The sequence below is a fragment of the Buteo buteo genome, chromosome 9 (assembly GCF_964188355.1).
Source record: "Buteo buteo chromosome 9, bButBut1.hap1.1, whole genome shotgun sequence".
Lineage (NCBI taxonomy): Eukaryota > Metazoa > Chordata > Aves > Accipitriformes > Accipitridae > Buteo > Buteo buteo.
Genome location: NC_134179.1, coordinates 40,646,001 through 40,782,440, shown reverse-complemented (window position 1 = coordinate 40,782,440; position 136,440 = coordinate 40,646,001). Strand labels below are relative to the sequence as shown.

At 43.4% G+C, this 136,440-nt stretch overlaps 4 protein-coding genes across 5 annotated transcripts; 2 read left to right on the top strand and 2 right to left on the bottom strand.

Moving 5' to 3' along the window:
• Window positions 1-3,752: 3,752 nt before the first annotated feature.
• On the bottom strand, window positions 3,753-16,946 carry DBF4B (DBF4B-CDC7 kinase regulatory subunit). The gene is given in 12 exon segments (XM_075036149.1): window positions 3,753-4,459; window positions 4,461-5,765; window positions 6,352-6,461; window positions 7,175-7,301; window positions 7,544-7,660; window positions 8,538-8,580; window positions 10,577-10,613; window positions 11,201-11,271; window positions 12,225-12,294; window positions 12,818-12,868; window positions 14,011-14,202; window positions 16,813-16,946. Coding segments are annotated over 12 exon segments (2,328 nt in total). The 5' UTR covers window positions 16,924-16,946; the 3' UTR covers window positions 3,753-4,365.
• Window positions 16,947-17,278: 332 nt separating this feature from the next.
• Window positions 17,279-27,872, top strand: CCDC43 (coiled-coil domain containing 43). Its single transcript, XM_075036148.1, has 5 exons — window positions 17,279-17,468; window positions 22,815-22,902; window positions 25,101-25,236; window positions 25,907-25,965; window positions 26,374-27,872. Exons 1-5 carry the CDS (start codon window positions 17,292-17,294, stop codon window positions 26,559-26,561), a joined length of 648 nt encoding a protein of 215 aa, XP_074892249.1. The 5' UTR covers window positions 17,279-17,291; the 3' UTR covers window positions 26,562-27,872.
• Window positions 27,873-30,589: 2,717 nt separating this feature from the next.
• MEIOC (meiosis specific with coiled-coil domain) lies at window positions 30,590-51,525 on the bottom strand (the record flags this gene model as incomplete). Its single annotated transcript, XM_075036727.1, has 8 exons — window positions 30,590-31,255; window positions 34,683-34,863; window positions 38,809-38,943; window positions 40,655-42,509; window positions 44,030-44,134; window positions 44,254-44,411; window positions 45,679-45,804; window positions 51,451-51,525. Coding segments are annotated over 8 exons (2,859 nt in total), but the record flags the coding sequence as incomplete, so codon positions are not given.
• A 110-nt stretch (window positions 51,526-51,635) lies between these two features.
• Window positions 51,636-133,612, top strand: NSF (N-ethylmaleimide sensitive factor, vesicle fusing ATPase). Of its 2 annotated transcripts, none has more exons than XM_075036146.1 (21): window positions 51,636-51,727; window positions 65,123-65,208; window positions 71,752-71,851; window positions 74,574-74,613; window positions 78,437-78,603; window positions 79,798-79,905; window positions 80,550-80,625; window positions 85,775-85,930; window positions 97,861-98,060; window positions 99,935-100,100; window positions 100,656-100,730; window positions 104,157-104,344; window positions 109,906-110,001; window positions 110,594-110,750; window positions 111,900-112,033; window positions 113,260-113,326; window positions 113,522-113,601; window positions 122,208-122,342; window positions 123,173-123,286; window positions 131,447-131,502; window positions 132,084-133,612. In XM_075036146.1, exons 1-21 carry the CDS (start codon window positions 51,716-51,718, stop codon window positions 132,100-132,102), a joined length of 2,232 nt encoding a protein of 743 aa, XP_074892247.1. In that variant the 5' UTR covers window positions 51,636-51,715; the 3' UTR covers window positions 132,103-133,612. The 2 variants fall into 2 exon arrangements, with proteins under 2 accessions (XP_074892247.1, XP_074892248.1); XM_075036147.1 differs by having other exon boundaries at window positions 131,885-133,612.
• Window positions 133,613-136,440: the final 2,828 nt, after the last annotated feature.

Here is a 136,440-nt window from a genome sequence, read left to right as displayed (position 1 = left end):
TACCAGTCCTGGACTCCCAGCTGGAATTGGAGCCTCCAGCTGGGACTGAGCCCCCCCAGACCCCCAGCTGGTCCCAAGTCCCTAACTGGTCCCAGTCCCTAACTGGCCCCCAGCTAGCACTGGGGCCCCCAGCCAGTACCAGAGCCCTTCCCGACAGTACTGGAGCTTCCAACTGGTGCCAGGCCCCCAGACATTATCAGAGACCCCCAGCTGGGACTGGAGCCCCCCAACCAGTACTGAGCCCCCCCCCCCCAGCTGGTACCTCATCCTTAACTGGTCCTGGATCCCCAGCCAGTGCCAGTGTTGCTGCAGGACCCCAGCTCTGGATGGAGCCCGGGGTCCTGTGGGAGGATGCTGAAACAGGGGTGCCAGCACCCATGGCACTTGGGGAAATGGGTCGATCCTGGTCCATCACTGGTGGGTGGGTGCTGTGGGGTCCCCACCCACAGCCAGGCACAACCCTCAGGAAGTACCAGAAACAAGGACCCCCTCTTGGGTTGCCCCAATTTTGGGGGATGCCGCAAGGCCACATTCTCGACCTGGGGATAACAGTACAATTTTTTTGGGGAAAAAACCCCAATAAACATCCATTGATCTTGCAGCAGGACACAGCTGCAGGATGGGGGGGTACAGCACCATGGGAGGGTGATGTCCAGCCTCGTGGGTGGGTGCAGCACAGCTGGAGGGTGGCACTGGGTCTCTGAGCCCTGAGATGATGGATAATCTGACCAGCACGGGGGGGGGATGCTCATCCCTCTGTCACAGAGGGGGGACTGGAGGTGGGACAGAGACCTCCTGGAGATCATCAGCTCCAACCTCCTGCTCCCTGGGGGTGCTCAGGGCCATACCCCGGTGGGTGCTGGGTGTCCCCAGGGGTGGCGATGGGCAGCCCCTGCCTGCGTTTGACCGGGGGACGAGGGGCACGGCTCAGCCACCATGGTACTCCAGAGTGGTGGGGGAATTCAGGCACGTCGGTGTCCCCCAGCCCATCCCAGAGGCTGGCTGCCCTGGGAAGGCCCCAGAGCCCCCCCAAAAGACCAAGCTGGGGGTCCTGAACCCCCAGTGTTGGATCCCTCACCCTCCTCCAGGACGACTCATCCCACATTTAAATCTGTGACCCATTTTCCATTACCACTCCAGCCAAACCCCTCCTGTGCCACCTCAGATCAGGCTCCAGCTCCCTCTCTGTGGCAGCCAGTACCCTGGGGGGCTCCCCGCATCTCCCAGGGGCATCGTTGCACACACCCCCCCCCCCCCCCTCCCAGCACCTCCCACAGCCGTGATGAGCCCAGGGAAATGATTCCCTGCACATGCCAGCACCCAATCCCTCCCCACGGGGCATCAGGGAGCCACACCAGTGTGTGTGTCCCTCTCCCTGTGGACCCCCACTCTTTTCCAAGCACCTTTCTCCAGACCCCCTGTACCTGCTCACTTCTCCCCCCAGGACTCACATGCCCACTGGTGACAAAAGCCTTTGGGTAGCCCCTGGCAGCTCTGCAGCTCAAAGCCACCCGTGAAAGCACCCAGGCTTGCCTTGCCAGGAAGTTTGTTGAGCATTTTAAGCATGGTGGTGCAACGGGCCCCCTCTCCACCCATGCCAAAAAACCACCTTGACACCCTTGTTAACAGCAGCCACTTTGGTTTTCATCGCTTTTGTGCAAAAGTGGGGGGTGCAGAAGCATTTAGAGGTGGAAGGGAAGGCAGGACAGGGCAGGGACATGCCTGAGGTTGGGGAGCAGGGAGGGGGATAAGCCCCAGCCCTCCTCCTTTCCCCTCTCCAAGCTCTGCCGCTCACCTTATCATCGCTTTGCAGAGACTTAACGAACTGAAACCTGCAGCAGCTCGGGGATGGAAGGGGGGCAGGTTTGTCTCAGCCTGGTTTTGGCAGAGAGGAGCTGCTGTGGGGTCACGCCTAGCTTGGGGGGCTCACATCCACCCCCACCGCATCCCCCCCACCCCACGTGCACGGGGGCTGGCACACACGTGTGCGGGGAAGCGTCTCCCACGCTGGTGTCGTCAGACAGCTGCACGAGGGAACAGGCTCCGGGAAACACCGATTGTCTCCTTGGCCACGCTGCAGCAGTTCCCAGCACTTCCAGGGCAGACCTTGCCTGGATCAGCCCCACACCTCCCTCTGTGAAGCTCGGCATGGGGCAGGCAGGGCTTCGAAGCTGTGACCTGCTGCCCTCAGGCCTTCATCTTTCTCCACGCAATAATTAGCCACAAACGCAGCAACAAGGTGAGGAACCTGCGGCATTGAGCACAGCCCAGCTGATCCAGCATCTGCTCTGCACCTCAGGGAGGTCTGCAAGGTTGCCAGCTCAAGGGCGACAACCTCTCCCAGCACTCTCCTGGTGGTCCTCAGGACCACAGTGACAAAGGGGACCAGTGCTTCACAGGAGGGGGTCTACACCAGATGACAGCAAACATATCTTCAGCAAGAACATCTGACCCAAGGCCTGAAGGGTCCCTGAAGTCCACAAAGCCGTTCCTACAGTCCCCAAGACCAGGGATCCCCATGATGTAGGTCACTGGTCAACATTAGGAGGGGGCAGGCAGCAACCAGGGCTCCCTCTCCCTTCCACAGAAGGGCCAAGCTTGGTGAACCAGTGTCACCCCCCATCGAGCTGATCTCCTAATGCCATCTCTCCTAACATCCCAGGGAAGCTCACTGTCTCCTCCATTGAGCAACGCTACCATGAAGTAACCCAGTCTCAGCAGGGGACAACGGACCACCTCGAGTTTTGGTCACATCCAGTGATCTGGAGGGACCCATTCCTAGCTCACCCTGCAGGCCAGGTCACCCCTTTGCTGTCTGAGGGGCACAGAAGAGCTGGTGTCTCCCTCCAAGGAGCACATCCAGATGTTGGCCAGTTTGTGCACCAAGCCCGTTTCTACCTCTCTTCCAGGGATTATCCTCCAGCTGGGACAGCAAGCAGCTACAGGGACAGGTCCACAGCAGAGTCCCATGCCTGGTGTGGTTCAGCTCTTGCAGCAGCTTTGCTCAGCCCTTCATAACCTGTATAGAGTCTTCGTTAGGTAAAGAAGAGTAAGAGTTTGGCTGTTGCACTGCAGAATTATTTAGCTCAGGAGGAACTCTAAAGTCTCTAGGGTCGGGCCTCCTGCTCACAGCAAGGCTACCTTATCCAGCTGCTCAGGGCTTCACTTCAAGCCTTGAGCAAAGGAGGATGGTTGCCCTTCACTCAGAACTTGAGAAATCTCCAAGGATAGACAGACCCCACTGCTCTGGGTGCCTGGCCCAGGGCTGTCCCACCCTCCTGGGCAGGGAGCCTTTCCCAACCTGCACCTTGGAAGCCCCAGTTTGGGACACATGGCACCACTGAAAGGTTGGCTCCATCCTACTTGGAACTGTCCTTCAAGAAGTGACAACCTCAGCCACCTCTTGGCAAGGCCAGCCCAGCCCAGCCTCCATGATCTCTCCTTGGCCCCATGCCCAGGCAAGTTCTGTAGTCTCCAATGAGTGCTCTCCAGTTTCTCCACATCCCTCTTTACCTGGGGCCGGCCACCCCACACATGGCCACCACTGCGCTGGTTACAACAGCTTCCCACAGCCTGCTGACCACATTCCTAGGACAAACCACACATGGGGTGATGTTATGTGACCACAGCCACTGCTGCCCTGTATTCAGCCTGGTGCCCACCATCATCTGCACATCCTTTCCAGCAAGGTTTCTGCCCAGTCATCACCTAGCCTCTACTGATGGACTTTTCACAGGATTTTGAGTTAGTTATGCTTAGGTCACCAGACAAGTTTTACCTGGTGCACAGCCAAGCAGGATCTCATCTTCCATTTTATTTCAAAGTTTAAAAGTTTGCTAAAAAAACCCAAACTTAGTAGCAGTTACAAACATCCGTAAATACTCAGACATCCAACAAAACCCCAAATCACATGAACACAGATCTCACCCCCAGGGCCCCCCTCCCCACTGTCTTTGCACCTCCAAGGACTGGGTGAGAGGAGGAACAGGCCATGCTCTCAATCTGGAAGGGCAAAGAGCATATTCCTGCAGAAGAGATACTTCCAGAGAAAGACTATCTTGTCAGCAGCCCACTGAGGAGTTAAAGGAGGAAGCTATTGGCTCTAAACATTACTGGCAGTGGGGAGGGAAGATTCCAGTCCCTCGCACAGCCAAGGACAGTGAAACCACCTCATCACCCATCGGTTCCCAAGAGGAGAGCTGCCCAGGTTGTCTGCGGTGTCTGGAGACCACTGTGCAGCCAACAGTCCTCGCTCTGGTTCTCGGCTGTACCTCCTGGTCCTGAGAGGGAGGGTGGCTTGTTAAATTCCTTGCCAGCCACTTCACAGCTCCCACTAAGGGCCCAGAGAACAGCCAGGAGGTGGTTTTAGCTAGTCCAGCTGCCAAAAAAGGTCTCGAACATGGGGAAAGAGGTTCCTTTTGTCTCTGTGCAGCAGTTCCGGCAGTTCTTGTCCTCTGTCTGCCCAGGCAAGCTCTGACTTCTGCTTCAGGACCGAGCAGAGCTGAGACTCATACCCACTGTCCTTTACATTGACATGTGTCCTTTGGAGCAAGTCCCTGTCCACAGACTGAATCCTGCCATCCTGGACACTCGTTAGTGTGGAGAGCAGCTGGACATCCCAGTCTGACTCAGAAGAACTTCTGCTGAAGTCATGATCAGCCTGTGCATTACGTGGAAGAGGCTGAAAGAGCCTGGGGCATGGAGCCTGCTCTTTGCTGTGGCCTGGGAGGTCAGGTAGTTCGGGTGCTATTTTTTGTGCTGCTCTGACACAGAGCAAGCAGCAACATCTGGCTTCAGCCACAGGCAATTTTGGAGAGGGCAACCGGCCAGTAGGACAGCTGGTCTTGCTCATTGTGCTCTCCAGTTCAGGACTATTCACATTTCTGTGTGTGTTTTCATTCTCCCCTCCGAGCTGCTTCCCTTGGGAACTCACGTTCACTCTGCTCCAGCCACGCTCGCTGACAGTGCTGGCTGCTGCAGCCTCTGTGGGATCAAAACCCACAGACACAGCTTCAAGGGAACCCGGCCGTGACGCAGGGTCCCCAGGGTTCCCACAGGGGCACAGGTCCAAACCAAGGGAGCTACGAGGTCTGTTGGAGAGCTTTGTGCTTAGGGGCAAGCTGCCAGCCTCCACCACACCAGGCAAGCCTGGCTCAGACATCTGTCCCGCACTCTGTCCACCCATCCCACCATCCACTGGGTTTGTCTGTTTAGACGGAGAGAGGTCACTACCCAGCTCCAGCCTGGGCTTCTTTCCTACCTGGGTGCTCTGTCTGGAGGAAAGCCGGCGTTTCCTGGAGGCAGGCAATGCTTGTAGAAGATGGCCGATAGACCCAAGCACTTGCTGTTTATGAGGTTCAGATGAAGAAGCAATTGCCTCTCCAGCATGAGTGGCTGCTACATGAGTCCTCCAGCCCAGGTCAGGAGCCAAGCCCGAATCTGTATCCCCCACTGCAGACTCCTCCATGGTGCCAGGCACAGCACAGACCCCTCCGGTGAGTTCTGCTCCAAGAGGCAGCCCCAGAGAGCAGTTCTTAGACAACCCCCCTCCTTCTCTAGGATTACTGACCCTGTCCCTGGGCAGGCAAGGGGAACATCCCTTGGTCTTCAGGCCATGATCACGCTCAACATCAATTAACAGTTCCGCAGCACCCTGCTCAGGCTGCTCTCTTTGCTTTCCCAGCTCCGCTGTCAGCATCTCAATTCCTCCTGTAACTTGTGCTTGAGGCGCTAAGCGTTTGTCTGTCAGGCAAGACCGAGGTACCCTGAGAAGAACCATCAGTTAATGCTCACTCTCTAGGCCTAGTAACACCCTCCCCCCAGTGAGATGAAGTGTTTTTTGCAGTGCAGGGTGTTTGAAGCCCTTGCTCAGGAGACAGTAAGAAATTTTAGACCGGTGAAGCTCAGCAAACAGCGATACTGCTGCTGGCAGAGGAGATGGGCAGCATGAGTGCTCTCTCAGCCTTCTCAACAGCCCAGGGCCCAAGCACAGGAGTGCTACAGAACAGCAGGGTTTGTGTCAGATGCAGGGAGAGAAGAGATGGGCTCAGCTGCCCTTTCTAGTTTAAGAGGCACTAGAAGTCCACGGGGAGTTCCCCAAAGCAGAGAAGACACAGAAATGCAAGAACAACATCTCCCACAGCTCATCTAAACCTTGCCTGGCAGGCGCCAGGTTGATCCTGCAGTCAGCTACAGCCCTCTGCTCCCTGCTGGCTGATTGCCTGGCACAGGGCATGAGCTAGGGACCAGTACCACAGCAGCACCGAGACTCAGGCCCCGTTTCCATGAGTGTGCTGTGTGGCACCATACTGCTTTTCGGCTCCACGAGTTACCAGACTTGCAAAGACTTACTTGGCTGACTGCTCCACAAAGTTGTTGGTGAGCTGCGAGATGACATGATCCACAGGGGCGTACTGTGAGTCGTCCAGTGCAAACCGCTTGTGCTGGGAGCTCTGGAGATGCTGGAAGGTGTCAGAGGCCCTTTTAGCAACACTTATCCTCTCATGGGAGGGAAATTTGCAGTAACAGCCACCTCCCACTGCCTAACAGACTAGAGGACGAACAGCCTTTTCACAGAGCCATTGTTTGGAAGCAGATTTGGGAAACATGGGCAATGCTGTTAACCCCAGTTGCTTACAGTGAGTATTCTGTTCCCATAGACACCTGCTGATGAGAAGGCTGTGTCTATATCTAACAGCAGCCTACAGCTTTCCCCAGCAGCTAGTAAAAATGCAAACTCCAAATACAGACTATCACTAAAGGGTGGGCTCTGAAAAGCCACATTGTTTGGCATCTTCCAGGAGATAAAAACCCTCTTCCCACCTTTTTCTTTTTTCCCCATCAGCTTGTACCCCCTGACTGCTCTGGAATAGGCTTCTCACCTTACAGATCAGGTAGTGGGATGATCCCTGAGGCTCTCCTAGCCCCAGAGATGAGCATGTCATGCTCCAATCTTCAAAACCATTGTTTGCACAGACCAGAAGTTCAGAGCACAGCTATACTATGGTTTTCATCTATGAGGCTGATCCTACGAGATACCATGAAGGCTGTATGTATAGCAATCTGCCTTCCTTCCAAAATGATTCGTACTGATAATGGGCACATCATGATTAACTAAGCTGCTGAGTGGCCCCTGTAACTTTTGCAAGGAACCAGGTCCCAGGGGAGCCTTTACCTTCTGTAGCTCTTCAAAGGTCTCTTGGCAGCACTCACAAAATCCCCTCTTTTTCTTTGGCACAGTGACTGGTGTGGACTGGGGGGTCTTCTCCCCCTCGCTGCGCATCGGACAGCCCTCCACACCCCTGCAAGGTAATAGCAAAGATCTTCCCTGCCCTCACTTGATAGCATCAGCAGGTACCCAGCTGCCTGCGTAAGGGCCAGGGAGGCAGTGCTGCCTTTTATAACTACAGCTGTTTAACCCAGAACAGGGCTCCTTTCACCTGCACCCAGAAGGCAAGCGATTCTCTAAATCCCAGGAACCAGCAGGGCAGCAGTTAGCAGAGAAGTTGGGTTAAAAACTTGCACAGAAGGAGCTACAACCTACCTGGCTCTGCAAGAATTTGAGAGGCTTTTCAGAGGCTCAAATGGGCTGGAGCTTTTGGGTGCCAGGAAATTCAGGTCGGGAAAGCTTTTGAACTGGTGATGGAAGGGTCGGAATTGCCTGAAAGCAGCAGATCAGGACATCAGACTTGTAGCAGTGATAGCATGGTTAGAGAGCTGTCCCCCCCACAGAGGAGCTCAAGGTGCTGTCTCATTTATGATGGGATACTGGCCATCGCTGTCCTTTCATTTGGCTGCTGCAGAGATTTCCCATTTCCCACTGGAAGTCCTAAACCTGATTCCCAGCAACAGCACTGATGGGGGGGATGTTTTGGACAGAAGGCAGGCTTGCCTGCTCAGGTAGAAACCCACCTTTTGCCCCCAAGGCACATCAGCAGCAGCCAGTGCAGTATTTTCAGCTACACAGCAGCATGGGAAAGTTTTGGTTCCCAGACGACATCTTCCTCTTCACACTTTATTGCATGCAGCAAGTAAAACCTAATATTTGACTCTGCAGCTGCCTTAAATGTTGTCTTCAGAATAACTAATTAATGCTCTGGACACTGTTAGAGTTACAGAGTTGTTAGAAACACCACAGAGATCAGATCCCCTTGTGCTGGATGCTGTAATCAAGTTACAGGCCCTGACCTCATGTGTTTCAATCTCTTTCCTCATTTCAGAGGGCTCAAGCAGATTAAGTGACCTGCCAAGGATCACAAACAGAATCCGAGCAAGGAAGTAAACTCTGTTGTCAAGTCTCGTTTAACACCTTTCCCCCCCCCCGCCCCTGACATATGAGCCACCTAGATTGTTTCTCTATACTCCATTTGCCTCCCTCTAGGAGAGTGTCAACTTCCCTGTAACAGGGTCTTCAAAGAAGCCACGCTTTGCCTTGCAGACAGAATATTCACTGCAAATAAAACCAGTAAAGGACTCCTTCCGTGGAAGCCCCTGAAGTTTTAAGGTGAAGGTATGATGTTTAGAAAGACCTCATTTACCTGCTCTGGTCTTCAATCTTCAGAAAAGGAGGCTTCAATTTTCCTGCTTGAAAAAAACCTGGTTACAAGTTGCCCTGGCCATATTCCCTACTTATTCATTCATCCCCCAACAAAACTGGGCTACAGAGCCAAGCTCATCAGTACTTCTGACACCCACAAATGCCAAGTGATGGCTAAGAGCAGCCAAAACAGCTCTTTGGGTAATCTACGACAACTCCCACCTCTGGAGTATTCAGTAGGGTGACCAAACCCTAGAGGCAGCCCAAACATGGACTGTTTCCGCCTTTAAAGAACATCCAACTAAGCCCTTTGCATCTTTAATGTCTACTCAGTCTTATCAGCCAGTGGCCTAAGCCCAAGGCTCCAATTCTGATCTGAATCCTAAAAACTGTCACACATCCTCAACACAACATGCCGCCAAGCACGAGAGATGAGTTTATAAGAAAGAAATTGCAGCAGCAGTCGCACAAGCACAGAGCTCTGCATCAACCCTTCCAGCACCTTTTTCTCCATTTACCTTTACACACCAGCCTGGAGTTCAGAATGGCTCAGGCCAGGATAGTTAAGTCAAAGCAGTAAGAGCTGCTGGAGACAAACCAACATGCTACATAGGCAAGCCTAGCACGAGAACTCTACTCAAGAGCAATATCTGGCCTTTGCTTAGTCCCTGAGGAGGGCAAACAGCAGCTATGCTTCCTGCAGAGGCATAATGTATATTAAGGGAGCAGAAGAAAGCCTCAGCAGTGCATTCAGGAAAAGGTTTTCAGAGCCCAGCTGGGAGAAAAGGCTACCAGCTCCCTCCCGTCTCACAGGTATGTTCAACTCACAAGTGATAACATTATGCTCAGCCTGAAAATCTGAATACAGATCTGGTTAAGAAACAAATAAACACCAAGGTATTCCCACAGGGCATCTGCTTGACCCTGAAACCAAACCTCCTATGCCTCCCTTGTTGCCTCTGAAGGGCAGTGTTTTGTTTTCTTGTGTTCGCGGCACTCGGTGCTATTTTTTCTCCAAAGAAATTTTAACCTCATCCTCCAGAAAGGCTGAGTCCACCTGTCCTCACCAGTTAGATCCTTGAGCCTCATCCTGAACCTGCATCAAATGTGCTGTTACGTCACTAAAGTAGCTATTTAAGTACAGGATCAATTTTTCTGTGTAAATGCTGCCACATGCTTAGCACTTCTGAAAGCAAGGCCATGTTTAGGGCCCTAGATAAAACTCAGACTGGTGCGCAGGTCCTGAGCTCTCATGGCAGAGTGCTGAACAGTGACAAACGGTTCAGCTGTCACAAGTCCCCAGGCATGGTTCAGAGTGTGCCACAAAGAAGAGCTCTGAGCCTGCAGCAGACGATCTGCCTTATCCATCAGCTTTTTGAGCCTTTTTTCACCACCTTCCCCCCGCAAACTGGAAAATAATCTTCCAAGTGTCACACACAGAATCCAGGTTGGGGTCTGCTCTGAGATATTACTGAGTGTTCACCCTCCAAGGAGCGAAGTCAAACAAGTCACAGATTAACTTACGTCACTGGTGCCAATCTCAGTACCACAATTGGCTCTTGTCTAATTGCAGATGAGAATCTGGTTTTCCCCCCCCTCCCTCCTCCTTTGGAAGTGTTATCCCTAGATTGGTGTCTCAGCAGTACATTTCAGCCTAACAGAAGTGAGTGGGTTGTGAGGAACATGCTCTCCTCTGTAGGATGCATTATTCTTCAAAACTTCGTTCGAGCCAGTGGATTCAATATGCAGTGCCAGCAGCACAGTTCTCAGGTGCCTCGGGATTGAGGGAGCTGCTCTGCAAACAATTTATGGGATTTTTAAAAACACTGCCTGAAATCAAAGGCATAACATCCTCAGCTGTATTAGCAGGCTGCAGCTAGACTCAGACAAGGAGTTACAAAACCCATTCAAGAGAAACTGCCTTAACACTTGGCATATTTTGGATTGCTGAAGTTTCAGATGGATTTTCAAATTCTAAACAAGGCTTCTTCAAGCAGCTCCACATCTGAGTGTAAATAGGAGCACAACTTCCAGGCCTACCTTTGCGACATTTTGATCCTGATGTGAGGCATTTTGCCTAAAGGAAAGAGTGACATATTTAGTATGGGAACCAGCACAGGCAGAACTGTAATTACCGATCCCAGAGCAGCAAAGCGAGATTACAGCAGTCTCACCCACCACTTCAGAGCTCCTGCATCAGAGACTATATCACCTCCCCCTGATATTTTGTCTCCCAAGTTACCTAGAGTTAGTTTAAATGCAATATACAGACTGCCACTCTCTGATCTTATACCGTACCTTCTCACTGACCTCCACAATGCATTAAAAAATACTTTAGAAAGCCAGCGTACTAGTCACATATGATCTTTGTTTTACCCTTAGTCCCTTAAAGTCAAAATCAGTATTACCTGAACTACAGATGATGTTGATAACTAACAGATGCCTCATTCTCATCTGGTTTTACCTCCAGTTTATAAAAGGAAAAAGTCTTTGAATTTTGTCATCTCCATCAATAAACAGAAGCACCAGCTTGCCCAGTGTTGGATGAAAACCTAGGAGATCACCCTGCTTACTAGCCCATTAGCACTAGAGGAGCTAGAAGGACTGCTTAGAGCTACCGAGGGATCCTGAGCACCTCAGATTGGCTGGAGTTCAGTCAGTTACCTCTGTCTTCTGGCACCGTTTCCTTGCTCCTGAGGTGGCACGCAGCAGCTGTTGAGTGTATGACAACATTTCTGCACAGGTGGGATGTCAAAGAGCCATAGCTCAACAAGAGAAGGTGAGCTGTTCCCCTCCACCGACTGCAGCACAAGTATAACTCCCCATCCTCACTGGGGAAAGGCACGTAGCACCTGAGCCTGCCATCCCCTGGCAGAGCATCACCAATACACAGTTAATTTGCCCAAGAAGAAGGCAAGAAAGAGTGCTTTCTTTGAGGGATGGAACCCCATTTTGCTCTTTTGCAGAGCTGAAGGCTAGCTTCAAGTCTCTGCAGAAACAAGACACCGTTAGGAATTTTGCAGCATGCAGACCAGACCCCGGCATTAGACAGCCCTGACAGGCTTGCAACACTGCTGCGGTTCAGCAGAGCTGGCTGCTCAGGAGCATGTAATAGCAGTGGCTGCCTCCATCATGCGCCCAGACAAGCTCAGCCATGGCTGTATGTCACTGTCATTGCACACTCAGGAACCTTTTACTCCAGACCTATTATTAGAATCAGAGTTTCACCATCTGTCTTTCTCATCACCCCCTCCCCATTCATCACTGAGACGGGAAGCGCCTTCCAGCACAGATCCTCAAACATCAGCACTTCCTAATTAAAAATGACCAAATCCTGCCGTTTCCATGATCTGTACTTCTAGGTCTATTAGTAAAAATGGTCTTTTTGGAACAAATTAATGCACTGACCAAGCTATGAACATTTTCTAATATTACAGCCTCGGTATACTACAACATACTTTGTTTGCTATTGTAAATGTGACAGTAGTATGTTCTATACATACAAGTTAACCTGGTTTTTGAAGGGCAGACCTAGTTAGCCATGGCCAGGATGGCATCAGTCAAGTACCGGGTATTTCTTGCAATTTCTTCCTTCTCCTGTACCACACTTGCTACATTACTTCTGCTCCACCTGTCTCAAAAATCACTAATTACCAACAGCTAAATTTCAGTCTACAGAGAAGGATACCATCCACGTGCAAGACCTGGACTCCCCACAGGCGAGCGTTGGCGAGGATACTGCTGCCACTGCAGGTGTCCTGTACAAACAGAGAGGTTTGGCAAGGTACAGCTCAAAGCAGAGATGGCTGTGTGAGCACATGCAGCTCCAAATCTAGTTTAGAGAGATTTTCCTGTTGCCCAAGTGACAGACCATTGCGTAGCTGTTATTAAAATCAGGGCAGAAAAGCAGAAAAGGTTCAAACTCATGCTTTATCTACTCCAAATTAGCAGTAGCATCTAGGTCAAATTTTTAATCTCTGCTATAGCATGAGCTTCTAAGTGGGCACTGAGATTCTTTTGGCCACTTGTGATATTAGTGAAAGGACTCCAGGGGAGCCTTTTGCCCCAGCTATGCAGCTTTAGTTCTTTCTAGGTTAAAAATTCATCTAACAATGGGTCTTGTGTTAATAATTGTCTTGTGTTGAGCACCCATACCAGCCCTAGAATCTGCTCCCTTCAGCAAGCAGAGGCTCTGGAGAAGTGGCTGGCACTGGTTCCGCACTGCTCAGCAGTACTTTGAACATACCCAGCTAGAGAAAAGCCCATCCACATACTGCTTACCTGATTCTTCATGGCCTTCTGTAGCAGTTCCTTTCCCCTGCTGATCAGAGCCTGCAGAGAAAGAAGCCAAGTACTATGTTATAGCAAAGAGCTACCAGGCAGCAGCAAGCTGAGGACAGCATGGCTGTCCAGTAAGAATGATTTCTAAGTGATACCCGCTCTCCGCTGGGAAGGGAAGCCTGGCCAAGACTTCATCTCAAAGACAGCAGGACTGAGCATTTCCAGGGAATGCAAACCACAGAGGCACCCATTAGGTCTACACTAAGCAGCTGTTCAGCCAAGGCTTAGCTTTTACTGAACAGCAGTGAATAATCCAGAGCAAGCCAAGAGGAAGCAGCAACTTAGCTTGGAGACTCTGCCTGCCACATCTCAGTGGGCTGGCAGGGGTTAGGAACATCCTTGCTAGCCCTTCCTGGGAACAGAGTCTCATTTGCAAGCCAATGATTTCAGCAAATAGGTTAAGCTTTTTGTATGACAAGTGGATAGCGCTATGAGCAAGGACAGGTGAACAAACACTGTGAGTGAGCAAAACCCCTCACATTAGCTCAGGCTTCCCACCTGCAGGTGGTCCAGGTCCAGCTGGCAGAGATACCCATGGCCTAGACTGGGTTAGTAGGCTCTCCCCAAAGTCACAGCTTCCAGTGGACACCAGCGTTCAATGCAGGACGTTGGAGCTTTGGCCACAAGCACTACTGACCAGAAATCCCAGCCCCGGCAGGGTGAACAGGACTTAGAGAAATCCCTTCTGGCAAGCTGCCCTTGTAGATCTCCTCCCAAGGCAATGGCCTTGCCCTACCTGTGTCTGTGAGCCCACATCCAGAGCCTGCAATGGCTTTATCTTTTCTACATTTCTCTGGCTTTTCTAGATACACCTCTGCATCAGAACAATCGCCTATTCTGTTGGGAAGCCAGCTAAACCCTCTATTTCCTCTGCCATTTGAGCAGATATCCTTGTTTACTAGCTCAAAGCTGTGACATGCATATTTGAGCAGACAATGATGTGCAGATACAAGGAGCATTGGTATGAATATGAACAGCCAGACCAGAGGGGAAAAAAACCCACCACCAAACAACAACACCCAACATGTTTGCTCAGAGCAGGAACGAGTTTACCTTCCAACACTGGTCTCAGGTTCTACTCTATGATCCCTTGGGCCAAACTTTGAGGTGGCCTAAACCTTAATAGCTCTTACAGTGTCTGATGGCTTCTGGTGAGGTCTGGTATTGTTCCCTTTGGAGGTAGAAGGCATTGGGCTCATGGCTTTTGCATCTTCTGAAGTCATGCTGCTCTGCTTCTCAGTCCGAGTCCTGGCTTTGTCTCGTTTAGCTTCTTTGTTGCTGGAAACCACGTAGCTGATTTCTTTGCTTAGGAAGCTTTCGGTCACCTGCAGCAAGAGACGGAACAGAGCAGCTCTGAAACTGTCCAACTCTGAGCTGAGAGAGTCCTGCTAAACAAGAACTACTGTCTTTAGCTTAACACCCACCCCCGCACCCCCAATTAAGGGGCTGCTGAAAGTACTCATTTCTACAAGTAGTTCCTTCTTCCATTCCTTACTGCTATCTCCCAGAAGGAGAGGAGATCCTATGATGCACAGAGAGTGCATGCCCTAGGGATACACTGCAAATAATCACCAGAACCTTCAGATTGAGACTTCCATGATGCTGTCTACCATTACCTACTCCTCAAGCAATGGTTTCAGAAAAAAGCAATAGCTGAGAAAAAGGCCCTGGACATCATGCATGAGTGTGGAAGAGCTCTGTTCTCAGGAGAACAGAACACATTTTAGCAAAATAAAGTAGAAAGTGAACAGCTGGACAAGAAGCTCCACACATAACAGGGCAGTAGGGAACTAGAAAGCTGAAACATACACGCACCTTTGCACAGATGCTAGAAGTCCAAGGAAGAGGTGGAAACCCAAAATCTGGGATACTAACAGTAGGCTTATCAGAAACTCAACAGAAGGCAGACAGTCATGGGGCACTAACACATGGGTATGAAGCCCACAGAAAGACAAAGATCTGAGCTGTCTGAAATCACAGCCGCTGAACAAGCCGGTTCTGCTGCATTACAGAATCCCTGTGGATTGAGATCCCAGATCCACCTGTGTGAAGCACCACAGGTGACACTGCAGGCTGCCCTGCAATAGTGACTTCTGTTAGGGGAGATCAAGGGGGCTGCAGGCACAGAGGAGAGTAAATCAAAATCTCCCCATTGAAATAACACTCCAGGGTGTTACCACCCCTAAGTCAAAGCTAACTTCAAGACACCACATGCAAGTCCAAGGTCATAAGATGCCCTTAACTTGGTCCTGAACAACACACAGGACCTGGGTTCGGATATCACTACCGAAGAGCACAGATGGTGTCCGTGGTACAATTGAATTCAGCATCTCCACATAAGCAAGAGGAATGAGAACTCCACTCCTGGTGGGCTGCATTTCAGAGAGGGAAGTGACCTGAGACAATGTTTGATAAGAAACTAGAGGGACAGTCAACAAGCTAAAATTATTTCCAAGTAATGTGGCAGCTATATGTAGAGAAATAACTGACTGCTGGGAGCAAGCAGTTCTCATACTTGAATATGTACAGCTAAATAAGAGATGCTATGAGGAGTGTCCCCAAGAGTTGACAGCACATCCAGGGGAGGACAGAAAGAAATCAGCAAGTTCAGCATGAAGGTGCAATTAAAAAAGGGAAAAAAGTGCAAGTCAGCTTCCCCACATCTTTACAGCCAAAACATGATCCTGGTGGCAGAGATAAAGCAGCAACAAGAACTAAACGAAGATTTTACACCTGTGTGTAGCATTGAAGGATTTAAGGAAGTTTTGGGGGGCACACAAGAAATCCACCTCAGAGATTAAAACAGTCTGAAAACAAATAGCAACAACTATAAGGACGAAACTGTACCTAGGAGTCATCAGGAAACTGAAATATGAAGCTGATGAACAACCAGCTGCTGGGTACAACCCCTGTCCTCAGTTCCAGCCCAGGTGACTAAAGCAATGCTACTTTTTGAAAGGGCTTGGGAGACGATATACAGAATTAGTGAGCAATATCAGCACCAAGGAAATCTAGAGAGGCCATGAAGAATGCCATATGGATGCACCCAAACAACAGCTTCACAGAAGGAAGGGTCCAGATGGCTTTTCTGGGAAGGCTATAAGAAAAAGCACACAGCTCCATTACAAAAGAGACTTGGCTGGCACTACCCTACTTTATGTTGAATTCCCGGAAACATTTGGAAGTCCCACAGCTTCCCTAAAAAATTAGGCTGCCACAGGCTACTGTGAGGGATGAGGGGGAACCTGGCAACCAGTTACCACTGCCCAGAAGGTGCTCCCCATGACCAGGCAACCAGTTATCACTGACTGGAAGATGCTCTCATCACCAGATGACCAGTTAGTACCTACTGGAAGGAACTCCCATCACCATAAAACCAGTTACCACCTGCCCAGGACATGCCCCCACGTCCAGGCAACCAGTTGCCATCCACTGGAAAGTGCTCCCAGGACCAGGCACCCAGTTACCCCTAACTGGAAGTCACTCCCACAGTCAGGCAACTAGTTACCACCGTCTGGAAAGTGCTCCCATGGCCAGACAACCAGTTGCCACCACCTGGAAGGCAGGGGCAAGCAGTTTTCATAGCAGCTAGTCACAAGCGGGACCGTGCTGCCCAACGACACCGTGAGGGGTCCAGAAAGACCCAGCAGCGAGGCGGCGGGGAGCAGCGAGGGGAGGAAGGCGATGGAGGGCTCCCCGGTTGTGAGGCGAGGCCGGGCACCCACCGGGGACCGGGAAGGGGAGCCGGGCCGTTGCTTCACGACGCCAAATTCAACACCGGGAGCAACGAAGGAAAACGGCAAGCCGTTAAAATAGGAGAGCAGGCAGACAAACGGAGCGAGATGGGAGGCGGGGGCCGCCTCGGTCCCCCAGGCACCCGGCGGAGGCGGCCCCGGGAGCGAGGGGAGGGCCCGGGAGCCGCCGCGGCCGCTCACCCCGCCGAGGCGCCGGATGACCTCCGCCAGCTCCCGCGCACTCCGCCCGCTCGGCAGGTCGAGGTAGAAGGACTTCCCGCGGAGCGGCCGGGGGGCGGCCGGGCCCGCCATGGCGCCCTGGCGGGGAGGCGCCGCCGCCGTTTAAATTCCCGCCCCGCCCCTAACGGCGGCGCCGCTACGGCGGCCGCGCAGGGACACGCCGCTCCTCGCGAAGGTGGCGCAGCGCGCTCGCCGCTCCTAGGGGGAAGAAACGGGGCGCTCGGGGCGGCTGGGGCGCGGCCACGGGCACCGGCGAGCCGCCCCGCCGGGTGCCGCCGCTCTCTGTCTGGGGGCACGGAGGAGCCGATCCTTTAAGCTCCTCCGCTCTCCCGCCGTACGCCGCCATCAGTTTGTCCTCCGCGGCCACCGTCGCGCCTCCCACCCCGTTCTCCGCGGGAGGCCGCGTGCGCATGCGCGGCGGGAGGCGGCGCGGCTCCAAGATGGCGGCGCCCGGTGGGGAGGCGGCGGGTGGTTTCGCGGCCTGGCTGGCGGCGCGGCTGGAGGCGCTGGGCCTCGACCGCGCCGTCTACGGTGCCTACATCCAGGGGCTGCTCCGCGAGGAGGAGAGCGACGAGGAGCGGCTGGAGGCGCTGCGCGGCGTCCTGGCCGCCTGCCTGGTGAGGGACGGGGCGGGGGGTTCCCCTGGGTGGTGGCCGCGCCGCGCCGCCCGGGGTGAGGGGCTGGTTCCGGCGGGTGTTGCCGCCCGGTCCGCACCGCTGAGCTTTCCGTCTCCCCGCCGGGACTGCTCCACGCCGCCGGGAGGCGACGGGCGGCCGCGGCCTCGCTGGGCCCGGAGAACCGTGGGGAACGCGCGGGAGTCGCTCCCCTGAAGCCCTGGGGTGGCTAACCGCCTTCCCCGGGGGGGTCCCCAGCACCTCCGGGGGTCCTTCTGGGCTCTTCAGGTGTTCGGAGTTTGGGGGGTTTTGTTTGTTGGGGAGAGGGGTTTGTGCCAGTTTTGAGACTGATGGGACACTTTGGCAGCTGCTGTGGAGCGTGGCTGTTCGTGTGGGGGAAAATAAGGGTCGTTTTTTGTTTGTGCGGAGGACGCAGGGTTCAGCCTGCCAGCTGGGTGGCTTTCTGGTAGTGCCTAACTGTGTTGTAAGAACCGGTTTTTAACGACAAATTCTTTAGAGTGGCTCACCGGTAGCTGTGTTAGCTGGTGGTTGCTTGTCCAGCAGATCTCGTTCCTCGCAGCACGGTGTTGTTTTCCAGGAGTGAGGCCATTGCGTCAGGCTGGAGCTGGAGTCTGTCTCCCAGCTGGGACAGAGATTAACCATGCTGTCAGCCGTGTGTGGGCAGAGGCTGGAGCTCTTGGGGGTGGGCAGTGTTTGCTTCTCCCCCCACTCCCGAAACTTCTGGGAGAGAGTTAGAAGAGTGCAGAAAAGAATTTCTCTTCACTAGTTATCTTCTTTGTGGAGCTGTAGGATTTTTACGGTGTCTGTATCTCAGACTGTTGCGTAAATGGATGTTTTGTAGTGTAAAACGTTAATAGTAAGTGCATGCTGCTGTTGATTAACAGTCTGCTCAATGGCTATTGCTGACTTCTTCCCAAAACATCTGTATAGGAGCACAAAGCCCAAAGGGACTTGGTTGTTATAATCATCTTTTTGTTATCATAGGTAACTATATCACGTAATTTCTTCTGTTCACTGACTGCGTGCCGTTTTAAATTGGTTTTCCTAAAAGACAGAGCACCTCTTTGCTGCCTTCCACCATCCCTTCCCCACCCTGGGGCACCAGCAGTAAGTAAAAGAAGCGTAACTGCAGTAGTGTAGTTTTGTGCCTAAAATAATAGGAGAAGCAAACAGTGCATCCTGCTGGTGTCAGGGGCAGAGCAAAATGTCTTTGGAAAATGCTGTTCTAAAATAGCTGAGGTTAATTAACTTGCCTTCATTTTATCACCAAAGGCAGAGCCTGTGTCTGATCCTTGACCATGCTGGTTGCAGACTCACAAGCCTGAGGTGGGCCTTGCCTTTCACTGTGCATGCTCCTTCCGAGCTCTGAGGTACGTAGTGCGGTGGTTGTCCCTTGCCCCGCAGTAGGCTGCATTATGTTCTGATATTTCCTCTTTTCTCTTTAGTGCTCAGTTACCCTTCTTGTGTGCTGCCACATGGTTTGAGAACCAGTGCAGGGTTTTTGTGTTCATCGAGTTCTGGGCTGTCTTTATCCTGTTGTACCACAGCCCCCTTTCTTCTCTTCATTTTCTTCTTTGTGACACAGTCACAGCTGACTCTTGCTTCGTTTGCAGTTTTGAGCTGTTTGATTTTTCTGCAATTCTTGTAAAACGTTTTTGTCTCTTGAACCCTCAAACTTTTTAAATTTTTTTTTTAGTTGGTCCATTCTTTTTCTTTCATTTGTAGAGACTTTGCTTATTTCCGTATTGACTTTTGAAACAATCTTTTATTTGATTAATTTGGGGCCTTTCTTGCCAAGTCTTTTATCTTTGTTCTATACACAAATTCCAGGTAATTTTTTCTTTGTTTTTGACAACCCTCATGAAAATAAATTTCAGGTGACCTCTGCACTCATATCTGTGGTTCCTCAGTCCTGACAATGTCATGCATTAGTTCCCTGAGTTTATTCAGATGTAACCATTTCAAATCAAGAAACTTAGAACTGACATCTATTTCTGTTCAGGTCTTCTCTTTAAACCAGACAGAATCTGTCTCCCCTGTATTTTCCATAGTTAATTTTTGCTTGTATTTACTAACCTCTAAACCAATATCATTTCTTGTTTGTTTGGGGAATACTTGATGAAAGTATTTGGTAGTTGCATCCTCAGCTCTCTGAACTCCACCACTATTAGTAGTGTTTGCTCTTATACATGGGGAATGAATCTCCCAGAGGCACAGAAGTCAATGCTCTGCTAGAGGTCTCCATCCAGACTGCAGTCAGATGGAAGGGTGCTACAACAAATACCCCGCACTTTGTAGTAGAACTTCTCTTTGCTTCCTTCCATAATGGTTTAGTTTTGCCCAGGCTGCCCCGTCATGTTTCTTTTCTGTTGCTTCATTCGTGTCCATTCACACACTGTCATCTTTGTCTTTCATTTCTTCCTTTCTCTAGCTCCAAGGCTGTTTTTTCATTGTTTCTGGAATTGCTAGAACATCTCTCACTTTTGTGTTCTTCTCCCCTCATAGGCCTGCCTCCCCCGATACAGAAATACCTGATTTGTTTCTTATTGCTCAAACCCTCGTTAGAAGGTTGTGCAGGTCTTCTGCCATTCATTTTCCTTCCTGCTTGCTGCCATTTCTTTATCATCACTTGCCTGATTTTCTTCCTTCTGCATACTGAAACCAGGTGCCCAAGGAGTATGTCTCTCCCAGCCTTCTCTCCTGGCTTAATATAAAGTTACTTATTGTTTTGCCAGCCTTGATTCCAGCAGGCCAGTATTCCCTGCATTCAGGGGAGCCCATCCATTGAGGACGATCCTTTTACTATGAGTGTTTCTGGCACTTAAAAACTTTCATGTCTTCCGTGTCCTTGAACCATGCTGATTTTCCTTACCTTTTCATGACTTACTGTGTGTCTGAGGGCTCAAGGTTCCCTCTGACTGGCACTTGGAATGATGTTTCGGTGCACCTCATCCTCGTTGCTGGTCCGCTTATCCAGCATGTGTTCCTGTGAGGATCCCAGTGTCATCTCCCGGTGGGAGTGGGGTCGGTGGGTTCTTCCAGACCTAAACCACCTGTTTTCATACCTGATCTTAGCAGATTAGGCATCATCCTGTCCTCTGGATCTACTCGTGTTAAAGGCATGTTGACTTCTTAAAATGGAGTCTGATATCAGTGGGAATTGCAAATCCTTCGTCCTTCTGCTGTTTCTCTGATTGCAGATCACCTCCTCTCTGATTGCAGATCACCTCCTCTCACAGCCTTGAATATCCTGCGTGTTTGTTCTTGTAGCATGTCCTCCCCAACCCAGGGACCTTGTTCTGTTGTGTGTACAGCCATGAACTATGCTCATGATCTGGGTGCTTGGCTGCGTTGTGTGATGGCTGTGTGTCAGTTCTCCTGCTGTCTGCCTGTTACATGCAGAATTTTGTGCTTAGCTGTTGTAGGCTCAGGGTAGGAGGACTTCACTCTGAGTTGCTCTTTATTTGTATTGGAGCAAAAGGTGGGAATATTTTTGTGTATGTTTTTATCTCCTCGTCTGTCCCACAGTTGTGGAGAACTCAACTTTTCTTGCTGTCCCCCACGCAGGTGAGCTTTGTTCTGCTGGACGGGTAATGTTTTCAGTGACAATCTGTCCTGGAACTTGAAGGTGCTTTTTTTAGCTACCTAGTGCCCAAATTTTCAAGATGAGGATCCTGAACTTGGTGTCTTTTTGGTGGAAAGTCTGTGTGCAGGGGATTGGTGTGCTCATCTTTGAAATGCCAATTCCTGCACACCTGGCTGTGAAAGGTGGGGAAAGGGGCAGACGGCGGAGGTCTGGTTTCTACATACCTGTATAAGAAATTCTTTTCTAGGCAGAGCTTATCAGGTTTTCTGCCTCCCAGAGCTAGCTTTTGGCATAGGCAGGGTAGGCGATGGTCAAGGCTGGCAGAACAGCTCTAGTAAGAAGTTACCATTGCTTTGCTGTTTGATTTGTCCCTGCTTGAGTGCAGTGCTGCTGCCCCAGGAGAGCAGGATGACTGTAAGGATTTGCAGGCAGTGCCCGGACCTAGCCTGAGCATTAATAGCTGCAATGCACTGGCCAGACCTGCTGAGGTGCAGGGGAAGAGAATTTCTCAGTCCCAGCTGTCTCATTCCTCAGGTGTCCCTGGCCACATAGTTTACATTTGGTATCAGCTCTCCTCAAGTGCCTCTGCCTCTCTGCCGCTGGTTTTTCCTAAGCAAACCCCATTTAGTGTTAATGAGCAGAATAAATAAAAAAATATTGACACTTTCTGCCTGTTGTACACATATGTCTTCCCACTGAAGCACTCCTGGTTGTAACTCTTCGAAACACTTTTTTTTATCAGGATTGTGTTTCGTGCCTGGATTCAGCTTCTGTAACCTGAACTCATGTATCAGGCAATTCTTACAGGAATGCCGTGACCGCAAGTGCTGAGATGTGGTAGAGTAGTGTGTCACCTGTCCTCTGCTGGAACTTGAATTAAGGTGTTGATCAGTCCCCTGAGAAGCTGTACATAGGCACTGAGCAGAGAGCTAGTTATGGTGGAGCACCACAAGCAAAGGATCTGGTGATGGGAATACCGTCCTGGTGCTGGTTGGGTGCATTTCCTTTCTCCCTGCAGTTTAGTCTTCCTCAGTAATGAACTACAGTGTGAATACATTCCGCTGCCACCTCTAGATTGTGTTTAATGCTCCAGGCAGGTCAAGGGGGACAAGAATATCCCTGCTGGTGGGAGGAGATGGTCTATCAGTACCATCAAAGTGGTTTCAGCTCCATACTGGCCCTGACTCAAGTTTTATCCAGTCTAGTTTATTTACTTTATTGAGATTGGCTTGGAGGTGGCCTTTGAGTAGCTTCTCTGCAGCCTTGCTCAAGAAGAGAGATGATGCTGGGCAGTAGATTTCTAGAGCAAAGATACCCTGATTGCCTTTCTTCAGTGTTTGTAGGACTGTTGCACCTACAGAGCTAGCCACTATGAAACCAGTGTGTGTTGTTAGAGCTGTATCATGAAAAGTAAAGCGCTGTGGTGATACAGCATCACCTGGCGTGGTGCAGAGCTGTTGGATGGCAGCCTTGACACCTTGTGTTTGCCTAGCAGGTCAAGGCATTCTCTAGTCCTGAGCTGTGTCAACAAGTAAGTGCATTGCATGACTTGCGTCGTCCCAGGTTAACCAAAGTCCCATGTATGCATTGAATGAGTAGATGTCGTGTGAAAAGCTGTATCACTTGAGCTTATTGCTGGGTGTTCAGATTCTTTGCAGCTGGTACTTTTCATATCTGATTCATGCTTGTTTAAAGCAGACCAACTTTGTTCCAAGACTGAGAAGTCTCTTTTCCCTTACTAGGAAGAAGATCTCTTAAACGATGTTTGCAGGGAAGTAGTCGAGAAGTGGTCTGAATCTCAGATTGTTGACGCCAAAGAGAAAAAAGAAGGTAGTGTCGCTGCTCGGTGTGTCTTTCCTCGTGGTATGAGTAATTTGCAGGGCCTTCCCAAGATGAGAACTGTGTATTCATCCTGTTAGGAGTTAACACCAATGCTGCTAATATGTTTGCAGATCTGACTTGCTTATCATTGCCATTGCTGCTTATTTACTGTTTTGTCTTGAAATATGAAATGAGGATGAGTAGTTTCACGTTTAGCTGTCCCTAGCATTCTGCTGCTCTTTGGGTTCATAATCCTGCAGAGGAAAAGCTCTCTCTTTTTTTTTTTTTCCTTTAGGATTTTTTCAATTTCCTTTCGCAAAACACCTAGGGCTTTCTATCCATTCAATGCTAGCAGTGTAGCGATGGCAGCTAGCACTCTGATGGTAGATGCAGTTGTTATGATGTAAAATGCCTAGGCTAGTTCAGTTTATGCTAGTTTGGAAAGCAGGTGTTAATACAACTACAACTGCACCTATGGAGAGCTGTGCTGTCCCTTCTGCTGCTGCTCACCCCAGTACACATCAGGAAAGCATCCTTATTTTCCTCTTTCAAAATCTTCTCTTAAAACTGTCCTTTTTTTTCCATAAATGCTTGTAGGGGGGGAAGCTCTGTGAGGCTGCTGCTGCTATACTAATGCTGCTCCTTTCCCAGTCATGTATATAGCCCCACTGTTTCTTTGTTCCCTCTCTGAATTCATCCCTCATCTTCAGCTGTTGGCTCAGGAGTGAAGACCTCCGTCTTGTTCTTGTTCATCGGGGGAGGCTTGTTCTGGTCATTGAGCAGACCTCTGGAGTACAATGAAGTCATATGCTGGAAATATTTTGCTGGTTTAAGCATACTGCATGGATCAATTAGTCATCTTCCAACTGCACGGACCTAACCGTAGCCTGTGACAATGTAACATCCCTTTTGGCTAAATCCTGGTTTTTGTTTGCTTTGCATTTTTTTGTTGGTTCTGGTTGCAAACAGAATATTGTCACCGACTGATGTCATTCTAGAAGTAGTTCTCCCAGTGAGCCCTTATCGTGAGGCCTGTGTTTATATAGCACTTTTCTTGTCTAAACCTCAGCATTTCACAAATATCACTCACCTTCTCTTTATAGATGAGGTGGCTGAACCATGCAGTGGTTCAGTGGCTTTCCCTGAAAATTCACTGAAGTCTGTCCTTGGCCTAACCTTGCCTTTGGCTGGGGACAGGGAAAAGTTAGGCTATTCTGTGCATTAAATAAAATAAATCTCTCTTTTTGGGGACATGTGATTGGAATTGCTGGAGCTGCTGCTGGACTCTTGCTCATACCATTGGTTACCCGCAGGGGTTTTTCTTACTTGTCACAGAAAGAAGGTAGCAGTATGTGTCTAGGTGGTTAGAAGTGCAAGGATTTAATTATTTCACTGTGGTTCCACAAAAGGATAAATCCCCAATGACGTCAGAATAACAGAATCCTGAGGATAAGTTATTAACAAACTAAAAAGAATTTGGTGTCAAAACCCAAATGTCATTTTAAGAAACGTGCAGCAGAACTTCCATGTTGAAAGGTTAATCAGCTGTTTGTTTCCCTAGGTAGGTAGAAAAAGAGTATTAAACTCATCAGCCACTTTGGGTTTTCAGAATTTCTATTTGATGTGGTTTTAAGTACGTAGTTAAACAAACATATTTAGCTGCTTTTAACCAGAAGACAATGCAATTGGGAGTAAAATGGATTTTCATTAGCAAGAGTCTTATTATTTCAAAGTTTCATCGTGAAACTTCCCTTGCTCCAGGAAAAATAGCACCTGATCATGGCTGTGTGCAGCATGGGGGAATTCCTCCTTGTGAGGAGAAGCTGGTGTCACATCACCGCATCAGACACCATGCTGGCCTGAACCATCCCCTCAGTGGCTCTTCAACAGCTCAGGCTCTCTCAAGTCTGAGACTGAATTCCCCAAAACAGCCGGCTCGCTGTGCTCTGTGCATTGACAGCACCACTAGTGACCTTGTGAGAAGGCTCGTGGGAGGAGGGGAGGGGGTGAGGCTTCTCCCTTTAGCTCTGTGCATTTGTCCCCAGCGACAGCTGCCTCCCTGCAGACGGGACACAGCCTGTGACAGTGGGACGGTGCTTTTTGGGGACTGCAGATGTAGGAAGCAGCGGTGTGTGGCATCTCTTAGCTGGGACTTCACTGCTGTGTCTGCAGGGACTGACTGATGCTCTGAGTCTTCTCCTTGCCAGATGAGATCCAAGCCATCACCAGCATGATGGAGAAGCAGGCCAAGATTGTGGTGAAGCCAAAGGAGGTGTCCCAGGAAGAGAAGCAGAGGAAAGCCGCCCTCCTGGCCCAGTATGCCAATGTGACGGATGAGGAAGAATATCCTTTTCCTGACCTAGTTGAGACTTGGTGCTTTAAAGGACAATGTTTATTAAAAATCTCCTAAACCAATGCCCTCCCAGCTTTGCAGTGCCTGGTGGGGAGAACTGGGGAAACTTTTCAGTCTTCCTTCTCCATGATAGAATAACTTCCATGGAAAAAAGCATGGAAGCTCCTAGTTTGTGGAGTGCCATGAGCAGATGCTCCTTTAAGTATGTTTCTCTGCCATTTCCAACATATGTTTGGCTGAGTAAGGTTTGCCCAGTCCAGGTGTGTTGCAGAAGAGGAGTGAATCACCTCCCAGTAGCTATGCACAGTAGTTTATGTATTGAAATTATGTCTTGCTTTCTGGTGAGAAAACCGTGGAAAAGATCCTCCTTAGAGAGAGTATGTGTAGAGTGGGAGAATTTAAAGTTAACTCTTCATAGTGCTGAAGAACAAGTTCTGCATTGAAGAGCAAAGTTGAATAGGAGGGAATCGTACCTGGCACTTGAGCAGCAGGAGGGAGCTGAATATGGGGGTTTGTGCTTGCCTGGTCCTTGATTGTCTGTGTTAATTTTTAGCTTCTTCCTCGTGGCTTGATAAAACTATTTGACGTGTTTTGAGTTAAGTGTGACTGTCTAGAGGCACAAGTTAATTACTGATGTCCATATTTCCTTAATTCTCTCACTGGTGAGGATGAACAGGATGGATCGATTGCAACAGCAGTAAATATTGGATCCGAAAAATGTATCCTTTGAATTCTCAATGAGTTGGGCTTTTTGGAAGGAAGGCAGCTTCCACGGTGAGCTTCCCATCCATCCTTATCCGTGTTGATACTCCCTGTTTCTTGAGGGCCACCTTTTAAGTTTGGTGATTCATTTTTCTTTTCATGTAGCCTGACCTTGCTCATAATGAAAGTCTTAAGAACCTGTAGGCAACTTGATTTTTCTAGGAAAAAATCCTTTCCTAGAGAGTGTGTATTTATTCTACATGACTTTTCTATTTAGAAAAACAAGCAGAGATTCCTTTTTCTTTCTCCATTCCTCGTTCCCAAATTCCTTACTTGCTTGGCGAGGAAGGTGAAGAGGGGGGTAGAATAAACCAGCCCATGTGCAGCTTCAGCCAGAGCGTTGTCTGCCCTTAACACACCACCAGCGCTGTTCCGAAACACAAATGTGGAGGATGTCTTGAATGCCAGGAAGCTGGAACGGGAGCTACTGCGAGATGAGTTCCAGAAGAAAAAAGAGCAAGATAAACTCCAGCGAGAGAAGGATAAGCTAGCCAAGCAGGAGCGGAAGGAAAAGGAGAAGAAAAGGACACAAAAAGGCGAGCGGAAGCGATAGCTGGGGTTTTCCAATTGGACTCTGATGGGATAAAATTAATGACAAATATGGGGTGTGTTTAAAAAGCAGCAGAAATTCTGGGCACGTGGCTGGCGAGTGGTTCTTTGGAAGCGCTTCCTTTTTTCTTTTTTTTAAATTTAAAAAAAATTTTTTTTTTTACATAGCAGAAAAGAAATTTCAAGCACCTCCTAAACTCGAAGCGTGCCATGTGCTTGTGGTGTCAGATGTCCCAGTCAGTTATTGTGGCCAATGTCTGTACCAAAGAACGGTGAAGTGATTATGTCCGTGTCTTTAAATTGATTTTTACTTCTAGCCACTTCAAGCAAAGCAAAACAAGATGTAGGAGAGGGCTTTCAAGCTGGCTGTGTCCTCCTGCTGGCCTTGGTTTGCAGCAACAGTGTGTTAGGATTTGAGAACAGAACAGAGCCCCTTTCTGACTTGTAATTAAGGACATGCTGCTACAGGGCAAATGTGAATTTATTTACACTAGCCTTGAAAAATGTATTTGCAAATACATGTATTTATACTGCCATGAACAACGCTATGTCTTCGTTCTGGCTGACCTCAGCGAGGGCAAGTGCTGTTCTGCAGCAAGAGAAAGGAAATGTTATGAAATATATATGAGTTGCAGCTATGAGACTGCATCACCCACAGGCTCTTGGTGAGGTAAAGGCTGTGCTGATTTGAGCATCAGCCGCAGCAGTAGCAAATCGGTTGAGTCCTTACACTATTTTAAGACTTCATGCCGGTAGCTGGAAAATGGTGCTCCCCGATGTTTCATGTGGGTGAACATTGACTGTTATTTCTATGGCAGTTGCCAGGGCGAATGCTTTAATGCAGGCTCAGCACTGAGTGGCTGTAGGCAACTTGGATGTGCTGGGTTTACAAGCCAGTTGCTCTCACCAGGCACAGCTGCAAGTGGGAGCTGTCTGTGGGGGCTGAATACTTCTCTTGCCCCAAAGGGCTTGTTACTTGCTGTTTCCAGCCGTTTTCGTGATGGTGTCACCTGCCTCTGGAGAGAACACTAATTTCTGTAAACTGAGTGTGAAGGAGGAGCTGCAGCACTTTTGGGGGCACAGAAGGAATGGGCATGCCTCGCCCCTGTGCTGCTTTGTGCTCTGGCTGTGGTTTGCTGGTGAGGTGTGCTTCTAGCAGGAGGCGGCTCCTGAGCTGCTGGTGGTGCCTGTCCCCATCGCCTGCTTTCAGCACCAGCCTGACTAAAGGGTCATGCCTCCTGTTTAATTAGCTGCTGCAAGTGTGAGTATCTAACTGCTTTATCTTTGGACTTGAATAATAAAATTGGTTGGCCAAGGAAGTGGGTTCCTCTCTGTCTATCTGAACATTACGGTTAGCGATTGCGGTGCCCGGTGGTGCGGTGTGGGGGCTCTCCCCCAGCCTGTCCCGTGTCCTCACTTTCCCCTTACCCAGCAGCAGTATTTCTGAGGGCTGACCTGTTGCTGCTGTGGTGCTGGTCCTCATTTATTCACACCTCATTTCCTGAGGCTGCGTTGCCTCCCTTCACCTCTTACGTGGGGCTTTGCAGGGCAGTGAACAAGCTGTGCTTGTCCCCAGGGCTGGGGTGGTGCAGTGTCACATTTCAGGGTGGTTCAGGCAGCTGCCAGTGTGCAGGACTGCAGCGGGACAGGGAGGTGGGGGGTAGCTGCTGAGGGAGAAGGGTGTCACAGAACCACTGCTGCACAGGGCCTGCTCCAGCCCCAGCACTGTGGGCTGGCTCACACTTTCTCCTGTGACCTGAGGCCCTTCACACAACACCTGGGCTTGAGGCTGGGTGAGGGCACCGAGCTGTGGCTCAGCACCCATGTCTGAAGCCACCTGGGCCAGATGTAGGTTTGAGAAAGCTGGTGGCTGTTCAGGGCCATCTAACACTTCCACTGGTACCTCAGTTGCTCAGGCAGAAACAGCCGCCCTCCCTTACTGGCAGCAGTCTTGGTTTTTTCCCCATGTTCTTAAGCTGGATACCTGGTACTGAACTTCCCCAAACCTCTACTTCCACATGGAAAGCAAGCCATGGGCTGGAGCTGCCCATCTGCACAGGTGCTGGCACACCAGAACAAAAAGAGCTGTGTTCACCTCCTCAGGACAGGAACTGAACCCCCTCTGGGTTTGAAAAACAAAAGGTTACACCCCATGTGCCAAAATGTATAAATTCAACAGAAGCATGTACAGATTTAAGAAGGGTGTAGTCACAAGTGCACTGCAGGTGCTCCCTCTCACAGATGGGTGGATCACCTTTGCTGGTATCATTCATACCCTGCACAGGCTGCAAGGTTCAGTCTGTCATGTCTGTCTAGCCAACAGTTCACTCCTGCACTTAAGAAAGGCCGTTTTAGGGACAGGAACAAAGGTTTTCAGCAGGCAGCCTGGGGCAAAGTGGTAGGACCACAACTATCCAGCAGCACCTCACCAGGACAGCTTTACCAGCTTTTGGTGCTGGCAACCCACAAGCATGCTGTAGTCTTGGGTAAACACACAGACACAGGAATCAACAGCCCTCAAAGGGTTTAAGCTGCCCTTGGCTGTGAGCCCATTTCAGCACAGCTTGTGAGGCTGCAGGTCTGCCTTCAAACCCCAGAGCTGCTGTAACTGAGCATCAGTAATTTTTGCTATTGATTCAGTGCCAAGGCAGACGTTGTGTCTGGAGAACTGAATGCTGATGCTGGACTGACACTCAGGAGTGCATTGACTCCATCAACACCAAGAAATGTATAGGGCAGGAATACTCCAGACAGACTGCTAAGATTTCCAGTTGCAGATACTGAAATCATTGCCTAAGCTTTCTCTGGCAGTACAGAAGAGCTTGTAACTAATGAGATACTTGCAGGGAAAAAATAATCCAGCACTTTGGCTTCACTGCACTGATAGAATTTTCCCATGGTTTGTCTAAAGTTACAGTCCTTTCTCTCTATGAGAGAGTAATTTCAGTATCACCATTGCGTTATACCTCAACATAGTTCAATAACTAACTGAAAATTACAGTCCTCGTTAATGGATCAAGTTCTAGGAGCTGAGACTATGAAGACAAGCGCAGAACAACTGCTCGTCAACAAAAGCTAATTTATTTCTTACCAGACAGACTGAAGTCAGTACAGCATTGCTTTTAACATCAACATAGCCTAGGTTAAACTTAACAAATCTTAATACAGTGACTTGTGGTATGAATATGTGCTTTGTTCTCCTGCCCCAATGAACTCACTCTGGCAGTGCTTTTGGTCATTTCAGTGATCAAAATGGTTACTCCACTTTCTGCTGCATTCTTATTTGGTTTCCTTCTCACATCATCTAATGACAATTTATGTGGTGCAATCACACCTTTTGCATATCAGGATTTCCAGAAGGAGGAAGAACAGAGACATTTAAAATATCAGGGTATCTAGGCAAGGACAGCTGAATAAATTTAATCCACACATTATAACACGATGCTAGAAGTGTTAAAACCCGCTATCTCCTGAGCCACATAATACCAATATTTCGTATCAGTGAATAAGTTACTTATATTCCGTACAGATTAAGATATGCAGATAAACACCAAGTATTAATAGCTGTCAAAAAATGCAGAGGTAAACTAATAAGTCTAAAATATGACAAGCAAATTTCAAACCAAACTAGTGAAAGAGTAACTTTAAGAAAACCTAAATTTCAGAACTTTGTGATACCTCTTCCAATTTTGAAGTGAAGGTATTAAAAACAATACTCATTATTTCAGCTACTGCACAGCTTTTTAAAGGATAATCCTGTGTGCATGTTATATTTTGATTATGTTTAAATACTTTAAAACAGAGGTTCTTTTTTTTTCCCAAGAGCATGCCCAAATGATTTGAACACATTTACTAAATTGCATGGTTTCACAACAGCAATTTTGTCATACCAGTAATTTAGTAGAACCCGGTGCATCTCCTTTCACAAACTTAAGATTCTAAAATCTCAAATTCATAAATATTTGTATTTTAAATATTTAATTTTACATGAATATTGGGTATTCTTAGCATTTTTCCTCCTGTTTCCAGGTTTTAGTCCAATATGGAAACCATTTTTACATCACAATCTTATCTGATACTAACCGGACACCCCATTAGACTACAGTCTTTAAGAATCATTATTTTGAAACCTATTTCCTAAAGCAAAACTAAAAGAAGTTATCAGAAGAGTTGTACACCAGGGTTCCCTTGCAGAAGTTAAATAATGTCTTGGCTGTTAATTAATTAGTCTGATTATTTTTTAAGTTAGCATTCACCAGTTTGGCTTTACAATATTCTGACGCTGACTGTCATGTTAACAGTTTAAGTAGAACCCGAAAGCCCTTAAAGCAAATTCAACTTCTCATCAAGATACAGCTTTAAATATGAATATTAGTAGTTCAAACTTTACAAATAATTAAAAAGAATTAATGTATCAATCATCTCCCATACATACACACTGCAGAGTGTATTTTTGCATGCAACTAGTATTTCATTAGTGCTTGCTTACTTCAGCCCTCTGATTTAGGATGCCACAGTTGTTTGTGTTTTCACACACTTCTTCTTCAGGTGGCTCAGTCTCCCGAAGAGCTTTCTCTGCATCTAGTTTTCCAGCTGAAGATTTCGGTAAGGTCATCTGGAGCGCGCACCAGAGAGTTGTACGTGCTTTACGTGTTGCTACACTCATGTCTTTAATTGCCAAAGCAAGAGCAAACACATCTGCAGGGAGGAAACGGCATTTTAATCTTTATTACACAGGTCATCAGCAAGCACTATTTGGGATTAATTCACCCTGGCAATGCTAAAGAGAGCAGAACTTCTTAGCCCCTTTTTACTGTCTGACTTTGCCTGTCTCTTTATAAGATTGTAAAAGTTGAATCTGAGAAAGTAGTGATTTTTACGCCCTCATACAAAGAGGCATGTACATAGAATTAGGTACTTTGTTAAAGGTCCTACTTAACTGTCACCTGTTATCAGAAGCATGTAAAGCCTTATGGTCAGCTCTGGTTTTGAAACTATTCCATGTACACACATACTAAAGGTATCTCACCCCTTCCTGTGCAAGCTCCTTGCTGAATGTTCACAGCAACCCCTCCACATCCACAAAGGGGATCCTTTGCCCATCTTGCCTAAGAAATTAAGCCAGGTGAAGGAATAGCTCATTTATGGCATTTTATTAAAGCATACAGATCATGTTCTGCAAACATGTCAACCCCCACCACTTTAAAATAAAGAGTAAGGTGGTGCAGTGGTCCATTTATTCAACTGCAATGACTTAATGCATAGGTAATGCTTTGATTTTAATTCCAGCCTGTGTGTGAAGAAACAAATTCAATACCCTCTTCTAGGCACTGGAGTTTTCAGCCAGAACTTGCATGTTATTTTGGGGTAGGGGCACACTCACTCCTCTTGGAGCTGGTTCACACTATGCCATATGCTGGGCTGCACAGAAAGCACGTGTGCACTTGCCTCCCTGCTCAAACACTTCCATGAGATTTGGGAGCAGTGGAAGACTTTAGTCAAAGTCTGCTCTTCCAAGTGCTTGTACTCAGTAAGCACAAGTGCAGTTTCATTTTATTGCAAAAACCTGGCACCCACCTTCAACCAATGTTGTTGGATTCACTGTTCCAGGTGAAAGCATGCCCCTCTTGGAGGTACTGGGGGTGCCTCAGAAAAGGGCAGAATTTGAAGACCTAACCTTATCCCCTCACCACCACTCTTTACCAGCTTGTCTGGCTCTTACTCCCCAGGCTGCTTCCTGTGAAACTCATTCTGAGACATCCTCCTTTCTCCTGCACAGAGTGACTGATTCCTCTACAGTTACCACTGCTAAAGCAGCTGGAAGGAGTGCTACACAAAATTGATTAGGTAACTGTGAAGAATCGCCATGAAAATCCACTTGTCCAACACAAGTGTCAGCTATCCAAAAAATTTTAGAAGGTAGTGTTTGGAAGGATAACTCCAGAGAAATAAAAGGATAAAAAACAGAGTGGGAGGATGTGATTATAAGGTCTTATATTCTCAAAATTCCAATTTCCACACCAAGCTTTGTGGAATCCAGAAGAGACCACAGGAATGGTGTCATCTGGACTGCCTAGAAGAAGCTAAGAAACAAGTGACACATAAATGTGCATCTCAAAGCTGTAAGATATGGTTGGCATTTGGGTCACTACCAGGGAAGAAAGGAAAATTGCATAGTAATAAGGAAGGGTTGTTTTAAAGTCTTTGGCTGAATGCAGTGCCTGAGAGTTACAAATATTAAAAAGGTCTCTTCTCCCCTCAGAAGATGATCTGTAACAGCTATATCCTTCTGAAAGATCCTGAAAACTAAATCTAGGGCAATCTCAAAGCAGAGGTATGCTCAGACAGCCCTGAAAGGCTTGATGGTTGTTCTGGGTGACAGGTGGCACTCCATAAAACCCTTTTTTTGATCATTGTGATTTCTTCCAGAACTTCATTAAGCTGTCAAAAACATTTACAAACAACTGCCAGATACCTCATACAGTTCCATAACTTTGGTGTGTAATAGCAGAATTTTTCAGACCCACGTTGTGCATCAATACAACTGAAAGGAGGCAGCTCAGATCCATCTGCTTCCCACTGAAGCAAATCTGTGTTGCAACTAAAGTGAGGGAGCTGGGAGAAGACAAGACCATGGCTCACGTATGAATTTTGTTTAAATCAAACTTCCTGGAATAGAGGACATAATAGACAGGTCCTGCCTGATAAGACAGATACTTAATATCAGATCAGATGGAATAGAAAGGTGCTGTGGAAACAGGGTTGGGCCAGGGAAGACCTCTTCTCAAACAAAACAAAACTATTAACAAGAAGAAAGCTCTGCCAAAGAGAGGAGATGCACAGCTTCAGGCATTTTCCTCAAGGCTTTCCCAGACATGCAGCAAATATAGTTACAACATTCAATAATCTACTGTTTGAAAAATCCTCCCTAACTGCCACAACAGGCTAACATATCTTGGAGACAGCCAGTATGGAGGATGAGAGGTAGACAAAGAAAGTGCAACCCTTCTAGTTAAGTAATCAGAACCCATTGTGCAAAGCCCACTTCTTTCCCTTCTCAAAGCAGCTGGACCAGGGAGCAGATCCTGAGGTCTGACAGCTACTCCTTCCCAGACTACTCAGTTCCAGAGCTCACTGATCTGGTTAAGAAGTAGCACCAAGTAAAGCCAGCACCAATTATTTTCATGGGCTTCAACGCCCCCCAAGCCCCCTTTGTCTTAACAAGTCACATAATTTTCAATCAAGGTAAAGGGAAACAAGAATGACAGTGAACGGGTGAAAAGAAAAATTGCTATAGTCTATCTTTTGAAGTAAACTTTAGAATTACAGAAGTGCATGACGGGATACCCCAAAGAAGTAAAATAATCCATCTAATTCAGTTGTGGAAAGAAAGGCAGGAAGCGAACAGAGGACTCAGAAATGTAAGAAAGCATCCAACACAAAGCAGTAGGTCAGAGTGTCACAGGTAGCAGGAATTTATTCTGACTCACATCTAAGAGAGAAGGGAATCTGCCATTCTGCCTGTGCACTAGTGAAAGATTAAGCTGAATATTCTGCATATTTTGGATACCATTAAGAATAAAAACATTCTGACCAATACATTTTTGTGTATCCATCCAAAATGTGATTTGTGTTTTATGTCAATCTACAACAGAACATGCTTGAAGAGGAAATCCATTTATAATGCAAGGCCATCTTGGTCTCTGCACAGATTCAGCATGGAGATACCAAAGCAGTTCTACACAGAAATACAGACAGGGCTAGAGGGGTGATGGGAACAGGGATAGGAGGGGCAGGGAGAAGAAAGAAGCAATCGTTTAATATCATCTCCAATCCCAAACTGCATTACAAAAAAAAAAACCCACTACCACTTCATTACTTGCTAGTTTATTAATTGAATAAATGCACTCCAAATTGATTTAACCCATTTATCTCTATAACCCAGTTTTAGTATTCTCTCAAAACCATCATCTAAAACCTGTACAGTCTGCCTTTCTCAAAGCTCTAGACACTGAAAAATAAATTAAAACTTTAATACAAAACCCCTCACACTTTTTTTTTTTAGACTTGCAGTATGTGTAGAATTTTTCAGCTACCTTATAAAAGTACATAAGCATAGTTATACCTCTGTCATCTTGGCATCTGGGAGCTCCTTGCCTCTGTCGATTTGAAGCATTTACAATTTCATCTTTTCTACGCGACTGCACTACATGAATTACCTCCAGATGTTTATCAAGAGCAGTAGAAATGTTAGCATGAAGGGGAGAACTGCGAAGGCGCTCCATTTTTCCAAGTAAAGTCACAACCTAATGAACATTTTACACGTTACAGGAGTTCAAACTATACTCATCTAGACTTACAAGAAAATTAACTAGATTAGGAAGAACAGATTAATGATAACCATTATTTTTTTTTTTTTCGAGAACACTTCATAAAGTTATAGCTGAAGTAGATTTAAATTCTTACCTAGGATTTCTTCTCCGAAACCGAAGCTGTAGAATATCTGGGTGTGCATAGCACAACAGCAAAGCTAAAATATCCCAATATTAAGACACTCAGCTTACTAGTTAATAATAGATATATACAACTTTGAGACCACCATGTAACACGACATGACAATGTGAATTCCTCTGAATCAAGACCACTGCAGTCCTCCCTTTCATCAGCACTCCTACAATTATACGGGTGAAAACCAATCCCACAAAGACCAGCCAGTTTTCACCCGGATTGTCTCCCTGGGCTGCGCCAGTGCAAAGCAACTGGCAACGTGGGAAAGCAGCAGTCTCATTCTGGAAGCTGCTGTGGAACCACACGTGTAGGCTGACTTTCAGGATGGTTACTCAACACTAAAGGAACTCTTTCAGAGAATATCAAGCACAAGCATTCAGAAATAATTCAGTTTTGTTTAGTCAATTGAGAATCTGCACCTTTGCCTTGTTTATCTTACAACAGTCACATTACTATGAATTTCCCCTTGGTGAGTGATTCCTCAACCATTGTTCACAGACCACTGAAGAAAGGTCTGCAGAAAGAGATAAAACTAGAAGTTCTGAAATTGTAATGTTCACTGGGCAATGGCTACACTTGATGACCTACAAATAAGCCTGATGATTAATGGTCATCCACAAGTTAAAAATAAGAAACAGAGGGTCTGGGAGCACAGTGCAAAATGAAGTTCTTGATGCTTCCTTGCAACAGAATGACTGTAGGCTTCCCTAGGAAAAGGGCTGGCATGGAGTTTTTGAAACATAAGGAAGGGTGGCTAACAAAGGCATTTGAACCAGGACAATTTGCCCAATCTGCCCCAAGTATCCTCAGAGGAGGCTGTTGGCCAAGACAGTTATTTTGATAACAGCATCCACAACAGCAGAACAGAGCAGCCACTCCTTGCTAAGGGCTCAGGAGAGAGCATTCAGGAAGGAGCAAGCTCCCACTGCCAGACTTGTCCTGCTCTCCCTTAGATCCGGCAAAAGCCTGGCGGGGGGTGGAACATAGGCAGGAATAAACTGCGCAAGTTACTGTGACAGCAGCAACTACCAATAAACTCAAAAAAATGACACTTCACATTTGTAAGGAAGCTAAGAATTTACAAAAAAGCAAAGGGAGAACTTCACACGAACAACTGAGGAATAAGCCACTAGGATAGGAAACTAATGTTGGTAAGATTGTTTGAAAATCACTAGATTTGTTTCTGAAGAAAAAGCCAGATTTTAAGGAGTGGCATAGTAGGATTACATAAGCAAGTGCAACAAAGTAAGATGAACCTAACAGTCATTTCCCAGCGTTACTTAATACTATGTCCACATCCACAAAAGGACTTACATTCTGAAGACCTTGTTTTTCAGGTACCACAACCTCACCCAGTGGGATCCACAGCTGATAGTTAAATGCCTATGTTCTTTATACTAAGCCTGGGAGCAGTGCCAGGTATCCAAAAGCAAAATCCACAAAAGTCAGCAAAACTGGCCTGCCCCAAGCAACCCAACAGGAACCACCAGAGGCTCAAATGCTCGCTTTCCTGTCCCCTCAGGTTTTTCAGAAGTTCATCCTGCATTCCCAAGAGACCCTTCCTTCCACTTACAACTCAGAAGCATCGACTAAACCTGCCCTTCTCTTGCAAAGCACAGCTGATCCCTTTTGACTGTCACAGGGCTTGCCAAGTCATTTAGATCTTTCACTAGGAAAAGCAGCAAGCCAGCAGTGACACTGAGGCTGACTGCTGGAGTGGCAGGGTCCCAGCGAACAGCCAGCAGAGACACAGACCCTGCAGTCTAGGGGTGAGCATACTCCATGAGATAAGGACTGACATTTCAGGCCCAGCCTTGATGACTGTTTTTCATAAAACAATGTATTTGGAATAGGGACCATAATGCTTTCCTCAGCCCATACAGATAGCCTCACTACTAGAAATAAGCTCCCATTTCCTCTCTCTGGCAAAAATCATTACTAGTCCACAACAAAAGAACTTCAACAGGACAAGCTGAATATCCAGCCTCAGAGTACCCCACAGTGGGGTGACTATAGCATTCTCCAGTTACAACAGAGCTGTGGATTCACACCTCCTCAGAAACAAGGGAGATGAGATACAGTCCACAGAGAGGAGATCCTGGTTTAAAGTTTGTTCTTTGGCTATTAAGTGGTTTTAATAGCTACTGATGATACACTGAAGGAAGCTACTGTCACCTCTCCATCAGCTATGCTTTGTTCTGGAACTGAAAGCAACCACAAGTGGAAGTCTCAAACGATAAAACCAAAGTAAAGTGCGTGACCACCAAGAAGATTTAACTAGATGCTCCACACTATGAAGAGTTAATCCTAGATTCAGCCAGCTCAACATCCACTTGAGCCTTTGTACCAGTGTTTCTCTTTGGCCATCACTAACCTTTTGATGTTAGAATCCAGGTTCAACAGCCCCACTGTGCTTTTAAGCGTTCTTAAAACTACTTTTCAGTTGCTACCTAACAAGTGTCTGAGGTTCTATACCCTGAAGCTTGGTTCCTCAAATGGCTAGAAAAGATGAAGTCCTTTTTTAGATACAGTTTTAAAGTACTAGGACAAGGACAGGCAAGCCTTCTGAAAGTGGAAACTTCCCAACACTGTTCTTTTGGGGTTCATAAAGCAGTAGTTTAAAAAGTGTACACTAAGCCTATCAACACATCTTTTGCTGTACTCTTTACTAGGCTGTATGAACAAAGCCAGGCCACAAGACACATTTCAGCAGGCAGTAAGCAGACATGGCTCCACAGCTTTATTTTACCTTTGCGAGACTGGTAAGAAGGACTGCTTCTTACCACTGCTGCCTTGGGAGTGACTGAGCTCAGCAGTACTGGTGCCTCCAAGAACCAGCACTTCTCAGAACAACAGCTGCTGTCTTTAATCCCACATCCCCTTGCAGGGGCAGGCTTCAGCTCTGCACCTTCAGCCCACATTTCTCCTCCTTCTGCAGCATGAGCATCCTGGCTCTGGCCTCTCTACCTCAGAAGAGCCAGATCAGACCCTTGCTATTCTGCTGGCAGATCAGATAAGCTCTGCCTGTGCTCACCTCCTCCCTCTAGTCTCCCTTGCAGAATTCTGTACAGGCTACTGCCTCACAAAGCAGCATGATACTGCACACTGGCATGATCGTTTGGCCACAGAGTCACAGGCAGCTCAAAAGACACAACTCATGCTTGCCCTACAGGTTATTGCTGCTTAAGCCAAACAGCCAACTAGTAACATAGAAATTCAGGCTGAAGTTGCATCAAATAACCATTCTGCATGAAAAAAATACAAGACTCTCAAGCATATATATATAAAAGTCTTACAAACATTAATTAAACTTGCTTTTCCCCCCGCAAATACTTCCTTTAATACAGTGTCTACAAATCTACAGTGAACATTTCTCTGCTGAGCTGCTCAAAACAGAAGAGCTCAAAATGCAAGCACATCTTAGAGCTGTGCAAGCAGTTAGGCTAGATGACTGCATTCTGGCATCTCATGCACGCTCTTGTACTAGGAACCACATCCTCCTGGCATGTAAACGTGAGCCTCAGCCACTCAGTGGGTTCCCTGGTAACAGCAGCAGTGAACCTGGAGCTGTAGAAATTCTAGCAGGGACTGCTGAAATATTATTCCCTGCATAGCGTTTAAGAACAAAGCTATTTTTGGAAAAGCTGCTCTGATCATCTTACATATCTTATACTAATCTAAGTTCTGTGTGATAAGTTCAATAGATTTTTTTTTATTTATTTTTTTTAAGTCCTACAACTCACTCTGGCTTGTTCACGCAGCTGATCCACAATTAAGCGATCAACTCTTGATGGGTTTGATGTCAGCCTTGGAATCGGAGTGTTGTTAGCACTGGAAACCTTTTTCCCTTGGAAATTCTTAGCAAGAGCTGATTCAGTCTGCAGGAAAACAAAAGAATAACTCCCTAAGAACGTAAGCTGCAAAGTGTGCTTCATTACAGAAACAAGAAAAAATATTAGATATACAGTGTCTTTCCCTTAGGGTTTTGGATTTTTTTTTTTAAAGCAGATAATGAGGATTCAGGCATTTGGGATTTAACCATTTGGTAAGACAATCACCTGTTTTAAGTGAACAACCGCTTTACTCAAACCAGTTCAACTAAAGTAATTATGCCAACATAATGGGTTTCAGAAGTGCTATGTCTTCTCACACTCTGACTACAGCCTGTACTAATTTTGCCTGTGAATAAAATGGAGGCAAGTCAGAATTACAAGGCAAAAGAGAATGAGCAAACAGATGTGGGCCTCACCCACAAAATTGAAATAGAATTGTTTAAGTCAGCAATTAACCTAAGTTTTGTACAGATTAGTCAAACTACAGAAAGCTGCTTTTTTTTTTTTTTTGTTAAAATGAAATCAGATTTTATTCAGCCATCAGAAAATTACTTTGAAACCTTACTGCAAGATTTTAAATTTCAATCTCTCCCAGGCCATTGTTATGTCACTCTGGAACACCTGTAACAACACATAGCTAGCTAAATCTGTTTTAAAATTGCATTTCTTAGATTGTCTTGTAGTGGTTCACATAAACCTGCCGCCTAATTTTCTCCACGCCCTCCTCATCTCAGCACGTGTCAACTCTTTCTCTTTTGCACTTTTCTATGCAAGCCCAGACATCAATCTCCCCTCCTCAAGTCAAGCTCATTGTTACCCTAACCCCTCTATTCAAAGCAACAACTGGCTTTTGGCAAAAAAACCCCGTGTTACATCCCCTCACAATTAAGCTTCTTTTGTTGGATTGGCACAACAGAGCTTCCACAGAGAAGCTGACAGCCAAATGGCCCGGCCCCACGATTCCCAGGTAACATTTGGTCAAGGTTCCCTCTCAGAAAGTCACAGCTCCAGGTCGTTTTTGAATTTCAATACCACCTAAACTGATTAAATTAAGACAGCTTTTACACTCACCAAGGGCAGCCTGAAACACTTCCACTGATGACCAAAAAGGGCAATTACTTTAAGTAGGGCTTCATACAGAACTACCGGAATCTTTTAGTTCAAGTGTTTTAATATTACCCTTTCTTCAGCCTCTGTTTCTGGGGAAAAAAGAGCCCCTTCAAATACATCTTCGGTTTAAAACTTCAGGGAAACAGGAGGCAAGAACACCACATTGAAAGAACTGGAAGTGGAGGGCCTAAGAAATGTCATTAATTCCTGAAAGGATTAAAGTTTAATCCCAATTCAAAACATTAATTATTGGATTTGCTTTCAAAGTTTCTAGATGCATTGTATTTATTGTATTAAAAAAAAAAAAAAAAAGCATAACATGGCTTTGTTAGCCATACCACACACCTTCCCCAACCCCAACACAGACTGAAAAAGTCACCGAATCCCTGCTTTATGTGCAACATTCAATACAACATTAGTCATGCTCCCAACGAGGCTACAAGCCTTCAAAACTTCTGTTTGCAGTCCCAAGTATACACGGAAGCAAACTCTTTTAACTTTGAAGTCTCATTAACCATATCAACTCAAAAGTGAGAATTACCCATGACCTCTAACTGGACTGATTAGGATGAGATCTACATAAAATCTGTGATATTGCATATTGATTTAGGTTGGGTTTTTTGGTTTTGGTTTTTTTTTTTTTTACCTTCTTTCTTTCTTTCTCCAAAGCTCTCCACTGTTCATAACATTCTTCGAGTCTAACATGAAGTTCGCTGGCAGGCCCACTACGGGTTTTGACTTGCCTTTGAAATCCAAATGCTGGTACAAAACCAGAAAAAGAATTGTCACCATACATCTTATCATTAAAATAAGGGTAGAAGCGTTTTAAGTCATCATGGGAGAACAATTCATGAGAATCCATCAGAGGGACAACGGAACGGCCAAATAGATGAGCTGATCTCAGTGGGAATGCACTTGAACCAAGCTGCTGCTTACGTCTAAAGTCACCCATCACGCAATTGTTGCAAAAGCTTGGAGCCTGTAGGCAAGTCACAGGATTGACGCCATTGCTGTCTCCGCTCCCCTGCCTGAGATTAAGCTGACCCTGAGACTCCATTAAATCTTGGTACATGTTCTGCAACAACCCATCTGCATGTTTTTGTCCTTCCAGATCATAACGCTTACTGCGTGGCTTCAACTGGAAACGGTGTTTGTTCGTATTTTCAATGATCCCAAACTGCTGAGCTGAATAATTGTCACAGAATCCGTTTGGCTGCTTTAATTTCTTTTCACTTAAATACTCAATGACATTCTCTTCTCCACTTCTAACTAGTGCTTCCATGCAAGCAGCAGACCGAGCTCGTTCTGCAGTATTATAACCAAAATCAAGACTCGAAAAAACCGAAGGATTCTCTTGACAGTACTTGTGAAATAAATTACTATTTAAAGGGAAATTTGAAGATGGTAACTGAAAAAAATCATTAGAATGACTGGAATTTTTTGGAAAAGCAGGTAAATGATTATTCAGTTTCAGCAAAGGACTTGGATTCTGAAAGGGGACAGAAGCAGTGGTTTTAGTTTGAACGTTCATCCAAGCTGGCCTTACATTAGCAGCTGCTGAAAGATTTACTGAGTTTGGTAATAATGGAAGTGATTTACAGTATTCAGAATTCTGAAGATCAGACTTTGAAAACTGCTGCTTTTCTACACCATTTGCACAGTCACTATTCCCTGGATAAGCTGCAAAAGACTTCAGTCCATATTCAAATTTTTGCCCAAAATCAGTGCAGAATGAAGCTTCATTTGCAAATTGTTTTTCTGATAGAAGTCCTACAGCCTTGGGAAATGTAAAGTTTTGCTGATCTGAAATTCTATCTTCTATTTTTTTCTGAGTTCCTGATTTAACTTGAAATAATTTAGTATACGGTTCTGTGTCCAGAGATGGTGCCTCAGTAGTTCCATTTACTAACTTATTTTCTTGGAGGCTACAATTGGTGCTCTTGTTAGGCTTTGCTTTACTAGCATGAGAATATTCAGTGTATCTAATATAATCTGCATTTTCATTGTATCTGTGAAACTGTGGAAGAAATGTTTCTGCCTGCTTTTGGTGCAACTGTGCATCTGTTCCTCTGGGACACACCTTCTCCCTTCCATAAGAATAAGCATCAGCTCCTGAGTCTTTGATTACTTCCGAATACCCAAATTGGGGTGTAAAGGTGTTTTTTACGTATGGATAGTTCTGATACATGGATGTTGTCTTAATATTCTCATTAGTCTGCATGTTGCAACAGTTGGCATGATCATTCCTAGAAGGGTATAAACACTGCTCTTCAAGGTCTATGCCAGTACACCCGTGATAACATTCATCTACTTTTTGCTGTGATGCAAGATTACCACTTTGCAAGTACTGTTTTTCAGCAGCAGATACAGATTCGCTACTATAAAACCCCTGTTGTGAGACAGCTCCAACTGGTCTTTTAGTTTCTGGCAACAGGTCATGGTGGTCTACGATTTTGGTTGCATTCATGGGCCATACTGGCTTTAAGTTGGAAGGGCAGGTCCTTGAAAAAACAAGAAATACACGCATTAGATTCTCATCTGTGGTGCTCCTCTTCCATGCCCAAATGCAGGAAAACGTTTAAAACCCAAATTCTTCCCTCAACCATTTCTTCTGATTGATTCAACAATGCCTTACTCCAGCTTCTATCCACTACTGTCATCTTCGCAGTTTCCCTTAACTAGATAAGAAAACTGATTCTGGCTTGTCTAAATCCACCCATATACCTTAGGAGCTGCCTTCAAGCTGTGATATGTACATACCAAATTATGGTCAGTCAATCCTGTCAAGGGATTTGACTATTCATCACCACCAAAATACTCCTGGTTAAGCAACAAGTTAAAATAACCAAACTTCTGAAACTACCCACAACCTTCCAAAGCCATGTCTTAGCACTCCAGACAAAACACTACTCTGTATCATCTTGCCCGCTGCTTCAGAATCGCTTGTGTTTTACACTGGCTTACACTGCTTCCTGCAGGTAAATCAAGAATAAGCATCTCAGCACATTTCCTTTCCTTCCACTAATTACCATGGATTAACGCAGGACAATCAATCAATCACCGACTGTCAAGGAAAACTGTAAACAGACTAAGTAAAAATGGAATTGTGCCTGGAAGTCACTACAGTCACAGCCAAATTTGGCAGTACTGAAAATGGAAATCCAACCTTAACTGTCTGAAGCAAAGGAATTAGAAAGATCTCTTGATCAAGACTGACTCTCTCTAAAGTTTTCCCTCACTTCAGACACGTAACTCAGCACACATACAGAAATAATTGGAATTTTGGGAGGAGACAGAATGGAAGAGTGGTGCCTGGCTTGGGAACCTTGAGAACTGAGTTCTCTTTCTTATCCCTTAGACCTAGAATGCTCAGATTCAGGCAAAAGACAGTGAGCTCTCTAAGTATCTCGGGGATGCTGGATCTGAATCCTTCTGTGTCAATCTATTATGACTATCTAATAGTTTTTTTCTAGTGCTAGAATATAGGCATAATAAATCTGACATTTAGATATGCAGATATTGCTCAGGTAGCACTAACATCAAGAAACATTCACTTTGCATGGAATTCTTCTCTCCTGCCAGTTCAGGAAAGTGTGAAAGAGTATGATTTCATGTTTTGTATATTCCTTCTGTGAACTGAAATTAATTAAGAAACAAACCTGAAGTCTGGATTTGATCTTAATCTAAAAAAAAAATTAATAGGCAAAGGAATATATTCAAGGAGATTTATTTGAATACAGCATTTCACAATGCTTGTTAAGGACTTATTTAAAAAAAGCCAGTTAAAAAGTTCTGTAAATACCAGAAAGCCAGAAGCTACCATGTAATCCAAGTACCTAGATAAAAGCTTTAAAGTATCACGAGCGAAATAAGGGGGAGGGAAGGGAAACCGTAAAGAGCATGAGGACTTGCCAGGAGCAGATGCAAAGATGACTAACAGAACACAGATACTGAGATCAGCAAGGGTAGTTTTTGTCAGAGGAAGAGAATGCCAGCAGTGCTTGCATGGCAACACACTCACCCCTCAGCACAATATGGCTGCGATTTATCTTGTTCTTCCAAGATGTTAGACACAAGTCCATATAAATCCGTTTCACTGCCATAATCATTCCTTTCAGGCTGCAACCTGAAAATGAATTGCATATTAATTAAAACGATTACTTCATTCAAAATATTTCATAAGTTAAACAAAAAAATATAATCCATCTGCTCCATCAACACACACATTCTGTCAGAAATGACTACCTGGACTTCATATTAATCTGGGAAGCAGCAGGCTGCTTAGTATCATCTCCATAGGTAGACCATGGTGCATATAAAAGGGAGGAGTCCACCGGTGCAGCGTAGTCTGATGTTGAAAGGGAAGAACTGTAGGTCTGAGGTAGCTCTACATTTTCTTCATTCTGCGTTTTATGTACAATAAAAGCATTGATTTTAATATTAAATACATCACATGGTCATTTCATCATTCTACGGAGTTGTACCTGAGTTCACTTTTGGAGTAACCAGAGCATGAGAAGCAAGCAAGCCACATACTTTTTGACATAACGCTACAGATAACTTCTGCTGGTGACTGCCCAGGCATATACGCATAGGACTAAAAATTTCAGGCCATGCCAGCGTAAAACGTCTGCACCAGTTTCTAACAGATAATCACTGACAGGAGTCAGGTGATGTCCCCTTCCCCCCAATCAGTACAGGTTATTTACGCTACTGAAGAAAACTTACAGCCAATCTTTCTCTAGAGAAAAGGTCTTCTACCCAGTTTAAGTGAAAAGGAACATTTCCTTGTGTGGTTTAAACATGGTATGCTTTCTTAGCTCTTAGCAAGTGAAAAAATGAATGGTGCTTTCATAGGGTTAAACGTTAAAGATACACTCCTTTACAAAGCAAAGTAGTCTAGCAGTTACAGAAAGCGACACACAAAACCATGTTTTATTCCCAGTGAGGCTTTCTGCCTAACTACAGGCAGGTCTTTCTATTTCACATCTCAGTTCCCCATGTCTGTAAAATACTTCTGTAAGCGAAAAAAGACGCCCAGTTGCCGGACTGAAAGACATGGACGAGCAAAGCCACATGTATCTCGGATAGAGTAAGTAATAGGTCTGTTCTTGAAAGTACTGGCAATGACTTTTCATTCATTTATTTGAGTCTTTTACCTCAGTGAAAGTTTATGAGTACAAAAGGCAAACTGAAAAGAGAGATCTGATGTACTTAACAGTCATGGCATTTTCTACTGGTCAGACTAAGAACCCCCTGCTCAACAGGCTGGTTTATACGAACGTTTGGACTCTGTATCTGTGGTATGCCATAGAAATATCTGTTGCAATACCTAAGCTTCTGCTTCTTACTGACTTCTGAGCTGTCCTAAAAATAGTCATTTGCTCCTCACTTTGTCTACAATTGTTTATGGTAACAGAAGAATAAAGAACACAGTGAAATACTGTTTTACGAAACACCACATATTCCTTCATCTGTGACTATTAAAAAAGTCACTGTCCTTTCTGATGAACGTTACCACCATGGACATTTATTATCAATGTATCAAACATGGTGATATATGCTCACTGGTATAAGCAACTATATTAGAAATATTTTTTGACCATTTTGTTTACAAACAACCCAAACTCTTACACAGATATAAAAAAATTCATTTATAATCAACTGAACCTGTGATTTGTAGCAACCATATAGCGAGCCAGCGCCTGTCATTACGTTACTGAATACATCGGTCAGCCTCCCACCAGCTTCTGTGCTACTCCAGCAGCGACTGCCACCTCTGGACGCAACTTTAGGCTATACAAGACAAGGAAAAACAAAAGTGGTAGGACATAATTATACATAGAACTGAGAGTTGGGGATTTTATACCAACATTAACTTCTTTAACACTTTAATCCACCTGTGAATTCTGTTCCACCTGAGTTTTCAAGGAATTAGTTCTACATATTGACATTATAACATTTTCATACTTGGCCTCAGAGAAAAGCTCAACCCAACAAACCACAAGAAATTCACAACGTGTTTAGAGACAGAGGAAGCACAGATTAAGAGGAAACCTGCATTCTCTCCATTTACACTAGCTGCGCTTCCAAAGGGCTGAACCACCACACAAGAACATCAACTACAGAAGTGGGAGAATTATCATCCCTTTTACCAACAGCAGCAGAAAAGTTATTTAGCCTTCTGCGCATGGCTAGACACCTCTCATCCTTTCATGGCTGTTCCTATTACATTGTTTACATTACATGAATGCACGTACATGCATTTTCAGATTTCAGGAGCTAGAATTTTGCTATAAAACACATACTAGGAGCCACAGTGGAAGCTTGTCCCATTCCATAACTACGGGAGAAACAACTTCCACCTAAGAAAGACCCCTCTCCCCATCACCAACCTGGAAGTGCTCAGAAATAGGTGGCCAGTGGGAGCAAGGTATGAAAACAAAACAAAGAGTTAGGCATCTTTTCTTCCCTTCCTCAGAAGGTGAGGTACACAAGGAAAATTTCAAGTTAAAATAAAACTGACTAGCTAAAACCTCCTTTAGTTCACAAATAAAAGTGACATTATTTGCATAATATTTAAAATATTACTGTAGCAGCTCACTTGAAATGCTTACTAAATTCAGAAAAAGTTCAAGTTTCACAGGGCTAGCATTCTGAAAGTATTCTGAATAAGCACTCCTCTTTCCAAAAAATTGTTCTTCTATAGCTACCTAAGGATGAAAACAGGCTCTACATCTAACGTACACGGTCTGCAGCATGATCTTCCCTCTAGTTTACGCCACAGTTACACCAATGTATTAACACAGTTTTTCTCAGACACTTTTTACAAATATGTGAACACGCAAAGCTACAATTAGTGTGGAACACAGCTCCCTTTCTTACACTAGTTATGCCACATTTTCTCCTTAGTTATCTCCTTGTTCAGTAAGGACACCTAGCACTTACATGACGTACGAGCTCAAAGAATTAAGTACAACAAGCTGATACAGATTTGAGACACCCCCCACACACCATACGCACTCATTTTTTTCCCAAATGGAACTTTTTGGCGACACTTGTTTTCCCACCACTTCTGACCTCAGTTTCACAGCACCCGTTACCACAAGACAGGCCCAGGCCTAGACGGCCCCAGGCGGCCCCACACAGGACGGCGCTGCCCGGCCGGGGCAGCAGACAGCCTGCGGGGGGAAGGGCGCGAAGCCTAGCCCAGCCTCAGCCCTGCCCGGTTACCGACGCCGAGGAGAAGGCCCAGCCCCGGGACAGCTCCAACCATCCGCTGAGTTTCTGACAGGAAGAGCTGCACGGCCCAGCCTCTCCCCAGCCCGTAGCGCGGCCCCGTCCCTCACCTCCATGAGAGACCCCCGGGACAGCGGCTGCCACCGCAGCTATCGGCAGCGCGCGCGGCCGCCCCTCCCGCGCGCCGCCATGGCGGGCCGCCTGAGGCGAGGGGCGGCCGTTAGCCTCGCGCCGGGCCAACCACCGCCCCGCGCGCTCGAGGGGATTGGCCAGCCCCTGAGCCGCCTGGCCAATGAGGAGCCACTCGGCACCCTCGCACCTCCCCGCACCGCGTGACCCTCTCTCTTCGCCACGCGGTTATTCGACATCGAGAGCCTACAGCTAGGCTCACGGTAACGGAGCTTTATTTCTATTGGCCCCTATCCGCCAATGAAAAATCACCTCGCTCATCCCTCCCGCCAATGAGGAGCTGCGGAACCGTTGTTCACCCGGTCACAGCGCCGCGGCCGTTGAAGCGGTCTCGACCCCGCTACTTCCCGCCCCGGGCGCCGTCCCGGCATCTGCCCTGAGAGCTGCCCGGCTGCCATGTCGGGGCAGGGGGCCCTCTCAGCCCCCCGGGCCCTGTCAGCGAGGCTGCCCTCAGCTGCTGCCACCCCGTCTCCACGCTAGGACAGTCCTGCCCACAGCCGCACTGCCCCCCGAGACTCCACAGTCCTGTGCATCGCCCATGAGAGCAAGGGGAAACCTCCTCACCAGTGACAGAGCAGTCCCCGGTCTCAAGGCCTGCTGGGCTGAGAGCCTGCTGAGGAGTTGTCATTAACTCTATCCCAGCCAAAACCACTGCAGCAAACAGCCAAGGGTGCCCCAGAGCCCCGGGGTGCTGGGTTGGAAGGAGAAACCCCAGGAAACCTGATGGAAAAGGGAGCCCAGTTCCAGCAGCAGGGTCACTACGCTGCCAGCCTTTGTTTCTTTACACTTCTTGTTGCTGCTGCTGGTTTAGATACTCTGCCAAGCGTACGAGTATCACTGTTTTCACTAAAAAGGACTAAGGAAAGCCTAAAAGCCCTGAAACCAAACCATACTCTTGTATTCACTTCTCAAGCTATTTTGCTTTTCAATTCTCAAGCTATTATGGTTTTCACTTCTAAGCTATTTTTACGGAATCTAGGGACATAATTTTTGCTGCCATCTCTATTTGGGCAGATAAAGGCAGTACATGGATAACTTCATGACGATAGAGGCATCATTTTTTTATGAATTGTGGGCATTTGTGTTGTGATACATCTCTCTCATTTCCCAGCGCAAGCTGCCCTCCAGCCTTCTTACTCCCTTCAGCGTGCTACCAGCCAGCAGGTTCACAGGGAGGTTAGTGGGACGAGCCTGGGGAGCCGGATCCTGTCCAGTGTGCCTTCCTAAACCCACCCAGGGAGCACAGCCACCCTGCTGCCCCGGATTCAGGATGCAGATGTTGTGTCTGCTGGAAATCAGAGGTCTCACTCCAGGAGATCACGGGCATGTGGAGGGGTCAGCCCTGAAGGTCTCTCGGCTCCATAGTGTGCACGGTCCCCCTGCTTCATCTCTTGCTCCCTGCCCCGGGGAGGGGCTGGCTGTGGGGCAGAGCTTTGGGACATGCCCCGGTGAAGGTGCTGGCCTGGTTCAGAGCCTTGTGCCCAAAGCTTCTCGAGGTGTAGGCCTGTTGGCTGGGCAGACAAACTGCAGCTGGAGCTCAGGACCAAGCGGGGGTGGGCTGGGGTCCCCTTTGGTCCCAGACCCGAAGAGGAACTGATTGGTGCAAGCTTCACGTTTGGTTTGGGGAGCTTTGCTTTGTTTTTTTTTCCCCTTTGAAATGGTGATAGGTGAGGGAGCACGGCTTCGCCATACCCTCACCTATTTCCCTACAGATTCAGGGGTTGTATTTCCTGTGTTTGTTTCTGCAAGAGACTCCTTCAAGGCCACATGGCAGAGAGATTTGGGAAGCTCTGAGTGGTGAGAATCCCCGCAAAATTGTATCATTCAGCCGGAGTTCGCTGCTGGGGATGCAGCAGCAGCAGCCTCCTCCAGTGAAGACCCTCCAGGCCAGACACCTTTACCAATTGCAGAGGAAAATGCTGTTTTGGCAGACACGGGTGTTCCCCTGTTGGTCTCACAGCCTGTTTCACATGTAACTGAGGCTGGGAAGCAAATCCCCTCCAGCAAGAACTGCCTGGCAGTTACCTGCCCAAAGCCAAGGGGTTATTTGCAATATTTAACAACCACTCTTCAGAGATGTTTCCCCTGTGCAGTGATTTCTATTGAGGAAGGGATACAGACAGAGAAACTCTGCTCAGCTGCTGTGCAAGCAGGAGGAACACCATCTCACTGGGGGAAACCAAATTCTTGCACTGTTTAGGTCTGCCCACAACAGATTTAGGTATCGACCCCATTTCTTTATCCACTGAATCCTGTACTCATACTCTGCACTGAGGTACATCCATAGCCTGAGGTATCGACCACTTTGGCTCACTGCATTAAAGTGGTCCCCTGAGTTTTCCATGAACTTGGCATTTCCCTCTTGGTTACAGCTGACATTGCTACCCGTTCAAAGCAGCAAACTGGCAGTTAAAATCAATGTTAATATTTTATTATGTTGTCAAAGCCCCACGCAGGAAGCTGATGTGAAAGGTTGCTAATGCATTAAAACTCGCTCCCTGAATTGATTTCCAGGCTGTTGAGGTCGGCTTTGGAGACAGTATTGAACCTTGCTTTGGAGTCCAAGTGTTTGCCGCCTTTCTCCCTCAAAGCAAAGTCAAGACTGAAGACGATAATTGGAATTTCATTCTCCTGCAGAACATTACACAGGGGGACACTGCTCTGTGAACAAGCTATTTTTATCTCTCAGCATGAGACAGTTTATTCAATATGATCTGTTGCTCTTAAGAGTGAAGCACTATTTCAACCAGATCCCAGGAGTGGGCCCCCATATGGATCCATATCCAGAAGTCTGGCTGCAAACATTCAGTAAGTGCTCAAACAGGACCAGGCTACACCAGCTCTGTGTAGAAGCAAGAGCTGCAATGAGCAGAAGACACCCATCTTGTGAGCAAAGGCCTAGGAACAGGCTTTAGAAATCCCAAGCCCTCCTTACCAAAGAATGAGGTTAACTCCAGGCTTTCATATGTACTGAGACACCAGAGTAGGAGCTCTAAGCTCCCATTATCTGTCTTTCAGGCTCGCACACCCCTGTAATTTGGAGCACAAAGCATAAAAACATGCCGTTAGTATAAACCAGATGCTGTTGAATGGAGAGCCACTTCAGGAAAAAAGGTAAGCCATTAGATGTACTGTCGCGGTAGAGACGGACACGACAAGTAATAGATCATGCAAAATGGCTACTTTATTGTTCTAACACACCTTTTTATACCCTTCTTTTGAGTATGTGTTAGTATATGATTGGTTTGGTTAGTAACTAACAACTCATGATTGGTGAGTTCGTTAGGACGGTTCTTCTTATCACTATCTTGTTTTTGTACTGGTCTTCTCGGATCTTTCCAGACTCTCAAGGATACACTACAAGCTGCTCAAGGTCGCACTGTTCTCGAACTGTCAGGAATTCCGTAGGCTCGTTGCATCCCCCGACAATGTACTATCAGAGGAGGCCACAGCACCCCATTTAAAGTAGCTGCTCTATTGGTGCATTGCCTATCTGGAGCAGTTCGACAGATTTTAAGTCCCTTTTTTTCCACAAAGCACTGTAACCTGCTCACTGAACGCTGTTTAGGACTCCATGCTCAGGGGCCCAGAGACGTGAGAGGTCTCCAGGCCCTGACAGACCCCTACCGATGCCAGTCCTCCTGCGGGCAGGGGGGTCTGCCGGGAGGCCTGTCTCCACTCAACCCTGGCTCCGCAGGGCTTAGCCCAGGCCGGCAGCCCGGCAGCCCGCGGCCCCACCTGACGCCTCAGGCCGCCGCCCCTTCCCTCAGGGCAAAGCCTGACCCATCCGGCCCCCAGCCGGCGGCACACCCAGTGTCCCCAGCCCCGCTTGAGGCCGGCTCTCCGGCCCCCGAGCCCGAGTGCCGCCAGCGGGCCGCCCGTTACCGGAGGCCGGGAGACCCCAGGTCGCAGCACCCCCTCGCCCGCCCGCCGTGAGGAGATCCGCGGCTCCTCCCACAGCGCCCCGCCCACGGCCCAACCGGCCAGTCCCAACAGCGCTCCCAGCTGACGTACCGCAGAACACCCTCCCCCCCTGCCTCTAGGCCAATGGGCGGGCGCTACCGGGAGACGGCCGTCGGAGCCTGGACGCTAAGGCCAGAACGGCCAATCCGGAGCCGCCGGCCGTGAAGTGGGCGTCACCGCCCCGCGGCCCTCAGGGACCCGCCCAGCCCGGCCGTGGCGCCTGCGCTGCGCCGCCCCCTGGCGGCTGCGGGGCGGGAACGTCGCTGCGGCGCGGCTGGCAGGCGGCGCGGCGCTGCGGGCTGGGCGCAGCGGCAAGATGGCGGGGCGGGTAAGTGGCGGTGGGGGGGAACAGGGACGGACCCTTCCCGCCCTCGCCGCTAGCCACCCCCCGCTTCCTCCTTCCGCTACCTCTTTCCCCGCTACCCCTCTCCGCTTCTGCTCCTCGCTGGGCGCCGGGGTAGTTCGGTGGCTTCTCGCAGCCCCGCTGCCGGGGTGGTCGTTCAGTCCTGGGGGTGTGTGGGGTCTCCTGAGTGTGCTGTGAGGCCGTGGTGACCCCACCAGTGGTGTGGGGGGCCCTGAGGGCGCTGTGTGGCCCCTCTCCCTGTGGGGCAGAACAGTAGGGTCCCCCAGGGGTGCCGTGAGGCAGAGGTGGCCCCTTGGTGATGTGGGGTGTGGGACAGGACTGTGGGGTTCCCTCAGGAGCACTGTGAGGCCAGGGTGACCACCCTCCCTGTGGGTGTGAGGCAGGATTTAGGGTTTCCTAAGGGTGCTGTGAGGTTGCGGTGGCCCTGTGGGATGCAGGGCAGGATTTTAGGGTGTCCTAGGGATGCTGTGAGGCTGTGGTGACCCCTCAGTGCTGTGGGGTGAGCCTCTAGGGCTTCCTCAGGAGCACCATGAGGCTGGGGTGACCCCTCTCCCTGTGGGGTGTGGGGCAGGATTGTGGGGTCCCCTAAGAGTGCTATGAAGTCCTAGTGATCCTCTAGTGCTGCTGTCAGGATTTAGGGTTTCGTAAGGGTACTGTGAGGCTGCAGCAGCCCTCAGGCCCTATGGGGAACAGGGCAGGATTTTAGGCTGCCCTAGGGGTGCTGTGAGGCTGTAGTGACCCCTCTCCCTGTGACTTGTGGGGCAGGGTCCTCTAAGCACGTTGTGTAGAGGGGCCTCTAAGGATGCTGTGAGAGTGGGGTGACCCCTTGGTGCTGTGGGATGTGGGGCAGGATTGTGGGATCCCCTGAGGGGCCTCCATGAGGCTGAGGTGACCCCTGTCTCCATGGGGTGTGTGGCAGCATTTTAGAGTCCCCTAAGGGGGGACTGAGGCCCTGGTGACCCCTCAGTGCTGTGGGATATAGGGCAGGCACCTATGGGTGTAGGGTTCTTTGAGGCCCTAGAGACTCCTCTGCCCTGTGGGCACCAGCCAAGCATCATCCTGTGATGTGGGTCTAAATGGTGTTGTGTTAAAACACACTTTAAGGGTTGTGCAGTGGTTTTATTCTGTATTTGTTTAAAAAAAAAAAATCCCTTATCGGTGACTCTTAGATAACATCAGCAAGTGGCCAAAAAGGTCTTAAAATGTGAAGTAACAGTCTTGTCTCTCAAATCAGTTTTTGCAGTGCCCTGTATATCCCTTCTGTGTTCAGGTGTCCATCTCCAAGTGCCACAAGATGCGGTTAAGATTGCTGTTCTCTTTGCTGTGAGCTCAGTCATGCTTTGCTGGATATCAGCTTGTGAAAGTCACATTTTTCATTAATGTGTGCTTAAGGCTGAAATCTTCTGTCTTGGCCAAACAATTCAGTGATTGAGATCTTGGGGAATAGGTTTTCTCAGGTTTTTGTATTATGGTTTGTCTGATGGATACAACGACAGATGGTGCAGTGGTGTGATGCAGAGCAATGGAGGTTAGTTAGAGCAGTGGTGAGAAATTTGGCCCGGTGATAAGCTGTGCATCACAGGTGAGCAGATCTACTCAAGTGCCACCTTTAAATTGCTGCTGATTAATTTAGAAAAAAAATCGCATGTTATGCGGTTTCTTTCTTGTTAAGAGCTTTTCTTCTGTCCCTGCTCCAGATACATGGTCTCGCTTCCTTGCACTTTTTTCTTCATTCACCCTTTGCAGCTAACCCAGGAGAAATTGGTGTGTTTTGACTACTTTTTTTTTTTCAGCTTTCTGTTTCTGGAAACAGGAGCCCATGCTTTTATCAGTGGTACAATCATTTTAGCCATAATGAACATTGTTCTGAGACTCCTCGTAGCCTAAACCAATATGGCTACAGTGGTCTTGTCTTACCCCCTGCTCAGTTGCTTCCCTGAGCCTTTTCAGCATGCTAAGTTGACAAAGAAAACTATCTATGTATTTTGAGTTAGTTTTGAGTTGTCCTCCTGTGCTGGAAAGGCTCAGTGAATGGTCTGAGTGCTGGAGGTGGTAACTGGGGATGTGGGGAGGAAGGACAGAGATCAGACCCAACGTTTTCCTGCTGCTGTGAGGTTTTGTGCTACTAAACACCTGAAAAAATGTGCCTTTATTTGGCCACCTTGGAAACCTGGTGGAGGAAAGGAGGGATTTATGCAAATTTAAGAGAAAGATTGGTGCTTAATTGTCTCCTAATCTGACAATTCGAGTGGGTGATGCTTTCCTTGGGTTACCAGGAAGCTTCTTACTATTCAGTGTTTTCATGATTTATCTACAAATATAGTTGCAGAATTATGAGATTATTTAATGCTGTAAAGAGAGTTCTTAAGCAAGGTGTTTAATACCACTTTCTGAGCTTGATCCAGTCTTGGAGCGTGTTGAATGCTGTTAATGTAAATTAACAAATGAGTTGCCTGCTCCCTCCAGCTTGCACGTGGGATAGCAGCAGCTCTGAAAAGGATGCAGAGGTCGGGGTGAGCAAGCAACAGCGTACATTTCGGATGTGACATTGGAGCTATTGTGATCCTTGTCTGTATAAATAAGGAATAGTAGGTAGGAGGGTGGAGGTGTGTGATATCTCTAGGTACAACAGGTGAGTCTGATACTGGAACACTGATACTATTCTGTTGTCAGCATTTTTAAAAGGTGCTTAAACCTGGAGAATGGGTAGAGAAAGCTTCAGTGACTACTTCTGACCTGAAAAAATGTCCTGCAATGCAATTTAGAGCTTAGTCTCTTTTATTAGACTCATGTGATTTGATTTGTGTATGTATACTTTTACAAGGAGAAATGAACGGCTTTCCTGTTGTAAAAGAGAGACAAAATCTTTAAACTTCTAGTAACATTTTAAATAATTTAGACAATTGATAAGCCAAATCTTATTAATTGCCTAGTGCTGTTGCAGGTATATTACTCTACCCCCTTAATTGCACTGGGTTTCCTCAATTGCAAGGAAGAGACAGTGATTAACGGTGATTGAAGTTTACAGGAAAAATAGTTTATGGTGATTAGAAATAATGGCTGTTTCTGTTATAATTTATTCTGTATCTCTCTCTGCATGGTAATCATTAGGCATGCAAACAGAGCACTTAGTCTTTCCAAGACATCAGCCAGCATCTGCTACAGAAGAGGAAATGGCATAAAGCTGTCTAGCTGCATCCGTAGTTGGTTATGGATCCCTTGTACCAAGACTGGACTCCTGGAAGTTAACTGGTTCTGTCTGTAGTGGACCTCTGGAAGTTAGCTGGTGCTGTCTGTAGCTAATTGATTTGAACCTCAGGAAGTAGTTCTCAAAGGGATGTAGAAAGGCCAGATGATTTCTCTGCCTTGTTCCAGCCAGTGTCAAGCTGTTGATCCAGAATGAGCTGCGTTTCTGGTTGTGCTGTAGAATACTGGAGAGCTATACAGAGAAATGGTATAGGAAATGAAACAGGTCTATGTGGCTGCAGCTTTACTCTTGCAAGCTGACAGGAGGCCTGGCTTTCTTCAAAGAGGAAATCATGTGTGCTGAATGTTGATATGGTAGCATGGATGTTGGTGATGATCCCCTATCAAAGAGGCTGGTGTCTTTTTCTTTAAGGAATATTAAAGTTTTGTAATAGCTGCAACTTGTATAACAGTTCATGATGATTAGAAATGATGGCTGGTTTATATGGTATAAATGGTATAACATCTTAATTTTTCTTTATTTGCTATTTGGGACTCATTTGGAGTGGTATTGCCATTAGCCCATTGATAGGAGACACTTGCCTGTTTGCTTCTCAGAAGAGATTCACATCTGTATTGGGCTGGAGATTATTTTGGTTTCGCTCAGGTACTAGTAGATGTTGGTTTATCTTGCAGAACTGTGCCGTAACTCCTCTAGAAGAGCCTGTGACTTGAGCAGAAGATTCCTGATGTGTCGAAATCAACTGTCACATTGAGAGAGTGTAGCAGTAGTGGGAAGAGTGGTGAAGGACATACTGTATCCCTTGGTGTTTCATGGTGCTGAAGACATTGCTGGACTAATGCATTCTCTCTTGTACTCCTTGCAGTCAATCCCAGGGCAGTTTTAGGTCGGATAATTCGGTAGAAACTTCAAAATAATGAGGGTTGGATTTTACATTTATGGGTTAAAGCTGTAAAGTCTGATTTCTGCTAACATATGGAATCAGCCTTCATAGATGCAGGTGTTATCAGGCAACTAAAGAAACATTTGTGAATCAACTTAGTTCCTTCTTGCAGTGTGGGACTGATCCTTCTATCATCACTTATCTTTTTTTAGTGTTTCCTAATATGTAATATGATGAAATAGGTTTTTAGCAGTGTTTTAGGGAAATGGGAGAAAACTAAATCTGAATCTCTCTTTCTGAGATCAATTCTGCAGCTGTGTACCTGTGTGGTGGAATCATCACAAATAGACTTATATCCTTCTTACAGGACTTCTGCATTATAGAAACCCATGCTAAATTATTTAGAATAAAATTCTAACAAACGTGACCATGTGAATGTTTGTGGGCATGGGATATGTGATCCTTGACATCTTTGATTAATTTGTTGCTTGGCTTAGTGTTGCAGAAGCAGTGTGTCCAAAGCTTATACCTAAAAAGACAACGCAGTAGGGAGATGTCAGTACTGCCTCTCCATCTCCAGTCAGGGGGGAGCTGGTATGTCACACCTCTTTTCTTATTGTGGACAGGCCAGAACGATTAAATTTTGTTAAGAGTTTTTCTTAGTATGAAAAATTTGTGAAAATCAAAGAATCCTTTTGAGGATCATTTCAAGTGTGAATTTCTTAAATAGTACTTCCCCCCCACCCCATAACACAGCAAGATCATCTCTCTTCCTATCCTCTGTTCTGTGTCCCATACCTTCAAGCACAGAGGTCATTCAGGAGAAGACCCTGTGGTTTAGGGATGCCCTAGCTATGAATTTGGAGGAGGTTCTGTCATAAAATGAGATCTGCTTGAGTCCACAGAAAACCAGTCCTTAGAAAATAGTGGTACTTATATTTTGCTAAATTACCCACCGGGCAGGACGTGGTTTTCAGTGGAATAAAATTTTCATTGATTCCTTTCTTTCCATGAAAATGTATGATGCCCCCCCCCCCCAAAAAAAAACCAACCCAAACCTTAAATATAGGTCCTTATGTCATGTTTTGATCTTTTTTTGATCCAGGAGTTGGTGGATACTGTCCAAGTACACTTGCTAGTGTGAGAGAGGACAAGCTTTAGGAAGACCTGGTACAGTGAGTGCTAGCTGACCCCTGAGCAGTGTGACAGATAGCGATGATCTTAGTCACTGCAATATTTTTTTGAAGGACAAGGTTCAGACTGTGGTCTCTACATGATGCAGTAATTCGCATCAGCATGTCAGAATGCTGTCTCAAATCAGGGAAGTTCTATGGCAGAGACTGGAGTTTTTTGACTAAATTTCCATATTGGCCATCTTCAGAAGTTTTTTTTGACCTCCAGGAACTGGAGAGTTGTGTTGAAGAAGATCTGTGAACAGAAACATTCAAGCAAGGAACACAGTTGCTCCAGTTAATAAAAAAGCTTTCAACACAGTATCCTATTACTCTGCATTGAGCCAACTGATAGTACTACTGCTTGTTAAATCAAGGCTGAATATATAGTTCTTCAGGCACTCTCCTGCCCTGCTGCTGCGCTGGTATGCTCGTACCTGTGTATGTCTCTCAGATGCTCAGCTCAGGAAGGTCAAATACTTGCAACATAAAAAGATTTAACACGTTTCTCTAGTCTCCTGGGATGCAATAAAGCAATGACCTTCTATCAAAATATCTGGAGTAGTTTATGCCCTAGAGTTGTATCAACTTACATGCTTTTTTTGTAGAAAATACAGAAATACTTGCAAGGTATGGCATCTTAAATACAAACTGATTATAATTGGGTAGCGTTTGGTGCATTAGTCAGTGTCCTGGAGAAGTTGAGTGCCAGATGCAGCCCATCAGCAGTAGGATGAGTTGCAAATATGCAGGGATAGCAGCATTGCAGGCTTTCTCAAGGCAAATTCCAAGTCTAAGGGGATATTTTCAACCTTGTACCTATTGCCATTGGGTAACTTTGCTAAATAAATGCAAAGAAATTTGCATCCATTAGGTGTCTTCACAGCTAGTGTGTCAAAATCCTGTGACTTGCATCCTAAGCTAACATCTTAGACATGATTGTGTGATGTTTTGTTCCTTTAAGCACTTTTAAAAGAGGTTTAGATGAAATACAACAAGTAGCAATTCCCTGTAATTAAATTGTTGATCATCTTGGCTCACAGAAGAAACGTGAGGCAACATCCACTCCAAAAATAGATGTGTTAATTACAAATGCACATATCCTAGGTCGTTATTGCTTAATTGGAAGGTGGAGTTGGTGTTCATGCTAAACTGTCAGGAAACAGCTTCCTGGTTATATGACACAGCAGCACAGGTATAGATGTATTTTCTGAAATCATTTTACTGATTGTATTGTAAAGAATTGGTGTGGAGAATGACATCTTTGGACTGAGCTACCTGTTTAATTAGAGTATAGATGCTGTACAGTACTAGTAGCTTGTAGAAGTTCTTTAGTGTGCTTGTTTCTTCTGCTCTTTTAGATCAGAGAAACCCTTCAGTCTTGGAACTGTAAATTGTATTTCTGATAACGTGGCAAAATAATGGAAATAATACAGCCAAATTTCCAAAGCTATGTAAATCTTAACTGCACTGGGTGAGATAGTGTTGGAGTTACAAAGCTCCTGTTGCAGAACTGAACTCATTTGGCTGTAAACTTTGCAAACAAAGGGTAAGCAGCAGTCACCACCATAAAAACCAATATCCTCTAATTGCTAAGATAGGCACGTCCGTCCTATTAAAGTGGCTTTCATGTGCTAAGACGGAAGTAATTTCTAGATTACTGCCCAGGCCCATGAGAGGAGCACACATCTGCTATTAGATAAAGAAAATGGAAAATTTGTTAAGTGTATATTGTATATAAAGAACTGCCAGTGAAGACTAGTTGGTGTCCGTATTGCTAACCCCCACTGAGGATTGGGCTGACCTTCTTTGCTTATGTAGATAACTGTTATCGCATGAGAAAGAGAAAGTTACCAGTGGCGCAGGCACAAAACAATGTGGGGAAAAACGTTCCCTGTTTCATTTCCAGCCCTGGGTGATTCAGGAGGTGGTGATGTGAACTCTTCCCTCTCATATTTTAGGCTGTTTTGACTTCTGTGTCGGCCAGTAGCTGGTGTGTATGCAGCATAGCCCTGTTTGCCTTCGTGCCTCCTTGGCAGCCTGAGCCAGCACAGGGAGGTGATTCATACTGGTGGGAGTGTCACGTTTGGGGGGCGTGGGAAGGAGGATTGCACCTCATCCATCGTTCTTGTCTGGGGTCTGTATTGAGGCTCTCTTGGTGTTGGCTTGCTCAAAGTTACTCGGCTTTGACAAAAATTTGAACATTAATTCTGAGATTTTAGCTTTTCTAATGTGTTTCTCTTAATAGGAGAAGAAAATTGGTATTTATGAGCTTGTTATCAAGAGAGAATGCAGATCCTTCCCGACAAGTATAAAAGCTTCCAGCAAAGTGAACTAGAGGTCAAATGGAGCAGATGGAAAAACTGGTCCTGAGCAGCCAGTCAGGGCTGCTTGTCCCGGGGGACAGTGTGCTTAACCTGCCAGGCACAGCAGGGCTCTCTCTAAGTGATTGTAGATCTGGAAAGGAAACCTGTCTTGCCAAGCCAAGTTATTTGTAGGTGTTTGATCTCTTCTCGTAGCTGCAGAACTCTGGAAGCTTTATTCAAGGTTTTGTGTTTTTTTTGAGATGTCCAGAAAAACCTTCTGCAAACTAGTAACTTATTATTTTTTATTTTTTTTTTATTTTAGAAACACAGCATTTAGTACATCTCCTGTTGCTGAGTCTGGTGCCTGTTGTAGGCATCATGTTGACATTCCTTTCATATATATTACTGAATGCCTTCTTTAAAGGAGTTTTCCTTTTTTCTTTACTATTTCCCATTATCGGCTATTACAGTGCTGGCTTCCTCTACTGGTTAGGAACCCTTTCTAAACTGCTACTCATTAGCTGTGATAGTGTAGCTATCGTTTTATACCAGTTTCTTCTGTCCTTTAATGTAGACTTGTTTTTCCTCCCTGTTAATTCAGCTCCATGGTGTATGTGCGTATGTAGAGAGAAAGTAGCCATAATTTTTTTCAGGGTTTCCTGTGCTGGGAGAGCTTGATTTGTCTCCTTCTCCCAGGCTATTGCTGACCCAGCTCTGTTGCAGCTCATCTTTCTGTGTGCTAGTGCTGGTGTTTGTCATCTGTGTGCAGCAGGCTCCTGATGCTTGCAGTTTTAAAGTTCATCTCAGATCCTGTTGTCACTTGGTCCGTTAGATCTTTAGATATAGGCTGTATTGGGCAACGCTTTGTGCATCTCTGCTTTCCAGCAGGAGCATAGTCCTGGATAACATAGGGTCTACAGATCATCATCTCAGTTCCCTGTTTATCTTCACAGCTCCTTTAATATCCTAATTCTTCCTTTCAGTATTCAAACTTAATTTTATTTGCAGACTTTCAGTGGTGAATGAGTGTTTGAACACCTTTGAGTCAGCCATGCTGCCACACAGCCACGAGGCAGGCACACATCTGCTCGATCCCTAGTAAATGTGGACTAAACTTCCTTCCCGAGAATAACTCCTGCACAGGTTCTTTGTCACCCTCTTTGGGTGATGAAGCTCTGAGCTTAGAAGTACTTTGATGCCTAACAGCTGTGATAGTAGAGCTTAGATGCTTTTTGGAGTGGGGATCCCCATTTCTATGCAGCTGGCAGTGAGCTCTACAGAGGAAACCTAAATGTCTAGTACTCAGAGTTGTCATGTTTCTTAACACTTGCCTGCCAACATCTGCATAACAGAAATTATATATATGTAGATATGCATATACATATATGCATGTATATCTATGTCTGTATGTTTTACACAAAATACATTTTTTAACATATAACACTTTAACAATATTTGTCTTACACAAACCATGTAGAAACAGTGCACAGAACAAAACCTGCCTCAGCTTTAGAAGCTGTTTCATAATCTCGTGTGTAGGATTAGGAAATTAAACGAGTTAAGCTGTTTCCAATGAAGAACATCTCTGCCCTGGCATTTAATGTTTTCACTCTTCACTAGCAACTGACAGGTAGTAGTGCACTTCTATTATGTACCACCAGCTTATCTCCTGTGGGGTCCGAGTAATGGGAAACATGTTTTCTTTAGCTTCCTCTATCATCAGCCGTAACAATTCACAAATATTAACCATATCTTTGTACTATGTGCTCGCCCACGCAACGATGTAATATAGTCTACCATGTGTAATATTCCAGAGATTTTATTATTCTTTCTTTTCCCTAGTCATGTTTTAAACCAGCACTGTTTTCTTTTGCTTCAGATGCTTGTTTTGAAATTCAGAAGGAGAAAAGGTGTGGTTTATGTATGTATGAAAATATCCGAATAACTTAGGATTGCTTTCTGGGCTGAGCTCTCCTAAAATGCAAGAAGAACTCAGTTTCATATTTTTGTAGAGGAAAACTGGAATCCATGCAACTTTGAAACAAAAATCTCTGAAAGATCAGATGTTATGGTGGTTGTTTCTGTTATGAAGTTGTTTGTTCTTTGAAGCAACTTTTACTTTGTAGAAGTAAAATATGTCAGCATCATTGAGCCTCCTGGCGCTGTATTTTCATGGTTAGCATCAGCTCAGTAGCAGAGGAGTAGAGGCAACATTACTGCTTTGTCATAAATCCAAAGGTAAGGTCCTTCACATTTGTCTTTCAGTGTGAGATTTATCAATGCATTATGTGGTCTCATTTTTCTCTTGGTAAACAGAAGGAATATTGCAGTAGACCCCTGTGTAGACATGGATTTAATAGCGGATACTGCATGACCGATGATGAATGCTGCTTCTACCTGAGGATTCTTTAGAATGAAGGCACTGTCTCAGATGTGGAGTCACCTCCCTAGAACTTCACTGGTCTTGGGAGTCTCCTTGCATAAACCAGAACAATAACTGGAGGCAGGGAAGACTCTTTTTGCTACTTTAAGCCTAAAATATCTGTACTGTGGACACAGGTGTAACTGCAACCTGTGACAATGTATATGTGTCACCTTCAAATTAGTATTGACAGCAGTGTAACTGCAGCAGATGGCATTCACTGTCAGCTGCAAGATCTGCTCTAGTGGTTTGCTAGAGCTGAGCTTTATGTTGCCTTACCTAGTTGCTAGCAGTAACCTACTAGTTAGCTTAAAATTAGCTTGTGTAAATATACTTGAAGATTTCTTAGAAATACTGCTAAGGATTTTGCTTCCTCTGTTCCCTGATGTGTGGTGTGCAAGTGCAGGCAATAAGAGTGTTGGATAGCAGAGAGGGGAGAGGGTGCAGGGTTCGGGGAGTCCTTGTGCTGATGTCCTGGGAAGCTGGAATCCAAAACGAGCTTAAAGTGTTCCTTGACAGTACTACCGCCAGCATGTCACAGCCCTCCAGGCTCTGGTGGCTCATGTTACAGCTCTGGACTACTGCATTTATGCTGGAAAAATTCAGGAGCAGCCAATGCCTGCGTCCTTGCTGCGGCAGCTCAATTGCTTGAGAGACAGACAAGAATCCCTGTGAGCAGTAGTTCTGGGGTGAGGAGAGGAGAGGTAGGAGGAAGACCCTGCAATTCACTAGAACGGTGTGTTCCAGCTTCCTCACTGGGTGCTTTCCAGTTTAATCATAATCTCTTACGTGACCAGATTTCCTCAGACTGTCCCTTGTATGCTCATGAAAACCTGCGTCCACTGACACCTGTTTCTTGCATGAGCTGTATTATGCTAAAAACACTTGTGTATATTGATAATGTATCGAAGTTCTACAGAATCTTGGAGCTTGAGGATGGCATATAGAGAGCGAGCGAGCTGGGAGTCTAGTGTAGGTTATAGATGCTGTCTGAAATGTTTATCATTGCCAAGGGAGAAATGGGCTTCTGCCAAACACCCCAGAAGGAGAATGCGCCGGACTATGGGATGGCTAGCACAGCCAGTGCTGATACTGCTGCAGAAGTAGCTACGTTATTTCACGTGTCAGATACCCAAGGATGCTTTGCCACGCATCTATCATATTGTGGAGCTTGCAAAAGGAGCACTTGATGCTGGATTTGAAATAGTTCCTTTATATTTATGCATTTCCTTAAAGTGAGGCTTGCACGTTCCCAAATGCAGACAGGAATAACACAGAAGAATGGCAAATTTGCCAGGCACTTGCTGTTGACATGTAGGAAGCAGTTTGTCAGTAAGGATTAAAAATGCAGTTGAGGACTAGTGCTCTAAAAAGGTTTAATCCATGAGCTCTGTGTTCAGTTTTCTCCAGAAATATCCTACTTAATGCGTTTTATCAGGGCATGCCCTTCACAAAATAGTCCCTTTGCAAATGGAAGGAGAAATGATAAAATGGTGAATGCTTTTTCGTGTAAAGTACCCAAAGATGGTGAGCCTTAACAGGCAGGTTGTGTATTTCAGAAGTCCACTGATGGTCATATATTTTTTATTACAAGAATATTTAATTGAGTCTCTTATTATGCTTCAGATTCAGGTAGATAAATCTGTTTCAAAGCTGCAAATGGAATCCTTTTCTGTTGTCACATGTCAAGGGCAATTGAGCATTAGTCAGTAAAAATAATGAATTAGTCCTTTTCTAAATAGCAAGTACTCTAGAAGAATTACATTACAACATAAAAAGTTGATTTGAGCTATAGAGCAGGCTTGCTTCAGTCCACATGGAGATGAATTTTCTCTGATTCTTTTCTCAAATGGCCCAGAGGGGTAGGGGGAGAAAGGTTGAGCAGGCTGTTAACTCTTGGGAAATTATCTGGATGTGTGCGTTAGGATCAGTGCATTTCCTTCTCTTGTTGCTGGGATTTAAGGGCGTCTTAAGATAAAATCCATTCTGAATTGCTTTTAGCAGTAGGTTGACACTGACAAATAGTTTCTGTTGCACTGCCTGCAAATTTGTATCTGACAAAGAAAATAGTTGTGCTTTGATTCTAAAAATAACATCAGGGGGGGGTCAAGTTTAGCTTTTCTCCAAATTAAATTTTTTCAGTCTATAGCTAATGATAGAAACATCTTGCTTTTTCCATGCTTTTCTCCACTTCTAGAGGCATTTTGAACCCAATTTTCATCTTTCAACCATTGTTTTGTGGAATCATTCTGCAGAAGCAAATGGGGTTAGGGATGTAGGATGGGGCTGATGTTCCTCTGCTGCACTCCCCCTATATGCTATATACTGCCTTGTAATGGGATGGGGCAGCCTGGGCTGAGAGTGAAAGTATTTGGTTATTTTAGCTGCTGATTCCTGAGTAATGATGGAGGGGAAAAAAATTGAACAGATACTCTTGAGACTTGAAATAGGATTGCTCCTTTGACTTTAGGAAAAAAAAAAAGAGGGGGGTAGGACACCCCTATAAAATTTGTTGCAGTAATTTTTTTAATAATGATAGGCTGGAACTGACTGTTTAACTTACTTTTCTTCTGTTCGGTACTGATCTGTGATGTTTCCTATAGAGTAGGAAATATTTGCATCATGATATTTCTTTTGAGAAGTTTTATAGAGAGATTCTGTGGGGTTGGATAGCAACTGGCTGAGAATTAAACCTTCCTGTGGACTTTCAGTGCTGCCCTGTACTGTGGTGTTTAAAGTAGGTATATCCAGAATGGATGTGGTCCAATTTCAGTGTTCTGAGTAATGTCAGGGAAGAAGAAAGGTAACATCTCTATTCCGGCCCCTTTTCTGCACACAGTGGGCAACCCAGCACAGCATTACGACATAACGGTCACCCAGGGTTGTAATGGAGCTGGTCTGTCTCTAGGCTGCTTTGCCTTACCAGCTTTCAAAATGTCCCACTGTCTTGTTACTTGGCAAGAAATGCCTTCCAGTGAATGCTTTGCTACCTGCTGGCTTGTGGAGGGGTTCAGTGAAGTTGCATGAACACCAGGGTTCACTAGCGAGTTAAGAGCATTTGCCTTGCAAGCTTTTTCCTAGGTAATTGTTAAGTATTTTTCGTAGGTATGGTAGAAAATATAAGGCGTACTATACTCACAAAATGCAGAGCTTTTGGATACAAATATCTGTGACACATAGAAGTGTTTGGAGAAACCCTGAAGAGGGGGAGGAGCTTGTCAATGCCAGTGGACTATGGTCTCAGAGTATGTCAGTACTCATGAGACCTATTTTGTGTTTTATGGATTTACAGAAGCTTTGAGGCTTGGCTTAGTAAAGGAAAAATAGAATTTTATTTGACAGTTTTTTCCTTTCTGTCTTTCTCGTAGTCTATGCAAGCAGCAAGATGTCCCACCGATGAACTGTCATTAACCAACTGTGCTGTGGTGAATGAGAAGGACTTCCAATCTGGGCAGTAAGTGTGCACTGTTGCTTTTTCAACTTTCAACCAAAAAGGAATTGTTTTCAAAATTTGGATGGAGGTGGAATGAAATTTCAGATTTGGGAAGGTGAATACGGTAGGTTAATTAACAAAACTTCTGCATATTTAGAGACCAAAACTTTAAATGTGCCTCTCTCTCAGAACTGGAGATACTAAAAAAATGGTAAATTTTTCTCTGAAGCATTTCTTCCTTGGGAACTGGATCTGCTTAACTAATTGTAATCATTATTTTAATGAAGGACTTCAGGCCTTGGTTTTGTTTTTGCTGTTGCTCCTGTTACATAGAGTATTTGAACTATTTCAAGTAGATTTTTATCATTTAATTGCATTACTCGGGGCATCTTCTCACTTTCACATCATACTGGAGTGCTGAGCAGAGTCAGTAGAAACTGTCTCTTGTTCAAGGGGTTTTCATGCACAAGAACAAAAGAGGAAGGCAACCAGAGTGTGGGCACAACAATTTGGATTCTTTAATTACAGTTCTGGGGTGACTGATAGAAGCTGACTCTGGGTTTTGCTTTTGTGAGAAAGGTAGAGAACACATTAATTTTTCAGCTCAGCCCACACAGAATGGCTTTGTATTAAAAGAAGCCAATTCAAATAATTAGTTTCCTTGCTTTGCTGCAGCTCTATGGTAGCTCTCTTAAAGAATTCAATATGTAGATTGTAGACAGAAGTAATTAATTTCAGCAGAAAGAGAGAGTATCTCATGCAGTGGAAGGCAGAAGAGCTTGGCTTTGAAAAATAGGAAAAAATGTTAAAAAAGATACTGAATGATACACTTAGGGCCTTAGCATAAAATACCTGGCCCAGATGAATTCTGCTAAAGATGGAGAACGAAGTAGCTCTGAACTGCAGGGAACAAGGGAGCAATGTGTTTTAAGACTTGCCTCTTTTTGTGCTGTCAGTCTGCTGTGCTGCTACCCTAGAGAGCTGTCCTGGCCCTTTAGTGAGTAACTGAACTGTGATTTCACAAGCCCAACTTTAGTATAAAATACCAAAACAAAATAAAACCACTCCCCCTAAAAAAAAAACCAAAACCAAACAAGCACAACTTTTAGAGTCAGAAGCAGGCAAAAGTGTCTGCTTGGACAGGATAGTGTCCTGGTCTCTTAAAATTATGTTTTTCCCCACGTAGATTTTTTTCAAAGTAATTGACTTACAAAAATACCTGAACTGAGCATTGTACCTCATGCATTATAAAAATGTTAATTTCCTCAAATATGAATGTCCTGGAGGGACCCAGCTTCCAGATATGCAGCAGCCAGCTGCTTTGCTTTCACTCCGAGAACCCTCTTTCATCGCATTTGTGAAAACATGCAGGAAGCAGTATCCCAAGACTTGCCTGCTAAGCAGGCTGGCCATGGTTCTGGCTATACTGATTCTTCCCAAGAGAGCTGTTTATTTCTAGAAATTGGGGCTCATAAAGAAAGCAGCATATGTTTGGTTGTGAGCAGATGCTATAAATCGCTTTGAAAAGTGTAAGACTAGAGTACAGAGAAACATCACGATATTCAGCTACTACTGAAAGATGTAGTCATTCTGCTGCATTGCAGATGTACTGAGCAAGACCATCCTTATGATCTGCTGCAGTAAGTTGCACGCAGTCAGCAGATTTGGTTTGTTATCATCCTAACCATGACTGGCTGCACAGAATATTTTTGTAACAGTTACACAAAGGGCTTTGCTTTAACACTTCCATTTGGTGCTCACGGTGTAGAGCTGAGAGTTTGACCTTGGATCATTGAGATGGTTTTTCCCCAGGATGCTACTGTAGATCTTTTCATGCTTTATTTTCATCTTGTAAGTTGGACAAGTATGAATCACCATTTTGTGACACATGAGTTCATGGGATGCAATGCTTTATTATAGTACCATGTTGGTTTGATAAGTTGCACTGTCTTAAGCTCCTGTGACATACTTCTATCTTGAGGACTCCCAATGTATTTTGGACAGAGAAACAAATACTGAAAACAGCCAGGCGGTGAAGGGGACAACAGTCTGGAAGGAAGCCAGGGCAGGTTATCTCAATGGCAATTTTTTTTTTGTGTTGAGAATTGACTAATTATTATTACCTTTTATTCCTGCCTTTTAAATGGGAAGACCATGCCTCTTTTCTCATGCCAGTTTAGTTATCTGAAGAGCCCTCGAGGAGCCTTACTCTGAGTAATTTACATGGGTTTCCAAACATGCACCAAAGGAGTATCTGCCCGTATTGTTCAGATGCTTAGTGGCACCTTTGCACAGATAAGTAAGTTACCCTCTCTCCCATACAAAAGCTATGCTCTTTCTTCACTAACATAAAAACTAATGGACACGCAGGTTAATATTAGCTATTATAATTTCTGTTGGTTTGCTCAGCCTGGCCAGCAGACTTACCAACAGACGGTTTCCTGGGCCTGGTCTGGACCCCTTCTTAAGAATTGGCATCACAGCCATGTTTTTGTTCTGATAGTTCAGGCGAAGCTTTACACATGAACTAGAAAAGCAGTTTCATCTGTTAGAGCTCTTGGGAGATATCTGGCCCTGGTGACTCATTGTTCTTCCTTTTGTTCATTTATAAGCAGAAGCTGTTAATGAGGTTGAGATTTCCCCCATGTGTCTCCATGAGCTCTCCAAGATCCTTCCTGGTGAACCTCAATGTAGGAAAATGCATTTAGTTTTTCTTGCTATTGCCTTATTTTGAACGTTCTTAATACATAGATTGCTTACAGCCTGTTGGAAACTGCCTGCTTCTGCTGTCTTTGAGAAGAAACATGGTTGTTCCTGTGCGTTTTGCAGATTTTTCTCAAAGAACCTGTCAGGATTTGACCTTTCCTAATCATCTTACTTGGCTAGGGATTTCTTTCAGAAAGCTGATTTTTTTCCCCTGTTTTTTCTTTTCTTTTTTTCTTCTTGGCACCTATTTGCCTGCTGTCAGGCTCAGCTATCTTTGTGGTTTTCTGGAAATGTTTTTGGTGAATGGTATGCTTCAATATAGTAATTTTAATTTGTATCAAATCGTTGTGGATACCCCCCAACCCCACAGTATTTTTACTAGGTATCCTCATTTTTTTGCATTTAGCTTTTTTGAAGTGAAACCCAACAGTGGTGGAGTTTGTTTCTTCCTGCAGAGATGCTGAATCTATCCACGTTAAAGTCACTGTTGTGTTTCAAGCCAAACAGTGCACTGCAGTATCCATCTCAGTCTTAAGAAGCTTTAATCTTGGGTCTTTTACTCTCTGATGAGCTGCTTCTAGTAGGGTGTTACTTGTCATCAAGTGTATTTCTCGGTGAGGTATTCCAGTAGCATGGCTGGAACTTGTGTTTTGCCTACAGGCATGTTTGTCTAGCACTCTGCAATGTATTACCTTGCTTTCCAGTTGGTTGTGTATTGATATTAATTTGAATTACTCAGGCTGATGCACTCTGTGCTGGAAACCTCCTGATTTCAGTCCTGGCTTCCTGGAAAGCTTCTCTATTTTATCTACTACTCAATTTAAAATGAAACAGTCCTTGGAGCAGCATTCAGTCTGGGAAGGATCATCTCCCTGATCTGATGGTGATGCTCTTCCTAACGCAGCCAGAGATGTTTTTGGCCAGCTTTGCTGCAAGGGCATGTTGCTGGCTCATGTTCAACTCGTAGTCCACCAGGATCCCAGGCTGTCTTCTGCAAAGCCACTTTGCAGCTAGTTGTCCCCCAGCCTGTACTGGTGCATGGGATTATTCCTCCCCAGGTGGAGGATTTTGCATTTTCCTTTGTTGAACTTGATGGGATTTGTGTCAGCCCATATCTCCACTGTGTCAAAGTCCCTCTGAATGGCAGCACAATCAGCAGGTGTGTCATCTGCAGACTGGCTGAGGGTGCACTCTGTCCCATCATCCTGGTCATTAATGAAGAGTTTAAATAGTTTTGGCCCCAGATGGACACCTGTAGTAGGTACACCACTAGTGAACTGCCTGAATGTCATGGTTTAACCCCAGCCAGCAGCTAAGCCCCACACAGCCATTTGCTCGCTCCCCCATGGTGGGATGGAGGAGAGAATCAGAAGAGTAAAAGTGAGAAAACTGGTCAGTTGAGATAAAGACAATTTAATAAAGCAAAAGCCGTGTGCACAAGCAAAGCAAACCAAGGAATTCAGTCCCCACTTCCCAGGTGTTCAGCCATCCCCAGGAAAGCAGGGCTCCATCATGTGTAACAGTTACTTGGGAAGACAAATGCCATCTCTCCGAATGTCCCCCCCTTCCTTCTTCTTCCCCCATCTTTATATGGTGAGCATGACATCATATGGTATGGAATATCCCTTGGGTCAGTTGGGGTCAGCTGTCCCGGCTGTGTCCCCTCCCGACTTCTTGTGCACCCCCAGACTACCTAGCAGAAAAGCCCTTGATTCCGTGTAAGCACTGCTCAGCAATAACAAAAATCCTCTCTGTATTATCAGCACTATTTCCAGCACGAATCCAAAACAGAGCCCCATACTAGCTACTGTGAAGAAAATTAACTCTATCCCAGCCAAAATCAGCACACTAAGCTGGACTTCATGCTGCTGATCACAACCCTCTGAGGCCAGTGGTTCAGGCAGTTTTCAATACACCACACTGCCTGCTTACCTTGTCTATATTTCATCAGTTTGTCTATAAGGATTGTTGTGCAAGGCCGTGTAGAAAACATTACTAATATTGAGATAAACAACATCCACAGCTCGCTCTCCATCCTCGGAGCTCGCCGTTTCATCGTAGAAAACTATAGTATTGGTCAGGCCTGATTTTCCTTTCTAAATACATGCTGACTATTCCCAGTCACTTTCTTGTCCCTTAATATGTTTGGCTTTCAGGATTAGTTGCTCCATCCCTTTCCTAGGGACTAAGGTGAGGCTGACCAGCGTGTAGTTCCTTGGATCCTCCTTCTTGCCGTTCTTGAAGACAGAAGTGACATATGCTTTCTCCCAGTCCTCCCTGATCAGCATGAAGCACCAGCAAATGTCTTGCTATCCCACTGTAAGATTAATAAGGAATCATACCACCTATAACGGGTTTCTGGATTTACGCTTAGGGCAGGAGGAGATGGAAAAGGAAGGGTGCATGTCCTTACAGCTGGGGTTTTAGGCAGCTAACGGGTGATTTAGGGCCAGAACCAGTGAAGAGTCAAATCACTGGCCCACCTGACAGAGGAGGTATGTATCACTGTGTGATATGTTTAAAATGTGTTCTTACCCTGCTATGCCATCAAGTGCTGGCAGTTCATGGAAAGGTTTTCCAAGCTTCCCTGTGTGTTTGGGCTAAAGCTAGTGATGTCTAGTGTTTTTGGCTATGCAGGCCACACATTTCCTCTAGTCTCAAAGGGCCATATGTTCCTTCCTACCATGTGGCTGAAGCTGTTAAGCATACATGGTGTAGCCAATGTATACGTATGCAGCAGATCAGCTTTTGGATGGTGCTGGATTCGCTGTGCATATGCAAATGAAGATATACAGAGCATATGTGCATGTAATACATTCACTGCCAGGGAGGGAGGATGGCCAGGAGCGTGGGCCTTGGCTGTTAGCATAGTTCATCTAGCCCTTAGTTTCTGACCGTGGGTAGGAGAGTTGGTGAAAGGGGAATACCACATGAGTTTGTGGCCTCATATACCCTATGGTTAGTTAAAGTACAGGCAGCTGTGAAGAAGATGATGAGGTAAAACCTAGTTCCACTATTGCCCCTGCCACCAGTGCACACAAATCCCACCTTCCTCTTGTTTTGCTTTCTTATGCCAAAAAGAAGTCTGCCTATCACATGATGAGAGCTATCAGGCATAGTCTGAGGATAACTATAAGCAGCTTTTGAGTATCTTTGTTCCCGACAGCTTGTCTTCTGAGAGTGATAGACAGGCACATGCAATTGCTGCTGCTGTGTCTGCTCCTGACTGTATTGTTCTGTTTTTATAACAGTGTTTCTGGTCTTCAAATGCTGTCTGAGTTCAAGATCTGTTGGTCACTAGCAAACAGGAGGAGCAGCCTCAGTGCTTATGTGATTTTACTTTTTGTACAGAAATTCCTTCCATTTTTTCTGCGATCAAATTTCTAAACAATATACTAAGATCTTTGTATAGGCTTTGCATCTATTTCTTGTTGAAATCACAGCTGGGGGATACTGCTTGTATTGGGGCAAAATATTGATGTTTTGGTGTTAGATGCTTGAGATGTGAAACCAGTGTTGATTTTTAGATATAGCAGCCTTGGTCTTTGTGGTTATAGTTTGGTGTTCTCAAATTTGTATAGTGCAATTCCTGAAGTAAAGGGCTACTGGTGGGGGAATGTAAATAGTAATTATTAGTACAATGTCTTGCAGTTGGGCTTTGAGATCACGTTGTATCACTGAAGATGATGGACTCCTGTGAAAGACTGCTGTGTGCCTGCATTATAGTGTAGGCCTAAAGCTTTTGTTTTTTCCTTTATAGGACCAGATATAAGCTGGCTTGTTTTTTTCCACAGCTCTGGGAGCAAGGCAAAATCCTGCTCAGTATATACCAAAGTAAAATACTTTTCTCTCTTCTAGACACGTTGTTGTGAAGACTTCTCCCAACCACAAATATATTTTCACGCTGAGAACGCATTCCTCAGTTGTTCCTGGCAGCATCGCGTTCAGCTTGCCCCAGGTACTATATGGTTTGACTTACTGTTTTGGTATAGAATAAGCAAAATCTCTTTTGAGGTCAGGATTGAAGGTTAACTTCTAATTGGAGGGAGACATCTGTGTAAATGTATGCTGCAAATTTGATTTCTGACAGCAGAAGTTCAAGGAGACTTTTACTATAACTGAAGCAAACTTGCTTATATTATTTTGATCTATTTTTAGCACATGGTGGGATAAAGATACTAGAAAATGTGTAATTTAACCTTTTAAAAACCCAGCAGAAACAAACTATTTCAAAAAGAAAAGCAATGTCTGCTATTCCTTGTGAATTTTTATTGTTCCCTTATTTCCCTTGATTTTAAAGGGTTTTCTTTGCTGTTTTGCTCTTTTAAAGACCTGCTGGAGATTTTTACTGACTAGATGAAAAGTGCAATGAAATTCATAAAATAGATTTAACTTGTCTTCTCTTTCTTAATTAAGCTATCACATATTAAATGATGGTTAGAATAAATAATTAATATAATTAACTTCTAATAGAAAAATGAATCTTGTAGCCTTTAATAGCCTTACACAGTGAGTCACATAATGTAAAACTGCAACAATCATGGTCACTGATTTAATGCTTTTGTATTTTCCTGCTAGTAACTGGACTAGAAGCCAAGTCTCTATGTTGCAAATGCAAGACTTTTTTTCCTCAACAGATGTCTTGGCATAGGCCCCCAAATGACTTTTTGCTTTTTGACATGTTCAAATTCAGATTTGTCCGGATGAGAGGGTGAAGAGGATGTTATGTTAACCATATGTCTAGCTATGATTTGTGATGCCCAAACTGAAAAGCAGTTATCAGTAGAAGATATTTGTATCACAGGCTTAAAGTAGATGCATTCATGGTAGATTCCAGTAGTTGTTGTAGAGCTGGGAGAGCTCTTCTGCTATGGAATGAGGTAGGTTGCCTACCTCTAAAAAGTGACTATGGTAGTAAGTGTTACAGCTACTGGTATATGAATGTTTTATTTGAGTATTCCTGATGCTGGGTTTTCATTTCCAGTATTTCCTGAAGCCTTGGGTAATTGCAACCAGTGTTGCACAAAATGTGCGTTTACCTTATGTATTCGTGCATGGTCATGTAGTGGACACAAACTCTTAAGACCTCCAAGAAAGTCTCTTTGTTGTGCATTCATTATGCACATAAAGTTGTTGACCACATTTACTCTGTAATAATCTTAACTCAGGTTTAAAGACCAAAAGCCCTGAAAAATCTTGTGTACTGCAGAGCCCAAAAGATGAAGAACCGTGCAGTGATGATAAACTTCCTAGCAGAAAAACACCCAAATGAACATAGGAGTTGAGCTATATCTCTTGCTACGGAGAAGATCCTAACTAATCTTTCTAGCAGAACCTGGACAGCTTTCCTTCTTGTCCTGAAATTTCGTGATAGGCTTCATAGACTTAACCTGGAGGGTTTAAGCAAAGCCCAGTGTTTGCGGGAGTACCAGTGTGCCTGCCTACCATTCTTGCCCTTGTGGTCACCAATGTCTGGTTCTTCAGATGAAGGTGAGTTTAGGATATCTTTTGCTGATGAATTGGAGTGTCAAAAGGAGGAGGAAAACTATTCCTGGCCTTGCAGGTAAACAGTGGAAGCTGTGAAGTGTGAGATTAAATATGGAAACATAATTTGTTTTCACCTTCTTTGGAATACCAGTATTCTTTGGAATACATGTAAGACTTCCTGCTCAGGTCTTTGATTTCTAACAGGTCGATCTCTCTTATGCCAAGGTAATTCCTTCCTCAAGCTTGAACCGTGAACATACTGGAGTGGGCGTATAGGGGGAAATTTTAATTTTTTTTAAAAAAGGTCATTGTATTCCTTCACCTAGTCTTGTTCCTTGCAGATAAAAAGCCAAACATAAATGATGGTAAAGGACAACATTTCAAATGTGATCTTACCAGAGCCTTGTGTAATGATACTTATATATTTTTGTGATTCATGCCTCTTTAAGGTTTAGATATTTGAGAGACTGTGAATACTGCATAGCCTGAGAGGTGGACTGTGAATACACACTATCCAATCTGTAACACAAGAGCCATTGGAAAAATACCATTTTTGCAATTATCACGCCAGAACTGTTGGCATAGTAAAGGTCATGGATTTTCATGTCACATAATTTTTGAACCATTTCCCACTTCTCATGCAGTTCTATGCTGCACAAAACTTTTAAAGGAACTTGAAGGGACCTAAAGGATTTGAACAGTTTAATTCTTACTAGTTCTCTGAACGAGTTTTGGTTTAGGTAATATTATACCTTAAAGCACATGACAATAATTTTCTGCAGCTAGTACATATAAGTTTTCAAAATGATCATGGAGCGTATTTCTTGCCTCTTGCACTACCTGTTGTGTGATCGGCACCTAAGCTGTGGTAGAAAATGAGCAGAATGACGAAAAGCCCTGTCCAGTATGATAACTTCTGCCTCCCAGATGGTGGGGTGACCAATAACATGAAGGAGGTTGGATAGAACAACCTCCTGAGGTCAGAAAATAGAATTACTAATGGAAATGATTCCATGTTTTTGACTTGTTTCCTGTTAATTTGGGGGTCTTTGTAAAAACCCATTCTGCCCCTTTTTGCTGCTTCTCAAGGTTCTCATGGGGAGCCTGCTTTTCTGAGTGTGGATGCTGACTTTGTGTGGGCATTTGTTCTACTGAATGACAGATTTTCTGAAGTTTTTGTCTTGTTTTTACAGAGAAAATGGGCTGGCCTTTCCATTGGTCAAGAGATAGATGGTAAGTCAGTCAGCAGCATGATCATGACGTGTTTATAAAAGCTAAATTGCATGTTTCCATACTGAAGTGAAACTAAATTGGAAAATCTTCAATCCTTCAGCCCTCCCCAGGTAATATGAGGCCCTCATTAGTGAACGGGAGTTGCTCTCGTATCTGCAGGCTTTCTGTCTCTTAACTTTTTCAAAACCTGGAGGACTATTTTGACTGTTGAGACGACTACTAGTATATCAGCGTAGCTCTGTATGGGACATCAGTGTCCACATGCAGATGTGAACATTTAACATGTCCTGGATAGTCAGTTCTTGTGGCTTTGAAAATTGCTTATCAGCAAACAGAAAACAGCTGTTGTCATTGAGGATACTCTTGGCATCTAAATTTGAGTATTGAGAATGCGGAAGTTTTAGTGTTAAGAGTTGCCAAAAGCCAGCAGTGTGCTCTGGGTAGCTGGAGTGATGAGCTTTGGGAGCAGCACTGATGTTTTCACCAATAACTGACTAGAATATTCTGCAGTATGATGAAGGGAAAGGGATGCCATCTTGAGTTTGTGCAAGTTGCAGATTTGTATTCCAATTTCAAGTCTTAACTGAGCCTGACAAGCTTTTCCCAATGTTCAAAGAGGAGTCTGATTTGCATCTCAGCTTGCATGCTCTATTTTTCATTTATTCGTGCTATCTGTCACCGTTACCTCTGATTTATGAACGATTGGCATCACCGTCAGTTATAGGTGCTGCTGTTTAATCTGTCTGTAGCTTCTGGAGTATTGACCAAACTCGTGGCAGCAGCTTGTAATAGGAAGGTCTCCATGTTCTTTGCAGCAGCAGATCAGGGTAATGGATCATGTCCTCTTGACCATCAGGAATGACCTGTGTGCTCCTGGGGGCAGCCATCTTATCCTTTTCTTTGACAAGGTTTCTGTGATGAAGCCTGCTCTAATGGCTGGCTCATGGTCATTGAGGTGTAGCAAACTGTTTGTTAGGCCACTGTTTTGCCGTTTGAGGTGTTTAAGGTGATTCCAAGGAATTCTCCTCTCATTTGAGGATTGCGGGCAGAGCTGATGACTGACTGCATCCTGGGTCAAAAAGTGAGGAGGACCTAGACTGAGAAGTGGTGCAGCTGTGGATGCGAGGTACTGTTAGGGAAGCTCACTTTGTGGCTGTTTGTTTTCCCAGCTCCTTTGGTCTCAGCAAGTTCCTGGGCATGGATCAGTACTTGAGTGTGAAGTCTGATGTCTTTGTGGATCTCTTTTTGTAGTGACAAGCTAGAGTGCGTCGGTTTGCCTCTCTACACAACTAGACACCTCACAGATCTTGCTTGGAAGCCAGTTCTTTTTGCTAGCTGATTTTGTTTTGTTTTTTAAACTAAAGAATAACCTAAAATGAGGGGGGAAGACCCATAAATTGATTTGTTTCTCACGCTTGTTTGGTTGCTGATCAGTAATATGTGCCAGCTGGCTTACAGATAAATGCTTGTTAGTACTAAAGTTATTTGGGGAAAGAAACACTAATATTCAGCATGATTAGCTGTTAGAGCAGATTTGTGATTGTACTTGTTCTAGACCTTGCTATAAACTTACCAACTATGTGGGAACATGTATTAAGAAAAATAATGCCATAATTTTATGCAGAGTGACTATATGTCATATGACTCCCTGCTGAGTCTAAAGGATTTGTAAAGCTATTCTACAGGTAGGGAGAAGTATTCATAAAACTAGTGATTTACTAGGGCTCTCTTTTTGTCTTGTTCACTTAATAATGTGAAAACTGTTTTAAATGCTAGTTTTAAATTCAGTCCACTGCTCAGTGGTATAGTGAAGCTGAGTCCTGTTGAGTCCTTATTGATATGGTAAAGGTTTTCCAGGTGAGTGAATCTTGTAAGTTTGCCTTTGTGGAAAGGTTGGGTGCCTTGAGTGGATGCGGTTGTCTTGCCTTGAGTGCAGTTCAGTTTCATCAGCTCCTGTGTTACATTTGGAGATGCACATCTGGAGTCAGGGGCTGGCTGCCTCAGCTGCATTCTCAGCACCAGGAGGTCACTGCTACCTTCTCAGCCTACCTCTCTGTTTCTAGGATGTTACAGGCTTTTGAAGCTGGTGCTGTATATTTCTTACTGGAGTGCATCCCCAGTGGTGCATTACTGTTCATCTCTGTACTAGACACCCCCAGCATTCAGTCCTTGATGTGAGGACTACTCATACTCAGTTGACACCTCAGTTCTGCGATGTGACCAGATCCAGGGACTGATATTCTTTTGGGAAGCTTTTGTTTGACAAAGCCCTGAGATTAGGCAAGTAAAAGGAATTAACTGCCCTGAAGTGACCTGCAAGGTAAGAAAAAACTCATGTTGTCCCGTTGCAGGACCAAAGTCTGTCCTTCATAAGCTATGGCTTATGTGATAACCCTGCTGCTATAGCTCTTTTTGAAAGAACTAGTTGATATGATAGATATACCTCAGTTCAGGAAGTGGTTTGGTGTTTCATCTTTATCCCTATTTCCTGGAAGATCTTTCTTTGACAGCTTATTTCTAGTGGCCTATTCTTATACCAGGAAGGATGTTAAATGTGCATGCTGTGACGACCTATGTGTCGTCTTGTAACAACTTAAGGAAGAGACAGGCTCTCTTTATTCTCTTAAATTGAATTAATCATGTATCATAGCATGCTGGATGCTTGTTTTGATGTCACATTTTCCCAGGAGTCTGCAGGTTTATTCTGGAACCTTTCTACTGCCAAGAGGCTTGATAGGAAATAGTAGGTTATGTGTGAAGCACTTTTCTCTTATTCACCTGCTATTGCTTTACCCTTAGTTCTGACTTCTGTATCAGATGAGACTTTCTTCTCTGGATTCAAAGCAAACCTGTAATGTTCCTCAGTCTTCTGGAGAGACATCTGCTTCTGTCCTTTGCTGCAGTCCAGTCTGTGAATTATTAGGACTGTCTGCTTTGTGAGATCCTGTCCTTCTGATCAACTGTGCTGAGACAGTATCCCTGAAGTTGTGGACCATGCTCTTCTTTACTTTCTATCCTCTTCCCTCCAGCAGTAACAGCCCTAAGTGGCCTCTTGTTTTTCACGCAATGTAACTTGAGACCTGTGTGGATTAGGTGCAGTTGGCAGTGACTGTGAAGTACCTTCCATGCCACTTTGCTTTCTGCCCTGTTTCAAGGCTGTTCAATTGATTCTGCATTGCTGAAGGTAACCTGGGGCATGTTAGGATAGGCCCAAGTGCACCTCTGGGGTAGCAGCTATTTCCTCTGTGTCAGAGATGAAGGGCAGTTGATGCTTCCTTCTGGGCTGTAGAAGCCTGATAGATTATATTACTGCACTTGAATTTGCAGGTAATCTAACTTTCTGCTACCTAATCTGGAAAAGAGCTAGTTAGTCTGTTGTTAGAGAAAACCAGTTATGACCTCTTGTATTGCTTTTCTGGGCAAAACTACTCTTATTGCTTGCTTTTGGGCTTTCTGAAGACATGCCCTCCAAACCCATAGATGTAGATAGAGCTATTGTGGTACTAGAGTGTGTGTGGATTTGCTTTCATTGTCCTTATCCCCCAAAGCTTGTATGGTGTTTGAGCTGTTTTAAAGGAGACTATTAGGGTTTTTAAAGAAATGCAGGTATTTTCAGTGGAGATACATTTGCTGTATTTTTGATCTTGTAGTAGAACGTGGATGTAAGAGAAATAAGGGTCTCTATCAGAAATAATATATTCAATTTTATTAAGTACTGATTCTGAATGGAAGAATGTGTATTGCCAAACTTACAGTATGCTTAACATATTGCGGAGGGATCTTGCTGTTCTGAAATGTGCTGTTTCTTTTTTTTTTTTAACAGTTTCCTTATACACTTTTGACAAGGCTAAGCAGTGTATTGGCACAATGACAATTGAGATAGATTTTCTGCAGAAGAAGAACATTGACTCCAACCCCTATGACACAGACAAGATGGCTGCTGAATTCATCCAACAGTTCAACAGCCAAGCCTTCTCAGTAGGCCAGCAGGTGTGGGTTTTGTTTTGTTTTTTTAAGGCCAAAATGTTCTTACGTAACATGCGCATGCTTGTACTACGGTGATGTACGATACTGAAGAATGCCCACATACTGACTGTGCTGCAAAGGACAGCTAATAGGCAGAAATTGTTCATTGTGTGAATGGTTTCTTTATGCAAAGTTGAACCATCGTGACTTTCACTAAGAGCATGAGCAGGGTGGTTTAAAATCTGCCTTTTCCTTATCTAAAGAAATCTGTCTTTCATTGTGAGGAAAATCCCAAGGCTTGAGAGAGCTGCGTTCTCTCTCCGTTGTGGCCTGGTTGGATATAAGCAGCTCCTGGAGTCTTTTGAGAAGTCACTTGTGTCTTCCTTCTATATAAGATCAAAATGAACATCTGTTTTAATTAATTCTCAGTAGCAACTTTCAAGCGCAGTGTATTTTATTGTAACATTTATTGCTACTCTATGGACTCCAGTAGTAAAATAGGTATGAAGCATTTTACTTAGGGATTTCTGAAAGCTAATGTTCCTATAACTGAGCCTTCTCAGCTCTGCAGCAGGTGGGCTTCTGCCCCTGTGAACATCTGTGATAGCCTCTGGTTTGCCATATTCTCAGGACAGGTCAAGGTCTGTCTCTCATAGTAGTTTACAACTTGCAGGGTCTGAATCTCAGATCAGTGGCGAATGTAATCTTGGAGGAAGGGAACAGTGCAGAGACAGCCTGCTTTTCTGTGGGATGGACCTTACTTCTTGTAATATTCATTCTGTCTGTCATTACTCCAGCACTATGTTTTAGGTATCCTTGTCAAACTGAAATGCGAAAGATCAAAAAGGTTTGAGCTAAATTGTTCTGCTTACCTAGCACCATTATTAAAGTGAGAGGAAAATGTCAAGGAATGATGTAGAACATTTAGCCAAGGAGAAAAGGTGGGGGAAGGGAAGCTTTTCTTGGAAGGAGAGTTTTTCTTTGAGTTTTTCCAATTGACTTAATGTTCTGCAACTTTTGCTCTGTTACTCTTAAGCATGGGACATGAAAAGGACATGTTCAGTACACCAGCCCTTTACAGGGTAAAAACTACGTGGAATTTGTTGGGTGGTAAACTTAGTCTTCAGGCCCCTTTCTCTTCAAATGTTAGTAGCCTTATCAAAGTCCTTTTTAGATTTTTAATGAGTTAAAATCCCCTTCTGTTTTTTCTTTCCACAGCTTGTGTTCAGCTTTAATGACAAACTTTTTGGCCTGTTGGTAAAGGACATGGAAGCTATGGACCCCAGCATTCTCAAAGGAGAGTCTGGAGCAAGCAAAAAGCAGAAGGTAGGCTTGCAGGAATTCATGTTCATTCCCTAGGGATTGCAGAGATTCAAATACTGATCAGATCTTGCTGTAAGGATGAATTTAGGTTACTTGCATTTGGAGAAGTTGAACATTTGTTTCATCTGGCTGCGTCTTTTGCCTCAGAGAAGATAAGGAGAATTGTTTTCAGTTTAATGCAGTCTTCTGAGCTTGTGCAGGTGAGAGCTTAGAGTTGCACCCACTCAAGTGCAGAGCTGGGGAAGATACAAGGAATATCTTCTGGTCTTTAGGTACTAATTCATGGAAACATCCTCACTTGAGCCTTTTTGTGTTCCAGATAAGTCCAGTTTTGATTTTACCTTCTGTAGAAAGGACATAATTTTATTTTCTTCTTTACTTGCTAGATCTTGCTGAAATAAAATAATTGGTTTTGAACTAAACAAATAACTTTAAAAAAACAATTTACTATACCTGATGAGCTTGTGCATTCAATGATAATAGTTTTAGAGGAGGTGGTGGTATTTCACATTCTTCCCAATTACTTTTGTAGTAGAGCTTTTGCTGCTCTTTTTTGCCTTCTGCGATGTGCTCAGAGATACCTAAGGAGCAATCTGAAGTTGAGCCTAACAGCTTAATGTAATTATTTGTTTCCCTCCCTTTTGCAGATTGAGGTTGGTTTAATTCTTGGAAACAGTCAAGTTGCCTTTGAAAAAGCTGAGAATTCCTCTCTCAATCTGATCGGTAAGTGTTACTGTATCCAAAGAGATAAATAATGCTTGATGTTTGCTGCTCTTCAGGCTTCAGAGACTTGAAAGCCCCAAAGTTTGTTTTTCTGGTTACATCAGTTGACCTAACCCATTGAAAACTGCATCTCAAAATGTCTCCCAGGTATCTGTTTAAACTCCAGATGACTGGATTTGATCCCTTAGGAACCTGTCACACCCTTTAGAAAGCAGTTTGTAGATGCTCAGGACTCTTGAAAACCACTGCACTGAGAAGACACCATCCCTCCATCAGACTTTGCTGCCTCTAAACAAGGGCTTTATAAAAGTCACTGTCCTCCCAGTATGAAGCTCCACAAGCGACCAACGTACTAGAGCAGTTCTGTGGGTCTCTATATCATGCTTACCACCACGGTGTATCTAAAAGATACAGACACAGAGCTAGGAGGAGAAAAAGTGAGTGTGACTTTCAGAGATTCTGACAATAGTAAGTCTAGTCAGATGAGTAGAGAAGTTAACCTGCACTCCTAGGCCTAGATTATAAAGGCAACGTGGAACAGTAGCTTCAGCAAAAGTCAGCAACTAGTTGAAATATTTTAACTCTTTAAACATCAGAAAATGATATTTTCAGGGACACTAACAAGCCAACACCACTTTAATTGAATTTAATTAAAACAACAGGGAAATAGGAAATTGCGAACTTTTTTGAACATGTGGCCAAAATTTCAAAGTGAGTGCAAAACTTCTGAAAATCCCTTTTCTAATGAAATCTATTCTTCAAGGAGAGAGGACAGCTTCTGAAGAGCACTTCAATTTTCCTGACTTCTGAAAGTCCTGCTCTTCAGAAACTGATGACAGCTGCAAAACACAGCACAGTGGGTTCATTGTGTGCGTTTATGTTAATTGTTTACACAGCAAGATTATTAACAAAACTATGAACTTTTTTTTAAAGAGGCAGTTTCTAAAACCTCACCAAAACAAATCGTTATGTACAATTTCAGACTTTACTAGCAAAGAAATTGGGGAATAATTGATGTGTCCTCCACATATCCATTTAGAAAGAAACTGGTGGAGAGCTAGGGAGGAATCTGGTGTGTTCCCATAGAGCCACCAGCTTGAATGATGGGGGCCTGGACCACAAAGTGGGCAGTGAGGGCCCCTTCCCTGCAGTTTGCTTTGTGTGTGCCCTGGGACCATGGTAGCTGTCCTGCAGAACAGATACACACTCTGTTAGTCTGGCTGTTCCTTTCCTTTTCTTATCAGTTGTACGAAGTGGATGACACTTGGCAAGCCTACAGTTGCAAATACCTTCCTTGCTGGTAATATGGCTCTAGGCGTTCTTTTCTGGGTGTGATTCAAGTCCTGTACTTGAACAGACACTCTTGTTTTTCTTTTTTCTCATTTTCCTTTCCTATTTTGTTTCCTCTTCCTGGAGTCTGTGAGCTAAGAAAACTTCTCCTTTTGCTGCTGCTCTTCCACAGATGAGAAGTGGCAGGTGGAGGCTGCTGTGAGTTGGGGTTCAGTGAACCTGGCCAGCTCAGATGAGCACTCAGTTGAATACTCAGTTGAGTTTTAATACTTATTATTTTTGCAGTAGGCTTCAAATCACAGCTCTGCTTGACTGTGAATGCTCAGTACTTTGAGTATTTATTACAGAAATAAAACATCTGAGGGTAGTAGCCACTTAGGAAAAGTAGAATTCAACTCATTCAGCATTGCAGGAGCTTGTGGCAGAGGCTGAGTTTTGATGGTGCCCTGAAGTGCCATCTTCCCTCAAATGCGAAGCTGTGACTCCATATTCTGTAGTTGTCTGCTTCACGTGCTACAGTCGCTCCAGAAAATGGGGAGACGTGAGGCTGTTGTGTAATCACATATCTTGCATCTTATGTGGATGTTTTTATCTGAAAGTGCAGCCAGTCATCTGTACTGAAAAAAACCCATCAGAGGTCCATAGACTGAATTGTAGATGACTGTAATTAAGCATATTAACAACGATACAAGTTTTAAGAGCACTGAATGAAATTTGCATGGGCAATTAGTTCATACCTGTGATTACATGATTACAGGCCGTTTAGTTTTACTGTGTTTTGATAGGACAGCAATTTATTGCATCAGAGCAAGCAGTGATATTTTACTTGGTTAATATCCATATAATGACCTGTGATCTTACTCCTAGTGTGTATAGGTGTGAAGAGTGGTCCTGTGGGAGAGCTGACTGATTGGAAATAGGAATCCTTCACTGTGATTCAATTTCATTGACTGCAGACAAGACAAAAGAGTTGTTTATGCCTCAGTTTACTTCTGTCAGATCGGTACTTTATTTAAGCTCCTCATTGATCTGAGGCAGAGCTACCTAATGTACTTTGTTATTCTCTGGAGAATTGTAAAGTTTTGAATAATTAAATTCTGAGGCGACAGAAGTAAAGTAAGCATCACTGAGCACTGCCTTCAATAAAGGGCCTTTATTTTTTTCAACAGAAAAGAATTGTAATCACTTTAAAAGTAAATTCTATTTCTTATACTTAGCATAAAATTATGTTTTATAAAACCGGTGGATGATATTTTAATTAAATCTGCAAGAATTTTATTGTGATCAGATGCAGCCAGAAGGGGGGGGTGTAGGCTAAGCTCTACAGGAAGAGGACCGTCCCTGGGTGAGTGGTCTGATCTAAAAACTGTAGTGGAGCAATGAGATAATAAATACACAGTAATCACTGAGTCAAATGCATACTGTGCCTTGCATGGTACTGTGTATTAGTACTAGATGTTATACATACTACCATGGTGTCCCTAATGTGTTAGTTAAAGGCATGTTCTTGTTTGTTTTGCTGCACTTGGAATTGAAATATTGATTCCAGCTGTGTTTAGACCAAGATTCATAGCAGTCTAATTCAGCTAACCCAGAACTTTTGTTTAGTGTACTTACTGGACTTCTAGATGCTAGCTCATTGTCTGGCTTGCCTTGAAGTATCCCTAGAAGAGGTTATGGAACAAATCAGCAAAATGCTGATGTAGCAATGCCAGTTGTAGTTTGCCACGACTGGCTTTTTGGGGGAGATAATGGTCCTCGGGGCTGATCCCGTAAAGCACTGTGTAAGTCTAAGAAAATACAAGACATCCAATTTCCATGTGAGTTAAGGATAATCTTCAGAGTCTTCGCTTTCTCTCTGGATTTTTATATTACTGTTGTTTTTTCTGGTAGCTAAGCAAAGTGATGATGCTGAAAGCCATTTGGAAGCGTCAATCTAACTGATAAGAGTGTCAATGCTTGTTTATAAATTCCCTTGAATAAATTCCCTTGAATAAAACTTAAGGTAAGACTACATGGATTTGACAGCATCTCAGCAGTATTCTTATAGGAGCATTTGCGCTTCTTGTCTACTTCCTAAATGCCCTGAGTACTTTAAAACTTCTCTGAAAAGGGAGTAAGGAGCTCTGTAAGACTGAAACACCTGTGGTTTGTCAGCAAAAGGGAAAGGAGGGCAGTTACACTGTTGCATGGAGACTATAAAAACCTGTGCTTAGGGGATCTGGCTGAACTTGAAGTAGCTCTAGAAGAGGTCATGGAACAAACAGACAAAATGAACCGTAGTGGTTTGCCAAGACTGGCTTTTATTCTTCTGAGCTGTAAAGGATCTAGCTGACCTCATAATTGTTTTGTGTAACCTTGCTTAAAATTGTTCTGGTATCTGAGGACTGCAAGATGGCGAATGTGCTGTCTGTTTTTAAAAGGATTCTAGAGAAGGTCTGGAGAGCTACAGATCTTTGAACCTGAAATCTGTACAGAAGAAATCAACAGAAACTGTAATAAAGAATTAAATTAGTGGATATCTGTATAAAGATGATAACACTGGGAGGGGTCAGCCTGTCTTCTGTAAGGGCAGTCCTACTTCATGACCCCACTGGAGTTCATTATGGGAGTCAAAAAGCACAGGCATAAGGGCTGACATAGTCTGCTTGTTTTCCAGAGCTCTTCCAGCAAAGTTCTTTATCAGTGTTTCTTTAAAAAGAATCTAACCAGAGATCTGTAAGAGAGAAGGTCCTTGCATGAGTAGGTGAGTGATGAAAGCGTAGAAGTAAATAGCCAGTTCCAGTAGAGTTCAGCATGAATCTCTACTGGGGCCTTTGCTTTTCATTGTAATTATTGAATAAACTGGAAAAAAGACTTGAGTAATGAGGTGACAAGCTTGCTCTTATGGAGCTCAGTGACTAAGAAATAAAATGGCAGAGGAAATGCACTATAAATAAATGTAAAGTGATGTGTGGGAGGAAAAATGCTCCTAACTTCAGTCAAAAATGACTGCTGTTTTTTGGGCCAAGGTCCCAGGTATGATAGTTTCAAAGAAATGCTGGACCCGTGCTCACTAGCAGCCTGAACCCTGTTGTTAAGAATTATTAAGCAGGGTTGTTAAGAATTATTACACATTGTTAATAAAGGAATATGAACAAAGCAGAGCATAACTTTGTACCTGTATTTAAGATACAAACAAAGCACTGCCTGTCTGTCAAAGGATGTAGTGAAATAGAGAAGACTGAGAGGAGAGCAAGGGTGCTCAAGTGTGGAGCAGCTGCTGCATAAGGAAGGAAGAACAAGTGAGGACTGCTCTGCCTGGAAAAGGCACGACTGAAGAGGTTACAGGACAAACCTATTATCATCCCAGGTAGCCTGAAAGAGAGTGGGTACCAAGAGTTTTTACTGTCTCTTCAGATATAAGATTTGGGGGACATGAAATGAAGCTGGTAGGAGCTGGCACAGACATGTGAAAGGAGGTGTTTGGTTGTGCAGCCAGTAGCAGACATGGTGAGCTAGATGCTGTAGGGCACTCTGGGTACTAAGTTTACATGGGTCCAAGGGGACCTCCATAAACTTGTGGCAGAGAAATATACTGTGGATTCTTAAATACATAGGAGCAACACCTGGCTCAAGAAATACCTGAACTGGACAGTTGGAAAGGCTGGGAAAATAGTTTACTAAGTAAGCTGAGTTTCTGGTATACTACCCTTGGTGTCCTTGTCATAGTGCATCCTCCTGGCTAACGTTTGAAAGGGAACATCGAGTTAGCTGGACGTGGGTCTGACCTGGTAGAACTGTTCTGGTATTTGTACTTCTGTTTGTTTTAATTCTGCTGTGCTATGTGTTTGAAATGATTTCTTTTTTTTTTTTGCAGGTAAATCAAAGACCAAGGAGAACCGCCAGTCAATCATCAACCCAGACTGGAATTTTGAGAAAATGGGCATTGGGGGCCTTGACAAAGAATTCTCAGATATTTTCCGGCGAGCTTTTGCTTCTCGAGTTTTTCCACCTGAAATTGTGGAGCAAATGGGTGAGTATAATCCAGAGAAGTATGGCTGGGGTACAGGATGCAGGCCTGTTTCTGGTTTGTAAAGACTGAGTATCAACTAACAATCTTATGATGCTATAACATGGTGGTTGCTTAGGGATCTAATAGACTAACAAAGCCTTTTCTTCCCCTGTTGGTCCTGAATATATTTCATACTCTTGTTACTTGGCTAGAGAAGGTGAAACGCAGAAACAGTGCAAATACTCTACACTATACGTGAAATGTCTGAACGAATGAGATACATGGTTTAGCTGAATACTTCTCTGTTGGAACCAAAATGCTCCCTATTCTTTTGAATGCTTCATTTATTCATAGCAGTGAGACTGAATGCTCCTATTCCTGACTTACTGGCAATGGGCTGTCTGTATAGGTCAAAGGAAATTCTGTCTTGATGATCCTACCTTATATATTAAATATCTGTTGTGCTGGCAGTTGCACTATAAATCTATGTCCTTCTCACAGCGTTAGCCCAATAAATACAGTATCCTGTGTGATCTATGCTTGGTCAGATTTGAAATGCTGTAGAGGATGTACAGGCCGTGGCACGTCTTGGAGTTTGTGAAATAAAAGCACAGATTCTAAATATAACCTTTTTTTTTTTTTTTTTTTTTTTTGGGTTGGGGGAAGGAAAGGCAGTCCCATTTCTTTGTAAACATGTGCTGGCAGGCAGATAAATGGTACTGGTTTTAATTTTTAGTAAGCGGTATGCAGCTGCAGGTGTCTTATTTTGTCACATAATGTGGCTGGGGATGTTATAGCTGGTCCTCGTTCTCTGAATATAATCTCTCTGGGTTCATATTTAAACTTGGAATCCATAGCTGTATAATTTCTATGTATGTTTATATTTCTTGATCCACCTTCCCTCTCCCCACAAATGAAGCAATCAAGATTTTGATTACAAAACAGATTTTCATCAGAAGATATGTCCTGTTTGTGTGTGGCTGTGTAAAGTGTGTCTGTTTCCAGTGCTTGTGGAATTGATGTTAAAGTAAACTTCCCTGTGAGGTGCGTTAGGTCTTTTCTTAGCAATTTGAATACTTGCGGAGAAACACTGAAGAAGCCCTGTAGGCTAAATCCAATTAGTGCACGATTCTCTCTCTCCTGCCTTTTTACTTCGTATCGATCTGATAGCCAAGGCCTTCTGGGTGCTGATCTTGGTTCTCTTGGTTTTTGCGGCTGTGAGCAAGTCTCAACTTCTCTGCATCTGCTTGAAAATATCAAATGCTTAAATTTGTTAAATATTTAGCTGCTCTGCCGAGAGAGGAAATGAGAGAAATGCTGTTGGCTATGGAAAGAAAAGCTTTTACCTGGACACTCTGTTGTGTCCAGTTCAGAAATGATGCTGACAGCTGGCCTTTGGATGGACCAGCATCCCTTACTTGAAATATTTTTACCTTTTGAAGCAACTGTCATATGTATTCATGGCTGCAGTACAGACTCTTTAGCTGCTGTGACCATATGTGAAGGTAAAAGATTTAGACTTTGGGAATTCTTGTCAGTGTTACAGGACTGTCATGAGAAATACGTTAGTAGACTAGAGATAATTAGAGCTTGTTTTCATTTTGCTATAGCTTCACCTATTCAACTTCCCTGGCTGCGTGCTATCTGGCAGCATGTTGAGCAGTCATGTGTCAGACTATGATTACTTTCCCTTGGTATTACCATTAGCTGAATTAACCTGACAGCTGGGCACACTTTGGTAACGATGTGCAGCAGCTAACTTTGCTGTGGAGGACCTACATCTCCATCAGGTACCTCTGGAAAAGGTTAGAAACCTTGCTGACTGCAGGGTGAGGTTGTGGAGCCGCTTTGCAGGGTATGCTGCTCAGATAGTTCCTCTTGTTAATTGGTGTTGCTTAATACAGGAAGAAGAAGATTCTCTGAAGGACCACTAGTATTTTGATTACCCTGGGCAATGAATTAAAGGTGTGCCATATTATTTACATATACCCTTACTTGTGCGTGTTTACACACATACTACACAAAGAAACATTTTTCTGGTAAGAAGTTAGACTCCAAACAGAGCTCTCTAGCTCTCTGATTAACCCTAGGGCTAAAAAGCTTATCTGAAATTTGAAAAAACAAAACTTTCTGACATTCATTTTCTTTGCCTTAGTTATAACTTGCTCTTAACTATATTTCAGATCTGAAATGTCAGTGTGACAGCTGTTCACCTTCGTGAATAATTTATTAGGAAAGGAAAAGAAAGAATTTGCTTGCTATCTGGTGCTCTAGTGCTCACCCATTTCTGTTTTTTTGCCCAGTGTTCACAGACTGCAACTTCCATGCCAAATGCAATAAATATTTCTGTCCTGTAACTACATAGAGGCTCTATAGACCGTTCAAAAATTACTTGCAATTTGTGTGTGGTTTATCTAACTTCCAAGGAATGTTCTGGGTTTGGAGCATATAAATCAATGTTAGTTAACCATATCATCCCAGGGTGTAAATACTACTCTCATGCTACAATCTTTGGTTTATCCAAGAAAAGAAGTCTTGGATCAACTTCAGCTGGTCGTTAAACCTTGCCATAGCTCTCTGCTGCCCTGGAAAGGGGCAATTTACTTTTCCCTACCCATGCCTTTCCTTTACGCATATCTACCACCTCTACCATGGTAGCTTTGTGCTTGTATGGCTCTGTAGAGAGCTAATACGACTGGAAGCAAAAAGTACTGCTAATAAAAAAAATGTATATGGTTAGCATTCAGCTAGCTCAGCTCCCTGATTGGCTTGATGTGACATAGCTACATGAATGCCAGGGGCAGCAGGAGGAAGACAGTGGTCAGTAGGGGTAAGGTCACTTTTGAACCACAGTGGGACCTTCATCAATCTAAGCTGATTGCTTTTAAGGCTACAGTTTTGCAGTCATTTACTGGAGATTCTTTAGCATCACGAACATCAGTGATGCTGCTGTCTTTCACCTAATGCTTGTCTCTTAATCTTGTGACTGCCAAATGAAAATAAATCCTTATCCAGATGAAGATTGAGGAAGAAGGTGTCTTGAAACAAAAGCAGCACTCCTTTTTAGTGCCATGAATGAGGCCTCACTGTCGTACAAATACTTCTAAGGAAGGAGCTTTATACTTGCAGGGCACTGATGGAGGTAGGATAGTAGTCACTTTCTTTCTGAAGGACAGCCCTACAAAAGCTGTATTTCTAGGGAACTGTCCTCCTTTTCAAGCCCTTTCCGGATCTCTGTGATGTCCAGCTCATAGTAAAGCTGTGCAGCTTCATGGTGAACTGCAGGCTGGTTTTGGTTACTCTTTGTTGCAATTCAAAGCATCCTCTTGCTCAAGCTAAAGCTCCTCCTTTTATTTGATAAATATTAGATTTTTCTAAACTGTTCTTGCAGATAAGCCCTTTCTTCTCATCCATGTTAAATCCTGTTTTTTCTGCTGAGACTTTAAATTCAGGCCATTCAGTGGCTTGTGCCATTGTCTAACATTAAGGTGATTGCTGAATACTTATAACACTGTTCACTCTCTGTCGTCGTCCCGTCCGTCCTCCCGTCCGTCCCCCCCGTTCCCCCCCGATATTTAGCCATTTGGACTAGTTTTTGATATTTGGTGCCTGGAGCTGTAAACTTCAACAAAACTGAGAAGTGTTTTATCAGACCTGAAAAGAAAATGCTGGTATTGAACTCTTGTTTTTCTTTTTAAAGAACACTCTAGTGTCTCCATGCATTGAAACACAATCTTGACTTTCAGCAGGGAAGTGATTTTTCTGACTTAGCTGGCACATTAGTTGATGTAGAGGCTGCTGCAAAAGCAGGTTCTGTATGTACATGTTGTTGTTACAGTTTAATAGGTATAGAAATGTTTGGTGTTACAGATCACTTTCCTTTTAAGAGATTGAAATGGAACCAAAATTCCACATCCTGTCCTGTTACCGTCAACAAGTAGGTTAAATCAGACTTTTCCAAGGTGATTTCTATTTCTTGGTGACCATCTTAACTTGTCCTCTGTCCTCTTGGGATCAATTGGTTTCAGTGCTCTTCATTTTTGAAGTACAGCTCACTATATAAAAGTGAAGTATTAACAAAACACGAGATGAACATTCAAATTAGCAGATACTCAGATATTATTTTCTTTCTTGGATTCTGCCTGTGAAACGGAGGCTTGTCTTTTAAGTTATCTTAAAAATTAATACATTAATGTTCTTGAAGTACTCAACTACTATAAGAGAAGAATAATAATGGGAAGGATCTCATCCAGTCTATTCTTAAAATAGGATAATTTTAATGAAAAATCAATGTCAAACATGTCTAACCTGTAACTGAGGTTATAGAAATGCCAGAATCTCCCAAGGCAGCCTATTCCACTGCTTAGAGCACCTTTACTGTCAAAATTTTTCAAGTCTTTATTCTCAGTCTTGTAGCAGTTCATCATATATTGTTTATTTCTTTTATGTTTTTGGACAAGGCTTTTACATACTTGTCAGTTTGTTTCTCTTCAGTATTCTTGAGGCTAGAACTCAGATTCTTAAACCATTTCTCATAACCTCTAGATCACCAGTTGTTGTTGTTTCTCTTCCCTTGGTCATTCTTCACTGCTTAGAAGTGTGATGACCTAAACAGGGCACAGTAACTGAGGTGCTAATCAATTCCAGGTCAATTGGCAGGTTTTGTTTGTGCCTGGGTGTATGTACCTGTTTATAATTCTCAGTATGATGATTTTTTTTGTTTGTTTTGCAACATGCAGTTAATTATTCCTACTCCAATTTAGAAACTTGTGCATCAAGTTACATTGTTTTTAAATGAATTTAGTCCTGCCCATCAGTGTATTTGTAGATCTTGGCTTTGTAATGTGCAGATTTAATAGGTGTATTCTGTTCCATCTTCCAGGCTATAAATAAAAGCACTGCATACCAGTAAATTCAGGATGGATCCTTTCTTCTTGTACTTTAAAGTTTGTGGTGTTTTTTTTCCATCCACTTTGTCTACCCTTTCAACTTCATTCAGCCTGTGTTTTTCCTACACGTTTATGAAGATGTATAAGACCTATTTACATCTTCCTGAAAGTCTAAATCTCCCTCTATTGCTTTATTTGTTTTCTCAAACCCTCTGTGTGTGATCTACTCTTTCCTAGAAGGAAGTTGTCTCAGGCAGATCTAATAAATTCCTTTTGGCTGTTTCCTGTATCCTTGTTTTCTCCTACCTACTTAAAAAGAGGTTGTGCCATCATTTTCCAGGAATTAAGTTAGTGATAGGTCTGTACCACACAATCAGAAAATAGTTGAGATTGAAAGGGATCTCTTGAGATTTAGTCCAACCCCATGGCTCCCTTTGTTTTTCCTTTATAACATTATGGATGACATTCACTTTCACTCAGTGTCTCAAACACCCTGTCCAAGTTCTCAGTGACTTTGAGATGATTTCACTTGCTCTGAGTGCCCTTGGGTGAAGTTCATGTCCAGGTTATCTGCAAATATCTAATACTCTTGAGGGCTGTCTCTTGTTCTTTTCCTACTCCTATTTCCTATTCTTGCCCATTTGTCACTGATATTAATATTAGCTGCCAGATAACACATGAAGTCTTCATTTGTGTAAAAAAAAAAAAGTATCTAGCAGTTTGAACTTAGCGTTTTCTGTTGTTAGCTTTTCTTCTTTATTGAGAAGTGGACCAATGCTTTCCTGGGTCTTCTCTTCCTAATGTGATTATAAAATGAAATGCTCTACTCTCTCTGAAGCACATGGTTCCCTGTGGCCACTGGGAGGGATGTGAGAGAGAGGGCTTCAAAATTCTGCATGGCCAGGAAAGAAAAATGTTTGTTCTTTCAACATAGGAACATGGAAATGTGAAACGAAGGTCACGGATGGCAGGCTTAGAAGGAAGGAAAGGGGCTTTACACTAAATGTGCTGCAAGGAATTTCTCTGTTGATGGCCATAGTGATCACCAGATACTGAGAGGACTTTCACTCCATATGGTTGCAGTTGTGGTGTTAGTTAGCAGGCATCATCACCACTGCTTGGCAACCACAGTTTTTCTCTAGCTGGAAAACCAGGCCTTGAGACATCCCAGTGACCCTGTTATGTTGGTACTTGTTAACTCTGTAATGCTCTGTGGGTAAGTGTTCCATAAGGCATTTACAGATTACATCATGTTGACTTTCTAAGTAGGCAGAAATGATCCAGCTTTATTCTAAAAAGTAGAGAATGCTGATGAGATTTATGGCTATTAACATCCAGGTGGGATATGACTGTAAACATCAGCTGCTGTGTTCAGCAATCAATCCAACAGCTCTGCATAATCTTTGTCTTAAATTAACTACATTTTTATAGCTCCTCTATTAAGACGCAAAGGCATTTACTCTTTTGCTACAGCGATGACTTCTTTTAAAGATTGGTTTGTTTTATATATGCTCTTACCAGAATCTCTTTTTTCTGAGAGTCATGATTTTTGTTTGTGTGGCCAAAGGCATTCTGTTGGAAGCTTCTCTAAGGCTGATTTATTTTCATTTTTATCACATTCCATCAGAAATTGATAAATGTCCTGCCATTGTTGTAAATCTAGTTATTGCCTCCTTATATATGCATGCATTAAACTTCTTGCAGCCAAACAAGATATAGTGAGAAAGCTCTTTTCAAAGATCTACAAGGAACTTACTGACTTGGTTGTCTTCTCCTTACAATGGCAAATGATTTGACAGATCAAAAAAACTGGCTACTGAGAGTCCACTTAAAGTAAAACCTTCTGTTTCGGCTGTAGCCCTTTCTCTGTCTCAGCTTTGAATTAAAAGCAGAAACAAGTTACTTCAGTCTTACTACTTGTCGGTAGCACGTAAATCCTACAGGAAGATTAACTGGAGGCAGTGATGTAGGCTGGAATAATGCTCAGCTTACAGGATGAGAGGAGGGGGAAATTCCACCCAGCTATATTTTTGGGGAAATTTTGTCTATGTGGCAGGTGAAGTCTGGGAACCCTGATCTTACTCTAACCTGCTTGAAGATTAATGTGTAAAGATAAGCATCTCTCCCTGATGTATTCGGGATCAGTACTTTACTATCAATGCAGATTCCCGATAGGTGCATCTGAATGATACAATCACAGCAGAATGCTTTGATTTTAATTAAAAGGGGAATTACACTCCCAAGTAGAAAATCCCTTTTATACTAAAACATTTCTTCTGATCTTTCAAAAAAAGTGAATAGTGAGAGTTGAACAAATAAACTTTATCTTGTCTTTGGGTAAGTGACATTCTGGTTCAGAATAGTGTTTGACTTCTCTTGGTAACACCAGTAACTCTTCCATTCTTACCAGTTTTTATGATTATTTTTTTTTTCTTCCCTGATATTTTGTGTAGAATGTTTCCCATATTGGTATATTTTAGTTCCTGTTGACATACCTATTCAGCCTCTAACTGTATGTCATTAAGTTGCATAATTAAGTATCATGTTACAGGAATGACCTTTGATTTGGAGTCCTAATGGTAAGCTTAACGAGTTAGAGATGTCTGCACTACTAATAAATTGTGTTTATAAGATTCTCATAATAGTATTGACATTTGGGCTGCATTGGTGAAATCAGCAAAGGGGAGATAAACTTAATCAAAATTCCTGTGTAGTGCATAGGATCCCACTGTGATTTGAGACTAACATTTGTAGTTTGTCATCACCTGTCTATTTTAATAAAGTCCTGCTTGTGTTTAAAACTTTAATTTTAGCCAGGTGAATGTAGCTATACAGGGAAGTCTTTACTGGCGTAGCTTGTGGCAATTTTATTTGAAGAGGACCTAATTGCTTTGGTTTCAGGAATGTTCTTCCACCTGACTAAGACCCAGCTTTCAATGTTGCCCATTCAGTGGCAACCAAGTCTTGCAGCAGATGGTCAGTAATATCCTTAATGTTCAGATGTGGGGGAACACACGTGTGGTTTTACTTGCTAAAGACCGAGTGTGGACTACCCAATGCTGGCTGAGCTTGTCTGGGTAAGGTTTGGTAGCTGTCAGATTGTCTCTGGGAATCTGCTGTGTCCCAGAGCTGTGTTTTTTTTTTTTTCCTTTTCTCTGTAGGGGTGAATAGCTAATGACATTGTACAGCTGAGGACTTTGGCAGGCAGCTGAAGCAGTGGCCTACCTTTGACCAGCCCTCTTCCCTCCCTTCCCTCCCGCAACAGCTTCTCTCCTTTTTTTTTTTAAATTTATTTATTAGATAAGAGATGATGCTTTCTCATGATAAGCAAGATTGAATAGGAAGAGTGTGAAAATCCTAGGAGGCTTCAGCTGCACCTGAAGTCTCATCTCCCATAGTGCTAAGGCTATGTTATCTCATGCAGAGGAGGGGAATATTTGGGCTTTTCAAGAAGTTCAGGGTTTTTGGGCTGTAGAAGAGAAGCTTCTAGTGGGTATAACTAGGTTGCACCCCCTTCTAGGAGAGAGATTGTGAATTGCAGGAAAAATAGAAAAAAAAAAGGATCAGACTGTTCTTCGTGTTTCTTTTTTGAAAGTGTACTAGAGAAAAATGATACTCTGTGGTACAGTTTTCCTGCCTCTTTCAGGATGCTCCCAGGCCTGTTTATGTACATGTGCCCTGACTTGCCAGTAGCCTTTTGATAGTCTCTCTTGCTTGAGCACAGTGGAGCTGTCTGAGCATCAGTTTGCTTGGGATTTCCCTTCAAAGCATCACTCATCATTGAAATCCTGCTTTGTGCTGTTTGGCTACATAGGTGATCATGTTCCTCCACGAAACACGTTAACAATACCTTTCGTGACATTGATTTGACAGGAATAGCTTTTAATTTATCTATGCCTCATTTGTTCCTGTGTGAAATTTGTCTTTACTGACAGTATATGTTGTTTATGTTTTTGAGTCGTGGATGCCTGAAAGTTGACTAATGAATTCTTCTTAGCTAAATCTCTTGATTTTTGTAGTAATTTTTTTTTTATCTGCAGAGAAGCCCAGAAAAATCTTTCAGCTTTTTATTACTGTGCTTATTCAATGTAGCAGTATTGCTCTCTGGGGTTTTGGTAGGGGATCAGGCATTCCTCATAGCAATGTTCTTCTGAAACTTCATTTCAGTGAATGAACAACCTCAAAGAGAGAGCGAGCAATGCATGTGGATAATAGAAATTATTTTGTATTGAGCAGTTACTCAGATTGAAATGAATTCTTTATCACTGTAATATTCAGGAGTAAATGAAATCACAGTTGAGTATTGGTAAGTTAATAAAGGAGAAAAGTACTTGTTCTTTAAAGGCAGAATGTTGCCATGAGGTCTGTGCAGCCGTGAGCACTCTTTTGTATGGGGTGAACTTACCACGTAGCTAAGACAAGCCAAAAACCAGAAGGGAAGTCATTCTGTGTGGGTGACATAAATAACTCTGTGTGCCCAAGCTCGTGAAACTTTTGATGATGGTAGAAACTGAACTCAGGTCCTCCAAGTCTGAGCTCTGTGCCATCAGTTTGCTACTTTTTTGGTTTTTGCTTTTAATGTGTATCTTAAACATTGCAGGACTCTTGGTGGATCGTTTGCATCCTTAAAGTCAAACTGCAAGAGCATAGTACAACATGAATGCATTGTGAATGTCATCTATGGCATGGAACAGTTTCTGCTAATTACTGTGTTGCTTTTTACCTCAAACAATTAATACTTCAAGCTTTCTAAGGTTTTAGATAAATTTTCTTGAAACAAAACATAGGGGTTTTTTATCTTCACATGTAGGGATATCTTGTGTTCCTTACTTGTCCGGAGAACATATGTAGGGATTTTGTGCAGCAGTGAAATGGAGCAAGAGAAAAGGAGAAGGTGCTACTGAATTCCCTACCTCTGTAATTAAACACTGGTGTTCAAAGTTGAGATTTTCATTGAGGCAGATTCCAAATGTACTGTTTTCCCATAGGCTACAGTGGTTTCAGCTTCCTTAGGGTCTCTTTCCTTGGGATGTCCTCGCTGGTCTGGTTGGTGAGGATGACAGTGGCGTGATTTAGTTATTACTCTAGAGGAAGGACAGTAGATGCAGGAGTCTGTCAACTTGGTGTTGGTGCTGTGTGTGGCCAAGATGGTCTAAAACATGAGGAGGACATCTTGACTCCATGTAGGCTGAGTGTTTTGCTATCTGCACATCCGTCTTTTCCATGGGCAAAGTGAAGTGATATAGGGAGGAACTAATACTTCCTATTGTGCTTGAAACTGCATAGGAAGAAATAAATTACTGAAATACCTGCTGTGTCCTAAATGTTGAAAATAAATGTGTTTGCTTGTAGTTTTGTGTTTACTCTTTGGTCTTCAATATCAACTGGAAAATAGAAAAAGGAGGTCTGCTGGAAATACAAGGATCTAGACAAAATAAATTACATGTTTCTGTCTTCTCTTTCATTACTACTCTGTGACCAGACAATATCCAAACTCGCTCTCCTGCTGAATCTGTCTTGTATATGCCTTTTAAATCGGGCAGTGTATAGCTCCTGTGTCGTCTTCTCTAGGTAACTTCTATTTTCCTATGCCATTTTTGTAGTTAGATGCCTCTGCTATGAAACTGTGGCTTTCTACTTTGAGGCTTTCCCTGAGTGTGGTGCTGATACATGATCTCTGCTCTGCTGTTTCAGGGTTTTCCAACACCAGCCCCTTCAGATTCATCCCAGGAGAAAGGTTTTGTCTTGATGCAGTTACTTTTTCTGTCTGGTTAGATCTTGTCTAAATGCTGATAGTCCCATTAAATGAAGAAAACAAACTTCATTGTAGACACATGCTGTTACCACAACCTCTCTTAGCAAAGTATAAGGCAGAGCATGAAATATTCAGGCATAATGATATTCAGACAGTTGATAACACATGTCTGCGGCTCACAAGCTGTATATCCAAAATTCCAGAATCCTTCAGGGAAAACTTTCTTGTTCACACTTGGGAACTTCTATCAGGAGTTGTGTGCACACTTAGGAAACTTGTGCCTGTTGCTGAATGGGACGTGTCCAGCATTATCTTGCAACCATTATATCTTCTGTTTCCCTAGAGGAGAGAATTTAAACACCAGTGCTCATGCACAGTGATCTGAAGTCCTGTTATTTGAATAAATGATAATGTTTCAGGTCTTTCTAGTTACAGGTCAAGCTTTTTGGGCTCATGGTTCTAGTGGTTCTTAGAGGCCTTTTTCAGTTTTCTCAATATTTGTCCTATGAACTTGCTATCAGAACTAGATGTGTTATATGGGACTCATTAAAGCCCAATACAGGGCTAAAAAGTTAGACATTATTATTACATGATAGTCCTCATTTTCTCTTTCAAGAATCAGATTAATGTGTTTGATCTATGTCTACACTGGGAGCTCACTGTCAGTTGAGTAACTTTGAAGGTCTGATGCTTCATTTTGCTTACATACCTGAAAATTAAACTCAGTTGAAACTCTTCTGTGAAGGAAGGCTACCTTTGTAGGCACTGTGTGTCCCTCTAGGAGAAGAGATAAGTGAACCAGATGCAGTACATGCTTGTCCTAAATTGCTAGTACGTCTTTGCTTGGTGTTCAGGGCACATGGTGATGTAGAAAAAGTACCTGCAGCTCCTTGGTAACTGGGGATGATCAGTATACGTGTGACCTACTCTTGTGTTTTGTTGAACTGAAAATTGTTATTCACATGTTTACCAAGTGATCTCTGTTGCTTTGTATTACTAACGAGAAGTTATAATTCAAGCTTTTAGTCCTTAGCTATAAGTTAGCATGCCTAATGCATGGGAGAGCATTTGTGCTGTTATATGGGTTATTTTTCCTGGCCCTTGCCAGATCATTGGAACGACTCTGATCCAGTCTGGCAATTCTGTGTTTGAATTTCACTGATAAAGGCACCGAGTAGAGCTAAGGCTAATGCATATCTCTGCCAGATCCCTGTAAAAGCACCCTACTGTAAGCAGCAATTTCCTCTTCGATATATTGCTGTTACCATCATAACCCTGCTTTCTAAACTTGTTCTCTCTTGTTCTAGGCTGCAAGCATGTGAAAGGCATTCTCTTGTATGGACCTCCAGGCTGTGGTAAAACACTTATGGCGAGACAGATTGGCAAGATGCTGAATGCCAGAGAACCAAAGGTGGTCAATGGTCCAGAAATCCTCAATAAATATGTGGGCGAATCTGAGGCCAACATCCGCAAGCTGTTTGCTGATGCAGAAGAAGAACAAAGAAGGGTAATGCAAACATAGATAAATAGCATGGTCAGTATGAATGTGCCTAAAGAATGACCGGAAAGGAGGTTTATAATCAGAAAATTACTGCTTGCATTAAAAGACTGAGTCACTGCTTAGCTTGTGATTATAGTTATTCCTTGTAAGTCACTGAATATTAGTGTTTTACAGATTCACACACTGTCAGTTGAAAAAACAATCTTAGAACCTGAAGAGGTAGTTGGTCTTCTAGCTAGCTATGCTGAAGATGGACAGTTTGTTTAAATTCCATGCAGAGTTATTTTAAAGTAATACAGTAGGGCCCATCCTGCTATGCTTTGTATTATGTGGTGTGTCACCTGCTCAAAAAGTGCTTGAAAATGGGATTGCAAAAATTTTGCTCCGTTTTTTCTTTTCTTTTGTTTCTTTGTGGGAGACACATAATCTATTTGGATTTTTGCTACTAAATTCAGGTGGCACATAACGTAGGATGAATTTCAAATAAGCTTTCACAGTTTCAGGTTTTTGGGTTACAGGCTTATTAGTGTAAGTAAATTATAATCCTTGAAGCATTATAATTGATACATTATTAATTTTTCTCAGCAGAAAGCTGATGGATGAGAATAGTGTCTTGAAACTTGACAGTCTAGATATTTGAAACTGGAAGGTGGAGATAAAGATTCTGTTTTTTTCCAAACTTGTTTTTTTTATCCATTACTTCAGCTGGCTATCAAAAGCTCAATCTTTAGTTAGAAGGTGTAAATACTTATTTCATGTGTGCTATGGTAACTTTTCTCTGCTGTGGATGACTTAATCTTGATAGATTTTCTGGTAAAGAAAATACAATGTCAGGCAAGTCACGGTTAAATGCAGGGAAGTCTTTTCAGAAGACATTAGCAATGGACATTGTATCCCTTAATTTTATTTATGCCTAACAAGACTGTAGATTTTGCTAGTGGCTTGAAATAATTTAATTTTCTTCTGCAAAAGATTTATTAATAAGTCAGCTTTGCATGGTAACCTGTACCGATGTAAACAGTCTTCTCTCTGGTTGTTGCAATATAACTGAAAGCTGTGAGCTTCTTTTCCTCTGCAATAACACACCTGTTAAAATAGACTTTATATTGGCTGGAGGGGATGGTCCTGATGACAAGTTGCAAGATTAAAAAGGTCTCGAAAGGTTGGTATTGTAATGACTTGTGTCTGGGGCAGATTGCCAGTGACAGCACATTTACCCAGTGTTAACATGGTCTCCACTGTCCACAAAAGATGTTTTAGAAGTGGAATTTGAAGGGAAAAAGCTTCATAATACGGTCACAAAAAGTATCCTGTTCTATTACCAGCTGCAACTGCTTCACCTTTGAGTGAACCTGGAAGTAAGCAGTTCTGTTTCTGATTGTCACTGAGCAAATGGACTCCTTAAAAATATTAAGAACAAAGTTACTCTGGCAAGCCGTATATTTTCTAACTTTGGTACAACCTGGGGTATTTCCCACATTGGGTGCATCCCTCCACAGATGTGCTTTGTTCTCTGTCTCCCTTCCAGAGGGCTTTCCCAGATACTGAGTACTGTGACCCTTTGTCTGAGCTGTATGTTCCAGCTTTGGGCTCGTGCTTTTCTTGTTCAGTCTAGTCCTCTTCCTTGAAACACTGCTGCTCTTACCAGTGTCAGCTGTGAAGTCCTATGCTTGGGCAAAGCCTACCAACCACCCCGTTTTGGAGGATGGCAAGATGTTGTTCTGGAAAGGGATCTCATACATACGTAACGTGATACTAAAACCACTTGGAGGTATTAATGTTCTGTACCTGTGTGGCTGAGCTTGTTGAGAAGTTACTGTTTTGTTTGGATTGTTTTTGGTGATGACGTGGCATTCCTGACATGTTTTTCTCTCCAATAGCTTGGAGCAAACAGTGGTGTGCATATCATTATTTTTGATGAGATTGATGCAATCTGCAAGCAGAGAGGAAGCATGGCGGGTAGCACTGGAGTCCATGATACTGTTGTAAACCAGTTGCTGTCTAAAATTGATGGAGTAGAGCAGCTCAATAACATCCTAGTTATTGGTATGATGGTGCTTACTTTCTCTGTTATGGGGTCTGGTTGGAAACTGCTGATATTTTCCTCATAGCAGGTCAGCTAAGTTACTGTTACTGGTATTGGATCTGTTTGGACTAATCCAAGCTGAACGACTGCTGTTTGACAAGCATCAGTAGCAGATTTAAAGGGAGATGGTGCTGTAGTCAACTGATATTGCTACTTCCAACAATTTCCTCCTTTAGCTTTTGATAACAAATGTTTCATAGTTTAAGAAAACTTGCAAGGAATGATATGCATTGATGTATTGGCCTATGGAGGAGTGGGGCTTCTCTAGCTGTGTTGCCTAGTTGTCCTGGTGCCAGGAGCCCTGCAGATACAGTCACAAGTACAGGTTTGATACCTGTTGCCCTGACTGTACTTCAGGGCATGACTTTTCCAATATTTCTGAAGATGGGTATCTTTTGTCTGTTTTCTTGAGACTCTTTGAGGTATCTTCTTAGATCTATGGGCTGTATTCAGGAGTTGGAGACCCACTTAATAAGCTCAAATAATGCTTATTTTGTTATTAACTTTCAATTTAGGAATGACCAACAGACCTGACCTGATTGATGAGGCTCTGCTGAGACCAGGGAGACTGGAGGTGAAAATGGAGATTGGTAAGCAAGCTGGCATATCACAATACATGAGCTCGTGTGTACTTACAATAGTAAAGCAAATGTATGTCTTAATATGAATAATCAACCAGGATAGCATAGGTGCTAAACTTCATGCAGCTCCCTCCATAATATTACATGTAAGTTTAATCAGCCAATTAAAGTACCATTTTAGACTTACCTACTGATAAGCCATTGACCTGATGTCAGTTTCTGTCCAGCAGAATGGATAGGTGTGGGCAGGCAGGACCCTGAATCTCTTGCATGAACGAAAGGAGCCAAGTAATGGCACCAGACCATTCCTACAGGGAAACTGCGGAACTGTTGAACTTGTAGAGTAGGCAGGTACAGTGTGTGAGCAATTTTTGACTTGGAGAAAGTGCAGATCATTTTATTTGCATGAAGTGATAACGGTGACTTTCACTGCAGGAACTGCAAATGTGAAACAGCATTGGCTATTGGCTTCTGAAATCAGCAGGTCTGGATTACTTGTATCAACAGAACTAAAAGTGGGCCAAAGAGCTCTGTTAGCCATTTATTCTAGTGAGCTGGAAAAGCATGCTATCTGTCAGTAACTTAAAAGGGACTTTTGTAATTGTACACATCTGCCTGACACCAATGCAGATTAAATAATGGAATATATGATAATGTAGGATTTATGAAGAAATTAAGCCCAGACTATCTTAGATTCATGAAAACAAGTCTCTGACTTTGCCTTTGAGATCAAAAGTTTGATCAGTAAAGATCATGGTGGAGTCTAAAGGGTAAGTAGGTTGTGGTGCTCAGTTCTGAGATTAACAATTCACAGAACAAAGTTCGAATAGAGAATAGCCTGGAACTGATTAAAAGCTTAATGATCCTGTCTTGTAGTGAGAAACTCATATTGGTTAAGATCTGTGTTTAATATAGAGATTGAATATGCAGTTTCAGATGTGTAGTTTGGAAGAGTGCATAAAACGTTTTCCCCTAACCTTCCACAGAAATACAAATGTCGCAAAATATTTTCTATGTTCTGAGCTAGGCACTGACTATTATAAAGGTAAAAATTCTCAGACTGTAGTGATTCACAGAAAACGAACAGGTAAGGCCATGAGTATTATGTTTTGTTTCCTTTCAGTTGCAGAAAATTAGATGAAAATGTCCATAGAACACTAAAAATCATATGATATCATACTAGAGTGGCAGGCAAAATTGTAATTGTCAATGCCGGTCTGAACTGCAGGGAAAGTCTTGAAATCTGATCTAGCAATGTAATCTTAAGAGCTTGCTAGGGATTTCTTCTCTTATCCTTAAAGGGTAATGTCACTCTTTGAAAGAGCCAGAAACAGGAAGGAGTTTTTTGATAGCTGAAAGGGAAAGATTTTAGGTAAGAGAAGGAATGAGGAAGTGAAGCTGATGACTACTGAGGCAGCCGCAGAGGTAACCTGGGCAGGGAGCTGATGCTAATGCTCCAGAGTTAATGCTGTCCTTGAGTACTGCAGGAAACAGTTTATATCAGGCATTACTGTGCATGTAGCTCATGCAAGATGTGAGGACTAGAGAGACAACTAGAGCACTAGCTGGGGTTTAAAAACTTGTGGCACAGACAGCATGGATGGTTTAAAATGTGCCAGAGACTGAAGAGACTAAGATATTTGTTAGATGCAGGAAAAAATACTGAAAGAGACTTGTGCCTGTTCCTGGTATAATCCAAAAAAAAAAAAGGAAAATTGGAAGCATATAGAAGTGTGTAGTAGTACATAGAGAATTATTAGAAGTCAGGCTGATGAATAGTAATGAGAGAGAATTAGCATTGGCAAAACCCATAGCCAGATACAGTCTTTAGAAATTAACACAACTACAAGGAATTGAAGGAAAGATTCAATAAAGAAAGTGTACTTTAGGGACAAAGAAATGTAGCCACAATGACAGTTGCCTTTGAACAATTTTGTACTTGAAAACACATGACTAATAGCAACTGTTATTAGTAAACATAGGTGAGATTGCTTGTATTGCAGGTGTAGTACCTGCATCTTTAGTTGACAAAAATTAATTAAATTAAATAAATTCCAAGGACTGAGCAATGCATCCCTAGAATAAATTATCAGTTGATAAGGACTGAACACTGCTGGGGACTATGCACATTTTAAAATGTCTTTTCACATACCCTCAGTACAAATACTAATCAGTGCAAATTATCAGATCCTTGTAATAAAAGCTGTGAAGGTCGGCTGGAAAGTGAGCTAAACAGCAGCATGGTTTTACCAAGATGATGATGTACCAGACTGACTTGTTATGCTTTCTTTTAAGAAAAGGCTTTTCTGTATCTTCCATTGTATGCATTTCAGAAGGGACTTGCTAAGGTGCAAACTGGGAAATTATCACCTCAATTGGAGAAAATGAAAATTTTATGAGAATGGTATGGGCCAGGTGAAGACTGAAGTCAAGACCCTGAATTTTAGGGGAGTGAAGTTTCAGTTGATTAAGTAATTAGTGGATGGGACCCCCTGGGAGACTGCCCTGAGGGATAAAGGAGCAGAACAGAGCTGGCAGCTCTTTAAGGACATTTTTCTTAGCACGCAAGACCCCACACAAGAAAGCACAAGAAAGACATGGACCTGTTAGAGTAGCTCCAGAGGAGGCACAGAAATGGTCAGAGGGCTGGAATACCTCTCCTGTGAACAGAGCCTGAGAGAGTTTGGGTTGTTCAGCCCAGAGAAGAGGAGGCTCCAGGGAGGCCTTCCTGCGCCTGTTCAATACTTAAAGGGAGCTTATAAGAATGACAGAGAAAGACTTTACTAGGGCCTGTCTTGACAGGACAAGGGACAATGGTTTTAAACTGAAAGAGGGCAGGTTTAGATTGAATATAAGGAAGAAATGTTTTATGATAAGGGTAGTGAGGCACTGGACCAGGTTACCCAGAGAAGCCGTGGATGCCCCATCATTGGAAGTGTTCAAAGTCAGGTTGGACAGGGCTTTGAGCAACCTGATTTAGTGGCAGATGTCCCTGCCCATGGCAGCAGGGGGTGGATTAGATCTTTAAAGTTCCCTTCCAACCTGAACTATTCTTTGGTTTTATGGTTCTGTGATAATTGCAAGATGGCAATTGGGTTTAGGGATGCCAAGGGACTGACCAGATTGCCTTTGTCTAAAGTGAATTCCTGGTGTGGAAGCCTAAGAGCAACCAACTTGAAGCAACCCCGAGGAAAGAAACTAAACCTTATGCTTTTTCTCTCTGTGATGGTGGTGATGCTAATCAGTTTGCCAAGGGCAATTAGTGTAATTGAATATTCTCAAACAAAAAGCATTGTCAAATATTCTACTCATAAGAATGAATTGCTCATGGTGAGAAAGAGCCTTTGGAATTAGGACCACTGAGGAGAGGGAAAGGCTTTGCTGCAGTTGCTGTGCCGAGGCACTGATTGACATGCTTTCTGTTTAAAATGTCAGGCTTGCCGGACGAGAAAGGTCGATTTCAGATTCTTCATATCCACACAGTACGGATGCGGGAACACCAGCTGCTGGCTGAAGATGTGGACATTGCAGAACTGGCAGTTGAGACTAAAAACTTCAGTGGTGCTGAATTAGAAGGTTTAGTTCGAGCTGCTCAGTCTACTGCTATGAACAGACACATTAAGGTCAGTCCTGTCATCTCTCACTGTGGCAAAAAAAGGAAGATCATTACATTTGGAATCTTTTCTTGAATGTTTACTTTCAAATGGGTAATGGCATCTCAGCATATCTTGGGAGATGAAATTCATATGGACGCCACCTTTTCACTGTGCTTTTACATGGTTCTGAATTACCTCTTTCATCTCCTGACCTCCAAGTTGCTCTTGCATAGCTCAGTGGGAATGGAAAGTGATTGTTCGTAAATGTATTTTGATAAAAACTGAAAGGAAGGTCTTGAGCTCGGTTTATGGGGTGGAGCCAGGAGACAAGAGTTGGAATTGAGAACAGCCAGTCATATGGGAGGGATCTCTGCTGGAGCCTGTGCAGCTCAGTGTATTCATAAATGATCTGCAAAGAGAGGAGAGAAGCGAGATTGCAAACTCATAGCTGTTTTGTGGCCATGAAGATGAAGGCCACCTATGGAAAACTGCAGAAGGCATTTGAAATAATGCAAGTGCACAAGATGTAGTCAGTGAATTTAAGTGTACATTGGGGGGACAAAATTCAAAAAGATATAGGCAGTGATAGGGACTGACCTGACCATTATTTGGGGTCGAGTTCTTGGAGTTATAATGATCTTGAAATATCAGCTCAGTCCTTATCAGTGAAAAAAGCAAGTGCAACTTTAGAATTTACTAGAAGAGGTATGCAGAGCAAAAGTAAGGCTGTGATTATGTCATGGATAAAATCCCTGGTATATTTGAATCTGTGCAGTCCTGGGAAACCCACCTTGGAAAGGTTATGGTAGAACTAGGATTTGGAAAGGCAGCTGGGAAGCTCAGAGGTATAGGAGGGTTTTCACTGGAAGAATGGTTAGACTAGGATTTCTCAGCCTGAAAAAAATACAGTGAAGGGTTATGAAAAGTATGTGAAAACATGCGTACTGGAATCAGTGAATGGGGAATGACTGTTTACTCTTTCCTAATACAAGAACTCAGAGAACAGCAAACGGTACCAGCCATGGCCATGATCGAAGCAAAGAAAAGGAGATATGCATTGTGTGAAGAAGTATTTAAGCTGTGGAAAGAATCATTTGCTCCAAGATGTTGCTGATGCTAAAATCTTGGTTGAATTCAGAAGGGGCTTGTAAAACATCTTCCATTTCAAATAAAAACTCACTTGACAGTCTCAGTGTCCATAGAGACTTGTAATGTTCTCAGCTCCCTCCATCCAGAGGAACATTGCCTTGTTTTCCCAATGTTTCCTGATTATGGGAGGTCAGTGTATCTTTAACTAGAAGGGAGTTAAAGACCATGAAATGTCAGGTTATATTAATCCAGATGCAAAACACAGTATTCGATGGTGTTGAAATATGAGATGATTAGTTTGTGAAGAAGGAGGCTGAAAGGCACAGCCCCTTTGCTCTAGTGGCCAAGAACTGGTGTGAATTACTGCAGAGAAAAGGCTTTGACATTAATTCCACAGCACTGGTGTATTTTAAGTAAAAAGTCTGTTCAGCCTTGAATATGAGGAAAGCAAATCATGCTTTCATTTAAGCGAGAGAAATCATTTTGTTGCTTAGACATTCGTATCTCTTGGGAGCACTCTTTTTAAAGGAAAAATGGCTCTTTCTGCTAATTTTTCTTGTATAGCCATAATACTTGAAAAGTTATTGTTTCCTATAGCAAAAACCTACAAACATCAACAGTTTCTCATTTTCTTGTGTTCTGTCTCAAAAAAAAAATCAGCACCTCTGGAGGTATTTTCATCCTTTCGCAGGCAAAACATTTTCCTTAAATAATTAATTTTGCTCATAGTTAATGTTTTTTCAATGCTTGAATTTTGGGTGAGTTTGAGGACCATTAGTGTTTTGATATATTTGCTGTTGTGCCAAAATGTCACAGTGGGAGAAGAGAAAATGGTAATGCGTAAATGCAAAAGAGCAGTCCCCTCCTCTAGGTTGGTATGTGATTGACATCTTAATAATATATGTATGTATATTCCAAATGCGAAGCAGCCATGCTTTGTTTTTCTTTTCAAACACTTTGACGTAGTATTTTTGGATAATCTTATTGTTTATTCTGAAGATGTCTGCAGCCAAATGATGCACTAAGGTATTTTATTCTCTCCTACAAGTACTGCTAAATTTAAAATATACATCATAGGCCTGACCTAGTTTTCAGAAGCACCTACAAGAAGCAAGAGCACACATTGAAAATCAAGGGGCATTATTATTCTGAATCATTTAAACTCTTCTGATAATCTCTCAAAGTGTGTGTGTGTGTTAAAAATTAAAATGTATAACTCATTAAAGGCTAGGAAAGAAAGAACTCCTCCTGTTTTTAAGTGTACAAACAACTTCAGGAATATATTAAGTGTTTCAAGTACCTTCACTTCCCTCTGCAAAGTAGAAGAGTGATCAACTCAAAGTACAGACTAAAGATCCACTAGGTTGATACATTTGGCATCCTTTATTTCTGCTTGGTGGGTGTTTTTGTGAGAAGGGACTCTTTCATTTCAGCCATCCTCTGGTTATAGTTATTTGTTTGGCACAATGTTATTGGCCAGTCTGGGTTCCTGAGGTTGCTGTTTAGAGGCTGCATGTGCTACTCTACAAGACAGGCATAATGTGATTATTTTTATTATTATTTTTTCCTTCCCATGCTCAAGCGTACTCCTTGTTCTTGTAGATCATCCTGGTCAGAAGAGGATGTCTCAGACATGTCTTTGAGGGTTAAAGTTACTTGACTTGTCCATCACCTTGGTCTTAAGCAAAGGTGATAGAGGTTGCTATGCCTTCCAAGAAACCCTTTGAAATCCCAAATTTTTACTTCCTGAGCTATCAGATCAGGTAGGGCTACTATAGTCTCAGGTAGAAGCAGCTGGTGTAGTAAGACTTGGGTAACTTTCAATTAAAATTATATTTGTTTTGGAATCTAGAGAAATTTGTTATGGTATAATTGGGAAATTCAGAAATTATCAAAAGTCTTTCAAGGCTGCACTTTAGTGGAAAAGAATGAAGATCTTTTGCCTTCTCTCTATGCTACTTACAAAATAGGCTTCTGCCTTACCACTTAACAGTTAGATGAATTGCTTTTCACAGATCAGCTTCTGCCCCCTCATGTAACTAATCCTTTTTCTGATATATCGAACTCCACTCGGGATCCTCAGCAGACTGTAATCATAGGATTAGTATGCAATAGCCAGGTTTTGTATGCCATTGAGTGGAAAAGGTGAGCATTGGACATTGTCCACCTGGATTTCTCCAATGCTTTTGATGTGTTTTTCCACAACCTCCTCCTAGAGAAACTGATGTGTAATGGTCTAGACAAGTGGTGGGTGGGGAACTGACTGACAGCCTGCACCCTGAGGGTGGTGGTAAATAGCTCCTGTTCAAATTGGCAACCTGTCACAAGTGGGGTCCCCCAGGGATCGATATTGGGCCCAACACTGTTTAATTTCTTCATAAGTGATCCGGATGATGGGATCAAGTGTACCCTGATAAGTTTGCTGATGGTACCAAACTGAGTGGGGAAGTAGACACTTTGGAAGGGAGAACCACCCTGAAGGAAGACCTGGATAGGTGGGAAGAGTGGGCTAACAAGACCCTTATGAAGTTCAGCAAGGACAATTGTAAGGTCTTGCACGTGGGAAAACATAATCCAGGAGTGCAGCACAGGCTGGGATCTACCTGGCTTGGAGCAGCTCTGTGGAAAGGAACCTGGGGGTCCTGGTGCACAACAAGCTCAATATGGGTGAACAGTGCGCTGCTGTGGCAAAAAAAGCCAACAGGATGCTGGGTTGCATCAACAAGGGCATCACCAGCAGAGATAAAGAAGTCATTATCCCACTCCACTCAGTGTTTGTCAGGCCACACCTGGAATACTGTGTACAGTATTGGTCCCCAGTATGTATAAAAGCTGTGGACAGGCTGGAGAGGGTCCAGAGAAGGGCCACAAAGATGATCAAAGGACTGGGAAGCCTGCCATATGAGGAAAGGCTGAGAGAACTGGGTTTGTTTCAGCTTTGATAAAAGAAGGCCTAGGGAATACCTTAGCACCGTGTTCCGGTATTTAAAGGGTGGCTACAAAGAAGGTGGAGACTCCCTTTTTACAAGGAGTCACATGGAAAAGATAAGGGGTAATTGTTATAAGTTACTTCTGGGGAGATTCCAACTGGGCACAAGGAAGATTTTTCACAATGAGAACAATCAGCCATCGGAATAATCTCTCCAGGGTAGTGGTGGATTCCCCAACATTGGACGCTTTTAAGATTCGGCTGGACAGGGTGCTGGGCCATCTTGTCTAGATGTGGCTTTTGCCAAGAAAGATTGGACCAGATGATCCTTGAGAGTCCCTTCCAACCTGGTATTCTATGATTCCATGATTAAATCAATTTAATTCCTGGTTGCTGCCTGAGGCAATCAATGTACTAGCAGGTCTACAAATAGTCCTAGTAAATGGAGCCACTCCATATTGTGGAGCTGCAGCTATACTCAGTAATACATCTACAGCTGGCTTTGAAGTCTACAGACATCTGAATAAAGTCTTCAGCTTTAAAGGCTACTCTCAAGTTGTTTTCAAGAATTAAAAACTTCTACTGGCTCCAGAGTGAGCAGCTTTGGGCCACCTCCTAGTGGTATGTCTAGTTGTGATTGAGAAATTATTTACAAGATAAGATTGCAGTAGTGCTGTCTCTACTGTGTGTTTGCTTCCAGTCTTTAGCTTTTAAGTGTTGCTGGACGGTTTGGGAATGGCAGAAGGGAAAAAGGTGATGCTTTTCATATAGAAAGGAGTCCACTATGAGCTGAGCTAACTGCAGGTTATTTATTCCAAGTAATACTGATAGTGCTGCCCTGGGAAGATTCATGGCTTTCATAGAACTGAAGCAAATGAAGACAAAGCAGAAAGAAAACTAGTATTTACCAATGCCCTTAAAGACTTTCTTGTATGGAGAGGAAAGTGCATGGTTTGAATAGAAAGCTAAAACCTTCTGAAATAGAGGTGTGTGAATAACTCTTATTTTTGGCTTAGTTGCCAAAGATGATGTGAACTAGATTCAGAGTTGGGTTAAGCCAAACTTTAATTTGTCTTTCTGAAAAAAGTCATGCAATGAATGAGGCTTCCCCTTCCCATGCAGCACCCAGAAAGCATAATGAAGATTTTTTTCTACAGCCTCTAAATAGAAAGAGTAGTTCCTTACTCTAAAGGGAACTTACATAACTCCAGTAACCTTTAGAAATTAGGTGAAATAAGTCCCACACTGGGCACTAGCCTGAGCCTCACTGATATTTGGTTTATGTAGTCAAGGTAGTACAGCAGCAAGGATGGTGCAGATGTTCCATCTTGTTCTTAGCTGGGGTGGCTTCTCTGAAATGTGAGGTCATGGCCATACTCTTCACTTCAGCTTTCCACCCAGTGGAGTGGAGCAGCTGTTGCTTAATGACTTTCTGGGGCTGGCATATGATGTCGTTCTGTGAAGGTGATGATTGCTCCAGTGGTTGGATCTGTGGACGGAAGTTGGAAGGGGATGGAAGGGGTTGTATGCGGTGCTGCTGTACTTCAGTGTCTTTTATTGCCTTTATTAGGCCAGCAACAAAGTGGAAGTGGATATGGAGAAGGCAGAGAGCTTGCGTGTGACAAGAGGAGACTTCTTTGCATCATTGGAGAATGATATCAAACCAGTAAGTAGGCATTATGTAACTCCTGTAATAGTCACCCAGTACAGTTAATGACATGAGATAGCAACTTCCTTCTGTGATCAGACATGCAGTGGTGCACCATGGGCTGACATACTGTGTCCTGTGTTGTAGGAATTAAAGTAGGGAGCCTCCTTCTGCCTGCATTGCTAAGGCTCTGTTTTGTACCTTCTGTTGCATGCAAGAATCATAAGAAGAAATAGAACAAATAAAAAGAGCAACTTGGAATTTCTTCTCGTTTGTTGTATGTACACTCTGCATTTTAGGCTACTTCAGTTAATGAATGACAGCTTTAATATGGACTGGAGGAAGAGGTTTAAGCCTTGTTTTTGAGAATCGTCTTTAAATGGTGTGGATTCAGAACCCATTGGCCACTTGCACTGATCAGAATTTGTTTTGAGGGTATATGAAATATGAGGGTACATGTCACCAATGGGTCTTCCAGTACTGACTGTCTCACTTAAGCATTTTCCAGAGTCTTGGTCCTGGTCACTTTGGTGATATTTAATTGTTTCATGTTTTTCTGATGTAATGCAAAATTTCTCGCTAAAATACATGTTCCTCTCTGTTAATACAGGCGTTTGGAACCAACCAGGAAGACTATGCAAGCTACATCATGAATGGTATTATTAAGTGGGGTGATCCAGTAACAAGGGTATTGGATGATGGGGAGCTGCTTGTTCAACAAACTAAGAACAGCGACCGCACTCCCTTGGTTAGCGTTCTTCTAGAAGGTAAATTTAAGAAAAAAAAAAAAATATAAAAAACCCCAAGTGACTTCTGTAAACTATTCCTATCAGTTACCAAGTGGTCATCTGTTACATCCTGCAACTGTACATAAAAGTAACACATGGGGGGAAAACCAGAATTGCTCTCTTTCAGTTTACTTGGGTGAAATTGCTTTAGATATTAAAACTGGCTTCTCAGCCTGAGAGAAATCCTGTTCTTGGAACAACGGAGAACTGAATGTACCCAGTTAACCTAAATGTGGATGCTATACAGTGTGAACATCTCTAGCTGAGTTAGTTATCTAAATTCTCTTTGAAGTCATGGGAGAGCTCATCAGTGTAATTAGCTGAGTTCAGACAACAGTTTGCCTGACCACATTTAGATGTCTGCTGTTAGAGGTGGATTGCCCTCTGTCCAGACTGTTATTGACTATGAAGAGTCTAGGAAACTAGTTCCAATATCTATGTTACAGATATTGGAGTAGAATTTGTTATATAGTGCTTCCCTCTTTCTTTTCCTGAAGTAAAAAAATCTGGATTACCAGTATTGCTTTTAGCAGTCTGTAGCTTTGAAATTAACCTTGAATAGATTACTTGAATAATTCTGTGTGCTCGTGGCCAACATATCACTTGTATGCAATACCTTCTTGCACTCCAAATTGATTTGTATTGGGTGTATAGATTAAGAAGTGTCTTTTGTCTGTTAGAATTATTCTGATGTGAATTCAGGCAAATAACACATTGTCTTTGTCAATATTTACCTGGCATTCATGCTGTTGACTAATTTGCCACAGTACCTGCAGAAATCATATTTAGAAGGGGCATAAACATAGTTCAAGAACTTTCTCCAAAATACAAACACATGCTAACTTTGGTACAGTGGCCAGTCCTACAAAATGTGTAACGTCCTCTTTTGTGTTGGTTTCATGGCAAATCAGTCTGCATGTGCTCAAATACTTGCATTAATTTCCTTCATCTGGAGGACTGGATTGGACTAGGAGTTAGTGTGTTGCTTCTGCAAGTGGAAGAAAAGGTCAATTCAAAATGCAGATACCTCTGAATGAGATTATAAACATGCTTAAAATATCATCTGTGCTGAGCCTTACCAGAGCTGTTTTCTCTGGTTTTTTTCATTATGTTTATCCTTTGTTTCAGGTCCCCCCCACAGTGGGAAGACTGCTTTAGCAGCAAAAATAGCAGAAGAATCCAACTTTCCCTTTATCAAGATCTGTTCTCCTGATAAGATGATCGGATTTTCTGAAACGGCCAAGTGCCAAGCTATGAAGAAGGTACTTATGCATCCTACTCTTTTGCTTGATTACAATTCAATTCTATGTTCTCTAGTGAACGGAAAAGTGAATTACCCTAGTGGCTGTGTTTTCTGCTCTCTGTAGGTCCTAAATTCCTGTGCATATATTTATAAAGTTGAATGAATGTTTTTGTGGCACTGACACAAAGTGACTCAGGGAAAATTTCAAGGCTCTGTCCCAGTTGGGTCTGATACGTAGTCATGACTAACAGTGGAATGAAACACCTGATCTGTGATGAGCAGGTCTGGAGCTTCGTCTGCAAATGTGAAGGCAGGAGGGGCTTAGGGTTGCACTTGGAAAGAATAGATCCTGCCTGAATGAGACTAGGAACAGTTTTGAGGTGGTAATGTTTAGTTAAACAAGAGTTTTAACAGCTTGGGGAGCAGGGGGAATGCAAACAAGTTGAAAATCTTAAATCATTTCAAGTAGCCAGGTTGAAGGAAGGAGATTTCATTTACTGAAGCAAGCCAGCACTTATTCTTCTAGCTGAATGATACTGAATGAACCATGTAAGTGAAATGTTACTCTAAAAGCAGTTTGTTGCAGGATTGCATAGTTTCTAAGAGAAGTAATGTATTCATAGCTGGAAGCCCCATTTGTAATTTAGATTCAAAAAGGAGCTTTTTGGACTTCACTTGAATCAGCATATGCTGGAGATAGGCCTGCAGTACCACTGATGTCCTTAGTGCTACTTATTGTTCAAATCCAAAGCTTTGCAGGACACTGGTTTGCTGCTCTGTAAAGGGTGATGTGGAGGCTCAATCTATACCTGAGTAGGTCTGTTCTCCCTGGAGTATGCTGTTGTGAAAAGCAGCCAATATCCAGCCTGGGTAGAAAAGCTTCATAATTGCCTTACAATTGTGGGGGATTTGTGTGTGTGTTGTTATCTTATCAGTATTGCCCCAGCTCCAAAACACAGAGGAGTGGTGCTCTATTTTAATCCATTGTTTACAATTAAATGCAGGGCAGCTGCCTTTTTTTGCAAAGTGTATGGGGTAAACGAAGAAAACTGAGCTCTGAATTTGTTGAGATGGTAATGTTTTAAGTGCAGGTAGAGTCTAGTCTCTTGGTACTTATCTTCTTCATTCTCTGTTTATTCCTCTAAATACTGCTGTGTTTAGCTAAAAACACGTCAACAGGTCCTATCATGACTATTGTAGTTTTGCTGCTGAGATTTAACAATGAGTCATTTTGCTGTTTTTTAGATCTTTGATGATGCATACAAGTCCCAACTCAGCTGTGTTGTCGTGGACGACATTGAGAGACTTCTAGGTGAGTTAGGATGCTGAGAGAGAGCTATGTTGTCTGCTGTGCAGAAATATTGAAGTATTTGCAGTATTGAAATACTGCAAACTGGAAATGATCTGGAACCATTTACTTCAGGAACCTTGAACTTTTTTTTTATACAGTGAAGTGGCTTAAATGTGTATCTGCTTAGTGGGCATTAAAATGCATTTTTCATTTCAGATTATGTCCCAATTGGACCACGGTTCTCTAATCTGGTCTTGCAAGCCCTTCTTGTACTGCTAAAGAAGGCCCCCCCTCAGGTAAGAAAGTAATCGAGGGGTGGGATGCCCTATTCCTATAAATTTTGACAGTGGAGAGCTTTGTGTCTTGCTGATAGCTGCTGTGCTGCCAGTGGTATTAGTGCTATTGTCTCCGATTCAGTCAAGTTAATCCTAGCCTGCTGCTGTTCATTCAGTTAGACATTTCTAGGATAACCATAAAGGATTCAGCTTTAATTATCTAATTACTTAAGGCTGAATCTTCTGCAGTTAGCCATAAAAATACTGCTAAGGAAACAAGTTTAACCTTCATCATGTAAAACGTAAACGTGCAAGCTGTCTACTTTCTGATTAACTAAGGAACTGTTTAGTCCAAATCAATCCCTGGCTCAACCATGTGCTCCCTCCTTATTTAGAAATCAATTTCTAAGTAATGTATGATTGTGGATGTCAGGGTTTTAATTTGTTCTTAAATTGAAATTATCAGGTGTTAATTATGATGGGTGAGGAAAGCTTAAGATCTTACATCTTGTGCTGATCCTGTGTATTTGCACTTTCTGACTTGATGAGATTTAAGAACATCACAAGTGATAACATTTCTGAAGCTTGTGCTGAATGAGACAAGCAGGCAGGGACTCTTCTTTTTTGTTTGCCATTTCTCCTGTTGTTCACTGGAATTCTGCTCTGTGTGTGACAGTATCTGCACAAATAAATAACATACAGGAAAACCTTGAAAGTTAGTGTCAGGAAAAAGCAGAGAAGCACAGCCTGGATGAAGTAATTTTTTTTGTAATTTTTAATATCCTGGAAACAGTAACGTATGTGTAAGCATTGTTTTCATTAGAGAGTTTGGTAAAAAGACCTTTCAAATATAGAACTTTGAACTAAATTGTGATGCCACAGGCCCTGAAGTTCCCTTTGTGACTGTCAACCTGGGAGAAAAAAGATTTTTCCCACTGAGCTTTCTATGCCATGTGAAGTCTCTAATATAAAACTTGGATTCCGTTATCACATACGTTGGAACGGGAAGGTTGCCTGTACGCAACAGCATAACCATTTTTGATTGTCATAATCTCATGTAATCATTGACCCATTGCTAGTTTTTCCCACAGTACCAGGAAATGATTGTTCCCATAAATCAATAGGAGAAAACAGAACTTGATTTGGTTCAGTTGTCAAAGGAACTTAAAATATTAAATTGTCCATTTTATCATTGCATCCTCTGAATGTGTTTTGCTGCTTAGATGCACTTTTGTCAGCACTCGAGTCTCCCTGAAAGCAGGATGCAGGGCTTGAAGCTCTCAGATATTTGCCAAGTTTATGCATGTTGCTAGAGTTTTGTACTTTGCAATGTTTGAAATGCCCTTGAGGCTGGAAGACTTGGGGTTGACAGCCAATATTACGGTGACTTAAGCCATAAATTGTTGGAGGGTAGAGAGAGAGTTTTCTGAGGAAATGCCACTGTTTGATTGATGATGTGGGTTTTTTCTTTTTTTTAAGTGTCCACTGTTGGCTACTGTGGAAGTTAGGACATTGGATTAGACGGACCCTTTGGGCTGACCTAGTTTGGCAGTTCTGATGATAGGGTTTTTCCTAGCATGTTCATTGTGAGTTCCCTGTGATAGTCATGGCACGTGGGGATTTTTTTTCATTAAAAAAACCAAACCCACCAGTGTATAAGAGGTAGAGTTATGCAGGAAAAGGCCTTTTCTGCTGTGAATGTTTACTGTGAAAAAGATTGAATTTGGGCATAGAGACTCTCGGGGTTGTAAGGTCAAGTGGGGAAACCCACAAGGGAGATAATACTGCTGGTTAATCAATGCCTTTCCAAGTCCCCACTGAGATGACTATTTCCTTTGGGGAGCAATTTAATTGGAAGTAATGGCTGGTTTTCAGGGTGGGGGTTGTTGTAATTTGAGATGCAGATACATGCTTTAAATGTGCATGAATAGCATCAGTGGTACTAACCTGCTCCATGAGGTCAAACCAACACGAATTTCTGTGGGATTGGGATCATGGTTTAGGTTCATTCCTTGTAAAAATGGAGTATCCTGGGATGTGCCAGGCACGTCCCTGTGCTGAGAGAAATCGTTGGCAAGATGCTGGGGAGACAATACCCTGTTCTCCATTGCTATCAGATAGGCTTTTTACCGTTTCACTAGTCAGAGGAGCCTGAAATATAGAGTTGAATTTGAAGAGCTTAGAAACAGGAACGATGAAGCAGTTGAAGCCACAAGCAATGAGTGAGTGGGAAGCGGAGGGTGCGTTTCAGCAGCGCAGCTCTGCTGCTCCCATCTTTGTGGCCCAGATTATGTATTCACGCGGTGTTGTCACATCACTTGCAGAGAGTATACTTAATGTGCAAGCAGCTTCCTACAATTACTGTAGGCTACATGTGTAAGAGGAGCATTTCTGGGATGAAATCTTATTAATTATGCATTGAGGTATATGTCTCTGTTGAATTGGTGTATGAAAGCTGCCTCCCAGGCTCCCCTCTTCCTATTGAGGCTATATGATTTTAACGTGGTGTGGGAAGAGCAGATTCTTGAAGCTTCTGGTTTTCTGGGCTTTCTGCCTTGTTTGTACTTTGCAGAAGTTTTGAAAGTAAACATGTTAGACTTTAAAGAAACTAGAAACATCTCTGAGTTTGCTTTAAATTCCTGGTCAGAGCTCATTCTTGCTAGTTCCACTCAGCAATGCTTAAATAGTGGTATCTATTACTACTAGTTCAGGAAGACTGAAAAACATTGCATTTTGTATAGCATCTTTTTTTAAACCAATTAAAAATCTTTTCTAAAATGGATTGAAGAGAAGAAAATAAACCATGTTCTCTTAGGTCTTTATTTCAATCAAGTTTCCCTGTGTTGTGCAGGAGAAGAGACTGGGGGGGGATAGAAAGACTGAAAAGGACTGTCGCAGCAGGGAGCCAAGCGGGAGAAAAGGACTTCTCTGAGAACTAAGCAGCAGCAGCTCCGAAAGCCGAAGCTGCTTCATCTACATGCAGAGTCACACAAGGCATGGAGACACTCACCAGCCCCACAGAGGTTTCACATGTGCTTCCCTGCTGGTTCCTGTGAAAAGCTAACAATTGGCTCAAAGGGTGAAAGACCATTTGCAGCATCTCCGCGCTAAGCTGGACGTACAATTTGTGCACTGTTATGAAATGTCTGGCTTAGTGAGATGCTCTCAACCACTCTTGTAGATGCCCTTCCACTGCTCCCAGAGGCCCCCAGCCCCTTTCCTCTCCGGGACACTGGAGGCTTTTGCCGATTTATGAAAGTTGACGGGGGAAAGGGGGAAATAATCTTCTTTGATATAATCCCAGATGCATTCCTGATTCCACATCACTTGGTGTGAATTGGAAGAAACTCCAATCAACAACAGTGTTACCTTTATACATGTAAACTGCGGAATTGTGTTTTCTCCCGTTACATGTGAAGAATTGTTGATACCCCAAAACACATGCATAAAAATATACAAAAGTCCAAATTTGAGTGAACAGCTAGTGGGTGACTGACAGAGGCACTTTGGTATCTGCCAATACTTGGTTATAGCATAGTTCAAGTTCCCCTCAACTCCCCTTGCCTAGGACTGGCTAGATTTGCTGAAATTCTGTAGTTGAGACTCCACTGACATGTCAAGACTCCATTTGCTTGTAGCAGAGTTTATGTAATTATGTTCTAGTTTGTCTTTGGTGGTCAGTGCAGTAATATGGTGCCCATTAGGAAGTCAATACTGTGTTAGAAGAATCAATGTCATAATGCTTGAAAATGTAGTTGTTTAAAACTACTTCCTCTTTTGATCTTTGAGTCCCATAGTTCTCTGCATGACTATATCCTTTATTCAGATATAATTCTTGTAGTAGAGAGGTAAAATCTGGTGTTATCCCACTTCTACAAGGCAGGGGGGCAAGACATGCACCTCTCTACTCGGTATCCCCCCATCAGTGTAGAGGGATCTTGGGCTCCGAACTGGGGCACTTCCATTGCCTAAAACTGGGCAGGATGAATCCAAACTTAAGTGACGTGCCTGTATCTAATCTCTGTTGATGGAAGAACTAGGCCTTGAACTTGCCTGATAATGAGTCTGACACCAAATGATCTTAAGCTGTTGAAAAGCCAAGTTCCTCCTTACTTGGTAGGTTCCTCTTGTTAGGCCTGATTTTTGGAAGTTCAGCTTGAATCCTGATCTTCTGTGGGCTGAACACATGGCCCATTGCCTTTGCAATGGCTGCTGTAGAAATTAAGGATCAAAAATGTGAATATTTCTGAAAATGGGGGCACTTCAGCAGTACATCTCACAATAGCAAGAATAAATCCAGTGATATCCTGTGGTGTGTTGTCAGTGCAGAGTAGTTGGATGAGGGCAGCTTTTTCAGTTTGGCTTGATGGCTTTTCATGCTTTTGTGGTAATGCCTGGGGCAAAACATTTCTGAGTTGTAAGTTTTCCACTTGTTTGCTGAGCAAGTTGCTTGAAACTTTGAAAAGTACAAGGGACTCCTGACACTTCATTTTCTTTTAGTAATTGATACAGCAGAGATTATGCTTGTTTTATGGTAACTGGTTTTCCAGTGGGTCAAGTTTAAAGGTAGCAAGTTGAAGCGCATAGCTTCTTTTGAAGAAAGCAGGGAAGAAATCAGTATGTTTTGGGTGGAGCTGTTGAAAAATTTTAAGCACTGTTTTGCAGAGTAGCCATCTGTTCTGAGGAGTTTTCAACCATTCAGTTGTCAGTGGTTCAGGGTCCTGAGCATGGATCCTAACAGAGATATCTAAAAATTGCTGATGGATCTGACCTCTATTAACTTGTTCTATTGCTTTTGAACCATTTTAAGTTTTTGTCATTCTTAGTGTCATGCTTGCTTGAGTTCAACTGAGCTGTATGGTGAAAGCAAACATCCTTTTGTTCAGTTTAAAACTGATGCTTGATAATTTCATGTAGTGCTCCCTAGTTTTTATTTTGAGAAACAGCAGTTTTCCCCCCTCATCTCCTCTACAACATGTATGATTTTATAGACCTCTCTGTTTACCCCCCATCAATTTACCAAGAGTCTATTTAGGGAAGTTACTCTGTATTTCTGACCATCCCCATTGCTTTCCTCTGATTTCTCCAACTCAGTCCTGTATTTGAAATTGTATTTGAAATGGCTACGGTTGCATAGTGTCTTAAAGAGCACCCTGGACTCATACGGTAGAATGACTTTTGTTTTACTCTTTTCCCATTTTAAAAAAGTCTGCGTGCTTGCATTTTGAGTAAGGTTTAGTACTGAGCTAGTATTTTCAAAGAACTTGCCACAATGACCGATTCCAGTGGCTTTCCTAAATGGTAATAGGTCATTTAGAGTCATTTTTGTGTGTGTAGTAATTGTCTGCTGGCCTAATTTACAGCAAGTTTGGGATTCATCTGACTAAATGTGGCTGTCAGCGGTTTGGTTTTGTACGACTGAACTAGTTGTTTAGAAAATAGTTTGCTGTATGAGTCCAGAGTGTAGGCAGCTTTTCTGGGAGGACGTATGTGTCATCTGGGCTCCATTAACTGAGAAGGAAATGCAGAGAATGAGATCATACGTGGACACCTGAAGTTACAGGAGGTAAAACTCACCTCACTGATTATATTTCTATGCTGCTTACAGCCTTTCCTGGTGAGGCCTTTTAGTCTCTGATGAAACCCCAAACTAGACTCCGTTTTTCTTTTAATCAAGCATGGACTTCATCCGTGTAGAAGTTGCTCAGGTAGCATCCTTCAAGAAGTTAGTCCGCAAGCTGTTATTCCCTTGATTGATGTCTTATCTGCTGTGCCAGGCACTGTACCCATGCTGTTAGCTATACTTTGGGAACAAATACTGCCTTACTGGCTGCAGTTGAGTATTTTTTCCCCCCTAAAATGCTCATAGTTCATGGGAAACTGTTATTAACACAATCCCTTACCCAAGCTGTTCTGGATTTTGAGAATTACATACAGTAATAAACATTTTTTTAGAACAATTACTATAGCTTGTAAAGCAGATTGGTCTTGGTGGTATAGCATTGCATGGATTTGTGCTTGCAAGAGGGAGTTGGTGCATGTTTTGGAGGTCTCAGTTCTTTTAAAGAGTCTTTCTTTGTCTTCCTTTGTACCCTAATACCTTACCTGTATAACAAGAAAACTGTTTGAAGGTACCCAACAGCATGTATGTGACTTGTTACAATTTTTAGAATAATGTAGCAGAAATTTTCCTTACAGGGTTTATACTTTTTACTGAGTTAGAGCATATATAATATCAGATATATCAGCATTATTTACGAATTGAACAAAAACTCACTGAGGACAGTGTGTTGAGGAAATATAGAGCAACCATGAAAGCAAAGTAAATCAGAAACAAGATTAAATTTTCTCAATCAAATCTGCCAATAATCCCTGTGTCTGCATTATGAAGATTTTAAGCATGCATCAGTTCTTCTGTCACATGTGCTGTTATCCCAAGAATATCTTAGTGAGTTCAAGGCACCTTTTAACCTTGTCATTGGGTGGTAATTTCAGAGCAAACGTTAAAGGTGTTTGTACCACACTTCTGTGGTTCACGAGCAGGTGATGGTTCAAGTGTTCTTGTGGGACTCATTTCACACAGCTTCCAAGCCTGTGTTTAAAGTCTGTTTTACCAACCCCCTCCAAAGATGAAGACTGCTGAAATTTTGCCTTCATGTAGACAAAATGCTTTTCTGTTGCCAAGCATCATTTATTTTTCTTGGTCTGTTAAGTGCTTTAGCTGAAAATGAGCACCTGATGGAGCTTTCTGAATTCCTTGTAGCAGTGAGGATCAAATGCCATTCACTTACTCTCCACTGAGTGCATTGTTTTTTCATCTTTGCATGCAAGATCTTACTGAATTGCTCAGATTTGGCTCAAACTTGTAAAATGATAAAATATTTTCCTGGCCTTGCTACACAATAACCATCAAAAAGGAAACAAATAATGTGCAATTGTAAAGCCATGGACATGCAGAACATAGTGGAAGCAGCAGCCTACAGAATAGTTGTATTTATGCTTTCTGCAGACATTGTATGCCCTTCTTAAGGCTACCTACAGCCAGTTTTAGACAGACCTTTTTCTGCCTGCTGTGCACCGCCAGCAGGTGAGTTTTGTCTAGTAATAAAGCATTCCCTACTCCCACTGCAGTTTTAAACCTGGCATTTCTGTTGTCAGTTCAGGAATTGGCTGCTTTTCCCCATTAAATTGCCCAGTAGGTTTCTGAGGATTTCCCCCTCTAAAGAGGTGACTGAGCTGGTGAGTGTGGTGCCTCCTGAGATGTAGGCAGTGATTAATACACAGAAGGGTTAGCACAGTGTTTCCCTGACAAAGCCTTTGTGTGAAGCTCGTGACCTGGGGCATGCTCTGGTTTCAACCTGCCAGGCATTACTTCCTTGTGCTGTCTTAGGCTAAAAACAAACTTGAAGTGAGCACTTGAGTTCGTTACCAGTTCTGGTGCTTTCTCATTGTCCATCGCCCAAAGCAGGAGTGTAATCTGTTGAAACACAAAAAGTCAGTGAATACAATGGCACTCAGGGAAAAATAAACAAATGCTGCAAAGATGCATCATCTTCATCAGAGTCGTATTAAGTTTAAATAGGTTTTCATCCTTTGTCAAAGGAATGCAAAGCACTTACGATATTAATTCTGACTGCTCTGTGGGCATGGTTTTTAGGTTTTTTGTTTGTTTTGGTTTTTTTATGATGAACAGCGTTTTGTGTCACAAAGTTGAAGTATGGAACTTTACTCTTTGTCTCTGAGCATCAGCTAAACTTCTGTACAGCAAATGAGGAGGATACTTGGCCAGCTAGGCCTCCCCTCAACTCATGGGCTCCTTGTGTACTGAATTGGAAAAGGGACTGATCACAGCTGATAATGTCAAAAGCTCCTTTTGTCAGCCAACATTTATCAGTGTCTGAACACTGCATGGTCAAATTCAAATAGCATAGAAATGGCGTTTTCGAGATGAACTAGCAAAAGTTGATTTTTATTGGCAGTTGATGTTTTCCATTCATTGCTCTATTATTTATAAACCCTGTTATTGCTCAGGCCAACTTGAAATTGGTGTGTGCACTGTCGGTTTGAACTCAGAGGTTGCCAGACGTGGTACTGTCCTTTTATACAACCACACTGGCAATGGGAAGTCTTACGAACTTACAGCAACCTCCGCTCTTAAAGCGTGAGCTGTAAAACCATTGGAACTGTCTGTACAGTGGCAGAGAATTCACTGTACCCACAGGATTTCTAAAGACAGAGTGTTCCCCTGAAAAGTCATCTGTAATTCAGCTTTTGGGAGTGGGGGTTTGCTCGTATTTTTAAATTTAATGAGGATTCAGCTATTTATAGTGATGAATTTAGAAGGAAAAGTAAGGTAAGAAAGCTGTAAGTATGAGTGGGTCTTCTGTGTACCATAATTTTTGGACCCCATTGGTGGCATTACTCTGGAATGTGATCCTAGTCTTGTATGGTTAATGCTGACTACCTTAATTACTGAGACATTTAATCCTATTAATTTTATTTGAAGTCCTATTTTTACATGGCCATTTTCTGTTTTTAATTTCTAGTTAGCTGAAGCTTCCCAAGGCGGGTTCTCCTCTTTTTCTCTTGTTTTCCCTTTCTTGACACTTATTCCATTGTGTGGACAGGGTCGCAAGCTTCTAATCATTGGAACCACCAGTCGCAAAGATGTCCTGCAGGAAATGGAAATGCTGAACGCTTTCAGCACTACAATTCACGTGCCCAACATTGCAACAGGGGAGCAGCTGATGGAGGCTTTGGAGGTGAGAAAAAGTTCAAGGATGACAAATAAGCTCAAAAATTACTGGAAATGAGTGATTTTGTGGTAGCTCTGCATTTGGGAACACTGTCCCTCTTAACATTATGCCATAACATAACAGTTCTAAGGCTTCTCTGAATTAGTTTTCGATACAATAAATTAAGTCAAAACGAGAGAACGGTAGGTCTAGAGAAGAAGTTTGTTTGTTCCGACAGCATGAAAGTGGGTAATAATTATAATTGGGCACTTAAACTTGAACGTGCCTGGAGGGTGCCAAGCTCTCATGAATTGGAACAACATCAGATGAAGGTGTTTGGTGCTGAAGAGATTATAGGTTCTTTATAAATTCATGCCCTTAATGGCTTCTTATTCTATGCCATAGTGGAAATTGTAGTGAATATTGAAGGCTGTTAAAATAAACTTAACAGACAAATCTTTTGTGCAGACTTGCAAAACTGTCACCATGATAATATCCCTAAAGCCTGAAAGACACAGACACTCTTGCAGCAGTTTTGAAAACTTACTGTGGCTTGAGCCACTGTGTTCCTTCTAGACTCTAATCTGGAGAAAACCTAGAATGGATCATAAAAGAGAATCACTAACTGTTCAGTTAGAGATGTTATGAAAAGAACCATTATGGAATAAAAGAATTTAAGTGTTTTGCCTTGTTTAGACATATTGCAACAAATTTTCCTTCTGAGCTAGAAAATGCTTTCTGGCTTCTCATTTCCTTTTTCCTGAGTTAGGTAGCATCATTCCTACTGACAGTCTCCTGTTGTTGATTATTTTATTTTGTTTTTTTCTTTTTTCTTTTTCTTCTTTTCCCCCCTCCAGCTCCTGGGTAACTTCAAAGACAAGGAACGCAGCACTATTGCACAGAATGTCAAAGGGAAGCCTGTCTGGATTGGTATCAAGAAGCTGCTGATGCTGATAGAAATGTCATTACAAGTAAGAATGTTTCTGGTCCAGGAAGGACTGTGATAAATAGAGCAGTCTTAGAAGTTCCCACTTCTCTGCAGACTCCTATGTTAGCTGTGTGGTAGGAGCCTTTGAATCAGTTTAATTGAGAAAAGAGCTACAGTGAGAAGAAATTTTCTGAACAAAGAAATCACCAGGTCTTGGTCCATGGAGAGATCTTTAAAAACTACAGTGCCTATAGGCTGTTTAGAGCTGCACTTCAGAGAAGAGCATCTGGCAACTGGAGGGATTGGATTAACTTACCTTTCATGAAATTTCTTCTCTACACCCAGCATGTTAAGATTGCAGATAGCAATCACTTAGGTTTTTGGTTTTTTTTTTAAAGAAAAAGGTGCCTGTGCAGGTGTATGTTCTCTTTCCCTGAAGAAGATAAATCTGTCAGGCTGTTCAGCTGCTCTCCTCTTTATTTTCCACTTTCAGCACTTTAAAGAAAATAATTGCAGAGGGTAGAAATATGTAGCTCTTAACCCTCCCCCGCACCCATCATCTATGCCTGCAAGCCAGCCATCAAGCTTGTGCTCGACAGTATATGCACGCTAAAAATGAGAGGGTGTAGCATGCAGCTCTAATCCTCCGTGGCTGACATTTCAGCGCCCTTCTGAGTCCTTCCCCCCCCTCGCACACACTCTCTTTTCACATCAAATGGATTTAGTGCAGCTGAGTGAACTGTCCTTAGATCTTCCTAGGAGAGGCTGAGCATAAGCTAAGAGGCATGTAGTTTAGCAGCATATAAGTCATGTATCCCTCTGTTCACTATTCACATTTCTGTTAAAACTTGCACAGCACTAAGGATGTGCTCTGACTGGATGTCACCTCAGGGAATAAAGTCATTTATCTAGATTACTTTTTCCTCTTCTTCCTTGGCTTTTAATTCCATACCTACAGGCAAGTCAGTAAGTCATTGCTCACATGTATTAAATGTATTTAAGGGGTGCAGGCCTTCGGGGACTGCCTGGCTCTGTTGCAGTCCATTTCACTTAGCCTTGACAATGGATTCCTTCTTCTGACACAGGATGTTTTCTTTTGCTGCTTTGACCTTAAGTGTTGGTTTTTCTCAAAACTGAAGGTGAAGGTTATGTAAATTATGGGCAGTTCTGAATCTGGAGCATGGGTGGAAATGCTTACCCCAGCCTTGTTCACAGGATTGCCCCATGACTGCACACCTGTGATGCTGTAGATAGGGAGTCTTCACACTGCCCTAGACTGTGCAGACAGGTAAACTGGTCTTGTGCATTTTTATTTATTTTTTTTAACCAGACCACCCTTTTGTAGATGAGTCCATGACCAATCAGGCTGGGAGAAGACAGGCAAAACTGTGACTCTGCCATTTCTGACAAATTGAACAAGTGTAAAATGAAGGACTGCTACTGCTGATATGATTGATAATCCACCTTTGCTACTATACATGGATGGTTGGTAGCGAGGCGACTTACATTATTACACTCAATTCAGGTAATTGTGTAATAGCATAGGTAATAGCATATGAAAGCTAAATATGAAGAAGTTCTGTTCCAAAAGGTCTGAGCTGTTTACATGACTCTGCTGAACTACTATAAATACAGGAAAGCAATACAGGCTCTCACTAAATAAGAGAACGCTCATACCTGAATGCATTGAAAGACCACAATGATGTCTAATTTGGCTAGCTTGTACAGGAAAGTAGAATTTCACCAAATGAGAAGTCCAAGACTAGTTCCTTTTTTCACTGAGCTAGACCACAGCTTTTTAGAAAGAGATTTGAATCTGAAATACCTTAAAAATTCCAACTGATGGATGAAATTTCTCAAAATTCAGCTGATTAGATCCCATGGTGAATGAATTCTTTGCAAAAAATGTGCACCTAGTTTCTTTCTCTGCAGTCACTGGATCTAACTGTGTTTTTTGTTTTATTAGACTAGTAAACCCAATATATGCTATATGTAGCTATACTTAAGCTGTTCAAATGACTTTCGGTTTGTTTCAGACTAAAGTCTTGCTGAACCAGTCTCTCAATGTCAAAATCTTTTCTTAGAGTACTGTGAAACACTGGATTGCTCTGGTATCTTGGGTTGCTTTGTTATCTTGTTTACAAGCCTTGTAAACCCACACTTTTTGGCAGCTTAATTTCCCTCAAACTATGTTTATTGCTATTCCTGACCTCCTTTAATGTCAAACTACTCGTATTTAGTTTCATATACTTTGGTCACCTTGTATGCACTGAGTGTCCTGGAATGATGTTATGTTCTTGTTCAAAAGAAGTCTTTGATGAATGGGTACACTCATGATTTGCCACAAGAATCCAGAAAAGTTTAGTTTTGAAGTATCCCTGGCTGCAGTACCTAGACCACCTCACAGTGCTATCAGGTGCCACGCTAGCTTCACCCTGCCCTGATACTGCAACCCTACCCGGGGGTGCTGCTAGATACATGAGCCTTCTTTTTCCATAGCTAGGGGGCTGGTTCCTTCTGCTTATTTTGCCTGCCTGTCTTGTTGCTCTTGGACCTTGCTGGCAACACTCCAAAAACCAAGGTCTCTCTCCTTCTTGGAGTAGGAACCTGAATGAGCCAGGCAGCTTTCCAGAAAGCCCCTTTTTTGCACCTCCAGTATTTCCTGATTTGGTAACTTCTGTTTAGCATAAATAAAACTTAAGTTAATCTAAGCTGTTTGTAATGTATTTTAACTTACATGGGAACTTATTTTGAAAGGTCATCATATAATATTGCCTATATTATTTTAAACTAAATGCTGTATCTGGACATACTAAGAGTTTGGATTTTATGACAGGTTTACAGGAGTACTGTACTACCCAAGGGCATGCACATCTTGGAGTATCTCTTATTCTCTGGCCTGAAGATTAATGAAGTCTGTTCAGTTGCCTTTTTTCCTAAGGGCTCCCAGGCATGTCCTGGGGATACTGCATTACCTAGAAATGAACAGCCATTTTCTTGCCACCTGTCTGAGCTGTGTCAGAGTCAGTCTCTCCACTGTTCTTCTAGAAAATCTTGCATCCAGTTTGACAAGAGCATTTCTCCTTTCACAGGGCACTAAAGGTCTTTTCAAGAGTCCTAAACCTGCTTCTTCTTTGCACTTTGACACCATCTTCTGCTCCTTCCAGGGTAGATCAACTTTCTGGTTTTGTGTTTGTGTTTTTTAGTAAGTTATTTGATCAAGTTTGCCTCTTTGTTGCATTTCAGCTTCCTGGTTTTGTCTTTTGGACAAGATACTGTGTCTGCAGATAAATGCTGTTCCTCCCAAAGAGTCTGTAGAGACTGTGTCAGTACTGATTATGGACAAAGGGTCTTACCATGGCCATTTTCTTAGGTCCGAGTGAAAAGGGAAGGGGAGGCAGCATCTTTGATTTGGGAAACAGAACGCTTGCATTGGCAAATTTGAATTTCAGCTGGTGGTGTTAGTACAGATTTTCCAGGAATGAAGAGATCTGTTTGTATATATCCATCTCAGATCATGTTGGTTTTTTTTAACAGAACTATCTGATTGGTCCTTTGTTATTTCCTGAGTGTGATGACTTTTCTATGGTTTCCTAATGTTTCACCAAGGTCCTGGTAACAGGACCATCTTCTTTGCAGGTAGATAATACTCTTGGTTCCTGGTCAGTCAGTGAGATAAGTAAACTTAGAATATGCCAGGCCCTTTGACTATTCTGCGTGACATTCTCCTTTTATCAGCTTTGGGCTTTCTGTCGATGGCCAGAACCTTGCTCCATCTCAGTGTTCATTGTTCCTTGTGTCAGTCTGAGATGTGAAGGATTCTCTCTTTACTCAGTAAATTGCCTGGTTTTGTGTCCTCTGCAAAAAGTGTCTTGACTCTTCACCCACTGTTTCGTGTAATAGACTGTTGGTATTGGCGTCCCTGGCAGCATAAACATTTGCTATGCTTGTATGGATTTTGCCTTTGGCCCTCAGCAGCGATTCTGTATGGAGTGCAAGTGCTTATGGTAGTGAGTTGCTGTTTCTCTAATCATCAAGCTGCCTTTCGCTGGTTTGCCTGATTTGCAGAATACTTAAGATCTTAGAATCACAGAATCATTCTTGTTGGAAAGGACCTCAGGACATCATCTAATCCAGTTCGGACCTTCAGAAAGTGTAAGTGTAAATGACTACAGACATCTCAGCACCTTCTTTGACATCAACGTTTGATGGGAACCAGGCCTTTCCAGCTCCAACAGGAATGGATGAAGTTTGGCTTTTGAACTGTTGCCAGCAAGGTCCACTTCTTGGCAGTTCATTTGTCTAGCTCTTTCAGCTTTCTCATGGAGAATCTGTCTCTGAGTTTGGACCATAGCTGAAAAGTCAAATCTGAGGACTTGGTGGGCTGCCACTTGAGTTACTCCTCTGAAGAAGTCCTTTCAGAAGTAGATGTCTTTACTGTCAGTATCTACAAAAATGCCGTGTGTCTTATCTGAGAAGGCAAGGGATCTCTCTCAGATGCAGTTTTTTACTCATGGTCAAAGATCAAATGCATTTTGTCCTTTTCCTCAAATCCCTTTCTTTTATGGGCTGTGTCTGAAGCTTGTTGAGAGTGTGCACGCTGGTAATTCTTTTTGCTTAAGTTTGGCCTTGGCAGCTCTGGTTCCCAGGCTTGCTTTGGCTGTCCATGTAACTTGAGGTTTCAGCCACTTTTGAACCTCCTGTCCAGGAATTGCAGTGAGCACTTCATCTAGCTTGCCATGCATGGTATCTGGTTCTCTAGGGTAAACTGTTCATGACGACCTTCTCTTTGAGTGAATGTCATGGAGAGCAGGAAGGTACTAAACAGATACACTCTGCTAATTGCACCCATAGCATTTTTTTCATCTTTGTCTAGGCCAGCCCCCTGCTCAGACCAAGCACAATGAACTAGAACAGGTTGCTCAGGGCCATGTCCAGTTGGGTCTTGAATACCTCCAAGGATGGAGACTCCATAACCTCCATGGGCAGTCCCTAATAGTGTGTGATCACCCTTGCAATGAAAAGCTTTCTTTTCTGTTTACGTGGAACTACGTTTCAATTTGTGCCTGTGACCTCCTGCCCAGTCAATGGGCACCACTCAGAAGAGCATCTCTCTGTTCTTTACTCCCTCCCATCAGGTATTTATACACATTGGTAAGAGTCACCCTGCCCTCCCCAGTCCTGAGTCTTCTCCACTCCAGACTAAACAGTCTTACCTCTCACAGCCTCTCTTTGTATGACAGACGCTTGAGAAATTTAATCATCCTTGTGACCTGTTGCTGGACTCTCTCTGGTATGTCGCTCTCTCTCTTGTACTGGGAAGCTCTGAACTGGACGCTGTCCTCCAGGTGTGGTGTCACTGAGAAGAGGGAAAGAATCATCTCCCTCGATCTGGTAGCAATGTTCCTCCTAACAAATCCCAGGATGCTGTTGGCCATCTTTGTTGCAAGGGCCCATTGCTGGTTCAAGTTCAACTTGTCCTCCAGGATCCTCAGGTCCTTTTCTTCAAAGTCACTTTCCAGCTGGTTGTCCCCCAGCCTGTACTGGTGCATGGTGTTATTCCTGCCTAGGTGGAAGACTTTGCATTTCCCTTTGTTGAAGTGCTTGAGATTTGTGTCAGTCTGTCTCTCCATCCAATTGAGGTCTCTCTGATTGACAGCACCATCATCAAGTGCATGAAACACACCTTCCAGTTGCATGTCATCTGCAAACTTGCTGAGGGTGCACTCTGTCCCCAAATCCTGTTTGTTAATAAAGAGGTTAAAGAGTGTCGGCTCCCATAGGATGCCTGGCATATAGCAATAGTGACTGGCCTTCAGCTGGACTTCATGGCACTGATTACAACTTTTTGGGTCCAGCAGTTTAACCAGCTTTCAGTCCATTGAGCTGTCCCAGTTATTTAGTCTGTACTTGCCAGTAAATGATACTTTGTTTGTGTGGCCACCTGGAGTTGTGGTCACACCTTTATCAAGTACTAGCCTTTCTGGAAACATCTAGAAATAGAGGAAGAGAGGTGGCTGAGTTGTCATAAGACTATAGGATAAATGAAATCAGAATGCACCTCAAGATGCCACCTAGTCCAACCTCCTGCTTAAGCAGGATCAGCCACATGGTCAGACCAGAGTCCTTTGAATGGGGAAGATCTGAGACCCTTTGCCAAGTGAGAGTCACATGCTTAGTCTTATTACACCTGTGGATTCCCTGAGAGAAAGGGGACTTCCAAGTAATCAGTGTTTAGGGTGTGTGGCCCATGTGCATGTACTCCTATCCCAATTGTCTTCAGCCTTTCTGATATAATCATAGAATCATTTAGGTTGGAAAAGACCTTTAAGATCGAGTCCAGCCATAAACCTAACACTGCCAAGTTTACCACTAAACCATGTCCCTGCGTGCTACGTCTACACATAGAAATGGGACAACTGAAATAGTGACAGATGTACTTTTCCCTTGTGACGACTGGGAGGGATTGTGGAGAAGATTTAGGCTAGAGGGATACTGCAAGCACCAGCTTTCTGGTCTCCAGTTATGTGGCACAACAGTGCCTCTCTTAGTACCTGTGTATTATACATTTCAAACACTGCTTTAGGTGATGGGGCATCCTTTCTTTCCTTCTGGGATCCTGAACATTACCAGTATTCCTTTGCATGTTAAAAACCCAATTTAATAGCTCAGTGATCCTCACTAAGTTCTTTAAATCATCTTGTTTCAGTGAATTTATTTTTCTGATCTAGAAATAGTTCAGTAGTTGGTATTGAGGTATTGGCCTTGCTGACATATTTCAAAGTAATAGGAAGTTACACATTTTTAGGCTTTTCTTAGCACAAAACAGAAATTCTCATTGGCTGTTTCTTCCCTGCCTGCATCACTGGTAATACTGTTGTTGTTTTAGGATTTAATTTCTTACAAGCTGTTTTTGAAGACATTTGTGTTGCCCTCAGTTGCAGTGGTCATGGTTTTAAATAGATGACTTCACATCTGGAATTGGTGGAAATTTTCCTTTAGGTATATAAAAAGTGGTAGAGGAGTTCAAGGGTCCTTGTTCAGCCTGTTTGTGGGGAGGCCAGGGCACATGTTGAAACTTGGCTTCCCCCCTCCAAGGATAAGTCCCAGTTTTATGTTTTCTAGAGCACTTGCCTATTTATTACCAAGTGGGTGATAGAGGTGGGAATCTTACAACCAGTCAGCTTCATAGTACCATTACTGAATGCTTTCAGAATGAACCCACTGTATTTTTGACAGTGTGTTAAAGATACAAGGTGTTGATGAAGATTACAGAATGAACAGAAGTTGGAGCTTCTAGGCCAAATGAACTGTTGCAACACAAAGATACTCTGAGAACCAACGGGCTCCAATTTCCAATGTTTATAGTCCTAACTCACTGTATTTTGGTGTAGTGATGGCAATCTGCCTAGAGTCTTTCACATTAGAGAAGATCAACCAGCCCATCCATCAGCACAAAGGACAGATGCAGTTATACGTTATCAGGCAGCCTGATTCTCTGCCTCCTTAGCAGACCTTCCTCCTGCTTCCCTCTTGTCTCTATCTCAGTGTTGGGGGAGAGGCAGGACTGATATTTAGGGCATGTTCCTGGTTGATGGAGCCACAACACAAGCTGGTACTGCAAGTTCTGGAAGCCTTGTGCTGTGATTCAGTTTTCACTTATGTGCTAACCCACCATGTACAGCTGCTTTCCTCTGGTGCTGTGGTGCTGGAGCTGTAAGGGCTAAGGAAGACAGAAGAAAGTTGAGGACATCTTCAGTCCCTTCTACTCCTAACTGCTTAATTTGCTGCCCCAGCTCTGGAAAGAAGATAGAAGCAGATAGAAGCAGACACAGAATGGGCCTGGCTTCTGCAGAACCAGGCTAGAATTGGTAGTGTGGGGTGAAGCTAGTGTGCAGACTGCCATGAAAACAGAAGTGCCTGATAGAAATGCTTGCATATGTTTCCAGTCTGGCTCATTTCCTAGTGATGTGAGCATGCTAAGCTTGTGCTAACTGACTTTTTCTCTTGGTGCAGTGCTGTTATCTGCACTACTTAGCTGCAGAACTTCTGAACAAGCAGGCTGATCTCTGGCCAGGCCAATGCATGGGCAAAGCAAACACACACACATGCATCTCCAGCTATCTTTGTGGCCTCATTTTCCTATTGGGCTACTTGGAAGATTGCACCGTATTAACAGACTTCTGTTTTGTTTGGTGTTTAGATGGATCCTGAGTATCGGGTGAAAAAATTCTTGGCTCTTCTGAGAGAAGAAGGAACGTAAGTACTTTTATTTTAAAGCATTGTTTAAAATTCTTTTCTCTGCTCAGAAACAAGTACCTCTTTGAGGGGAAACTGCAGTGTAGTATATCTGATCTCATTGTTGGCCCCTCCTATATTTACAGATAGATCAGTTCTCCTTACAGCTGTATGCCAGTTGTTTTGGGAGGGAGGAGGTCCTGAAGACTTTTTGAGAACCTGCATGCCTGAATTCTCTGCTTTTCTTAATTTACTTGTGACTTTAAATGAGATATTGAACCACAGTTTAGCTTTCTTTAGTTAAAGTAAATCAGAGGAGATTCTGCTAGAGTTAAAATCTGGAACTTTTATTTCTTGTATTTCTCCTGTCTGAGAGAAGGATGTCATACTCTTTCCCCTGTAGGTATCACAGGGAATAGTTGAGCCCAGTCTTGACAGTGGCATCTCCTAGAAAATGACTTTCTAATACATGTAGGGCAGTACCTGTGCTGGGGAAACTCACAACAGTATCTATCCTGGCTACATGTGAGTGGGTTCCAGTGTGTGCTTGATGCTTTTATACATGTGCATGCTTTCTTGATGGATTTGGCTTCTTTTGCAAGAGTTCCTTCCCTAGACTGAAGGTGGACCAAGTGCAAGATCAACAGCTGGAAAAGTGACCAACCTGGAGAATATACACTGGGATCTTTACTCTTCCATGTTCAACACACTGGACAAAGTGAAATGCTTCCCTGTTTCCAAGAACCCAATGTGGAATCTGCATGTTTAGTGCAATACAGTATCTTTATTCTTCGTCTTTAATATACTGATGTCGTGTGGAAGTGTCTTCTAGAACACTGTGCTTCTGTCTCTGTGCAGGCGAGGCTGCGTTCTCATTTGATTTTAGCATGGGGGAAATGTCCTGTAAGTTTGAAGCTAACGCTCACTTGTGTCCAGCATCCAGTTGCTATGATAGGAAAGAAATCCTGACTTCTAATAAAACCTGACAGTCTGTGGTGAAGACATATTAAAGTACTACTCTGTCTTATCCTGATCTGATGAACGGTTTCTTGTTATGTCGTCCTATGCTTCATTGAACATTGAGCCAGGCTGGTAACCTGAAGACAGTGCCCACAATAATTCAGCTCCAGAATGCCTAGATGCTAGTACCTGCTTTCTTTTATATCCAGGTATTTTGTGGCTTGATGAAAGAGACTGGCTAGTGGCATTAAGGACTGGAAGAAGGCAGGGAAGTATGTTGATCAGAGTAGAGGAAACTTCCAAATCCAGTATTTAAGGCATCAAAGCTTGTTGTTAATTCAACAACAGTTCTAGAGATGCTGATTCCAGCCTGAAAGCTCTTCATGAGTGCAATATAGATGGCAGCTTTGGTATTAGCCAGCCTCATTATATCCCATTTTTTTGCCATGTTACCAAAGGTTGAAATTCCTCCTTAGAGATAGAGAGGAAGCCAAGCTCTGCAGATGCACGAGATATGTATTGCCATGTTTTTGCACTGAAATAAAGGAATGTATCAAACTTTGCTATGTGGTTGTTCCCCAATAATCATCTTGCATCAATGAGATGCTGTCGATGATGACTGCATGAGGCTACTCCCCTCTGGTTCTTTGGCTCCACATGTTTAGTAAGGTTCATGGAACATACCTCAATTTGGTGGGGCATGAAATCAAAGCCATTTATGAGCTCTTAGTCAGTGTAGCTTCCTAAACTTGACCAGACACGCTGCTAAGGGCTAGCAGCTTTACCCAAAGCAGTGTTCCCAGGGAAAGAGGGTGCTTCACATTCTTTCAGGCCCAAAGGTGAAGGTACTGTAGTCCTTAGTGCATACTTACAGCAGTCAGAATATTTTAGTCACTCCACTCTGGTTTCTTTTCCTTTGGCAGTGCTGTTGTATTGTGATGACATTGCGAGTCCCGGTGGTTATTATTCCCTCTCATTTTGTGTACGATCTTGTGAATTTATTTGTTCCTTTCTTTCCTCTGCTAGTCCTAGTGACAGCAGCACACATTAACTTATATTTCAGAGTAAATGATGTAAACCTTATTGTGTCTTTGTCCAGAACTATTGATGAATAAATACCTGGTTTAATTGCACATTCAATGGATTCAATAAAAAGCACAACTACTTGTGATGATCTGGGATACATCTGTGTCTTTGGTGCTAGTTGATCAGAGGTGTATATATAGAGTGTTGATGTACGGCATGAATATAGTAAAGCTATTCCCAGGCTGCTGAGAGCCAGAGCGATGCTCACACTAAGCATGGATGGATTGAATGTATCCCCAGCCTGGATAGCTTGACCACAGGTGGTCTTAAAGGAGCTGGCTGAGAAGACCTCTGGTCCAACCCATTCTGAAGTTTTCTGGACCCCCAAAGATGTATGTGTGTGTGTGTGTGAGAGAGACATCCCACCCATTCCAAACTATTCTGAGATTTCCACCCAAGAGGTTTCCTGCAGGTGGCAGAAGAGAATGGCTCCTGGCAGCACCTTCCCACCACATTTTCTCCATGACACTGCCTGGGCAAGAGTGGCTTTATAGTGAGAACTATATTGCTTTAAACAGTAAGAGCCAAATTCTTCAATCCCTTCCTTACCCTGTTGCTGTTTTTTCCTGAAACTTCCAGAAATATAACTGTCTCTAAAATTGAGTTGTTAACCAAAGACAAATATGTTTCAAAGTGTTGGGATGGGTTTTGGCGGGGGTTGGAGTGTGGTGGAGAAAGGCTTGGGATGATGGGCAGATGTACAGATAGCTTCCACTGATAAAGCTGTTAAGCTCAGAACACTCCACAAGGCTGGACTTTATGGTTGTCTGGTTTGTTAGCAGCACAGCACTGGTGCTCCTGTAACTTTGAAGGCATCACTGCTGCCATCCAGTAGGAGATGGCACTGGCAGAAGCATGCTGTCTGCAACGTGCTGCAGTGAAATGGAACTAGGCATCATGCACAAGCGGTGGGATGTTTTAGGCAGCACTCTGCAAGAAGACAGGTGTAATTGTTTTGTGTATAAATTAGGGATCAGTTTAGGAATATAGAATGATTTTTTTTTTTTTACACCCTTCAGATAGGTATATTTGAGGCTGGTGCTGTAGAAAATTGTGTGCACTTAAAAGCATCATTAACGTATGGGAGATGTTACAGAAATGCCCACAAAATTATTCATGGACAAGAGAAGATGTTTTTATATGAAAAAATTTGGATGTCAGACTGTCCAAACCATCAAAAGGTGATTTGATGACAGCCTGCAAGTACCTTGGTGTGGGGAGAATATGAAGTCTAAAGTGTGTTTTAATCCCGTAATCTCGTGTTGCGTGCACACTGTGAGATGGCACTCTATAAATAAAAATCTTAGCATTCAGGTGTGAAATCTCCTATATTTGCCTAATTTTACCAGCATTGTCTTGCATTCACATGGCTGTCACTGTGCATAAGTAGCTGGATGATGAACCACCACTCCTGTAGATGTTTTCCAGTAGGATTTAAAGTACCTTCAGAGGCAAACCACACAAGTGGGCAAGTGCATATTTTTGGTTTTTTTACCTTCTTTAATGACGTACCACAAAAAAATGCAAGTTGAAATATATTTTTCTCCAAATATATATATTTATATAATATATAATCTTAGTTAACTCAAGTATATACATTGTATAATAAATAATGCTTATAAAAAGAGAAATTTTCTGAATATAAAATAAAAAAAAATCGACCTCTACAACTTTATACAAAACTTTGGATAAAGCAGATTGATGGAAAAAGATCTTCCATTCAGTGCTAGAATACCTGGCTACAGTAAAATAATTACAAGGCAATAAATGTTCTATTTAATATTAAATACCTTTTCTTGATTAAAAAAAACAACCAAACAAACAAAAAAGGGATTTTGTTTAAAGTCAGGTACTTGGAGTCTTTCCAGACACAGAATTTAATATATACTTTTAAATAGAATGCATATCAGAAGATGGCTTATTTCTGAATCGGGGAGGTTTCTTAGAGCTCTCCTGTGATCTTTAATTTTAGAAAGCTAATGCTTCTCAGGCTGCGTGAATCCAGGAGCTCTTCATCGTGCTCTACAGAGGGACCAAGAATTTTGCTCTGATTCTCTCCAGCCACAGGTTTGAGTGACAGGGCCATGTTCTGTGCTCCTTATGAGGCGTCTTTCACCCATTTTATTGCCTTTGCAGTACTGTGTACTGCTCTTTCCCACGGGCAGAGAAGTGAGTGGAGTAGAAGACACAGCTTTAATGGTTTAGACACATTTCTACATTAAATCACTGATGCATGAGAAGTGGAATTGGAAAATGGTGATTGGTCCTCATCATCTGTGGAGAAGCCCACCAGGACAGAGATAATATTTATTTTTTTTAATTGCAAGGGTCAATATGCCATGAAAATGTAAGCCCCAAAAGGGGGCATGTGGTCAAGGAGGGGCATGTGGCCTGGGGGTAGGGAGGAATGCTGACTATTCTGCACTGAGATGGGTCATGGGATGTGTGTGGCCACACCTGGGGCCCAAATCCGTGCTAATAGTCCAGAGCCTCTGTGCCTGACGTGGACCCTTCATGAATGAGTTGCTGGTAACTCAAGAAATCCTATGGGAAAGCAAGGGTCTGCCTGGGATGGTGCTGTCAGATAAAGGTCTCCCTTCCCCCTCTGCCCTTGCCTCTCTTTTGCGGGATGAAGTGGTTTGAACAAGTCTGTCTAATGGGGGAAGGCTGACAAGGCTTGGACAGAAATTTCTTCTTGCCATGGTTTCTGTCTCCCTGTCCGTTACTGATGCTCAGAGCTGGTGTAGCAGCTCCCCTGGCGGGTACCCTGTCCCCAGAGAAATGCTCTGAGCTCTCTCTGGGATATAACATCGTATCAGGGAACGCTTAGTGAATAGGTGCATCAACTAGGTTGATCTGCCTATATCTTTAAAAATCTCTCTTGGGCAGCTGCACAGCAAGGATGCTGCCGGA

Excerpts from the sequence above, each read along its gene's own strand:
- CCDC43 (XM_075036148.1), top strand. The coding sequence starts at position 17,292 with ATGGCGGCGCCCGGTGGGGAGGCGGCGGGTGGTTTCGCGGCCTGGCTG. Across the intron at positions 22,903-25,100 it reads CGCCAAAGAGAAAAAAGAAG|ATGAGATCCAAGCCATCACC; the intron begins GTAGTGTCGCTG and ends TCTCCTTGCCAG. Across the intron at positions 25,966-26,373 it reads AAATATTGGATCCGAAAAAT|CGCTGTTCCGAAACACAAAT; the intron begins GTATCCTTTGAA and ends ACACACCACCAG.
- NSF (XM_075036146.1), top strand. Across the intron at positions 100,101-100,655 it reads CAATAACATCCTAGTTATTG|GAATGACCAACAGACCTGAC; the intron begins GTATGATGGTGC and ends CTTTCAATTTAG. Across the intron at positions 113,327-113,521 it reads CGACATTGAGAGACTTCTAG|ATTATGTCCCAATTGGACCA; the intron begins GTGAGTTAGGAT and ends TTTTCATTTCAG.